The sequence below is a fragment of the Manis javanica genome, chromosome 1 (assembly GCF_040802235.1).
Source record: "Manis javanica isolate MJ-LG chromosome 1, MJ_LKY, whole genome shotgun sequence".
Lineage (NCBI taxonomy): Eukaryota > Metazoa > Chordata > Mammalia > Pholidota > Manidae > Manis > Manis javanica.
The window spans coordinates 164,880,085-165,005,487 of NC_133156.1; the positions used below are offsets into that span (position 1 = coordinate 164,880,085).

Sequence of the window (125,403 nt, forward strand, 5' to 3'; positions counted from 1 at the left end):
CCATTTGAGGGGGCACTGCAAGATGGGCAGTAGGAGACATGGGTGTGGAACTTGGGGTTCTAGTCTGGTTTGAAGGTGAAGGTCAGCATAGAGGTATAAATGGAATCTGTGGGGTGAGTGTGATCTGGGGGAATGTGCTAAAGAGAGCCTGGCATAAACCCCAGTCAGGAGACCACCCAGTAAGGATCAGCCAGAGAGACTGAAGGGAGTCAGGGGAGCACATAATCTACAGAGGTCTAGGGGCTACACCTTCCAAATGCCAAGGAGAGAAGGACAAGATGTAGTAATGGACAGGATTTACCCTCCTGCATGGAACCGCCAAAACACTCAGACAACACATACGAAACAATGGCTTTTCAAGAAATTGGATCTCAGGCAATGAAGAACAGTGATCTCATATCAGAAAACAAAAGAGGTAAGCCCTGTGTTTGCCCCAGCTTTATGCTTTGACAGTTTCCAGGCTGTGGCACAAGGAGGGGTGCCAGAATGGAGCCATCCTACCCCATGAGTTGCATTGATGTAGATGAGGACCTCGTAAGACCAAGGAGGCTAGAGTTTGCAGGACAGATGACAGGAGAGAAGATACCTGGGCTGAAAGGGAACTCAGAGATCTGCAGAGATAATCCCCTTGAGTACTTAGCAGAGTACTGAGCAGTACATGCCAGTGAGGCAACTACCTGAGACCACAGAAAGAACCATTAGAATGAATTAGAGGGAACAATGTCAAAAGGTTGCACAGGGCCAGGAACAGTGCTTCCTTCCACTACACAGACTGGAAAAACAGAATTCGTGGGATCTTGGGTAGAGAAATCATAAAGGTCATGCTTCCATAGTGGGAAATAATGAGCCTGAGACTGAGCAGTGCACCAGTCCTGCCTGACAAATTATAAAATAACCCCAAAGGATCAATCTGTCACCAAATAATTTAACTACATCACAGACCAAGCTAAATAATCTTTATAGAAATAAAAAAATAATCCAGCACCCAAGGTAAAATTCACAAGATCTGGTATCTAATCAAAGATTACCCAACTTGTACAGAAGCAGGAAAGCATGACTCATAATGAGAATAATCAAGCAATTTAATCCTAAACAGGGCTGACATGTTAGGATTAACAGACAAGGATAGTATAATCTATATGTTCAAAAGTTAAGTAGAGACATGCAAGATATTTAAAGACTCAAATCAAAATTCTGTTGATTAAATTACAATGCCTGAGTTGAAAAATATACTAGAATTAATGGCAGATTCAACATTGCAGAAGAAAAGATCAGTGAATTGGAAAATAGCACGAGCCTTTTGGCCGGACCTTCCATCTTCTGGCCATTTGCCAAAATTACCAACATAAAGAGAAAGTGGAGAGGTACCTTTTATGTATTCTCTAGGCCTTTTAGAAACCATGGAATTTTTCCTTTGGCCACACACATGTGAATCTACAAGAGAGGTAATACTGTAGACATCAAGGGAAAGGACACTGCTCAAAAAGGACTGCCCCACAAATGATACCCTTGCAAAGCTGGAGGAGTCTACAATGTTACTCAGCCTGATGTTGGCACTGGTGTAAACAAACAAGGGCAAGATTCTTGCCAAGAAAATTAATGCACATATTGAGCATATTAAGTACTCTAAGAACTGAGATTGCTTCCTGACACTTGTGAAGGAAATGATCAGGAAAAGAAGGAAGCCAGAGCAAAAGATACTTGGACTCTACTGAAGTGCCAGCCTGTTCCACCCAGATAAATGGGGAAATTGCTTCTCCATTTGTGAGAACCAATGGAAAGGGCCCTGAGCTGCTGAAACACATCCCCAGTGAATTCATGGCATGATAGTTGTAAAAAGAATGAAAAGACCTCTAGAATATAAAAATGTTTCTCTTAATTGAGTAGAAGTGTGGTCTCCCCTCTCCCAAAGAAGTATTTAAAGCAAACTTTTTAAAAAAGGAAAAAGAAAACAGCACTAAGAAATATCTAAAATGAAATACAGAGTAACAAAGAATTCAGACACGATGAAGATCATCAAGGAACTATGGGAATAATTCAAACAGCTTAATTATATATGTAATTGTAGTCCCTGAAGTAGAGGAGAGGGAGAGGGGAGCAGAATAAATATTTGAAGAAATAATGGCCAAGAGCTTTCTAAACTTGATGAGAGCTATAAACCCATTATCCAAGAATCTCAACAAACGCCAAGCACAAAATATATGAAGAAAACTACACCATGACATACCATATTAAAGTTGCTCAAAACTAGTGATAAAGAGAAAATTTTGAAGCCAGAGGACTCCTGTGTTCAGAAATATGGAGTAGAATTCCTCGTCCCTATTCCTCCTGCTAAATACATCTAAAAACCCATACAAAACAAACATGAGAAAACTGGTGGCAAGATGACGGTAGACCAGCTGTTCTCTTGGTGTTCTTTTTTCCTCATATATTCCAGACTTGGTGCTGAACAAGCTGGCAGCCTGGGAATTCCAATGGGTACAGACAAAAAAGGCCCCAGGAAAATCGTGCTCTCCTTAGTCAAAGGACCAGGAAAAGGAAAGCATAGCAAAACAGAATTTAGACAATAACTGCTGTACTCCAGCCAAGCAACACAGAAAACACTGTAGACCCGACACCAGCAGCCAAGATCAAAGGGGGGAGCCTAGATTTTCATCCTTGCCAGGCTGTTATGAGATGCCTCAACCCTCCCTCCACCTGAGAGTGGAGAGTGGGGTGGGTCAGAGAAGGACAAATGGGGAGCCTGTACTGTCCCCCCCTTCTGGCCCTCCAAAGTGGAGGCCATGTGGAGACTATTATAAGGTACTCCTGACCTTCCAAGGTGGTGTCAGTGGAGGCCTAATGAGGTGCTGGAGCTGCCGCCCAGCTCAGCAGTAACAAGAAGCTTCTTCCAAGTGTCAATGGGAGCTGAGAAGGGAACCTGAACTTCCACTCCCACCTGGGAGTAATGGGGCAGCATGCCTCCCTGCCCTATTGGAGCAGTGTCAGAGGAGGCTTGATAAAGAGAAGACTTGAAAAATATCCAGGGACCTATAGTACTCAGACTGTCCAGATTTCAACTGAAAATCATTCATCATACCGAGAGTCAGGAAAACCTCAAATGAGAAAAGGCAGTCAACAGATGCCACCCTAAGGTGACAGAGATGTTAGAATTATCTGGTAGGGTAATAAAATCAGCCATCATGATTTTCAATGTGTAATTTATGAGCATGCTAAAGAAAATGAAAAATAGAAAATTTCAGTGAAGAGGAACTAATTGAACATCTTAGAACTAAAAATACAATAACTGAAATAAAAAAATTAACTAGGTGGACTCAACAGCAGAATGGAGGAGACAAAGAAGAATTATAAGTTAGGACAATAGAGATTACTTAATCTGAATAGAGAGCAAATAGAGTGAAATCAATCAATGAATAGAGCCACGGGAATTTGTGAGACTATACCAGAAGATTTAACATTCATGGCCTGAGAGTCCTGGAAGTGGAGGAGAAAGAGGGCAATGCTAAAAAAGGCTTTGAAGAAATAATGGTTGAACTTTCCCCAAATTTGTCAAAAGACTTAAATCTACAGATTCACAAAGCTAAGAGAACCTCAAACAGGATTAACCAGAGAAATTCATGCCGAGGCATATCACAGTCAAACATCTAAAAACTAAATACAAAGAAAAAAATTGAAAGCAGGAAGAGGGAAACAACTTAACCATACAGGAAAGATCATGTGAATTGTAATCAGTTTCTCATCAGAAACTATTAGTGCCAGAAGGCACAACATTTTTCAAGTGCTGAAAGAACTGTCAACCCAGAATTCTGTATCTAATCTAAATCTAAAATTCTGTATCTATCTAAAAGTATCCTTCAAGAATGAAGGGGAAATCAAGACACTCACAGATAAAGGAAAACTAATGGAATTTGCTGCCCGCAGACCTACTCTAAAAGGATGGCTACAGGATGGTCTCTAAACAAAAAGGAAATGAAAAAAGAAGGAATCTTGTAACATCATGAAGAAAGAAAGATTGAAGGTTGTGGTAAAAATATGGGTAAAAACAATATTGAATATTGAATTCAATACAATATTGAATACAAAATTGAATTTTCTAAATTATGTTTGACAATTGAAGCAAACGTGACACATCTGATATGGTTCTCAATGTATATAAAACAAATATTTAAGACAGTTACAAATGGGGAAGTGTAAAGGGAGGTAAGGTTTCTATGCTTCACTTGAACTGTAAGAAGTCTACACCAGTACACTGTGATAAGTTATGCGTATATAATATAATACCCAAAGAAACCACTAAAAGCAATACAAAGCACTAACTCAAGTGCTACAGCTAAGTCAAAATGGAATTCTAAAAACTGTCTAAAAATTCTAAAAAGCCAATAGGAAGGCAAGCAAAGAAAACAGAGAAACAAGAACAAAATAAGCAGAAAACAAAAAAATAAAATGGGAAATTTAAGCCCTAATATAACAATAATTAAACAGTTATATTAAGTATAAATAATTATATTAAATGTATTATGCTAAATGCAATAATCAAATGTGTTGATTACATTAAGTGTGAGTATATCAAGTATTCTAAATACCCAACTAAAAGGCGGATATTGTCAGCATAGGTAAAAAAATAACATGTGTCATCTTTATGGGGTCTACAAAATACTTACAACAAATATACCAATATAGGCTGTTAAGTAACAAACAACAGAGGTGCAAAATGTATGAAGCATAGACTGACAGAACTAAAAGGAGAAAAAAACAAATCCACAATTATAATGCTCAATATCCCTTTCTTAACTGATTGAACAACTAGACAGACATTCCAAAAAGATGTAGAAGTCAATAACACAATCAACAAACAGCATCTATTCAACATTTATAGAACAATTCAGTAGCAAAACACACATCCTTTTCAAGTACCCATGGTACATTTGCCAAGATAAACCATATTCTGAATCATAAAACAAACTGAACAAATTTAAAAGAATTGAAAACATAAGAGTGTATTCCTTGAGCAAAATAGAACCAAACTAGAAATCACTAACAAACATATAACTGGAAAAATATTTAAACGCTTCAAAACTAAAACACACACACTTCTCAACAATCCATGGGTCTAAGATGGAGTCTCAAAGGTAATGACAAAATACATTGAGCTTAGTGAAAATGCAAAATATATCAAATTTGTAGGATGTAGCTAAGACAGTCTACAGAAGGAAAATTCTCAATAAGTTTGACTCCCACAGCTCAAAGTAAACCTAAACAAGTAAAAATGACAAAGGAAGAAAGAACACAAATTACTAATATCAGGAAAAAAATAGGTGATCTTACCACAGACCCTGAAGATATCAAAAAGATAATAAGAAAAAAGAAACAAATCTACACACAAATTTGACAACTTCAAAGAATGGACCAATTCCTTGAAATATGGAGATCACAATTCACCCAATATGAAATAAATCATTAGCACTACATTTCTTAAGGAAATTGAATTTAATTTTAAAAACGCCTGAAAAAGAAATTCCAAATGGTTTCATTGGAGAATTCTACTAAATATTTAAAGAAGAATGAATACCAATTATACATAATCTATTCCAGAAAATTGAAGAGTAAGGAATGTGTCCCAATTCATTTGTGAAGCTAATATTACCCTGATACCAAAAACCAAAGACCGTACAAAAAAAAACAAACTACAAACCAATATCTCATGAATGTAGATGCAAAAATCCTTTAAAAACTATTAGCAAATACAGCTCAGCAATGTATAAAACAATTCTCTACTATGACCAAATGGGGTTTGTTTCAGAAATGCAAGGATAGTTCAATATCCAAAAACTAATTGTGTAATTCACCATATTAACAGGCTAAAGAATCACAAAGCCATATCAATTAATGTAGAAAAAGCATCTTAACAAAATTCAACACCACTCATGATAAAAACTCAGAAAACTAAAAATAGAGGGCTGCTCCCTCAACTTGATAAAAAAAAATCTACCAAAAAGCATCATAATTAATGGTGAAAAACTGAATACTTTCCTCCTAAAATTGGGAACAAGAAAGAATGTCTCTTCCTACCACTATTATTCATCATAGTACTGGAAGTTCTAGTTATTGCAATAAGGTAATGAGAATAAATGAAAAACATACAGATTAGAAAGGAGAAATAAAATTATCTCTATTTGCAGGTGACAAGATTGTCTTCCTAGAAAACCCCAAGGAATCAACAAAAACAAAACAAGGCTCCTGGGAATAAGTGAGTCCAGAAGGGTCACAGAGTAAAAGATCAACTATATTTCTACAGACTAGCAATGAAAATTTGCATACTGAAATTAAAAATACAATACCATTTTCTCAAAGAAAAATAAATAATTAGGTGCTAATCTAACAGAATTTGTGCAGGACTTTTGTGCTGAAAAACACTGGTAAAAGAAATCAAAGATCAAAATAAATAACAAGACATACCATGTTCATATATTGGAATATTCAACATAGTAAAGAAGTTAATTTTCTACAAACTGGTATACAAGTTTAGCACAACTCCTACCAAAATCCAAGCAAGATGTTTTGTGTATATATTGACAAGATTATTCTTGTTACAGAAAGGCAAAGGAACTAAAATAGCTAAAACAATTTTGCAAAAGAAAAATAAAGAGAGTAATCAGTCTACCTGATTTCAAGACTTAAGTAGTTACAGTAATCAAGATTGTGTGGTTGGCAGATCAATGGAACAGAAAAGATAACCCAGAAATGGGCCCACACAAATATGCCCAACTTGTTTTTGAGAAAGATACAAAAGCAATTCAATGGAGAAAAGTGTCCTTTCAACAAAGGGAGCATCTCTTAAAAATGAACCATGACCTAAATGGTATACCTTTTACACAAAATTTAACTCAAAATGGATCACAGATTTAAATTTAAAATGTGAAATTATTTATCAAACTTTTAGAAGAAAATACAGGAGAAAATCTTTGAGACCTATGGCTTGATGAAAGGTTTTTAGACATTGCACCAAAAGCATAACAAAAGAAAAGAAAAATAAAAAATCAATGGGTGTATTTCATCAAAATTAAAAACGTTTTCTCTGCAAAAGGATGTCAAGAGGATGAAATAAAAACTACAGATTGGGAGAAAAGATTTGCAAACCACATATGTGACAAAGAACTCATATCTAGGATGTACAAAGATCCTTCAAAAATCAACAGAGAAAAAAATGAATCTAATTAGAAAATAGGTAAATTACATGAAGAGATGTTTCACCAAAGAAGCTACACGGGTGGCATACAAACACGTGAAAAGATGTTCAACATCATTAGAGATTAGGAGAGTGCAAATTAACACCAGGATGAGATATTACTGCATATTTACTAGAAGAGCTAAAATAAGAAGTAGTGACAATTCCAAATGTTGGAGAAGATGTAGATAACTGGATCTATTATACATTGCTGGTAGGAATGTAAAACGCCATAGCCTCTTTAGAAAATAGTTTGGCTCTTTCTTAAAAAACTAAACATGCACCTACCATGTGGCCCAGCAATTGTACTTCTGGGCATTTATTCCAGAGAAATGAAAATATGTACATGATTATTCATAGTAGTTTTATTTTTAATAGCAAGGAATATTGAAACAACAAAAATACTTTATAATAGGTGAAAGTTTAAAGAAAATGTGGTACATCCATACAGTGGAACACTAGTTGCCAAGAGCATGGCACCAACTTTGGATACACAGTTACTTGAATGGTTCTCAAGGACATTATGTTGAATAAAAAAGGCAAATCTCAAAAGGTCACCACCTATAGAACATCTCAAAAGTACAGAGATGGAGACCAGATTAATAGCTGTTGCTAGGTGTTAAGATGGGAGTCTTGGCCTTTTAAGCAGGAGAGGAAAAATATCTTTTCTAAGTTATTTTGGGTCCCTATTACTTGCAGTCATACATAGTCTGACCTGCTAAACCTTCTGTCCTACCACTCTCTCAAATTTCCTCCTCTATCGTCATTACTTTTGCAAGCTTGCCCTTCTCCATCCAACCTATAAATGTTGGTATCTCTCAAGACATGGTCCTTACTTATCTTCTTACTCAGTAGGATCCCTGAGCAATCATTTTCATGCTTGATGGTTTTATTATCATCTAAAGAAAGTCTCACTCACATGAACCCAACTGGGCATTTCCATTTTGATGTTGTAAAAGCACTATAAACTCAATGTATCTGAAACTGATCTCATTATTTTTCCACATCAGACATGATCTTCAGGGAATGGAACATACAGACAGTATGTCATTTTGTCCACCTGACTATTAAGTGTCTCCTGTGCAGTGGATGCCTTTTGGTGAGCATTCATGTGTACATCAATATCTTCACATATTGATGCTCATTCAGAGAGATTCATTTGCATACCTCTTCTCTAGACTTTCTTGTCACCAATTGTGATGGTTAATCTTATGTGTCAACTTGGCTTGGCCATGGTGCCCAGAAATTTTGTCAAACATTATTCTGTATGTTTCTGTGAGAGTGTTTTTTGGATGTAATTAACATTTAAATCAGTGGTGAATGAATAGAGCAGATTGCTCTCTATAGTGTGAGTGGGCCTCATCTAATCAGTTGAAGGCTTTGGTAGAACAAAGATTGACCTCTCTTGAGCAAGAAGGAATTTTGCCAGCAGATGGCTTTTTGACCTAAACTGTGACACATCCCAGAGTCTCCAGCCCACTGGCCTACCCCATTTGATTTTGAATGTGCAGTACTTCCACAAGCAGGAGCCAGTTCCTTAAAGGGTCTACTTATCCATCATCTATCTCTATCTATCTATCTATCTATCTATCTATCTATCTATCTATCTATCTATCTATCTATCTATATCTATCTATCTATCACCTATCTATATCTATCATCTTTCTAGCTATATCTATCATCTGTCTATCTGTCAATCATCTATCTGTCTATCATCTATCTATTCATGTTGGTTCTGTTCTCTGAGAACACTGACTAATGCACCAGTCTTCCATTCCTGTTCCTTCCAAGTCCTTGACCATGAAGCCAAACCATTAACAACTAATCATGAATCAATGACCATATTCATACTTCTGGTCATCTCTCACTCCATAAATTCAAATATATTGCCCAAATTCTATCCACAAGAAGAATTTTTCCTTCCCTTGACCTTTAAGGTCATACCTGAATGAGTGGTCATGCTGCAGCTTAGCACTTTGGGAGGGGAATCAGCATCATATCATGCAGACCCATCTGCAAACTATGGTTGAGTTTTTCATCCTCAGTAAACTGATCCTAAAGACCATCCCAGGAAGTCTAGGGCATATGTTGAGACAGGAGGTAATGTGACTGGTGTTTGTGTCAAAAGAATCTGAGCCACCTGCTCCTTCCACACTTACCTAAGCTCAGCCTTTCATCTCCTATTTCCATGTGAATGACAGATGGCTGCTGCACATGTACAACCTTATGACTAAGGGGTTTGACTACACCCAGATTGTTTTGGGAGGCCCAGGCTGCATGGCCATTGGCATCCCTGGCTAGGTGCTCAGTCTCTAGCAAAGCCCAACAGCTAACCAGGGCTGTTTCTCAAAGGGAGGGTGGTTATCTCAGAAGGGGGTTTGACGGGCCCCACAGCCCTAGTGTGGACTGTGATGATTCACCTATTGGTGCTTTCTAGAAGCTCCATCTAGCATTCCTATATGTCATAAACTTCAACTCTCAGGTGACTCCCACCCCAGCTACCTTCTGAAAGCAAGGGCATGAGAGACCCTGAACAAGAATCACTCTGAGATGTAAAATTCCTGACAGTTCTGCAGCTGTCCAGAGTCACTGACCAAACAGCCTCCTCACTGGTTTCCCTGAGTCCATTCTGGCCCCTTGCAATCTGTTGTCCATGTTTCAGCCAGAGGGGCATTTTTCAAAGCACTGATTTGGCAGTAAAATTAGTCAGTGGCTTCCTGCTACTCTGAGGATGAGGCTGAAGCCTTCAGAGGATCTTTAATGGCTGCTCCACACCGCTGAACTCCCTTTTCCACCTGCATTTGCACCCAGGATTCCAGGCTCCGGCCCCACCAGCCCAGCCTCTGATTCTGAGCGGTGCTGTCTCCCTGCGAGGCCACAGCCTTTACCTGCCTACTCCTGCTCACCCTTCAGGGTCAGCTCAATTGCTGCTGCCCTTAGGGAGCCTCCTGAGCTCACATGGCCTGTCCAAAGTTTCTCCCGGAACCAAGGGCTTCACCTTTGTGGCCATGGCACTGTTTATAAATGTATACACTTTTGTATGATTTACTTTATTGATGTCTTGCATTATTATTAATGGTTTGTAAATATTCTGCACAGTGCTGGGTCTACAAGGGCAATGGGCCAGGGGACCGGGATGGAGTGAAGATGTCTTCCACACCAGTGTCTTCATTCCTGTTCCACAGACACAGGGGACAGGGACCAGGTGGCAGCACAGTCTCCTCCCTTCTGGGTCCCGTTTGCTCTACCCAGAACAAAATTCCACTCAGGCTGGGAAAGTTTGTCAACAAAGCGGGGAACCTGAGGATTTTGCAGTCCTGGTTGGCTGGCTGCTGGCTGTGGGTGACTGACTGATGACCTGCTCTTTGGGGCCTTATTTCTAGTGTCTGGATGTTTTACTGTATTGGTGATTTTTCAACACTGGTAAACAGGCTTCCTGTGCTGAGCTCCTGGGGCAGGTCACACGATTGCCCAGGAGAGGAATGTGGAGGCAAGCGGGCAGGGTGGGGCTGGGCTGGGGGTGGGTGCTCAGGCGAAATGCCCTACTGTGCAGACTAGAGATGTTTCAAAGGTCGCTGACACTGGTGCCTCGAGAGGGAGAGCTGGTCCCGTGACCCAGCAGGCTCAGAGGCTGTCACCTGGCCCCACCCCGGGCTGTCTACCATGGCCTTCCTCCCTATAACCTAAAGGACAGCAGCATTACCAGCACTGCTCTCCCCCACCTGCCAGCCACAGTGCCAGAGCTGGGGCCCCGGGGTGCACTGTGGCTCCTGCACCAAGATGCCCACAGTCTGGCAGGGGAGACAGCACTGGGCACATTGCCCCTGCCACCTTCCTTCAGGGCTTCCCGGAGTCAGGAAAGCATTGCACCTCTCCACAGCCGAGTCTGACATTAGAGTTACAGAGGTTGAGAACTTTTGAGCTGAAAGTGCCAGTCAACCCAGTCCTAACTGACTTAAGGGAGGTGGTGGTGGGGACCTTTTAGTGGCCTTTGTAAATCAGGAGTCCAGGGAGGGGCTCGCTGAAGGTGCAGCTTGATCTTGAGCTCAAAGGCCAGCGTCCCCCTTGTTTTCTCTCTCAGTCCCTCTGTCTTGGGCACTGGTTCATTCCCACGGCCCCACGCAGTGACGAGGCAGCCGTGGCTCCAGGACTCACACCCCCAGCTTCAGGGAGAAAGGGCGCGGCATCTTTCACCAACATGGGCCTCGCCGGGCCCCCTGGCTGAGACAAGGCCCTGCCCCCGTTGGCTCAGGCCTGGCCTGGGGGGCTTCACAGGCAGACAGAGAGCAGAGGTCGGGGGCCACTGCCTAAGAAGAGGGTGGGCGCTGGGGAGGCTGAAGACTGGTGTCCAATCAGGTGCCTTCCCTCATTGTCCCTTGGGGGTCCAGGGACTACCCCGAGAGAGAAAGTCCCAATGGCCTTTTGCTGATAGGGGAACCAAGGAGCCATCTCAGGCAGAGAGATGGGGGAGACACAGTGCCTGCGCCCGCAGGAAGGTTCCACAATGTTCAAAGCCAAGCAAGAGGTGTGAACAGGGGAACCCTGTGCCCAGGCCAAGGTGCGAGAGTGAAGACAGGACTGGTGAGATGGAGCAAATCTGGGGGTTTCTGCTGGAGGAACAGACAGAACCAAAAAGTAAACAGCAGCTGAGGGAGCCCAGTCCTAAGACTGATGGCCCTAGGCGGTCGGGGCAGTGGATCCCCTGACTGGTGCCACCGGTACCCACGAGAGGGCTGCTCTCACTGCCTGCTCAGGAGGAGCCTGAATTGCTTCCAGGGACTCCCCCATCCTGTCAGGTGCATCCTGCTACACTGCTGCTTCTCTGGGACCTCTCAGCTCTGGCCAAGGGCCAGTCTGACCGGTGTCTTCCCCATCAGTATATCTGCATTTCCCCGTGTGAGTGCGTGGGGTGTGGTGAGATGAGTCCCTCCCACTCCTTCATCTTGCTCCTACTTAGGTTCAGGGAACCCTGGCCACACTGGTCCTGGCTCTGTCCACAGGCCCTGCCTCCGTCTGGCTGGGCCCCATGCCCCACTCTCTCCTCCAGTCTCTGAAGCCTGCAGAGCTCACCTGCAGGCAGCCGGATCCTGCCACCTAGTCCCTTTACAGCCATCTGGTTCAGACAAAGTCCATGCCATTAGAGCTGGCCTGTGCGAACCAGAGGTGGCTGGCCTCCATGCTCCCTGAACCTGAAGGGCTAAAGTGCCTGCAAGTGGGTGAGAGGGCCAGGAGAGGGCCCCAGGACTTGCTTTGGGATGGCAACAGTGTCCATGGCCTTGGCAGCTTGTCTGGGACAGAGAAGGCTGATGGGGCAATGGAAGCAACAAGGAACCATGTCCAGGATGACAGAGCCTGGTTCAAGGAGGGCCTCACATGAGATGTTGGAAGCTTCCTGACTTGGCAGCACAGCTATTGTCTGGAATAGGGACAGACAGGAGAAAGGCTCCCGAGCATCCTAAACGGCCTTCAGGAGCACTTACCCTAAGGGGCATCCTCCCCACCTCACTGAGCCTGTCCCCTCTTCCCTTATAGCTCTATGGGAAGTCCAATCCCCCTGCAGTCTGCCCTGGGGGGCTTGGTCCCACCTGGCCTGTGCTTTATGGAAACTTCCCTCATGGCCCAGATCACTGCCTTGGACTTCTTGCCTTCCAATGTCTCCAGAAGACTTGAATTTCCCAGAGGCAGAGACTATGGCTTAGCCCCTGTGGTCTCCTTATGGTGCAGCCCATGCCTGGTGTGTAGATGGTGTTTGATAACTGTGGAATGATGCCTCCCTTGGTGCAGACCTGGGAACTGGGAAGGAGCATGAAAGACGATTGCTGGAGGGTCACCATCTGGTGTGAAGGAGGAGGCAGAAACCCCACCCAAAGCAGGCACACGCCGATTAGTTCACGGGGCAAACAGCTCTGCAACCACGGGAGCTGCTGAGGCAGCAGCCAGCTTGAAGGACAATGTTATTGAGGGCTCCAGGCCACTGAGCAAAGGTTAGAGACAGCAGAGTTCTGAGAGGCTGCAAAAAGATCTCTGTCTCCAAAGGTGTGTATGGGGAAAGTGTGGTTGTTTTAAAGTTTGTTTCTGGAAGGATCTCACAGAGAACTTTTGGCTGTTTGAAACCAGCTCTACACATGCCTCCTTCCTAAGGGTAGCCGTCAGTACAAATGTTTCTGTGGCCACTGTCTGCTGTCTGGCCTTCTGGATCCTCCAGAAAGACACAGGCCCAGCATGGCATCACTTCTTCTAGGCTAGATCACCAGACTGGGGCTGAATACCTCACCGATTGCAGAAATGTAGTCGGTCAGTAATTTCCTGGTCAGTATGGATATGATAACCTGTCACATATGTCCTCTCCATCCCCCCAGAAGGAATCCACTTAATAAGATCTTTTTGTTCTCAAATGGAAGTGACCTCAACCAAAATAATCCTTTTTCTTCCTGTTTGTGACTTCCTTGTCCTGCCTTTAAAAACCTCCCCCTGTTGCCCTTCGGAGTATCTCTCTCCTTTCTAAAGGGAATGCTGCCCAGTGCATGAATCACTTAATAAAACCAGTTAGATCTTCACATTTACTTGGTTGAATTTTGTTTTTTCAACAGGTATATTTCCAAGATTTTTTTCAGGATTTTCAATAGCATAATAGCTAAGGCTAGGCCAGCAAAATTGAACATTAACCCTATGTGCTCTGGGGCTGGAATTAAATCAGCTGTGTGGTGATGGTTATGGAATCTGAGTAGTTAATGTGTGCCCTAGTTAATAAAATAGGGCTGACATCGTGTCCTGTCTCCCAGCATCCAGCTCAGTGGACTCAGTGTGCCTGTAGAATTGTTACTTGATAAATTCAGTTTTCTGGGGCAAAACCACGTGGAGAATGAGGCAGACACATGAAAATGTCTGGGGCTATGAAAGAAATATCAAGTGGCTTCCTTCCAAGTCGCTTCCTCAGGAACCTTGGGAATGAGGGCAGGAAATGGGTGAGGAGGCTGCCATGCGGTACCGCTGCCCCCTGGTGGTCAATGGGGAGCACAGCACGTGGACCGACAGGCTAATGGCATCTCTGGTAAAACCCCACGTGGAGAAAAGGCGAAGCTACGGATCTTCTAATTAGGAGACTGGCTGTTGTTCTGTAAAGTTAGGATTTGTGCAGCACTGCCAGACCCCCAGAACCTCCCTCCTCTCACCCCCCGAGTTGGGGCCCGCTTTTTCATCTCCCCAGGTTCTCATTTCTTCAGGTCTGGAGCTTCTTAAGGTTTCCCAACTGTAAACATCTTTTTGACTCCACCTTAAATGACGTCACAGTGGGAGCTTGCAAGTGAGCATGGAAATTGACAACTGCTAGGATTCAGGGAATGTTCAACATTTACTGGCACAGCACTGGGCAGGAGCCGACGTTAATACCAGCAGGGATGGGAACCAGGGGGCGAACTGCAATTCAGAGTCAGGGTAAAGTCACCAAGAATCCCTTTCCTTTGTCAAGTTTATTTTATTAAAATATACAGGACTGAATATTGGTGGGCGCTGAGAACAGGAACCACCCTCCCAGGCCATGCCCCAGCAGACACTTCTGCCATGCAGACATGCGGCCAGTCCACACTCCAAGCTGGGAGAGACCCCTCCTGGTTGACTGTGCAGCCAGTTGGCCTGAGCCCAAGGGGGGGCGGGAGCATCGCGGTGACCCTCTCCTTTTGCCTCGGCCCCTCAGAAGCAGTGCTACACCAACTGGGAGGGCTGGGCTGGAGTCAGGGGATGGGGGAAAGATCCCTGAGCCAGGGAAAGCTGATGCCCTCCTAGAGGAGGGGAGAGGGACCCCCCAGTCAGACTGGAGGTGGGGTGTCAGTGCAACTCCAAGGGGAAGGACTACCTGTGTGGGGTGCCCAGGGGTCCCTGAGGCCAAGCCAGGCCAATGTCCACGGCCTTTGCCACCTGGCCATTCCTTCGAAGGCCCTGTTTGCCCTAGGGCCAGGCGGGAGCAGGGACAGGGCGGCAGCTGATGGAATGTATGGTATGGGGATGTCTTCAGAAGGGCCCGTGCTGCCTGGGACCGGGTTCCTTCTCTGGGAGGCCTAGGCAGGCAGGAGCAGCCTCTCTCTCTCTCTCTCCTGGAGGTTTCTGACCTGCCACCCTGCTTCAGGGCCCTCCGCCCTCATCACTGGCTCTGGCTGACATCACCTCCATCCCCAGAGCAGAACCCAGCCAAGCAGAGTCCCCAGGGTTTGTGCTTTTGAATGTTGGTGAGCTGGGCTGGGGATGGGCTTCAAGCCCCCACTGCTCTGAGGCACAGAACTGACCCCGATGCGTGTGCCCTGGGGCCATCCGGATTTGGGACTGCTGGGATCCAAGTCTCAGCCCACTAGGAAGGCCTTGTCTTGGAAAAGCAGTGTCCTGGCTCCCCTTGTGGGCTGTGGCCTGAGTTGCTGGGGATGCTTGTGCTTCTTGATGGGGCTGGGGTGAGCTAGTGTGGAGGGGCGACCACACTGCTTCAGGGCCCTGACCTGGAAGTGAGGGGTGGGGGCTGGGGAACTTATCCAGGCTGCTGGGCCCAGGAGATGGACTGACAGGAAGGAGGGAGGGAGAAGCCCCTTCCCAGGCCTATTCTGCCCCTCTGGCTCCTTGGCAGCCAGGCCCTGAGCCATGTGACCTCAGGACCTATGATGATGTTGGGGTGAGCAGTCTTGTGCCTTATCCCAACTCCCTTGACTCCCAGCTGCCCCTCCAGTGTCCTCAGGTGAGGGGCATTCTGGGAGTGTCATTGTGGGCAGGGCCCTTCGGGGAACAAGGCAAGAGCAGCCCCTGAAACCTGGCCACATGCGGTGGGACAGAAGGGTGGCAGGAAGGAGGGGCAGGGGGGCTCACACAGGAGGGTCCTTTGCTTTGGAGACAGGACCCTCCTCTGTGGAGCTTGACCCCTTTCCTGGCAACGCCCAGCAACAAGCGGCCTGCAGAGGCTGTTTTTCTGCTGCCCACCCCAGAGACAGCCATGCCCCACGGGCCTGGGCTGGGGGCTGGCCTGGGCTAGGGTATGCGGCTCTCCTCATGTGGGCCTGGCTCTCAGACAGACTCAGCCCCTCCCTGACCTCCGTCCCCCTTCTGCCATCCCAGAAGAATGGTGTGTGTGTGTGTGTGTGTGTGTGTGTCTGGAGCAAATTGTCACTTTTTGCAAATATATTAGAAAAAGGTTTCTCACGGCGGCTGCTCCGGGCAGGACTGAAGTTTCTCTGAGGGCAGAGGAGGCAATGAGCACTCGAGAACCCCCACCCCCGACATGTCCTAGATGACATTCTCAAACAGCTGCATGGAGCTCATGATGTTCTCGTCCTGTGGGAGAGGAGGAGAGACTTGGTCAACTCCGGGTGGGCAGGGCAGGGCAGTGCCCAAATCCAGCCCACCTTCAGCAGGTTCCTGCCAGGGACTCAGAATCCTGCAGTGGCTGTTCCGTCTGCTTCACTGGGTGAAGGGGGAACTGGTCAGGCACAGTCTGTCCTCAGCCCCCCGGCCTGACTGCAGTCCCACCTGGGAGCAGCTAACTCACTGACAGACAAACCTCCCTGGCTACTCACTCAGATGGGGCCTGGGGCAAAGGAGCAGCCCGCACAGGGGGTGAGGCTGGCGGCCAGCGCAGACCCAGTGTCCTGCCCCACTAAGGGTGCTCTGCAGAGGACAGTCAGCAGCAATGAGGGGGGAGGCCCCAGGTGCCTTTCCCACAATGTGACCCTGTCCCAAGGGCCATGGGGTCAGTCACTCTCCCGTGGCCCCACATCTGTCCCCTCTGCCACCAGGAGGGCAGGGCTGAGGGCTGGCAGGAAGGAGTGGGGAGGGGAAGAGCTCAGACAAGAGTGACAGTGGAGCTTGGAGGCGGGGTGGGGTCCGGGCACTGCCAGGGACAGGCTGCTGGGTGTCCTCAAGTCCTAATCCCGCCTACCTTCTGACAGGTCTCCAGGAATTCGTCAATGGTCACCACCCCATCCTGATTCCGGTCCATTTTCTGCAACCCAAGCCATGCCCTCAATGAGTCTATGTCCCACCAGGGTGGTCCATGCCCCGGGCCTGAGGACAGGGCAGTGGATGCGTGGGTTGGCTCCTTCTACCTCAACCTGTCCCCTCTGTCCCCTGCTCTGGCCACATAAGTGCCCTCTCCTGCCACCTCCACAACACAGCTGACCTGTGGCACCTCCCCAAGCCTACCCTGCACCCCAGCCCCTTCCCAGCAGCTGTCTTGGCTCACATTTCCAGAATGCATCGCCACACTCATCTGACCCCCTTCCGTCCTGGACAGGCAGCCAAGGTGGAAGGAGCAGCCAGGCACATGATGGTCACATGTCTACAGGGTCCCCAGTAAGTGGGAGTGGGGCTTTAGCCCCAGTAGTCCCCATGGACACAGGGCACAGTCACCCCATCCCCACTCCATTCACAGAGAGTCTCCCCCAGAGGAGCTGGGGGCGCTCTCGGACTGACGGCACTGGAATGCTAGCCCGGCAGTCAGCTGCCTTGGAATCCAGGAGCCCTGGCCTGGCCTGCCCCGGAAATGAGTTCATCAGTTCGGGGAGTGGGGATGGTGTTTTAATTCGCTCTCAGGGCCCTGACAACCAGGCAGGTGGGGAGTGCAAGTTGAACCCCCTTGCAGTGGGAGGCAGCTTCAGAGGGGAGTGGCTTGCCCAGGGGGGCCCTAAGAGCAGGGCCCCCCTCCTCTGGCTGCCCTTCCCCATGGGCCTGGGAGGCCGAGGTGCTCACCTGGAAGAACCTCTCCACGTGCTCCAGAGGTGCATCCTCCCGCAGAATGGGGTAGGTGTGGCGGCCCATCATGTCATAGATGGATTTCATGATGGCCAGCATCTCCTGGAGGGGGCCGGAGGGCTGGCATGGGCTTGGCTGCAAGGATGTGGGGGGTTCGAGGGCCCAAGGGGAGGGGGCTGCATCAAAGGGTGGCAGGCGCCCAGGCAGGGTGAGATGAGATGAGCTCACTGCACCAGCCCACTCAGCCCACACTTCTGATCCTCCCAGGTAAGCTGGAGAGAGATCGTATGCACCATCTCCAAAATGTGAAACTGTAGCAACTGTCTCACACACACAAAAAATGATTGGGCCAAAGACTGTGGGCTGGTGTGGTGAGGCCCCCCATCCCCACCTGCCTTAAGGGACCACACTGCCCCCCTTGGCCAGTGGGAGCCCAGGCCAGCTCCCCCACCCCACTCTCAGATTCTCCACTTGTGTCTCCCCCTGGACCTCCCCAGAAGAAAGGGTGATCCGAGAAAACTTGTTGAGCTGGGCTGAGACGTCTGGTGGAGAGCACACAGGCTCCATGCCCCCTGCACCCTGGAGTCCAGGACCGAGAGCCTGGGAGAGGAAGAGGGCCCCCTGGTTGGCCATCCCCTCCAGGGCCAGGTGGAGAGTCACATCTCTGAAGGGGGAGGGGAAACAGGACAGCCAGGGCAGCAGGAGGGAGGAGAGAGGCTGGGGTCTGGGGTGCGGAGTGGGATGAGGAGGAGCAGACGGGCCACCGCCCCCAGCCACCCTGTACCTCTTTGGTGATGTAGCCATCCTTGTTAATGTCATAGAGGTTAAAGGCCCACTTGAGCTTCTCATGCACTGTTCCTCGCAGGAGGATAGAGAGGCCGACCACAAAGTCCTGAGGAGGAAGGGGAGAGTGACAACTGACAATCCAATGCCCAGATTCTATTTCCAGTTTGCTGCGTGGCTTCCACTGAAATTCACACCTTTATAGGTGAGAAGCTGCCATTTCAGAGCAGGCAGATGGGATCCATTAGGTCTACACAGTGTGTGACCATGTGTGAGTGTGTGAATATGTATGTGAGCATGTGTGTGTGTGTGTGTGTGTGTGTGTGTTGGGGGGCATGTGGTATGTATGTGTGGGTGTGGGTGTGTTGCAGGGGCACGTGGTGTGTGTGTATGTGTGTGTGTGCATGTATGTGGTATGTGTGCGAGTGTGTGGTGGGGATGGCATGGTGCATGGAGCTGATCTTCCCAAATAAAAACATTCAAATACATGGTGCCCTAGAGCCATTTAATGCATTGCTGCTGATAGAGAAGCTTGGGAATGCTCTTTTAATAAAGGGGAATGCTCTATTTTTAGTTTACCAAGCATCTGTATGTCAAGGTGCTTGAAATCTTATAGCTTAAAAGCTAACTTGACAGCGCTTAACTCTGGGGTCATGACATACCCGTGTGTTGCAATCACCTCTGAGATGTGACAGATAACTTATCACTAATGTGACAAGACGTGAGTGCCCAAACAACTTCTATGTGAAAACTAACTGCTTTGTGATAACAGCTGGTGGAAAGCAAGTGTTTCTCTCCACTTCCTGGAAGGTCTGCATGTTAAGCCCTCCCTGCTCCCTGGGGTGCTCCCAGACTACTGGGAAAGAAGGGAGCAGAGAAGGGCTGTCCCAGAAGCAGGGGTGGAGGGTGGCAGGCTGTGTGCCCAGCCATGCATCAACAGGCTTGGTCCCCACTCAAAGGTTAGAGTTTCTGGATCTGAGAAAGCCTGTGCCATGAGAGAGAAAGATAAAAGGAAAGAGAAAAACAATTAGAAAGAAACAGAAATTATTCAGGGAGAAAAAAACCTTAAAAACAATTAGACTCAGAGAGTACAAATCTGGAGTCCTTAAAATAAGAACAGGATGCAATAAAAAAGGAATAATTGAGAACAAGAAAGCTCTTGGGAATTAAATATTAAAAAAAACAAAACAACAGACGCAGAAGAAGGGTTGGAAAAGCAAGTGGAATCTTCCATCAAGTAGCGTGAAAAGGCAAAGAGCTGGAAAATATGAAAAAGGAAAATGACAGGTTTACTCCAGAGGGACCAACCCTTGAACACCAGGAGCTCCAGAAAGAACTAGAGGAAATGACGGGAAGCATGTCACAGACGCAATGATTTCCCAGGGTAGGAGGCTGTGAGTGTCCAGGTCCTGCCCAGGCGTAGCACGAAGCATGGAAACAGCCTGCAGGCACATATGGTGATGACATTTCATTAAATAGGGTGCCAAGAGAGGACCCTACAAGCTTCTAGAACAAAAACAGACCAAAACAGAAAAAACAAAATCAGATCCAGTACACAGGGTCAGGATTCAGCAGGCTTTGCCTTTTGACAGACCCATGGTGGGCAGGAAGCCAGTGGAGTGATGCGGCCACTATTCTGGAGGACAACTTTCCACCCCAGCTCTGCTCCCAACCAACATATCAAGAAAGAGTGAGAACAGAAGGAAGTTGCTTTCAGACATGTGAAGGCTCTTCCCAGTTACTTCCCAGTACTCTTCTGTAGGAAGTGCTGGTAGATATGCCCCTGAAAAGAGAGAGTAAAGCAAGAACTTCTTCCTTGCCTTTCCTCTGAAAGGGGTAATCCAGAACCAGGAGACCCAACCAGGGGATGGGGAAGGGGTCCCTGGAGGGCCCCCACTCCTGATGGGTGATGGAGCCTGTTGGAGGCTGGGGAGGCGTCCTCCTGGAGAGGCCCGCTCAGACTACTACAGAAGGGCCTACAGTGAATTAATGATGGCATCACAGACACCAGGCAGATGACAAATCAGGCTTACTGTCGGCAAAACAGTGTGTACAGGAAAGGAAAACATAATCAGAGTTTCCTGCGAGACTCAGCTGGCAATCAAACCCACATCAACTGTGAGTCCTTGTCCGACTGTATCCAACAGTCCGGTGAAGCCAGGGGATGGGACAGGTGTGTGTGCACATGGGAGGCCCATTCCTCATCACCGTGCCATAGAGCCAATAGGCAGCCTCTAAAACCACAGAGCCAATAGGCAGCATCTACAGCTGCAGAGAGCCAATAAGCAGCCTCTAAACCTGGGCACTCAGGAGGGAGCACGCTTGTGCTCTTGGGAGGTGTGGAAACATACTGAATGGGCTAAAATAAGAGAAGGTGGTTGCTTCCTCGGGTGTGTGTGTGTGGGTGGTTAAGTGCTGTTTTTCCAAAGCACACCCTGTAAATCTACTGTGCTCTTAATGTCTTGTCTCTGAACAGAATGAAAATATAGTAAAGGAGAAGCAAAGGGCTGGTTCTTACATGCCCAAGGTCAGGGGCTGGTAGGCGCGGGAGCTTGTGCCCGAGTTAGGTAGGAGGTGAAGGGTGGAGGTATCCAGAAATGGTGTCGCTGGGCTCTGACAGGCTTTCCTGTTAGGCAAAGGCATGTAGTCCCACGGGAGCAGCAGGGTCCGGTGAGTCCCCACAGGAATCCCGTCTCCCGTGGGAGGGCACCGGCTGCTCCCATCTTGTCTTCATAACCTGGACCTACCGTGTAGAGGCCCTCATAGTCAGCCCAGCCAAGGAATGTCCCCGTTCAGTGTCCCTAAGTGTGTGTGCCTATCCTAGTGATGGTACTAGGAGAGGGGTGGTGGGGATGTCCCCTGCGAGACTACTGGCTTGCCCTCAGGTGACCCCAAGTCCAGAAGGCAGGAGTGGAGGGTGTGATGACAGGCTTGGAGGCATTTCCTTCTGCCCACCAGCACCCAGAACTAGGCCCTGCGGGTTGGAAGATCACTGGGGAAATACATGCCCTCCTCTCTTCCTGAAAAAGCCTTCCTAGAGCGGAAGACAGAAATCAACTGAGAGGGTCCTCAAGGTAAACAAACATGGCCCATGAAACCACAGGAATTAATTTCACAGCAGAGAAGCACAAGGCAGGCCTGGGGTGATGCGGGACACCAACAACCTTCTGAGCGGGTGCCTAGTAGAGGGGCTTCCGCACCAGCACCCCCCACCCAGCCACTGACAGCAACCCCCTCATACACATGCACAAAGACCCCCCACCTACCACCTTAAAGGGACCACAAGCCCCCTCCCTCTGGGGAGTGAAAGCAATGACCACAGCAGGGTGGCCGAGACCTTCCTGACCCCTGAACCCAGCCAGCCAGCTGAGCTCTTTGATCATCTGATGTCTAAATAAGAAAAGCCATCCAACTAAGCCCTGGTGGGGTGCATCACACGATTCCTTCTCACACTTTCTTTGCAGAAGTCCCTGGTGCCTCTTGAAGGATACACAAGAGATGGGTCACAGGGGAGGACAATGAATTTTTCCTGTTGACCTTTGTAGCAACTGGACTTTTCTACTGTGCACAGGTATTACTGAAAAAAGATGATAACACTGTACATTTGCACATGCATTAGTGCCAGAAGTGTGGCCAGGAGAGGGTGGGGCCCCTGTGGTCACAGAGCAAGGCCAGGCCTCAGGCCGCCCCACGCTGTCGTCATGTCTGTGTGGCAGGCTGGCTGGAGGCATAAAAATAAACTGAGCAGCATTACCGACAGGTTATTATTACACCCCAGCTCGTCAAGGGGCTTTCTGCCCTGGCCGGCTTGCTCTGCTGTCTTCCTGTCAGCCGCCCTTGGCCCTGGAAGCTGAGAGGGGTGGTTATCGATCAAGCCTGGCTCTCAGCAAGGTTTCCCTCTCCAAAGAGGTTTCAGCTTTTCGCCTGCAGCTATTTTTAGGGGCCTGGGCTCCACAGATGGGGCCTCTTTCAAATGATCCCATGTGGCCAGACCTGGTGGAGCCCACAGTGCACAGAGCCTGGGCAAGGCCCTCCAGGGGGCAGGTGTCCTGGGGGGAGGCTTCTGTCCTCACAGCGGGGAACCCCAGCGCCCAGCTGGGCTGACCCCAGAGCCCAGTCAGGCTGGGATGCTCCACTCATTTTCTGGTAAGGGGTAAATTCTGGGGCTGGGTGCCTGAAAAACCACCATTAGCACAGACACCCAAGTTTAATCATGTCCCCTTTCCAAATGCAAATTCCTGTTAGGTGGTGACCACCTCGGTGTATCTCAGCAACCTTGGCTGGGCTGGGCTGGGATGGAAGAAAAGGCTGAGAGCAGGGGGAGCAGATGGCAAAATGAGATTTCACCAACACCATGATTAGGCCCTGCGCCAGCCAAGCCCCGGTCCCCTCACTCTCTGGGTGGCATTCCAGACCCTTTACACTCAGGGACCACATCTGAGCCTCTGAACAACCCTGAGAGGGTGACACCAGGGCAGGATGCTCCCTCACAGGACACAGAGGCAGGAGACATGGGCAGGGTCATCAGGGACCTACCTCAAAGCGGATGGCCCCATTCCCGTCTGCATCGAAGGCATTGAAGAGGAAGTGTGCGTAGGTGGTGGCATCTGGGAAGAGCAAGGGCCAGGGCCAGCATGTGTTGGGTCTGCCTGGCAGCCTGAGCCCCACCCCAGGGAGCCCCCCTCCCAGTGTTCCCGCTGTGTCCTGGGCCAGAGTCCTCCCCTTCCGATAGCACAGAGGCAGCACCAGGCCTCCGGAAGGTAATAGAGGTGAGGGTCTCCTCCCCATGAAAGGGACACCCACCGTCTGCAGAGCTGCCAGAGGGACCACAGCCGGGGCTTTGGGAAGAGCCAGGAGGGCCTGGCCTGGGACTCACCTCCCTGGGGGAAGAACTGCGAGTAAATGAGTTTGAAGGTGTCTTCATCCACCAGGCCTGTGGGACACTCCTGCAGCAGGGAGCCACCCCTCAGCGACCTCAGCCAGCCCCAACCCCACACCCCAACTTCACAGGGCTTGGCCTCCCTCCTCCCGCTGAGGGATCCCTGCTGCCCGAGGCACCACTGGGCTCCTCTGGGCCCCAGGCTAGGGGACACCTGGTGGTGGGCAGGTGGGAGCGATTGGCTGGTCCCTCCATACTCTCCTTCCCTGTGCCAGCATTGGAGACTCACAGAGAAGAGCGTGGTGCCTCCAGAATACTGATTCTAGGACTCTAGGACCCCCAGACAGTTCTCCCACAAAACATAAACTCCTTAAAGACCCGTGGCATATTTACTGTGCCATGGAGAAGTTTCTAGGGTCTCTCCTGCCTGGAGACAGGGACAGGAGGTTGGGTGGGTCGGGGCCTCTCCTGGGGGGATGGGAAAACTCACATTCTTGAAGCCCCTGTAGAGGGACTGCAGTTCCTTCCTGGTGAACCTGGTCTGTGCCTGCAGCTGGTCCAGCCCTTCTGGCTGGTGGCGCACCGTGGACAGCTCCAGCTCACTGTCGCTGCTGTCTGGAAGGGACACAGACCCGGGAGGGTGGGACAAGTGGCCCAGCTCCTCCATCTTGTTCGAGTGTGGGCACCAGACCATGGCAGAGGTTGGGGTGGAGGGACACGCCTTTCAGGTCTGCCATGTGTGGCCGCACAGGCTGTGCACTGCACAAACGGTGGAACCGCGCACTCAGAGGCTATGGCTGCTCTGCCACCTGCTCCTCACACAGCTCTTCTGCCTCACCCTTCCCCAAGGGTGCCCAGCCCCTCAGCTACACAGTGGGATGTGGGGTGGGAGCTGGTCTTGCTCTGGAGAGATACTGAACAAGGGGAGGAACGAGGCAAAAAGGCAGCCAGATGGGTTGCCTTGGCTGTCAAGACCCAATTCCAGGACCACTTCCCTCCATACAGCCCTCCCTGACTTCCCCGAGGAATGGGGCAGGCCCCTGTCTTGGACCATCCAGCCTAACACACTGCTTTACTGCATATGGTATGAGGGTATCATTCACATTTGGGTAGAAGGTCAGAGGGCAAGGACCTGAAGGGCAGGGACCAGACCTTTTCTTTAATAACAACACATCAAAATGTTAACTAACCATAGCTATTCCTGGGGGGAGGTGGATTTCAGGCGATCTTTATTTTATGATTTTATTTATTTTTTACATTTTCCTGATTTGGTATGGCATGCACCACTTTTGCAACACAAAATAAAGCTACGGATACAAAAGCACTACATCCTACATGTTGCTGAGTTTTATAATTATTTTGCTTTGTCTTGTCATTCTAAAGCTTCCCTCTGAGATGGGAAGCACAGTCCCTGCCACACTGGCTCGGCTCGTGGCCTCCCCTGCACCCAGGAAGGGTGTGTCCATGGCTGTCTGCACAGCTGTTTGCCCACTCAGGGCTAGCACGGGATGGGGGGTTGGGGGCCCTGCCCCCTCACTAAGCTCCCGAGCACCCTACCTACATGTCCTGCAACCAGGCTCCTAGCCTCCAGGACAGCTGTTTCACACCTTCCTTCTCTTCACACTTCCAGTGCCTCCCCCTGTCCTTACCCTCAGGTTCCTTCCTATGTCACTGATAAACAGAAGCCACAGAAGACAATTTTCCCATCTTCACCACCACATCTACCCATCTACCTGCCTCTGGCCCAAACATCTGCTTCCCTCCTCTGGGATGAACTGTCCCTGCTCGTGGCTAATGCCAACCCTTCCCCACGTGCAGTGGGGCCCGGCCTTTCCCACTTACTCAAGCATGTGGCTGCAGTAATTCTCCCCACTCTTTCCTCATCATCCTTTTTCCTACCTTGTAGATTATTCCCATCACCATGAGGACATACTGTTCAATCTGGCAATCCTTAGTCAAATTGAGTATAGGCAAACCTTGCAAGCCAGCAGTTCCACTCTGGGTGAACTTCCAGAATCTCACCCGGTTAAGGAGACCTGTACATAGATGTTCATGGCAATAGCAGTTTTGATGGGGGAGTTGGAGGTGTCCCAGGGGTCTATCACAGGCAGGATAGGTGGGCAGAATACGGGGGGTCACGTGAGGTAGAACCACACAGTGGGTTAGAAATACATATGTTAGAACAGCATGAATGGATGTTAAAAATAAGGTGTTTACTTCAGTTAAGAGGCAGACATTTCAGAATGGATGAAAAAGCAAGTCCCAACTATATGCTATTTACAGAAAGGATACCCTTAATACAAAAACACAAACATTTAAAGTAAAAGCATGGAAAAAGGCTAAGAAACATGGTGAGGCTGTATTAATAACAGAAAAAATAGGCTTCAAGATAAAGAGTACTACTAGAGATAAAGAGGGACATTTTATAATGATACAGGATTGATTCATCAAGAAGACAGAGCAATCTGAAATATATACATACACCTAGGAGCAGCTTTAAAACACTAGAAGGATGCAACCCCTATAAAATTACCAGCAACATTCTTCAATGAACTGGAACAAATAATTAAAAAATTCATGTGGAAACACCAAAGATTCCGAATAGCCAAAGCAATCCTGAGAAAAAAGAATAAAGTAGGGGGGATCTCACTCCCCAACTTCAAGCTCTACTATAAAGCCACAGTAATCAAGACAATTTGGTACTGGCACAAGAACAGAGCCACAGACCAGTGGAACAGACTAGAGACTCCAGACATTAACCCAAACATATATGGTCAATTAATATTTGATAAAGGAGCCATGGACATACAATGGCAAAATGACAGTCTCTTCAACAGATGGTGCTGGCAAAACTGGACAGCTACATGTAGGAGAATAAAACTGGACCATTGTCTAACCCCATATACAAAAGTAAATTCAAAATGGATCAAAGACCTGAATGTAAGTCGAAACCATTAAACTCGTGGAAAAAAACATAGGCAAAAACCTCTTAGACATAAACATGAGTGACCTCTTCTTGAACATATCTCCCCGGGCAAGGAAAACAACAGCAAAAATGAACAAGTGGGACTATATTAAGCTGAAAAGCTTCTGTACAGCAAAAGACACCATCAATAGAACAAAAAGGAACCCTAAAGTATGGGAGAATATATTTGTAAATGACAGATCCGATAAAGGCTTGATGTTCAAAATATAAAGAGCTCACACGCCTCAACAAAGAAAAATCAAATAATCAATTAAAAAATGGGCAGAGGAACTGAACAGTTCTCCAAAAAAGAAATACAGATGGCCAACAGACACATGAAAAGATGCTCCACATCACTAATTATCTGAGAAATGCAAATTAAAACTACAATGAGGTATCACCTCACACCAGTAAGGACGGCTGCCATCCAAAAGACAAACAACAACAAATGTTGGCGAGGCTGTGGAGAAAGGGGAGCCCTCCTACACTGCTGGTGGGAATGCAAATTAGTTCAACCATTGTGGAAAGCAGTACGGAGGTTCATCAAAATGCTCAAAACAGACTTACCATTTGACCCAGGAATTCCACTCCTAGGAATTTACCCTAAGAACGCAGCAATCAAGTTTGAGAAAGACAGATGCACCCCTATGTTTATTGCAGCACTATTTACAATAGCCAAGAATTGGAAGCAACCTAAATGTCCATCGGTAGATGAATGGATAAAGAAGATGTGGTACATATACACAATGGCATAAGAAGAGGGCATAAGAAGAGGGCAAATCCTACCATTTGCAGCAACATGGATGGACCTGGAGGGTATTATGCTCAGTGAAATAAGCCAAGCAGAGAAAGAGAAATACCAAATGATTTCACTCATCTGTGGAGTATAAGAACAAAGGAAAATCTGAAGGAACAAAACAGCAGCGGAATCACAGAACCCAAGAATGGACTAACAGGTACCAAAGTGAAAGGGCCTAGGGAGGATGGGTAGGTAGGGAGGGATAAGGGGGCGGGGAGATGAAGAGGGGTATTAAGATTAGCATGCATGGGGGGGTGGGAGAAAGGGGAGGGCTGTACAACACAGAGAAGACAAGTAGTGATTCTACAACATTTTGCTATGCTGATGGACAGTGACTGTAAAGGGGTTTATAGGGGGGACCTGGTATGGGGGAGAGCCTATTCTTCATGTAAGTGTAGTTTAAAGATAACAAAAAAAAAAAAGGAAAAGAAAGAAAGAAAAGGGGCATTACACCCTGATAGGATAAAACTAACTGTAAATCAACAATTAATGCATGCTTTAAATATCCTTAATTTTGATCACTTAAAGGGTGTCAGATGATCGGCTATGGAGGTACACTTTTCTGATATTCCTTTCTCTTAAAAAAAAAAAAAGCAGTTCCTGTGTGGTGACCTCCAATGGGTTCTACACAATGGTATAAAGGGCATATCAAAGTGTGGGCAAAGGGTCTGTTTGTGTTTATACAGAGGATCAAAGCCTAATTTGGCTACCCAGAAAATGAACTAAGATACGATATGAAGAAGAACTTCCAACATCAGCACTCTCTGGAAGAGTCATACCAGAAGATGATCATCAAAAAGCCTCAACAAAGATCCAGGTGATGCTGCAGTTGTAGCTGCATTCATCCCACCGGTTCCTGGACTTGCCATTGGAATGAAGAAGGAGATATCTAAGCTGGCCTGTGCATACAGTAAAACTACAAGTTTGACTGGATCTATACTGTTGGAACTCAACCAAGAATTATGAGAAGTGCAAGTTGTAGTGCTCCAAAATCTTACAACTACAGACTATCTACTGTTAAAAGAACATATGGGATGTGAACAGTTCCCAGGAATGGGTTGTTTTAATTTGTCTGATTTCTCTCAGACTGCTCATGTACAGTTGGACAATATCCATCATATCATAGACAAATTTTCACAAATGCCTAGGGTGCCTAACTGGTTTTCTTGGCTTCACTGGAGATAGCTGGTAATTATAGATCTGCTTTGGTTATGTAACTGTATTCCTATTATGTTAATATGTGTGCACAATTTAATTAGTAGTTTAAAACCTATACATGCTTAAGTTACTCTACAAGAAGATATGTCAAAGAAATAATCAATCTTCCCATGTTTTCTTCCGCCTGCTACCTCTATAGCTTTTCTTCTTCCTTCCTAATTACAACCCTTAAATAGAATTCATGCCTCATATCGAATTTACCAAGTATCATTATTCCTCCAAGTGGTAAAGATACCTCAAGACAAATGCTGGGCATAGAAGCCACAGGGCATAAATCTGCAAAGAAGTAAAAAGCTAAGCTTTTCAAACAATATGGCTTCTCTCTCACCAACTTTACATTTCCCTGTATGGCCCCGGAAGATGACTGGTTAGCCAGAGACGGGTAAGATTCCTCAAGGGAGGAACAACCTAAGACAGGCACACTCACAGGGGGGCCATCAGGTGAGAAATTGGGGATCAACAGAGGTGAGGCTTAGAACCTCACCCCCCCCTGTTTTGAGAGAAATCTTCTGCATCCGTGGATGTTTTGCTGCCCTTGTCTAGCTTGGATTAACACATAGTCTACAGGCACACACCTGATCATCTACATTTGCCCTCTTACAGCACTAAACTATGTTTTCTACCTTTATCTTGCATCTACCAACCACTTCAGCATTTTATTAAAAAAATAATAATAATAATGATAATAATAAAGGGAGAAATGTGGGAGCCACATATAAATCAAGTATAAAAATCAAACGAATATTCATATTTGACCTGATTGTTTATAGTTCATAATGCGTGATCAAAACCGAAAGTTTCTGTGATGACTGCCCTTGTACTGTTCACCATGCAAGAATTTATTCACTATGTAAGAATTTGTTCACCATGTAAGAACTTGTTCATTATGCTTCAGAAGATTGGAGACTGACGAGAATTAGGCTTGGGGTGGATTAATGATTGTGCATTGAGCATTGACTCCCCTATAGAGAATTTTATCATTGTTAACAACCATTTTATCAATAAATATGAGAGATGCCCTCTCAAAAAAAAAAAAAAACAACAACACTGGAAGCAAAAAATTCAGAACTAATGGGAGAAGCAGATAAGCCGCCAGCACAGCTGAAGCTTTTAACGTCCTTTTCCAGTAAATGATACATGTAAAGATGTAAAGGACTTGAAAAACACTATCAACCAACTTGACCTAATTAATATTTATAGAACTCTATGCCCAACAACTCTATAGAGGCCACATTTTTTTCAAGAGCACATCCTGTGGTTACCAAGACATACCAGATGATGGAAGATTGACTATTAAATAAAAATCCTAAACAGTAAGATATCTAAAAAACTCCAAATATTTAGAAATTAGACAACACACTTCTTAATTAACTCATAGGCCAGAGAAGAAAAATTGTAAGGAGAATTTTGAAATATTTTGTAATGAATGATAATGAAAACACACATATCAAAATTTTCTGGATGCAGGGAAAGCTGTGAGGGAAGCTTTCAGCTTTAAATTCCTTTATTAGAAAAGAAATTAGGTATAAAGCCAATGATATAAACATCTAGATCTAAACTTTTCAGAATCTAGAAAAACAACATCAAATCAAACTCAAAGTCGTTAGAAGAAAGGACATAACAAAAATAAGAGTAGAAATCAATGAAAGTGAAAATAGACAAATATAGAGGAAGTAACAATAAAGTTATCAAGTAACTAAATAGGCAAATCATATACTGGGAAAACATGTCTTCAGTACATATATCTGACAAAAGACTCAATTCCAGAATATATAAAGAAACTCCTAAAAATTAACCAAGAATGAGACCAATAACTCAGTTCTTAAAAAGTCTAAAAACCAGAAAAATTTCACAAAAGAAGATACACAAATGGGCAATAAGCACAGGAAAAGATAGTTCATAGCATTAATCATCAAAGAAATGCAAATGTTCTGATACAAAAAGCAAAATACTCAGTGACCTACCATTTCAAAACACTGACAACACCAAATACTGGTGAAGGTGTGGAGCAACTGGAACTCTCATACAGCACTAACCTAAGTGTAAAATGGTATAACCACTTCAGAGAACTGCTTGGCAGTTTCCTATACATGTAAGCATACATCAACCTTATGACCTGTTTGCCTGGGATAAATAAAGACATATGTCCACAAAAAGACTTGTACCAGAAAAGTCATAGCAGCTTTTATGACAGTCCTAAACTGGAAATTACCCCAACAATCAACAGGAGACTAGAACTGTGGCACAGTCACAGAATGGAATACTATACTGCATTTTAAAAAGGAATGAATTACTAATTAATGCAATAACATGGATGCATCTCAAAAGTATGCTGAACAAAGAAGCCAGACAGGAAAGAGTTCATACTCTCTGGTTCCATTTATATAAAATTCTAGAACAGGCAACACTTAATGTAAGGTGATAGAAAGCAGTATAGCAGGTGGTAGTTAAAAGGATGTAAATAATCATCAAAACTTACTGAACTGAACATTTAACATCTGTGCATCTTGTATATAAATTATACCTCACTTTAAAAAAAGAATAAAACCTACTGCTTCGACTTTTGCTTTCAGTTTTGATGGGATAGTGAGTGTCAGACTTTCCACCACAAACAACTTGAACACTGGAAGAAATACGTGAAGCAAGTGTTTGCAGATGTTTAACTACAGCACAGGACTACCAATATCAGGAATGAAACAGGGGAAATAAGTATAGGCTTTCCAGACATTAAAAGGATAAAAAGGAAATATGAACAAGTCTTGCACACAAATTCAATAACTTTGATGAAATGCACCGATCCCTTAAAAGTCACAAACTACCCAGTTAGCCAAGGTGAAAAAGATAACCTGAATAGTCCTAACCAATATTCCTTATGAACACAAACACAAAAATCCTCAACAAAACATTAACAAATTGAATCCATTGATGTATAAAAATAATAATATACCACACCAAATGGGGTTTTCTGGAATGAAAGTCTGATTCAATATTTGAAAATAAATCAATATAATTCGCCATAATAATGATCTAAAGGAGAAAAAACACGTGATCATAACCAATTGATGTAGAAAAAGCATTTGACAAAATTCAACATCCATTCACAATAATAACACTCAGCAAATTAGGGATGCAAGACAACTTCCTCAACTTGACAACATGTATCTACAAAAAGCCTACAGTTAACATTATTCACGTGGTGCAAGATTGAATGTCTTCCCTCTAAGACTGAGAACAAGGCAAGAACATCTGATCTTTCCTCTCTATTCAATGTCATACTGAAAGTCGTAGCCTGTGCAATTAGGAGAAAAAAGAAAAAACAAAGGAAGAAAGAAAAATCATACAGATTAGATTAGAAAGAAAATGCCCAAACTATCCCTATTTGCAGATGACATGATTATCAATATAGATAATCCTCAAGTTGACCCTTGAGCAATGTGGGGGGTAAGGGCACTGACCGGCTCCCCTCCTGTGCAGTAAAAAACCCGTGTATTGACTTTTAACTCCCCCGAAACTACTAATAGGCTACTCTTGACCAGAAGCCTTTCCAATAACATGGTCAATTAACACATATATTGCATGTTATATAAAATGAATTATATTCAGTATTCTTACAATAGAGTAAGCTACAGAAAAGAAAATGTTACTAAGAAAAAATCATAAAGAAGACAAAATACATTTGTAGTATTTATTAAAATACCATGTAAGTGGACACACATTGTTCAAGGGTCAACTGTACAAAAAAAATCCTCTAATAATTGAGCTTATTTAGCAAGCTCACAGGATACAAGGTAAACATGCAAAAATTATCCATATTTTTATAGACCAGCAAGTCAAAAAAAATACTATTTAGAATCTCATGCTCCACGAATGAAATATTTCAGTATAAACCTTAGAAAACACACAGGTAATCTGTATGCTGAAAACTACAAAATGCTGATGAAAGAAATCACAGAAGACTAAATAGACATACCATGTCTGGAACATTTGACATCATATAGTTGTCAATTATCTCTAAAAACATAATTTCAATAAAAATTGGAATTTTTTTGTAGATATAGACACACTGATTTTAAAACTTTCATGGAAAGACAAAGCTAAAACAATTTTGAAAAAGAATAAAGTGGGAAAAGTTAGTCTATCTGATTTTAAGACTTACTATATCATTACAATAGTCAAGACTGTGTGGTGTTGGAGACACAGACACACAGATCAGTGGTACAAAACAGAGAACCACACAAATATAAGCAGCTGATTTTTGATAAATGTGCAAAGGCAATTAAATGGTGAGAAGATAGTTTTTTCAACAAATGGTGCTGGAATAATTGGACATTCATTAAGAAAAAAAGAACTTTAACTTAAACCTTGTACCTTCTTTAAAAATTAACTCAAAATGGAGCAGGGGTTTAAATATCAGACATAAAACTATAAAACTTCTAGAAAAAAAAAAAAACAGGAGAAAATCATGACCTGGGTTCAGGCAGAGTTCTTAGACATGACACCAACAGCATGAACCATATAAGAAAAACTTCATAATCTGTATTTTTAATAAAAAATTAAAACTTTTGCTCTGCAGGAGATACTGTTACTTAAGAAGGTAAATTACAGACTGGGAGAAAATACTTGCAAATCACAAATCAGACAAAGGGTATCCAGATTATATGAAGAACTCTCAAAACTCAGCAGTAAGGAAACAAACAACTCAAATTAATAAATGGGTAAAAGATTTGATCAAACACTTCTCCAGAGAGGACATACAGATAGCAAACAAGCACATAAAAAGGTATTTATCATCTTTTGCCATTAGGGAAATACTGCCACTATGGAAATCAGTTTGGTAGTTTCTTATAAACATACAACTTACCCTATGACCCGCAAATCCATCCCTAGTTATTTGCCCAAATGAAATGAAACCTAATATAGTCACACAATAACTTTCAGGCAAATGTTGAGAACAACTTTATTCACAATCAAAGAAAGCTGGAAACAATCCAAATGTCCTTCAGTGGATGAAAGGATAAACTGTGGTACATTCCCACAGTTGAATACTACTCAGCAGTAAAAGTGAACAAACTATTAAAATACGCAACAACATAAACGGATCTCAAATGCATTAGCTAAGTGAAAGAATCCAGGTTCCAGAAGCTACAGAATATATGACTCCACTTACATGACATTCTGGAAAAGATCCTACAATTTTGTAGAAATCAAAGGAAAGGAGAATATATCAGTGGCTGCCAGGGGCTGGGGCCCTAGGGACAGGTTAACCAAAAAAGATGCAGGATGAGGGAATTTTTTGTGGTGATGGAATTGTTCCAAATCTTGATTGTGGTAGTAGTTACCTGACTATGAAATTTTCAGAATTCACGGAGCTGGACACAATTCTAATTCCCCAAAAAAGGGTAATTGTACTATTTGTAAATTAGAAAAAAATTAAATAAAAATAAGAATAACTGCCTATAGAGAAGTAAGGCAATGGGAAAATAAAAGAGGAAAAAGTATAAACAAAACAAAAGAGGGTTTTTAAATGGGTCACAACTGATAATGTCCCACGGACTAATGAACATGACTAACTTAACCCTGAGGGCCGAAAAGTAAAATAAAGCCCCAAACTTGCTGCTCTTTCTTTCCATGGGAAAAAAAAAAAAACAAGAAAGCAAAACTTCCTAGGCCACACTGTCCCCTCAGTTATCGCCTTTTTCTCTCCTTTAACTTACTGTTTTCACCTCCTCTCCTGTTCTCCCTTGAAGTTACTCCTGTGGGATCTCCATATTATTAATCTAGGGATGAATAGAGTAATCTTGATTCCTAAATCACAGAAGGGCGATACAAGAATGAAAATTATAGTAACAACATGGGTGGGCCCGGAGGGCATTATGCTAAGTGAAGTGAGTCAGAGAAAAGACAAATACCGTAGGATCTCACTTACAGGTGGAATCTGAAAAAAAGCCAAACTCAGAAACAGAGAGTAGATTGGTGGTTGCCAGGCCTGGAGAGGTGAGGGAAATAAGGAGGCGCTGGTGGAAGGGTACAAGCTTCCAGTTATAAGAAGAGTAAGTTCTGGGGAATCTAATGTACAGCATGGTGACTACAGTTAACAATGTTATACTGTACACTTAAAAGTTGCTAAGGTAATAGATCTTCAACCTTCTCACCACCACCATCACAAAAAAATAAAAGGTAAGTATATGCGATAATGGGTGTATTAACTAACCTTATTGTGGTACACAATGTTGTATGTCAATTATATCTCAAGAAAGCTGAAAAAACAAACAAGAATTCCATACGCATTTCATGTTTGAACACAAATCCAAAACTTTAAGCACAATATTAGCTAACTGAATTCAACAGTACTTTTAAGAAGACATCATGATCAAGGTTTTTCTATAAGAGTATAAGGAGGGAAAATCATACGAAATCTGAATACAGGAAAGGCATTTGATAAACATCCATATACATTTATAACTAAAATAAACGAACAAAAACTCTTAGCAAACTAGGATCAAGGGAACTTTCTTAATTTAATGCAGCTTATATTTGCAAATCACATATTTATTTACAGAAAATATTAGATTCAATATTAGATTAATTAGCGAATATGTCTGAGTTCCTGGGGCTCAGACATATTCCCTTTAAAATTTGGGCCAAGCCAAGGTTGGCCACAATCACCACTAAGTGATACCCTGTCAATGCTCTAAGGAAATTTCAAAAAAGAAATAAATGGTGTAAGAATTGGGAAGTAAAGGTTAAAACTGGTATTATTTGTAGATGATATGGTCCCTACAGGGACCAAAAGAATCAATATACATGAGAGTTCAGTAAGGTTGCCAGATATAAGATTAATTTATGAAAATCAATAGCAATTTCCTGCACCAGTAATAACCACCTAGAAAACATACTAAAAAGATAACATTCATAATAGCAACACAAACCAGAAAGTATCTAAGTATTAACCAAAACTCAAAGGACTTCTATATAGAAAGACAGTCTGAATAAATGAGATATTCCTTTTTCGACAGGATCTAATATAAAGATGTTATTTCCTCCCCCAAAATAATCTATAAATTCAACACAATCCCAATTAAAAATCCAGTTGGACTTTTTGAGGACCTGGATAACTTTGCTAAGGATATGGAGGAATAAGAAAATCCATAAAAATCTAGAAAAGAAAAGTAAAGAGAGTTGTCCCCACTAGATACTCATACGTTTTGCATAGTAACTGATAAAAATTGTGTGGTTGGTACAAGAACAGACAAACACACCAACAAATAGACCAGAGAGCTTGAAAAGAGACCGAGGCAGCATAGGGGGAACTTTACAGAAGGTTGGTGGGAAAGTCAGATTGTTTAGTGGTAGTGAGGAAAACTGGCCCGGCACGTCAGTCTGGACCCTTTACTTAGACCACGTGCAAAATGGGCTGCAGATGAACTAAAGATCTGAATGTGAAAGGCAAGCTATAGAGTTAAGACAAAATGTGAAAGGATCTCTTGCTAACCTAAGAATGGGAAAAGATTTCTTAAAATTTCCTAAGGCCAAACCATGATGGAAAAAAATGGATGAATTCAAGTACATCAAAGTTAAGGATTTCTGTGCAACAAGGAGCACAGCAGCCAGTCGGAGACCCTCAACAGAGTGGGAGGCAACAACATGCAGAGCTGACACCTGCCCAAAGAAGAATGACTAAAATAGATAATCAGCAGAAAGGGAAACCAGGAAATTGAATAAATACATGCAAAATGGTTCAACTCCATTAATAAACAGGGAAATGCAAATTAGGATGAGAATGCAACATCTAGGTTGGCAGAAAATACTACTACTAAAATAAGAAGGCTGCCAATGCTAAGTGCTGGAGAGGACATAGGTCCACAGTAATTGTTAAACCTGCTAGTGAGCATGCATAACTTACAAGCCTTGTGGAAGAATAACTTCATATTCCCACTGGTGATGTGCACATCTGTACACCCTAGGTCCTTCCCTAGGTATGCTTGATGGAGAAATTCAAGGCCCAGGAAACATGCACAAGGCTGTCACTGGAGTTGTTACTATAGTAACAATAGCTTGAATCCACCAATGTCCACTGACAATAGAGCAGATAAATAGAGTGGGAGGCATCCATAGATGAAATGTTAAACAGCACTGAAAAATGAACTGTAACACAGCAATACAGACAAGTCTTAAAAACATGTTCTTGGATGGAAAACCAGTCCTAGGAGACCAGCTGATTCCGTTTTTTACAAAATTCAAACCCAAGAAAAACCAAGTAACATATTTATAGGGGTAATTAAGAGATAAAAATTATAAATAAGGACAAAAATCCAGTAAGGACAAGCACAAATCTGGCTGGTGGTACCCTCTACGGTTTGGGAGAGCGGCAGAACTCAGGGAGAGGCAGGCTAGTGACACCCTGGTTCTGGGGGGAGGGTGGGTTCACTCGTGTTCATCATATTATTCTTTGTAAGTCATGTATCAAATATATCTATGAAAGTTAGTTAAAGATTAATTAAAATGTTTGAAAGTAATTAGTCCACGGAGCAAGAGAAAATGAGAGAGAGAACACACCTCTGGTGTGGATAAGACAGAGGATACTTGAAAAATAAGAAAATGACAGCAATCCCAAGAGAAATGGTCACAGGATAGGCAATTTACAGAGGAGGAAACTGACAAAGCTAATAGGCACATAGAGGTGTTCAAAATCATTGGCATGAAGATGCATAGATGGGCAGTGAGGAGAAATGTTACTCATTAAACCTGCAAAATCTGAAAGTGACTTAAAAAGTCAAGCCTTGGTTGGGGGATGCGGGCTAACTTCTGCTTGCCCCCTGCACTTGGATGTCTACAAGGTTTTCCAATGGAACATGTCCAAACCCAGCTCCTGATCTTCCCCCCGGAAGCTGCTCCACCACAGCTGTCTGAGGCCCAGCTGAGGGCAACTCCATGCTGCTGGGTGCTGAGGCCCAAGTCCTGGGCTCACACCTTCCTCCCAACCCTCCATCCGTGCACAAATCCTGCCAGCTCTGCTTGCAGCGTGCACCCTGCGGACCCCGTCACCCACCCCAAGGCCCATAGCTACATCAGCTCCCCTGTATTCTTCAAGCAGTGCTGGAGGAAGCAGCTGACAGCACATCCTGATGCTCGCCTCTGTCCAACCGCCTGGCTCTGAGTATAAAGTCAAGGTCCTTGCATGGCCAGTAAGGGTACCCCCACTCCATGCTGACCTCGTCTCCCACATCTCTCCCTCGCTCCCTCCACTTCAGCCATGTGGCCCTCTTTGAGTCCCCCAAACCCACCAGGACACCCCTCCTCAAAGACTCCCACTTGCTATTCTCTCTGGCTGGAATGCTCATTCCTCGGAACCCATGCTTCCTTCCGGCCTGTGCTCCAGTGTGGCCTCCTCAGTGGCCCCCTTTCCTATCTGCCCCTCATCTTTTTTACTCTTCTCCACTCAGCTGGGACTCCCTGGCATATGCATATATTTTTCTGTTTACCAGCATGACGGACTGACCTATGTCTCCCCAAAATGCAAATGTTGAAGCCCTAACTCCCACTGTGACTGCAGCCAGAGACAAGGTCTGCAGGAGGTAACTGAGGCCAAGTAAGGATTGGTGGTCTTATGAGTAGAGGAGGAGCAGTCCCCCTTTGGATTTCTCTCTCTCTCCACACCCCTTCTCCACCCTCCCCCCACACGCATGCACCAAGGAGAGGCCACATGAGGACGTAGAGAGAAGGTGGCCGTCTATAAGCCAGGAAGAGAGGCCCCACCAGATACCTACCCTGCTGGGACCTGGAACTTGGACATCTAGCCTCCAGAATTGTGAGAAAATAGATTTCCATTTTTTAAGCTGCCCAGTCTGTGTTCTGTTATGGCAGCCTGAGCAGAACAACATCATGGATGTATCACCAGTCTCTCCTGGAGACCTCAGCAGGGCCCCTGTCTGCTCCTTGCTCTCCAGCCCTGGAACTGTGCCTGCACGTGGGTGCTCTGTAACACACACTGGGAGGGAAGGACCCCTCACAGCTAGCTGTTTCCTGGGGTGAGTATGTGCATTATGGTGCTGTGTTTTAATCTTAATGTCTCTAGTCTGGCCTTCCTTCTGCCGATCGTCCCAGGCCTCAGTACTCCCTGGTGGTCACACCTGTCGGGCATGGAGTGGGTGGGGGACTCAAAGAGAGAGATATTCCAAGACTCAGGTCCAGTGACAGGTAGTCAGGGGTCAGAGTGCACCCCGGGCAGAGGGTCCAGGGAATGCGAGCCAAGGGATACATGGGCACAGGAGCCACCAAAGGGCCCAGTGCAGGGACAGGACTTGTCTGATCTCCATTCCAGAATGGTCACTCTGGCTGTAGGTGTCAAATGAAGCAATGGCAAGAACACACAGGGAGACTGGCAGAAGATATCAAGGAGGAAGAAATCACTGTCCTCAGCCACTAGTCCTGAGGGGACCAGGACAGGGTGGGTGAAGTCTGGAATGACTCCATGTTTTCGATCTGGGAAACTAGTCACTGCTGGTGCCATCCACCAAGACAGGGGGTTACAATCACTCAGAACTGGAAAATCCAGCAGGAAGACTGCTGCATGGCCTTTCAACATCAGGCTGGAGCACATCTACAGGTGTAAACTCTGCTGGACTCACTCTTTCTTTGCCATCAGGGCCCAGGCACTAAACAACACTGATGTCAGCTGTGGAAGACTGGTAGCGCCTTGTGTCCGCTAGGAATGCAAATGATTTCTGTCCATGGAAAATATGACCCTCAAAGTTTCTGGCTATTATTGCCCCATAGGACATTAACTGGTTGATTCTAATGTAATGATCTTATTTCAGCATCAGTTTCTGAAATAGCCTTGCTACCCTGCTGTTCCCTTACAGAGCTAAACTAATAAGAGACAAGCTTTTAACTCTGACAGTTATCCTTGGACAGGCAGAATACAACAGGTAGAGAAAATCTTTCCTGTTTTGTGGCTTGGGAAATATACACAAGTTTGTCTGTGCCTACCCGACTCCTGGCTCTGTGGAGCCTTCCTGTGCAGCTGGCTGCCCCTTCTGCAAGGAGCCTAATTCCTTGCAGAATTAGGCTAACACCTTAAGGGGTCCTCTGGCCTAACCCTGCTGCTGTCTGGAGCCATCTCAGGAGAGGGAACCCGGCTTCTTCATTTGACTCCCAATGAGTCCAGCCCAGGGCAGGGACCCCACATGCTCTCAGGGCACTCCACGGCCTCTCCTAGTTCTTCCACAGAAGAAATCCAGAGGTTCATCCCTCTTTAGTTTGTTTCAGTGGCGATGTGCCAGATCTTTTAGAAGCTGCCAGAGGCATCACACCCACCATTGGCAATTACTGGGTGTGTGGCAATTAATGGATCTAAACAGCCATTTTGCACAGCTTTCCTCATCACACTGAGAAGCTCTGCTCAGCCAAACTGTGAGGTCTGTTTCTACCATCTCCCTTCCACCTCTCCCTGGGCTCAGTTTCTGAAATAGCCTTCAGTTTCTGAAATAGCCTTGCTACCCTGCTGTTCCCTTACAGAGCTAAACTAACAAGAGACAAGCTTTTAACTCTGACAGTTATCCTTGGACAAGCAGAATACAGCAGGTAGAGAAAATCTTTCCTGTTTTGTGGCTTGGAAAGTACACACAAGTTATCTGTGTCTACACCACTCTCCAGGGCTAACCCTGGACCCCCACCCTCACCAAGTATCCACTGATAACCAGGGGCTCAGCAATAAAGATTTAACCTCTCTATCAAACAAGCATTTTATCAAAGGAGTGAAAGCATGAGACTTAAAAAAATTGTTTCAAAGTTGAATGTCCCAGAGCCTGGCAGATTACAAACTGGGCTTTCCTCCCAGGGCATGAAAGTCCCAGTTCAGGTGTCTGAGCCCCTGGGTGCTGGACCCACCTTCAGGGGCTTGGGAACTACAAATCTTTAATTTACTGAGCTAAGATGCACCAGGTCTGGGAGAGGGCCATATCCCAATGCATGAACTTGGTGAAGCCCTCCTGGTCCCCCTGATGCCTTTGTGAGGATCCCCTATAGGCTGCAAAACCTGTTTGAGCCTACTTCCCCTGCCAGCCAGCACCCATCTGTGCTCCCCTTTGCAGCAAATTTCTCCACAGCATTGTCCACACTCACTGGCTTCAATCCCTCTTGAGTCCAGCTGGTGGATCTCAGCCCTCACTTCAACCCTGTTGGTCAGGTGACTCCCACAGGGGAGCCCCAGTGGCAAAGGGGGTACCTATGGGGGCAAGACTCCCTTCCTGATCTGAGCAGTGCCCCTTCTATTAGTCGGGGGTACTGGACTTCAAAGTACAACTTCATTTGAGAATCTGTGGCTAAGTCAATTTGAAACTACTGGCCATGTCTAGACCTGCAACAGCTGAGGTGCTGACTTGGGGTTGGTGGGGGCCTTGCCCCAGCCCCTCAGCCCCCCAGCATCCAGCAGCGTCAGGCCTGGGACTCTAGCCCACCTCCCTGTCCTGCAGAAACCATCCATGAGGAGCCCACCTCTCCTGGACCCTTTCCCAGGGCCCACCCAGCAGGCCTGCCCACAGCCCCAGGCACCCTGCCCCTTACAGAGCACACTGTGAAGGATGCCTGCCTCCATGGAGGGCCTCTCAAGTGCACCCCTTCTCCCACTAACTTCTAATAGTTAGTGCTGTGTGACCCTTGGATGGAACTGGGGCTAGGGCATTTTTTGGCAGGAAATAAGAGATGACCCTCATTGAGTGTGCACTCTTTGCCAGGAACTGCTGTTTAGTCTTCAGAACGGCTCTATGAGGGAGACTTTTCCCACTTTGGATTTGGATCCAGGCAGCTGCCAACACTTTGGACTCCTGACAGCTGCACCATACGAGGTTGGGATGTGCAGGGCCGTGTCCATGGCCCCCTCGGCACTGTGGATTCAGAGATGCCTCCAGGATTGGTATGCCAGGGTTTGAAAGGCTCTGGCTCAGTCACTCCATGGCTGGATAACCTCGGGCAAAGTACTTAGTTGCCCTGAGCCTCAAGTTTCCTCATCTACAAAATGGGCCTGCTGCTGAGGACAACATCATGATATGCACGAGGTGCCTAATACACAGAGAATGCTCACTAGATGCTGGTTACTGTCATTGTCATCAGCATCCCAGATCTGAAAACTGCCCAGGGGCTGCAGGAGTCCTGAAGAACCTGCAGTTTACAAAGAGCAGCAGCCCCTGCTAGGGAGAACGACGTGCAGGATGCTCTGAGCACTAGAGGGCCCCCAGCGCTTGGTGCTCCTGGGAAGGCAAGCAAGAGAAAGCAAGAGGGGTAATGGTGGCCTCCTGGGCCTGCTCCAAGCCCAGAGTCAGCTGTGGACCCACCAGGCCCCAGCGTACCTCTTCAGGCCAGAACCCTGTGGGCAGCTGTGCACAGATGTCAGCTGCAAGAGGGTTGGGGCTGCTTCCCTGAAAGGGGAGCAGGGCTATTGGGCCAGGTCGAATGTACCTCTGTTCTGGACACCATCCAATCTCCCCTCCATGCCTCTCTTCTCTCACTCCGGCCCTTACTCTGCAGCCTCCCCGCCTCCATCACAGCCAGGGGGCCCCCTCTCAGGGGGCATCTGTCCAGGGTTGCCCTGAAGGGAGGGCCCAGTCCTGCAGCACCTGTGCTCCTGGGGGCTCACGCTGCCTGACATACAATGAGCACCCAATAAGTGTGTGCCGACAATGGCCTCTAATTTATACATACTTAACACCTGCTGTTTGCCAGACATTCTGGGGCCCTAAGTGTTATAGACACAAATCCCTGACGCCCTTGGACAGCCCAGATTGCTTGGGATGGGGAGAGAAAATTTGAGTGCAGCATCACCCGACAAAACCCCAGGGGCAGGGGGTCGGGGTCAGGGCAAGTTTCCAGGAGGAGAAGGTGCCTCTAATCCATCACCCATCTTACTGACGAGGAAACAGCTCAGATAGGAAAAGTGGCTTGCCTGAGTTAACGACAGCATCTCAGTGGTATGTCAGGGCTGGGAAGCAGCTGTCCTAGGCCCTGGCCAGTGGTCCCTCTAGAACAGGGTTTCTTAGCCTCACTCCTACATTTGGGTCTGGTAAATCTTTGTGGTGAGGGACTGTCCTGTGCACTGCACATGGCCTGCAGCATCCCTGGCCTCTACCCATTGGATGCCAACGCTGCCCTCCCCTAATTGTAACCATCAAAAATGTCTCTAGATATCACCAAATGTCCACTGAGGAGCAAAATGGCCCTCAGTTGAGAGATATTAATCTAGAATTTAGGAAATCTGACCTGAGCTAAGAGAAGTGGCTGTCAAAGTCACACCTTGGGCCACACATGTGGACAAAAAGGTCTGGCTTGCAAACAAGCCCCAAGGCTTCCCAGCCCAGGCTCACTTGTCACCACATGCCCCTAATCCTTATGAGTCCCTGAGATTTGAGTTTCACTTTTAATCTTTTCAAAGTGCTTTAGTTCCCCATACCCCTGGGAAGTGGATAGGGGGAAAAAATTATTATCCTCATTCCACAGGGAGGAAATTAAGGCTTGCAGACATTAACTGCACCAGTCACCCAATAAGCTGGTGGCCAAAGCAGGCTGGAATTCACCCACAGACTCACCCAGAGTCAGAGACTGACAAGGGACCCAGGGCAGAGAGAGGAAGGCCTTTTGAATTCTGCATCTACTTCTAGAGAGCTGCATCCCTAGAACCTGGATCCATTAGTTCCTAATAATCCCCAGGGGCATCATAACTCAGGTCTCCTGCAGCTGAGAATGACGGCGGCTCAGAGGGGACAAGAGACACATAAAATCACTCGCTCGTATGCTTACAGGGGAGCTGGGCACCAGCTCTTCTCCCTCAGTGACAGCTCACACCCAGGCTGGTTGAAAGACCTGGGCTCCTCACAGCCCCTCTGACAGTCCTTTAGACACTGCCTGGCCAAAGGACCCTTCAAGGCACTTAAGGAACACCACTTCCCATCAATATGGAACATCTGGAACTTGTAACTCCCTTCTTTGATGCAGGCAGGGGAGGCCTGTTTGGGTGAGAGAATGTTTTCAACCATGAATCAGCTCTATTTTCAGTAGTGAGTCAGTCCACTGCTAGTTATGGGTGATGCCAATGGCCCCCAAAGTTTGTGTGGTTATTACATGCTGAGAATGGTGCTGGAAGCCGTTCAAGCCCCACTGACTAGTTACAAGTCTGTCACAACCCACTTTACAGACAGTGAAAGTGAGGCCCAGAAAGGTTAAGGAATTTTTACAGCCAGTATGTGTGAATGACAGAATGCCAGCTCTGGCGGGGCTGTCCCTGAGGCTCTGTACTCCTCCCAGTGTGTCAAGACCCCAGAACTCCAAGGGACACAAGTGAGCAAATACACCAGCAAAGAGAAACTCATTAGAGTCTGAAGTACGTTTTTTAGCAGGTTGAGTAAAAACATTTATAGTCTTATGCATGCTATCTACCTTGTAAAGGAATACCTTCTCCTTAGAAATCACAGAGGCAAATTCCAGACTAGCCCTGTGAGCGAGTCAGGCTCAGGAAGGTTTATAGTACTCCACACAAAGTAGAGTAAAGCTGGCTGGTGCTCCTGGGCCCTGGTGGCCCCAGGTGGGCCAGGAAACAGGGAAGAGCAATGTAGGGCCCATGACTTCCCCGAGCATCAACCACCCCCACATCCACAAAGACTCCAGTTGGGGAAAGGATAGGATAAAGCAGATACACAGCTAGCGCCCTGCAGGAGGCCTAGGTCCTCAAGCACAGCAGTGGAGGATGCCCATTCCCCACACTCAACCTCATCCCAAGCACTGCTTTTCCCACTAAGTCCCCTGTCATAGATGCCGCCTGCCAGGGTCAGCATCTAGCCAAAGCAGGCCCAGCTTGGGCAACTTTCCTCTCCAAGTAAAATCTACAGCCCAAGTGAATATAAAGGTGGCACCTCTCAGAACTGCCCTGAGCAAGTCGCTTCTCTCTGGGCCTCATGAACTCACCTAGAGAAGGCATGACGGGACCCAATGGGGTCTTAGGGACACATGGCCATGGACTTCAGGAAAAGAGCCAGCCCTGTGCTCTGAAGACAGAACAGAAGGCGGGCTTCTGGGCCCTGGGTCCCTTCCTGCCCTCAGAAGCCCTTGGCAGGGGTCTGGGGCACACCTGCAGGCCAGAGGGGCTGCAGGGCAGTTCAGAGGCAAGGGCAGGTTCCTCCTCCGTGAGCCTCTGGGTCCCAGTTCCAGGAGCTGGGGCTTGGCAAGGTCAGCAGAGTGCTGAGGCAGGCAAGATGCCCATCCTCCTCTGAGAGGGCAGCATGGGTGACCTGAACAGGGCAGGCTGGCCCATTCCCCACTGTCCAGAGGTAGGGGGCCACAACTGCCTTTCTGGGCCTGGGCAGGGAGGAGAACTTACAGCCCTGGAGGGATAAGGTCCCCTTCAGGATGGGTGTGCCCCAGAGGGGCTCCTCACTAACCTGCCCTGAAGTCTTAGGGAGGTACTAAGGGCTGGGGAACAGCTCCAAGGACAGGAAGGCCATCCCAGACAGGCTGTGCTGTCTGATTTAAGTGTAGGTCTGCCTCCTCGGTTAATATTTTATTGGGACAGAAATGTGGCGCCTGAGGATTTGATTACTGATCCCGTGGGCTGGAACCTTGCCTGGGGAGGGGGAACTGGATGTCGTGTGGGGGACGAAAAAGGCAACTCTACCATGTGGCGGAGGTTTCATGTCACTCGCTCCCACCAGGTGCCCTGGGCTGAGGGTCCTTCCTGTCATCTTCACCCTGAACCACCTCCTGCCACCGGGCGGCCCAAGCCGGCTGTGCTCCCTGGGGGTGGCTCCGAAGGGAGGGCCCGGACGGCGGGGGATGCCGGCTCCAGGTGTCACTGGTTCCTAGCTCACGCCCACCCCAAGAGCTGCTGCTCTATCCCCTCTGGGGCTCCTTGGGGTCCCCGCCCTTTCTGCCCTTGGAGCACTAGGAGCCGGGAGGGGGCGGCGGCCCATGTGGCTGGGGCTCCCCGCCGGACCCGCGTCCCCGCGTCCTGGAGTGCGGGTGCTGCTTCCTCCCCACAGACCATTGGCCCCCGGCGAAGGGCACTGAAGAGAAGGGTGGCTCCGAGTTACCTTCCATGGACATAGGCTCCAGGATGCCGAACTGCTTGAGGACGGCGATGAACAGCAGCACGACCACGGCCATAGCGCACAGCTCCATGCCCTGGATGCCCATGGCGGCCGGGCTGCCTGGGGCCGGGGCGTGCCCCTCGCCCGCGCGCTGCCTCGGGAGGCGCCGGGCCGTGCAGCCCGCCCGGCCTCTTGGGGAGGCAGCGGCTCACATGCCCCCGGCAGGCGGGGCTGCGGCTGTCGGCGGGCCAGGGGCCCGGCGGAGGGTGGCGGCGGCTAGCTGGGCAGGCCCGGAGCGGGACGCGGCGCCGAGGCCAAGCTCGAGCGCAACTTTCCGAGTCAGCCCGCAAACTTCGAGGCGCGGCGACGAGGAGCGCAGCTCGGGCGGCCGGCTTGGGCCAGAGGCGCCTCCATGTCCGGCGCGGGCTCAGCGCCTCTTTCGCCCCCTCTCCAGCCCCGCTGGCGCGGGGGCGCGGGGGCGCAGCGGCGGCGGGGGTCCCCGGCGTTCCCGGCCGCCCCAGCCTCCATCGCAACTCCCCGTGCGCTCATTGGCCTAGGCGCGGCGACCACCCGCGGAGGCGTCCCGGGCGGGCCCCCCCGCGAGAGCCCTGGAAGGGGAGGAGAGAGGCGGCCCCGCCCCGCACGGTTCAGCCCCCGGACGGAGTCTGGCGCCCAGCCGCTGCTACCCGGCCAGCTCCCCGGAGGCGGTGCGAGTCCAGGGTTTCACCGAACCGCCCATGCAAGGTGGGGGCCGAGTGCTGGGGAGGGGGCCGGGGACCCGAAGGGAAGGGAGCTGCGGCATCACTCTCTGCGCGGAGTCGGGGCTCCATTGCCCTGGAGGGGTGGTCCCTGGCCACCGCCTATCCCTGCCCGGCCCGCCCTCGCGGAGCTGGCCTCCACAGGATCGGAAAGCCCTCTCACCCTGGGTATTTCCCACAACCAGAAGGCCTCGGCAGGTGATTGAACTTGGCCCCTGGTCTGGCCCCGCTGAAAATGGAGAAGTTGATACCCAAAGTTTTCCAGTTCTGGAAACACGCGTGCGCTCGAGGCTTTACGGGGGAGCGTACGCTTTGGCATTAGACTACGGAGCTGAGTTCAAGACCTGACTTTGCTGCATGACCTTGGTCGGGTTGAGCACTTGCAGCCTCCTCCCTGAAGAGGGGATGTTGCCTGCCTTTCCGGCTGTGGGAAAGAGCTAAGCGGAGGCCAAGCGCTACAGACGGGCACTGCGAGGGAGAGCTAATTCAGCGCAGGAAAGGAAAGCCTTTCCGGGGAAGGAGTAAGAAGGGGCGAGGAAGGGGCGTGGCAGGGCGGGGCCCGGGCGGCTCCAAAGCCCCCAAACTCCGCGACGCGAGGGCGGGAGTCCTGACTCTCTGCTGCCCTCCAGCGGGCGCTGCGCGCCGCTCGGGTCCCACCAGCCCCCTACTCAGAGGGCGGGAACCCTAAGTTCTTCAGACCTTCCAGCGTTTTAAAGAGGGAAATACAGCCCAGCTCCAAGCCTGTTTGGACTTAGGGCCTGAACAATGGCAGCCTCCATTTATGGAACCACTGCTACCCCCTCAGACATTCATGCACAAACACCGAGCGTTTTCTGCGCGCGAGGAGGCGCAGAGCTACGTGCGAGGGTGGGGTGGAAACCACAGCACGCGCCGCTGAGGGCTGTTCTGGAGCCTCTAGGTTTACTTGTAATCCTTAAGGGCCCTCCAGAGGGCTTTTCTGTTCCTCCATTTTACAGGTGAGGAAACCGAGATCTAGACGGTGGATTACAGATAGGAGCACAGCGACAGCCCAAGCTTGCTGGGTCCCAGAGCAGATGCGGTCCAATGGACAGCACACTGCTTTCCATGGAAACGGGAGAGAGGCTGCAGCAGTCCTTCTGGCCCATAAGTTCAACCTCACCATTTAACACACCTGGTTAAAAGTCTGAGTTATTGGAGATATTTTTAAAGACCTATAAATGCACAGCTTTCAATTCCATTTAAATGGGGATGTGGTGAGTATCCACTGCTAATGTTGGCCAGAGTACAGGGCTCTGTTGAAGCATCCAGGGCTCTGTTGAAGCATCCGAGCCGCTAAAGTGTGGAAGTCTAGAAAGGCTCAGGAGGGCTCTGCAATCTGATTCACACTTAAGTATTGAGCAAAAGCTAGCCTGTTACCAGCCTGTTGTCCCAGCTAGTTACCACCAATCCTCAGTCAATGGCCTGATTAAGAGCCCAGTAGTACATTGCCTCTGTAAGCCTGTTTCCTCATCCATAAAATTGAGATGATAATCCATCTTCTTCAGGGACTTGTAGAAGGTTGAACATGACAAGGGCTGGCCCATGTCACAGGCTCTGATGGCCCCTTAAGAACTGTTCTCAGAGCCAGGTGTATGCAGGGTGTCAGGCAGGAGACAGAGGGGAGGCAGAGGGCTGAGCAAGTAAAGGAAGCCATCTCTAGGGTCCTCCAGAGGCTGCCCCACCGCTCCTCCCCTGCCTCAGTTTCCCCTGGTACTCCTGCACATCTTCCCTGTGAAAGCTTCAGTGACTGTCCATAAACACTGAGCTGAGCTATAAAGGAGACATCGATCCCCTGGCTGTGCAGTGTAAAATATTAACGATGCCTAAGTGGATACTGGGACTGAGAGCAGAATGTCCGCTCGGCATTAGCAGCCTGGGCCATGCGCCTAATGGATGGGACGTTCACTCCCTTGCTTGTTCTGGGGCCTGCCAGGCCTGGGGCCAACCCAGGTCCACTGAGGCTGGATGGATGGCCCTGTCACACCCCCTTTTTCCAGAGGACCTGGAGAAGGAAGCTGGCAGATAAACTGCCAAAATCACACACCCTCCCCACACCTGTGAAGTGCCCACTCCAGGCCTTACAGCCACTTGAGCTCCCCTCCCAGCAAGTCAATGTGCCATTTGCCCCAGCACACATTCACCTCCTCCCCAGTAACCCGCCAAGTGCCTCTTGTGGCAGGGAATTTGCTGGATATTGACAGTGCTTCCTGCCAGCAAGCTGCCTGGGGGAGGGGCAAGCTGCAGGAGGGGCACATACAGGTAAATCTGCAGGGCAGGGTGCTGAAGGCTGCTAAAGAAGTAGGGAAGATAAGGGTCAACTGGGAGGGAGCAGCTTGCTCTTCCTCAGATGATAGAGGAGGGCTGGCACCCCTGAGCCCTCACTTGAAGACCTCTGGGTGACTGTGAGGCACTGGTGTCCTGGTCTAATTTAGAAAGTTTTCAGAGACCCAGCTACTTTGGGATGGGGTGGAGCATCCTCCAAACTTAGCCTTGCTCCCCACACCTGAGGTCATGGTCTTTTTTTGCCTGGAATGTTGATGTTGTTAATTCCTCCAGGAAGCCACTCCAGATTGTGCCAGCCCTCCACTAACCCCGTTGTCGTCTGAACCCCCATGGCCTCTGCTACCTGGGCCATGCCATTCAGCACTGTGTTCTGGTGGTGTGCCCAGACAGCTTCCATGTTATCCCATGCTCCACATCTCTCTCCACACTTCTCTTCACTGTCAGTTCCTGTGGGCTGGAACCCTGTCAGTCTAGCAAACATTCACTGGATGTCCTGAGCCTGCTGCTCCTGAACACCTAGCTGTCCAAGGATTTCAAAAGGTCTTTGGACTTTCAAGGGAGGGATTGGACTGGATGCATGCTGTTCCAGGGATGCATTCCCTGCAAACTGCTCAGCAAGTTGTTCCTGGTGGGTGGGCCACCTTGGTTCCAGTGTGTTCTACTGGGCAGAGCAGGCACTATCCAATGTATTTATCTTTCTTACATTTCATAATAACCAGCCAAGAATGCCCAGGAGTGGAATTACACATCCTACAAAATGCATCTAGGAGTCCTCCCTGTGGATGCCCAACGGTTCTTCAAGCACAGCACATCCAAAGCCCAACTCTTCCTCTTCCCCCAAATCTGCCTCTCCTTTGAACTCCCTGTCTCAGCTACTCAGGCCCAAACCCTGGCTTTTTGCCTGCAGTCCTATTGTCCTCACTCCTTCCCAGTCTATCACCAAGCCCTGACACAGTGCCTCTTTCTCATCCATGTCTGCTCCACTGCCACCAGCCTGGCTGTACCACTGTCCCCTCCCCTGGACACTGACCTCAATCCCCGATGCCTCTCCCCACCCCCACTATCTTTATCCTGTCTCTTCTCCATACAGCAGCCAGACTGGTCATCACAAGACGAACATCAGGCCCTGTTCCTTCCCTGGCTTAAAACCTCCAGTGGCTCCTGACTCAACACTCTTTGTGTTTGCCAGCTGGCAGTCCTCTCCCTGATCTGATAACAACACCCCAATTTCCTTTCTAGAACCCCTTGCCCCTGCCAGCCTCAGGCCAGTGATTTTGGAGGTGTGGGGATATAACTGGTTGATCAGTACCAATTCTTTCCCCCCTTCACCCAACCCCTCTGCTGCCATAGTGATTGGCTCTGGGACAAGCAGGAGAGAGGCACTCTCTTTCCCTGTGGTAGCTAAGTGCCCACCCTGTCACCATTTGGGGACAGCAAGCCTGAGAATGTAGTTACAAGAAAGCAGAGAAAATGGTGGAGAGAAAGAGACCAAATCCAGTTGACAAAGCTATATGCCTGGACCCAGCTGTGCCTGATGACAAATCTAAACCTGTATCTTTAAGTTATATGAGCCAATAAGTCCTCGTATGGTTGCTTAAGCCAATGTGAGTTAGGTTGCTGTCTCTTGCAACCAATATAGTCCTGATCAATGCATTCCCTGTTATTCGTAGAACAAAGATCAAAATCTTTAACAAAGTCCATAAGAGCAGCTGACATCTACTGAGCACTTCTGTGTACAAGGTACCTCAACACCACTCATCTCCTTCATTCCTCACAGCTCCCAGTATGGTAAGGATTCCGTAAGAGGAAGAAATTGAAGCACAGAGTGGTTAATGTTTTGTTTAAGGGCACACAGCTGATAAACACAACCTCAGAATTTGAACCCAAGCAGTCCAGCTCCATAGCCTAGATTTAATCCAACACTGCCCTGCCCCTCTAGGCCCATATGGCTGGGCCCTTCCTCTCCCTTGCTCACATGACCTCAGCCCCTACCTGAGTGTGTCCCGGAAGCTCTCATCCCCAGATCTCTGTGCATGCTCTTCCCTGAGCCAGGCGTGTCCTTCCTCCGCCTCCCCCACCTTTTCACCCAGCTAATTAAAGCCTACTTGTCCTTCGGGTCTCATCTTAAATGTCACTTTCCTAACCTCCTTTCCCTTGTTAGTCTCCACCTGGCTCCCTTCCCTTTCCCGCTTGGCAGTGTAAACTTAAATATTTACTTGTGTGTTCATTTCTTCGTTACTGTTCTCCCAGTAGAGTGTAAACTTCCTGAAGGTATGGGTATTAACTGTGACCATCTTGGTCTATTAGGTTGGGCCAGTTAGATATAAGCAGAAGTCATTGGGTGGGGCTCCTAGAAAACCATCTTAAAGAGAGTGGGACTGACTCAATTGACATGCCTTTTCACCCCACTCCTTTATCCCCACTCTGTTTTGGAATTGTGGGTTCTGGAATTATCTGGGGTTATGATGAGTGTGCTTAGGACCATGAAAGAAGGGTACAGGCTCAAGGATTCTGATGACTCCAGATGCCAAACTAAACCTAACACCTACCTGCTTCTGGATTTCTCATTGCTTTAGAAAACAAAACCCCTGTCTCATTTAAGTCATAATTACTTAGATTTTCTGTTCCATGAAGCCAAAGTTGATTCAAATGGACCTATAGGTGGAGAAATTGAGGCCTAAGAGATGAGGCCAAGATCTGGCGTTTGAATTCACTCTGAAGGCAGTGCCACAGAGAGATGGCTGGTGTGCCCTACAACCCCTGCCCCACCCCGATCCACCTCCTGCCCTGGCCATGTCGGCTTCTTGGGACCCCTGCCTTGCGTGATGTCTGCTTGCTCCTTGCCAGTCTTCATGCTGGGAGCTTTCTCCTAAAGGTTCAGTCCCCAGCTGAGGGCTCCAGCTGTGTGTTCTGCTGTTCTCCTCACTATCTCCAGTAGCTCCACCCTCTAACCCAATGGCTGGACTGTTTTTTTTTGGCCCCAGTCCTCACCAGCACTTCTCAGCCTAGATTCCTGCCTTTCATTTCTGTCCTGCTGCTTAGAAAACAAACCCAGAGGCAGGGAAACCCATGATGAGGACAGAGAAGAGTTTGGGTGAAAGGTAAGTGTGGCCTAGACTGAGATGGAGGCAAAAGGACTGGAAAAGGGGGAACTTGGTCATCAGAAATCAATGAAACTGAAAAACTCTGCATGTCCAAATGTAGCCTAGGAGGAAAGCTGCAGTATTTAAGGCTCTGCTGATACATTGATTTTCTTGTAATTTATATTTATAACAAAATTATTTAAAAATTTAGATTGTTTTTAAATGGTGGTGTAGTGGTTAATAGTGCTGGCTTTGCAGTTAGACCTCAAGGGTTCAAATCCTGCTTTTTCCATTTATTAGCTGTATGATCATGGGCAAGTAACTTAGCCTCAACATGACTTAGTTTCGGCAACTATAAAAAGGGAATTATAGTACCTATGTATAGAGTGAGGTTGAGGGTAAAATAAATTAGTACATGCAAAGCATGTAGAAGAGCATCCTTTGCCCATTTGAGGTACTCAATAAGGGCTGTAATTTCTATTGTTATTACAGAGAAAGACTTCATTGTATATTATAATGACACATTCAGAGAATAAGCAGGAACATGGGTGAGTTTTAATACAACCGTGCTTTTAGCCATACAAGTACCATTATCTCTTAGCCCCCTTGAATGCAGGAAATGAAGGTTCCAATCCTGGTGGAGTAACTGGCATCAGACTTACCACTGAAAATAACTATAAAATCTGGACAAAGTAGATAAAACAACTATATGTGGGCATCGGACAGCAATTAACATAGGGCAATGACCCTTGAGAGAAAGGAATCACACAAAATGATCCCCACATTTATTTTATCTTTATTTCTGAACATATTTTCTAAAATGCCAAGCAGCAAAGCCTCCCAGCACTGGGGGTCACTCTAGATGGAGGAAACAAAGATCGGAGGTCAGGACTGCTAAGGTGGCCATTATTTGATGTGTAGGGGTCTGGAAGTGAGGGAGCCACAGAGAAGGAGCAGCCCCAAAAATCTACATGAAAATATCCTTTGGATCCTTAGTCAATTCTTAGTCTTTGCATGAGCAGCGGGAGACTCCAGGAAGGCTTGCAGAGAATAGCTGCCAGGGGAGCTGAGAACTGAACAGGGATTGCAGAGGTCATACAACTCTGAGGAACTATTGAGAGTCAGGCCCGACCAAAATGAACACAGATGAACAATGTGGGCTTTCTTTTGAGGTCCCAGAAAAGCCACTCTTTAGGATTAAAACAATGCCTTAAGAGAAGAGCTACACTATATAAGCAAGAGAAAAACTGAAACAGACCTACCTACCTTAATAAAGTTTAAAAGCAACCTTTGACAGGACTAGTGTGATTTGCTAGTTCAATTGCCTGCCAAAACAAAATTCAATTTCTACAGGGAAAGAAATTAATCCAGAACCTCTATAACATATCATTCAGAATTTCCAATGTGGAAAAAAAAGTGACTAGACATATGAAGAAGGAAAATAATGTTTTTAAAAATAGAAAAATAAGTGGACAAAATGAATGAAAAGATAATGTTTAAATTATAACAAAGCATTGAGATCCTGTATCAGGGTTTGATCAGGGAACCACTATGAGTGATATGAAATAATGACTTTAACAATGAGACCTTACACAATTGTGGTAGCTGAGGTAGAAGTTTATGAAAGGCTATTGCCTCTACCTATGCCTGAAGTTACTGTAGGTCAGCAGGATGATAAGATAGGAAGAAAGGCTGGACATGAAGTGAGATAAAGGAAGAACAAACTGGAACCCACATCTGTCTCTCACTGCCTCATTCTCTGACAGCACAGGTAACCTGAAGAAGAAGCTGACACCATCTGCCACATAGACTCGCACATTTGCCTGACCTAGTATTCAATGACAGACATGCCAAGAGTGACTCATTCTCAGGAAAAGAAGTAGTCAATAGAAACTGAATCACTAGATACTGGATTTAGCAGATAATAACTTCAAAGCAACTATTATAAATATATTAAAAGAATGAAGGAAAACCATATTTAAAGACTTAAAGGGAAGTATGATAAATGATTTAGTTGATGGAGAATCTCGATGAAATGGTAGAAAATATTTTTTGAAAACCAAATGGAAATTTTGGAGCTGAAAAGTGACATAACTGAAATAAAGAAATTGATTAGAGGGACTCAATAGGATATTTGAGCTGGCAGAAGATAGAATCAGTGAACTTGAAGATAGAGCAATAGAAATTATCCAATCTGAAGAACAGAGAGAAAAAACATTGAAGAAAGATTAAAGGAGTTTCAGATACCTGTGTACCAACATTAAACATACCAACATACATGTGATGAGAGTCCCAGAAGAATAAGAGAGAGAGAGAGAGGAGCTCACACACATTTGAAGAAATAATAGCCTCCAATCCCCAAATCTGATGAAAAACATAAGTCTAAAGATCCAAGAAGCTTAAAGAATCCCAAATATAGAAATATGGAGATATCCACACCTTTACACATCACAGTCAAATAGTTGAAATACAAAGACAAAGATAAAAATCTTGAAAATAGCAAGAGGAAAGTGACATATCACATATGTGAAACCATATGAGTAACATCTGACTTCTCATAAAAATAATGGAGGCTGGGAAGCAGTGGAATGGCATCTTCAAGGTGCTGAAAGAAAAAAAAAATCAACCAGGAATTCTTTATCTAGCAAAAATAATCCTTCAAACAGCTGGTTAGCCAGAGATGGGTAAGATTCCTCAAGGGAGGAACAACCTAAGGCACAGTCACAGGTGGGCCATCAGGTGAGAAATCAGGGATCAACAGAGGTGAGGCTTAGAACCTCACCCCCCCTGTTTTGAGAGAAATCTTCTGCATCCATGGATGTTTTGCTGCCCTTGTCTAGCTTGGATTAATACTTAGTCTACAGGCACACACCTGATCATCTACATTTGCCCTCTTACAGCACTAAATTAGGTTTTCTACCTTTATCTTGCATCTACCTTCAGCATTTCATTAAAAAATAAATAAATAAATAAGGGAGAAATGTGGGATTCACATATAAATCAAGTATAAAAATAAAAAAAATAATAATAATCCTTCAAAAATGAAGGTAGAGACATTTACAGATAAACAAAAACAGAATTTATTGCTAGGAGACCTGCCTTACAAGAAATACTAAAGGAAGTCTTCAAGGTGAAAGGAAATACTTCAAATCCACAGGAGAAAATGAAAGGTGCCAGAGATGTTAAATGTATGGATAAACTTAAAAGACTGCATAAATATATCTTTTTCTAATTTCTACTCTTAACTTTCTTAAAATTCATAAGTTTGCATAAGCCAATAATTATAACACTGTATGCTTTGGCTTATAACATATGTAGATATAATATATGTGATGATAATAGCACACAGGAAGAGAGAGAAAAGAAAATATATTGGGAGACAGTTTTTATATTTTAATGGAATTAAGTTAATATTATTCTGAATAAGGTGTTATAATTAAAGTGGATAATGTAATCCCTAGAGGATCCACTAAATAACTCAATATACTACAGTGTTAAAAATCAATAGAGGAATTAAAATGGTACACTAAAACATAATTTTTTAACACAAAAAATGGCAGTAAAGGAGGAACAGAGAACAAAAAGATAGATAGAAAACAAGTAGCAAAATGGCAGATGGAAATCCAACCACATCAATAATTACAGTAAATGTGCATGGACTAAAATTGAAAGGAAAGGGAAAAAACCCAGAAAAGAACATGAGGAAGATGTGAGGAAAAAAGCCTAACAAATGTGTACTAAAAGTGGTCCCAGAAGAAGAGGGGAAAGAGAATGGGACACAATTAGAATTTGAATAATGGCAGAAATTTTCCTAAAAAGATGAAAGATATCAAACCACATTTTCAACAACCTCAACAAAACACAGAAAAAAATACAAAGAAAATCACAGCTAGGCACATCATAGTCAAACCACTGAAAATCAAAGTTAAAGAGAAAACTTTAAAGGTATTCAGAGGAAAAAAGACATTCAGAGAAATACAATACAAATTGATGATAGACTGTGACAAAAAAAAAGAAACCAGAATACAATGGAATAACATTTTCCCAAAGTGCCCAAAGAGAAAGAACTGGCCAACCTATGATTCTATACCCAGCAAAAACATCTTTCAAAATAAATTAAGACATTCTCAATTAAAAAGTCAGAAAATTGTCACCAGTAGACACATTCCATAAGAAGCACTAAAGAGATGAAGTTTGCCATGTTGGAACCTAACTCTGCTTCCATCACAGGCCATCACAGGATCTCTCAACATCTTGGGCCAGAATCAGAGCCAGTGGTCTCTGGAAGGAAAGGAACTTAATGTTCCTTAATTAAGCAGTTCTGCTTCCCATGGTTCTTGCAGTCTGGAAAGTCTTGGGAGGCATGAGATGACTGAGCTACTTGGCCATGTGCACATATCTCCAGGTGTCACTGTGGTAGTGGATCATCTGTGCCTACTTATGAGAAAACTCTCTTTTAATTGCCCAGCAACCTGTATGATTACTCCTTGTTCAGAAGGAGAGGATCTCTTGTATGCCTCCATCCCCATATAAGCATATGAAAATCCCTATCTATTGCCCCAAGGGTTTACAAGAGTATAGGAATAGTGAACAGGTAATGGATGGAAAGAGAGATGCTTGAGGGTCCTTTGTCCTCAGAGCCCCTTGTCCTACTCCTTAGTCCCCTGCAATGAAAAATTCCTATTTCCTCTCTCATTTGGAGGACTTCTCATCCTTTATGTGTCTTTTTTTACCCTTCTACAGGTCCAGTCCAGAGGAACCAACCAGCCCCAGAATGGCAGGACTGGATAAGACCAGTTGTAGTTCTCAGCAACTTTACTGCCCATCCTATCAGTTTGTATAATGTCCTCCATGTTGACCTGAAAGTTTCTTTGGGTAAATTTCTATTCCTTGGTTGAACTTGGCTTTCCCACCTCTCTGTGTTGGCACGAGGTCTGGTGATGAGTCAGGAGATCCAGGGCTGTTTGACCTAAGCTACATTGCTTCTTACCTCCCAGGGCCTCAATTTCATCTCCAGAGTGGGGGAAAACATTCCTAAACCCCTGGCCCATCCCCTTGTATTGTTGTCACAGAAATCAGGTTCACCCATTCATGTGAGAGTGCTCTGAATACTGAGGGGCTCTGTGTACATGGTAACTAGCGTCATGTTATCTTAACGCCCTGCTGAATCTAAGCTGGGGCCCACTGCACAAGACGTACACAGGAAGCATTGTTGGCCAACTCAGAGTCTGCTTGTTCTCCCTGGCGTTCACCCCAGTCGCACAGGGTCATCAATCCTCATGTTTTCTGACACTGATGCTAAGTGCTCTCGAGTCACATCCTTGCTGCTGATCTATGAAGATGTCTGGACATAAGCATTTCTTTGTTTAAACACAAGCCCTGGGCCCAAAGGTGTCTTGGGGAATTTCCATCCAGGACACTTGGTGCTGGTATCTCAGCCTCTGCAGTGGCCTCTGGCAGCTCAGGAAGGTATGTTTGTTACTGATGCCCTGCATCAGCTGGATGCAGATGAACAACTTAGGAATCAAAACCTTGGAGTCTGAGGTGGAAAACAGCAGGGGAGAAGCCAGAGCCCTGGGTTTGGAGTTGGGAATCCCAGATCCGAGTCCCACCTGTGCTTCCCATAAGCTGGGAGTCGCAGCCAGTCCACACTTCTCCCTGAGCTCAGTGAAATGAGGGAACTGGACAGTAATAATAGTAGACACTTCACTTACTGAGTGCTTGTTCTGTGTCAGGCACTCTCCTAGGCACTCGCATGCATACTATTACTTAATCTTCACATGCCTCTGTTAATGTCCCTTTTCACAACTGCAAACAACGGAGGCGACAGGATGTGCCGGCATTTCCTCTCCAGAAGCAGGAGGATTCTAACCTAGCACAGACTCTAAGAAGTTCCTTGGAGCATTCACTGATCTCCCTTCTCAGAGGGCTAGAGTGGCTGAGGTGGGTACTTGTGAGGCCATCATGGAACAGGGCTCAGGACCTGGAGGAGTCTGTTAGCTGCATCCAGAGAAGGAAAAATGGTTTTGAATCTTCCTTCACTACAAAGAGACATACGATTTCAGAGTGAGAAGAGGCCTAGGCTCATACATGCATTTACTCATTCAGCAAGTTGTACCTGATGGATACAGCATTAAACATGACAGACATGGCCACTGGGCACAAGAAGCTTATATTCTAGATGGGGAGACAGACTACAAAACAGTTAAAACAGGCCAAGCCAAAGACCATGATGGGAGAATCAAGGTGACAAGCTCCCATCCCAAACGGGATTCCCAGAGCAAGTGTTTCCGAGGGAGTTTGAATGTTTGCAGGCCTGAAGGCCGAGAAGGGTGTAGGAGGATTTGGGGACATGGACCACACTGCAGCTCCAGGCAGGGCTGGGGTTGGTGGGGGCTGAGGGTGAGCCACGTACTGGGCCATAGATAGGGACCTGAGTGGGAGGTGGGGTCAGGAGGTGGAGCTGAGCTGGCAGGACTTTGTTCCGAGGGCAGTGGGGCTTCCTTCCTCTCCCTTTCTTTATAACAACCACTCTAACCGCAGCATGACCAGATTAGGGGTGGGAAAGGCTGCAGTGATTTCCTCCAACTCCCATTTCACAGATGAAACAAGTGAGGCCCAGCCAGGGGCTGTGAAGGCACATGGTGGCACCTGGTGGGACAAGAGCCCAGGCCTCTCAATTTCTCGGCCTAGGCTCCTTCTTCAGCCCTCACCTCCCCAGACTCAAACATCTAAAGACCCCTGGCAGCAGCCTGAGGGGGTGGGAGGAGCAGGCACAGCCCCACCCCCACCCTCTGGCAGCCAGGAAGGGCCTCTGGCCGCCCCACGAGGTCCCCCAGGGGCCAGCGACAGGCATCAGAGCCGCCCCGCCTCCTTGAAGTGAGTGTCCTGGTCTCCCCCGCAGCACTCACATAGTCACCCAAAGAGCATACTCTGCAGTCCAGATTTCTCAGTCGTGTGTGAAACATTGTGTCTGCCCAGCTGCCCACTAGCCTGAGGCAGCAAGTAGAGGGAGTTCTGTGACAGACTCACATGAGACAGAGCATCTCATGCTGGTGGCATGTCACACATTGTGGAGCGTTTCACATCTATCATTTCCTTTGGCCTCTAAAACCTGGAAGACAGCCATGTAGTTATGATTCCCATTTAACAGATGAGAAAATTAAGGCCTGGAGGGGCAGAAAGTCTTCCCAAACACCACTAAAACACAATTTGTTTAACCTCATCTGACTAGCACTTCCCAAGTGCATTTGACTATAGAATCCCTTTTCACAAAACAAATATTGATTTGTTTTCTCCAGCCCACACCTGGAGAAGCCCTGTTCTACCACATGAAGCTTTTAGGGAATAGCCAGCATGTCTTAAGAGTGACCCACAGCTCTGGGGGCAGGTGGCCTGGGAGCAGCAACTCCTCCCACCTGGTGGGCCCTGGAAAGGTCCCATTTCCTTTGCCCCTGGGTTCCCCCTCACATTGCTGGGAAGATTAAATGAAATGACACTCAATTTTTCTATGAATGAGAATTTCCTCTTCTCTGTTCCCTTGACACCTGCTTTCTGGGACTCCTTTTTGATGAAAGTTGAAACTACTGAACTGTGCCCCATGACTCAATTCCTTTTCATATTTCCATCTCTTTACCTTTTAGTATATATAACTTGATAGAAATTCTAGGCTACAGAGTCAAGCTCATTAGTTTGCCTTTTAGGGTAGTCATTCTGCTATTCAACCCATCTATGATTTTTTTCTATATTTTAGCAATTACAGTTTTCCTTCCAAGATTATTGATTCTTTTGCATGCATATCATGTCCTCTTGCATCTCTGAGTATTAATTATGCTTATTCTGTTCTATACTTTTTCTTCTGTTTGTCTTGTTAACTGTTAATTTGGGTGTTACTTCCTCATTTCATTGAGCTTAATGTCTCTGATGTTGTTGGTTTTCTTCAAATGTTGGTGCCTGTCCACATCTGCATGTAGAGTGCATGCGGATCTGTCCCCTGAGGGAGGGTCAGGTGGGGTGGGGTGGGTAGGGCATGGGGTGTCCCCACGGCTTGCCTCTGGAACAAGGCTCCCTGAGCTTGGGGCACTGCCAGTCACCTGGGGCTCTGCTCTGCTCCTCAGATCCATGTGCCAATCCTTACCGCTGGGCTGGGCTGGGCTCCTTTGCGCAAGGTGGGTAGTGGGCGTGCCCCTCCCCCAGATGCTCCTCCTTCCACACCCCTCTGCTCTCTTGCACCCACGCACATCTGAAAGCTGCAGCACTCTCCACACACTTTTGCACCGTGGTTTCCCATTTCCTCCTTCAGTGTGGTTCACCTGCCTTATGCCTTTTGGGGATTCCTCATAATTTCTCACCCGCTGAGGGCATGCACCCCTTCTTCATTCTTTTCTGTCCTCTGGAGAACTGGAAGCAGACATGCACTGCCCGTCTGGGCCCAATCTCCCTTACCTGATGCATGTAAGGCAGCAGCAGGAGTCCAATCTCGGTAACACCCTCCCCTCTCAAGGGTGCAATAAATACCTATGACCAAGCCACCAGCCAAGCGCCAGTGTGTGCTGGGCCCTGAGCAGAGGTGCCCACTGCATTGCTGGGAAAATTAAATGAAACGACACTCAATTTTCCCTGGACGGACCCTGCCCCACAGTTGCAAGAAGGCTGGCTTCTCATCGGTAGGGGTGCTGCTCACACCAAACAAAGGGCCTTGTAGAGGCTTGCAGCCAGGATACAATGGGAAGGGAGAGCCCCTGAGCCAAGAACCCCAAAACCAGTTGTTGCTGCACAAACCTAATGCATATATTCATTTTTCCCTGAGATTCGTGTGGAGGAAGTCAACAAATGGAAACAGCCAGACCTCTGTCAGGAACCCAAATGAACCCAAACAGGCCTTATATATCATTTTAAACAGTGGACTCAGAGTAGAATCAGGTCACCACCATGTTCTCCCAATCAGGACTGCTTCTGGCCCTGCCGTGGTGGCCACTTAAGTGTTGCGAGCCCCAACAGGTCAGGGCAGGCTTGGAATCAGTCTCTCTCTTGTGTTCTGGGCTTCTCTGCTGCCCAGGGCCCACCTCCCCTCTCCGTTTGACTGCTGAGGTGTGGCCTTAGGGATCCTGGGGTAGAACTGGCTCAGGCAGAGGTATTTATTGGCTCTTAAACCAAACCCTAGGAAAAGAAGGGGGCGGGAGTGACCAGAAAGGGGGCTTGGACTGTTCAACTCTCACATCTGACTGCATGTTGGCCTCACTTCCCCCAGATAGCTTCTTCCATGTGGCTTGACACTTGGCTACTAGAAGCCACCAGGCCTGCATGTCATAGCCATCCTCTCCAAACACAAAGCCACTCACTGTCAAAAGATCCGGGAAGGGATCTCACTGGCCTGATGGGGTCAAGGGCCCACCTCTTGATCAGTAAACATGGGAAAGCCAGGAGCCCTCATCCCAACCAGTGGTTAGAAGCATAAACGCCACTTTCTGGAACACAGATCAGTGCTTTTCTGGGTAGAATAGACAATCGAAAACTGCAGGCACCAGGCGCCAAGCTCACGGGTAGACATAGGAGCCAGAGAACTTTACACAATGTATGTGTGCCTGACTCAGCTTGGACCACTTCTGTCCAGTGTTTTGGTTCTAAATTCCATACACATGCCAATGGCTCTCAATTTCTCTCTCCTCTCAGCCTCTCTCATATCCCGACTGCCAGATAGCTCCCTAATGCCTCCACTAGGATGTCCTTAGACGTCCCAAACCTAACATCCTGCACCTGAGCGTCCCCAGCCCATGCTGGCTCGCGCCTGCATTTTCCCACCACTGTACAAATAACTCGGCTTTCCAAATGCTCAGGATGAAACCTTGACCTGTCTGCTATCTTCTGCTCTTCTCTTTCTCTTATGCCCTACAACTTGTCCATCCTACAGTGAAAATCCTTTTGGCCCCACCTTCACAGCGCCTCCAGGACCTGCCTTTCTCTTGCTGCCTCTGCCCCCTGCACCTGCACAGCCTGTGGTGTCTGGTGACCCTGTGGCCATCCTGGCCCCGAAGGCTTATTCTCCCCTGACAGCAACAGGGGACTCCCCGCCCCTCTCCAGCCAAATCCCTGGGCTGTGGCTCACTCCCACGAACAGCAGAAAGCCCCACAGTGACCCATAGGTCCTTCTCTTCCTGCCCCCATGCCCTCACCCTCCACGCGCCTCCGCACAGCCACCTCCCTGTCCCCAGACACGCCTCCGGCTTTGCCACCCGCTGCCTGGGAAGGCTTTCCCTTTGGCTCTCCTCTCCTGGCTCAGGTCTCTATCCAGATGCCACAGTCCCTCCAAGCCCTTCCCTGGGTGCCCCCAGCTCTCTTCCCCACCCCAGGTAATTTCTGTAGCCCTGTTCCTTTCAAATATATAATTTATTTATCAATCTCATTTGATAGCCTGCAAACTCTAGAGGGATTCTGATTAGCAGACAAGCTCAAGACTTGAGTGAATGTGTTAGGCAGAAAGACAAGGTATGAGTGGGTGGAGAGAGACTAAACCCAGCACAGCCTGCTAGAAGGGACTCAAAGAGTTAACTAGATAAAACCAGAGAGCCAGAAAGGACTCACAGAGTTAATGAGTTAATTAGCTGAAGTTCCAAAGGCCAGGAGTGATTTAGAATATCCGGATATTCCCCAGATAAAGAAAAGTATTCAAGTGCAGCCCATGTCTTCATTGTACCAATCAGATCATGCCATTGTAAAATCTACTTAGTCTGCAAAAAGGCTCAGTTTATTCTTTAACTTAATCCTCTTCTTCCAGCCTCTTAATCAAGTAACTTTGTAACCAAGGCAGGAGACAGACCTCCTAAGTATAAATGAAACCATGTGGACAAAGAATGCTGAGATCTGAACCAACAGTAGTCTCCTAAAAACCCTATTCTTAAAACAAAACTTCAAAGGAATTATGAATCACCTGTATACATCATGCCTATGCTGACTGCTACCCCAAAAGCCTATAAAACCCCAGACCCTAAACCCTCAGGGGCACCTCCTCTCTGAGGTTGCCCACACTCCCCTTTGTTCGAGTGTGTCATTCTCTCTGTCCTACTCCAGATAAATAAGGAAGGGCTGAAGAGAGCTCTGATTTGGGCCTGCAGGTTACTGTCGCCTGGGTGACCAGGATGGAACTGCAGCTGTACAGTCATGCTCTTTAGTACCCGCCTGAAAATCTTGCTTTGCCTTTGAGAAGTTCTCAGAACATAATCTCACTCCATCTAGTGTTCTGTGGCTCCCCCAAATCCTGGGTGGTAGGGGCTTGGTTCCCATGCTGTGCAGATTCAAGTGGATGCTGGACACCAGGTGACCCTGGCTTTAGGAGTTGGCAAGGGACTTGCCCAATGCGGAGCAGCAGTTCAATGAGCTTTCCTTTCCTGCCTTTGTCTGCCCTGACTCTGGCCTGCTCCTCCCTTGGAGTGCATTCAAATAAGATTTTCATTCTGCTTTGCTGCTGTGTCTCTGCCTTTCAATTCTTTGTTGCGGTGGGGACAAGAACCAAGGAGAATAAACTTAACCCCTAACAAACGTGCAGCTGGATGTTCTTGGCCTGGCACGGGGCTAGAGTGCAGATGAGTCCTGGATGCTTACAGGGGACCAGCACCAGCCCAGTGGCCTCATGGGGACTGGGAGCCACAGCCCCAGGGCTCTGCCCCAGAGTCTGTGGTGGTGGCTGCTGGCCCAGGATGGGCCACCCCAGACTGGTTCTCTTCTTGCTGCACCTCAGCAGAGCCTGGCCCCCTAGCCATGAGGATTTCACAGGGCAGATGCTCTGCTTGCGGGGTCAGGCTACTCTCTGCGGCACACCTGTGTCACCCTGGTTTGTCCTAGTGGAAGAAAGGACATGGAGTTCAGAGTGGTGCTATTAGAAGCCCCTGGCCACCCTGCCATGAGGGTGGGGCTGGGACCAACCCACTGCCCTGGAGTCCTCCCCGGACGGAGGGTCCCCAGAGGCACCCGGAGCACTACTGGCCAGGAAGTCCTGCACAGGGGTCCTCACACTGAACGTGCTGTAGATACGGATTTGGCTCTCCCCACCCCCAGCCCACGGCAGGAGTAATTACTGGCCTGAGGCCTGCCCAGGGCTCATTCAGGACCAGCCTTCCCTGTCACTCCAAGATGTCCCCCTCTCCCCTCCGCTCCCTGATCTCGGCACTGCAGGGCTCCCTGGGGAGCAGCCACACTTTCTGCTCCTGCCTTCCCCCTTCAGCCCTGCCACTTAGTTACTCTGGTGCCTTGTCCTGCAACAGCCAGACACAGGGGATGCTGACCCACCAGCCTGAGTCCCTCCCGGAAGTGGTCACTACTGGGCAGGGAGGCTTGGGTCTGCAGCATAGGAGAATGAGGGGCCCAGACAGGGTGTGAGGTGGGCCCGCACAGGGACAGGGCAGAGGCCCTGAGTTGGCATTTTCGGATTTGCGTTTGGAGACAATTAGAAGCTGAATTATTAAAGACATGCAAGAGAAGAAGCTGTTTTGAAGAAAGCATGAGTAAGCAGGGTTCTCCCACTGCAGGGCACGGGATCGAAGGCGATCAATTGTCATAATGGCTGTAAATATTTATTTGGCTTAACTGTGAATGTGTGCGCCAGCCACATATTCAACACAGGGGCCCCTGCCCAACAGACCCCCATCAGGCCAACCAGGTGGGTGCAGCTTCCACCCCTCTCTGTGTCCCTGTAACACAGGCTCCCGAGAGGCACTGGCTCTGTAGTCAGATTCAGCCAGGCCTTGCAGGCTTGGTCACCCTGGGTGGGCTGCTCGGCCTCCCTAGGCCTCAGGACTCACCTGTGAAGTGGGCTGGTGATGCCCACCTCAGCGCACTGGGGCACTCCCAGCACAGTGCCCAGGGTGGCTGACGCTCAGCAAAGGCAAGTCTGCTGGCCCTGGCCCAGAGGGTCAGACAGTAGAGGTCTGCCCGGGAGCAGATGCCTGGGACTCTGGCCTCAGCCCAGATCCTTGCTTGCTTAAAATACAGGATCAGCTTAAGTCTCAGAATTGGGGTGCTCACAATAGGAGCCCCATAAGTATGAGATGGTTGGTGTGGGGCCACTTTGAGGCACAGCCTTGAGCCCACAGCCAGATCATTTACTGCACTTACTGTGTGCTGGGTGCTCTTGGGCCAAGTGCTATATCTTATTTTATTCCTCAAGTAGCCCAGAAAGGAGAGTTCTTCTATTATCACTCTTCATTTTACAGATGAGAGAACTGAGGTTCAGAGAGGTGGAGTGACTTGCCCGAGGTCACACAGCTGCCAAGTAACAGAGCCAGGACTACAGTCCACGTCCTTCCCACCCTCTCTGTGAACCACTGGGCTATGCTGAGACCCACTTTCTGCCCTCTCCTCTTCCTTCTCCTCCATGACACCCCTTCTTCCTCCCACTAAGAGGTGCCCTGGCCCCCCGAGAGCAGCCTGCATGCCAAGGGCCCATACAGAGGCCGCAGCTGAAAGGAAGCCTGGCTTCTGTTTGCTCTTCCGCCAGGGCACCTTCTGCCTGGCAGCCCCTGCCCCCAGAGATCCTGGATCTAAGGGGCTCGCATGGGCCAGGCTGTCCCAGCAGTTGCTCAGCAGTGACCCTCTGATGCTGGGCTGAGGATGTTGCTGCAGAAACAGCACCCAGGGCCTTCCCCAACACCCAGGCAGTGTCAAAGCCCACACTGATCACACAGGAGGCATAGATGGTGAGTGTGTACACACACACACGCAAGCTTGCACACACACAGGCACAAACACATACAGCTAAACCCTCACATAATGGCTACCAGCCTCCCCACAGACTCACTTTAACCACTGTCCTGTGAGTTCAGTGCTTAGAAATAGCTCACCTGCCCACTGCATACCCCACGGCCCTCCTCAAGGTGCTGGGACAGGGCCCTGGGCCTCTCACTGGGCCCTTCGGATTTCCCAGGCTGGGACGCTGGGGCTAAGACAGCTGTGGGGAGTAGAGGGCAGAGCACTGTCCTGGGAATTCCAAGACCTCTATGACCCCGGGCAGCTCACATGTCCTTTCCCAGCCTTAGTTTCCCCTTTTGTGCCATGAGAACTCAGCAGCTCCAAAAGGAAGACCACGGGGCTGGGGGAGGGGTGGAGTCTGTTTCAGTTTGACCCACTTTCCCAGGCCTAGGGAGGATGGGCAGAGGGGTGATTTTGACATCTCCATGGGGCAGCAAGAATAAACTGCACCCAGACCCTTGTCCCTGCTCTCATTCCCCCAGAGGGTACAGGGCACGTGGTGCTCCAGTCTGTCCAGCACAGGTTGGCAGCAGGCCCCCAAATATCTGCAGCTAAGGCCTGGCCTCCACACCCCGCAGCAGGTTCCCGGGTGTGTTTGGAGGGAGGGGTCAGCGAGGGCCCTGCTTCGGTGGGAGGCAGAGAGGCAGGCCTCCCCACTCCTCCTCCCTCCCATCTGCCTCAAGCCCTGTTCTGTGCCAGGCTCAGCAGGTGCATCAGATGTGTATCGCATGGGTGGACAGGTAGACAAAGCTTTCTCTCCGTAAGTCTCAGGCACTCCTGGAAGGTGAGGATGATAGAGATGCCCAACTTGCAGGATCACCCTGTGGACAGCCGGGGCACAGAGTGCACTCCACCCACTCTAGGGCCCTCTTTGCCTCCCGGGGCCCCTTGCCCTGACCACAGCTGGTGCTCAGAAGCCTCCAAACTGAGGCTGTAAGAACAATGACCCCTGCCTGCAGACATACAGGGTGTGAGCGTGTATGCATGCCTGTGCACCTCCTTGTGGAGCAGGCAGGGGTACTGCGTGTCACCTTGGAGCCATTGAGTTGGGACCCTTGAATGGGTGGGGATAATGGGATCCTGAGTGGCCCTCCAGGGCAAAGGCGAGGTGGGCGTGGTTAGCGTTAGGTGCAGGCTACAGAGCGCTTTGACTCGCAGGACTCCTGTGTGGGCTAGTTGTTCTGGGGTCCCAGCACTGAACTGGACAGGCAGCGTACTGAAGTCTGACTTGCTTTATGTCTGTGGGAAAGCTCTAGGTCCAGTGATGGTCTGGCCTGAATCTTCAAAGATAGAGTGGTCTTTGTCAAATGCCATTTGATCAGGGGCTTGGTATGTGGTGGGATGTGATAGGGCGAGTCCTCTGAGGAGGTGACGTTTGAACCGAGGCCTAAAGAGGGAGAAAAACCAACTGTGTGGATGCTATGAGCAGAGAGAACTGCATGCACAAACATCCTGCCAAGGAGGAGCAGGGCCCTGGATGTATTCACAGTTCAGGGGAAACCACGGAGGGTTTTGGCAGGAGTGATTTATTTATGTGCACAGAGCTGCCTCTGGCTGCTTGCTGGGAGCCTGCATGGCAGAGCCGCTTCCAGGGAGAGACCGCGGTGGGAGAGGGCGGAAAGAGAAAAGGCGGTGAGGGGGGCAAGGATGAGCAGCCGCCCTCTGGTGCTCTCCACCACTCACAAGGACAGGGAGGCCCACAGAGGGAAAGCAGCAGGCAGGGGTTACCGGCTGGCCAGGGGTTACTGCGCCCGTGGCTGCCTTCCGTCAGCCCCACCTGCCCCCCAGCCAGGCTTCTCGCTCCCCACCTGGGCAGCCCCTCTTGCCTGGGGGCAGGAGACGATGTTGGCCTTGGCCCCGTGAGCCTCCCACCTGGAGGGGAGACCTTCTGCACGCAGCCCCCTGCTCCAACCCCAGGCTGCCCCTGTCTTAGCTGGGTCAATACTCCTGAACAACTGCTTCCTCCCTTACTCCTTTCTTCCTCCCACTCCCTCCCTCGGACGCTCTTCCATTCTACTCTGGGCTATGTGCAGGCTGAGGCCTGGGCAGTCTGCCACTCCGCAATCCAGGCCCGGGATTCTCAATTTGTCTTTCTCTGGGAGGGACAGCCTTCAGCCACCAGAGTGGGAGGCCAGGCCTGTGCACCTTACTCTGAATGGAGGCTAGGGAGAACGGCCTCCCTGGGGCCCAGCCAGGACACTTGTCCCCGGCGTTTGCCTCTCCATCAGCCACTGTAGCCCTTTTCAACCTCCCAGCCCTGCCTCAGCTGGGCAGACTGTGACTGTGGTCTCCAGGCTGTTACAGACCCTTCAGCTATTCCCCAAATTTGGAAGAGGCCATACAAGTGTCATCTTTTATTTTGCAGTGCAAGGGGATTTTTAAAAAATTTAAACCCTGACTACTCTCTATCCTCAGCATTAATTTAAAAGAAAATTCAAACGATTGAAAGGGAACACAGTTCAGGTATGGTTCACTGCATGTCTTTCATTGCACCTCCAAGACCTGTGCCAGCCTACAGGTGGCATCAGGAGCCTGGTGTATCCCTCCTGGGAAGCATTCATATTAAATCATTATAGGTCACCTACCACCCCCCACCCCCACCACACCATGTCAAGCACAAGTCCTGGGTGGGGACATAGCTGCTGTCTGATGCTGTGCCCTCATCCACACCTGAGGAGGACTCCTACATAAACCCTAGGGTTCACCTTGCCCTTCTGAGGCCTCTGGGGGTGACCCAAGAAGGAACCACAGCCACCCCAAGGCACATGGAACCCTAGCGGCTGGGGCAGGTACTTCATGGGCAGCAGCGAGGAGGGGAGGCCTGCTGGGAGAGGGTCCCATCTTGTCCTGGGCTTAGCTCATGCATCCCAGAAGAGAAGCAGCAGCCTGGGGGCACCAGATCCCTGTGTCCTTATACCCCGAAGGTGTGAAGGTGCAGGGGTAAGGGGGGAATGCCAGGAAGAGCGGTCGGTGCCAGAAAAATGCAGAGCTGGCAGACGTGTGGGTCCCTGCTGCCCCCTGGTGGGCCTATGGGGAAATGCATATCAAGACAGTCGCTTTGCCAGGCAAGGCGAGGCAGGAGAAAGGCGGGCGGGCAGATGAGCACTGCGCTTGCCAACCTGTGAGTGTCTGCCCAGGACCTCCAATCGCCCAGTCACCAAGGGTCTGCCTTTTCGCTGAGCAGCCCCAAGTGTGGCATAAACATCTCCCAACCCGGAGCATCTGAAGCTGCTCCTGTTTTCCCTCCCCACTCCCCACCCCCAAATACCCCCAATGCCCCTCCACACCAGAGGGCAGGGGCTTGGGCCCCAGAGCATCAAGGACACACACACACACACACACACACACACACACACACACACACACACACACACACACACCATGATCAGGGAGGGTTCTGGCACAGGCAACTGGGATTTGGCCCAAGGGCCCCTTGGGCTGGGCAGGTCACTACCAAACGGCTTTCTTTTGTTTTGCTCCACCTGCCCACCTTTCCAGTCAGTGTCCAGCGAGCCCTCCCCACTGGCCTCCCTCTGCATCTGCCCAGCCTCTCCTACCCATTCTGATTAGCCATTTGGAGGCAGGCAATGGGGGGGGGTCTGGGGGAAGGGGCCGCAGAGCCCATAGATCTGTCTGGAGAATCCAACTCCCCCACAAAACTCAGGGAGAGCAACAAACTTCTCACAGTGGGCTCTTCATGAATTTCCTCATTAGCAAAGCCCTGGGGAGATGCTTGGGAAGCACCCTGAGGGAGGAGGCACAGAGTCCCTCAAGACTTGGAAAGAGCATCTAGGGAGAGGCCAGAGTGGGCAGTGGCAGGGCAGGCCTTGCCCGGGTCCAGGAGCCACAGTGCACTACAAGCATCCAGGCCCCTGCAACTGTTAAAGAAGGGGAGGGGAGAAATCACAGGATTGACAGCTGGTCCTTGACCTTGAAATTTGCCCTATCAGAGTCTAATGTTACAGAGAAGGATGCCAAGGCCCAGAAAGGGGGATGCCTCAGCTCAGACCCCCACAGTAAGTCTCCATTATCACCAGCCCTGCCACCAACACCACGAATGGTAGCACTGCCCTAGCTCTTTACAGACTCTGGTAGAACCCTCAAAACCACCCTCCATTATACCCATTCAGTGGGTAAGGAAACTGAGGCTCAGAGAGACCTAGTCACTTGCCTAACATCACTCACCAGTATAAAGCAGACCGATACGGGAACCCCCATGGTGGCAAGGGAGAAGGTGAAAGGCCACCCCATGGATGCAGGTCGCATGGGCACCTGACAACAACCTTCTTAATGCCCTCATTATCCTCATGACCATTTTACAGGTGAGGCAACTGAGGCTCAGTGAGGTTAGAAGCAATTTGCTTCATGCAGAGCTATGTTAAGTATGTCATCAGGAGATGCTTAGAGGGGGATGGCTCTAATGCCATGGTAGCCTGCACAGGCAAACCAAAAACCAGGTCAGGGTCCGTGCAGGTGAAGCTAAGCTTTCCCAAGTAAGGCACCTGCTAAGCTATGGCCAATCAAATAATTCCCTGCTTTGCTCCTGCACCATCTCTATAAAAACCCTTCCCCTGGCTCCTGTGGGTGGAGCACTCCTAACCACCTTCTCCTTGGCACTGCCCTTATTCAAATCAGTGCAGGCACAGAGGAACTCTTGAAACAAGTTTTAATGTGCCTCAGTTTACTTTTTAACAGCCGTGAGCGGCAGAGGGGATATCTTATTTGAAAGTGGTGGAAACAAAGCCCAAAGAACCTTGTAGGGCCTCTGAGTTCCGCCAGAAGAGTCTGTCTCTCGAGGGAGCAGAACTAAGCGGTAGGACCTAGTAGGGCCCAGTGGGTTTACAAGCCTGTGACGCTGATAAGAAGCCGATGGTTGCCTCACTGGCCGAGGAGATGACCCCAGGTGGTGGCTGCAGTGCCCTGATCTTAGTTTCATGTACCAAGCAGTCTTATCTCAGAGTTCCTTTTATTTATACCCTCTCTAAAACTCCCTGTGTTTCTCTCCCATCTGAATCTGCTTGGTCACTCTGCAGCTCCCTCACTGGGGCCTTCAACACACACCAGAGCATGAGGTTGTCACCACACATGGCATGGTGCTTCGGCAATTCCAGCCAGCCGCGCCGGACTTCCTCTGCACCCTGGAGTCTGTGCTGCCTTCACCTGGGGCCGGCAAGCCCTCCCTCCTGGCTCCCGGACCCTCTCTGCCTCTGACACGGCCTGTCCCTGGGCCCCTGCCCTGCTGCAGGGGGGTGTGTGGCCCGGGAGGCAGGCTCCCACTTGTCTTGGTGTGGCTCCGTGTCTGCATCGTGTGTTCAGTGTGACTGACCCCACTGAGTTTGGGCAGAAGCCCCAATGGCCAAGAATAGCTACACAGGTGGCACCAAGGGACGGAGAAGCCCGCTCTGTGACTTCCCCCTCCTCACCCACCAGAGGGCAGAAAAGGGGAAGCTTAGTGAGACAGACAGGATGTCTTTGGAAAGACTGGTTGGCCTGCTGGCTGCCCTCTGACCCCTCCCTCCCACCAACCCTCACCTCCTGCCCAGAGGCGTTCAGTCCTCTGTCCAGTTGAGGGGCTCCCGGGAAGCCTGTGGGGATCTGGGCGCATGTTCCTGGAGTGTGGAACCATGCAGGGCCAGGTGGGTCTGACCCACACCTGGAAGAGGTCAGGGTGACGGCAGCCAGGGTGAGGGGAGGGAATGGGACATCCACCCAGCAATAACTCTGGGGGCAGAGGGTGCATTTCTGAGGAGCTCCCTTGGGCCCTGAGGAAGACAACTGGGGGGAATCCATCCTCAAAGCTTCAGTCTCCTCAAAAAAGAGGAGAGGGGAAGGCTTAGCAGCCTGGAGCGGGGAGACAACAGCCGCGGGACAAGGCTAAGGGGCATCGTGAGCAGGGACGGGAGGCGGTGCTGGCCTGGCTCCAGGAGCCAAGTGGGGAGCAAAGTGGAGAGGAATTGGCTCCCGGGCCCCTGCCCATGTTCCGCCTCCTTCTCCTCCTCAGGCCTGAGCTGAGGCAAAGGGCAGGGCAGCCCCGGTGAGTGAGGGTCTGGAGCTCTGAGACTGAGACAGAAAGGATTCCCTGAGTACTCGCTAACACCCAAAAGATGACCCCACGATCTGCACAAAATTCTATCCAAAGGGCAGGGATGAGCCATTCCATGGGGTGGAATGAAAGGGTCTGAGGTGACAGAGGATCAGGCGTCCTAGCTTGTGCTATACATGGGTATCAAGCATTTGTGTTTTTAGCAGCCGCCCACATCTTCTCATCCACATCTTGGGATTCACACCCAGCCTGCTCCTGGCCGCCTCGCTCCCTGCTTGCAGGTAGATCCTTCCCACCCACAACTACACTGCGACTCCCAAAACCAGCATCCTGCAAAGCTGCGAGGAGCTCGGAGGCAGACCAGCAAGCTCCAGCCTTTGGGGATGTTTTTATGTCTTTTGTCAGATGAGAGACTTGAGGCCCAGGGAGGCAGACTGCATCCTTATATGACACAGGCCTGCAGTATCCTCTCTATTTTTTGAGACAGACTGAGACAGAGACATGTGGAGAGAATGAGAAAAAGCCCCCATGAGCCCACAAGCATATCAGGCAAGGAAGAAATTTGGAAAGAGGAGCATGAAGCTCCCAGGCAATCAAGACTCCCATTTATTGAAACTCCAATGAGCAAGGGTTGTCACCGACCCTCCCATCCATGCTATGGAGCTGGGACATATGTCCCAGCTATTGACATATGTCCCCACTGGATAGGCAAGGGGCTGAAGCTGAGTGTGGTCAGGAGGGGTACTCAAGATGACCAGCTGTAGGACCAGCTGGTAGAGTCACAGCCGGAAGCCTGGTGATGCCAGGTGTGTCCCTCTGCCGCTGAGCATGGCCCCAGGCGTCTCTCCTCATAGGGTAGCAGCCCAGGGCCCACCATCTCTAAAGTCCCATCCTCCCCAGAACGACCACCTGGATTGGGGAGTTAGCAGCCGGGAGGCAGGGCTGAGGCGCAGCCCGCTGGTGACCTTGGGCTCTCATTTGCAGCAGCACCAATTGGTCTGAGCCTCACCTTAGAGGCCCCTGAGGTTGCTGCCGGGCTTTAGACTCAGTCCTCCATCTGATCTCTCCCTGAAAGCCATTATATCAGAATCCTGTCTCCTTGTTCCTAGAGATTTATTTGCTTGTAAGTATTTTAAACCATTACTATTTGACCCATGTTGAGGTGATGGATTATATTTTCAATGTTATGTTTTTATTCTTCTTAAAACATTATTCATTAATTTGACAAGGATGTAGCATACCAGGCTCTGTGCTAGGCACTCAGGATAGGCCAGACAGCAGGATGGTGGACAAGGTCCCTGCTCCCAAAGAGGGGACGAAGGTCAGGCCTCTCAGCCCTGCCCCTTGGGGTTGGCACTTTGTCCCTCGGCTTCCAGGAGCATCTTTGGGCAGCACAAGCAGCTTTTCACTTTGGCTAAAAAGCTAACGTGTCACATGTCTACCCTGACTCATTGACGCATCTTTATGTGTTAGGGATTTAATTTGATATCTCTATAAGGAATCATGTGATTTATTTGGCCTACTTCCCTTGGCATCCCTCCAATAACAGGATCGGTCATGAGGGCCAGGAAGCCCCAAGCAGCTGAGGGTCTCTCCTTGCAGAGTCTGAAGCTGCTGACGCCACCCCTCACCAGGGTGTCCTGCCAAGGAAATCAGGTCCCCACATGCGGGAGCCCCCTCTTCCTGTGTCTGCCTCCTGGTTCCCAGGGCCAAGCCTCAGTCTTGGTCCTGCTGGATGCTTGAGCCCCACCCTGGTGAGAGGCCAGGGACACAAAGCAGAAGTGGGACCTGGCCTGCTGTACAGTGACTCCCACCCCAGGCTCCTCCCCAGCCCTGAGCCCGAGAGTGCAGGCTCCAGTGGAGTCCCCCTTGTGCCCCAGCCAGAAATTCCATTTTGTTGGTTTTTACAGATTTTGAAAGATGGCTAGCACTGACTGAGGACTCGCTATACACGGGGCCTTCTACACACTTGCCCATTTTCTTTAATCCTTGCTGTAGCTGTCATATCTGTCTCTGATGGAGGAGGAGAAGGGTCCCAGTGAGGAAGGGAGGAGGGGAGAGGGCCACGTGCACAAGGCAGGTGGACTGGCTCCCCCCAGCCTGCGCTGGGCCCCCTCCCCACCTCCTTTCCCCACCAGGCCCAGAGTGGAAGAGCCCTAGTTGGCACTCACTGCCTGCCCATCACAGGGCAGGGCTCTGAGCCTGGGGGTCCCTTCCGGCTTTGCTTTCAGAGCCACTGCCCCCTGATCACCTCGGCCCCATTCAAGATGGGTACAGTTCTGGGCCCCAAACCTGCCTCTTTCTCCACCCTCCACCCCAGTCCTGCCAAAGCAGTGCTCACCTCGAGCCAGGTTCCCAGAGATGAAGCGGAAGAAGAAGCTGATGGTGTTGCCCAGGTGCTCCTTGCAGCCATGCTGGCACTCCCGCAGCCTCAGCCCAGGCCCCCGGGCCATGCCTCGCCCCGCCATGCCTGCACCTGCTGACCTAGGGCCCAGCCTCCAGCCTCCGTACAGGCCACCCCAGCCTGCTCTGTCCCTCCTCTGCCAGCCTTTCCCCAACCTGACACTCAGTCTTCCTTTTAGAATTCTCTCTGTCTCTATCTCTATCCCACTTCTGGTCTGTCTGTCTCTCAATCCCAGTGTTGGTTTCAGCTTCTCCCTCGTTCTCCTGGCCTCCCTGGCCTGGCCTCCCCTCCTCTGTTTTCTGTCTCCACTTCCTGCTCTCTGACCTTTCCCAGACTGCCTGCCCTCGGCCTGGAGCTCCCAGGGGCCGGCCAGTGGTCACCCTGCACCTGCCTGACTCCTCAGGACCTGAGCTCACTCCTACTGGAGGCAGAAGGGCTCCTGCAGCTTCCTGGGCTGGGAGGGGGGAGGGTGGGTGGGGACTGCTCCTGAGCTCCCAGCACCCACGGAAGAGGTGCTACTGGTGTGACTTTTGGCTGAGGGTGCGATCTCACTGCAAAGGGGCCTCACCCAGGTCCCAAGGCTTCTCTGCAGCCAGAAATGGAGCAACTTTGCTCTCAACTAGTACCCTGCATGGGAGGCTCAGTAGTCAGGGGCCCTGGACCGAGCTGGGGGATGTGTGAGGCCCTGGTTGTTGGCTATCTCTTGACATCTGACCTCTGCTCACTGACCCCATACCCTAGAGAGTGGAGAATGCAGAGATAGGATGGGTTCCCCCTGATTGGAGGATAAGGGAAAACCAGGTATATGACTGGAGCAGAAACTTCTGGCCAAGCCCTGCCACCCACATTTATTGAACAGCTTGCCAGGCAGCTTGCTAAGGTCTTTCTAGGCACCAGTGCATTCAGTAATCAAAACAACCCTACAAGGTATGTGTAGCAGAGAATGCCACTTCAGCATTCATTCTCCTTTGCTTTTTCACCTACAGAATTAATATTTGTTGGAGGTGGAAATGTGCCCAGCTTAAAAAACTACAATTCCCCACCCTCCCTGCTCTCAGGGTGTCAGTTTTGGCCAATGAAGTGTAGGCATAAATCTTCCAGAGATTTCTGTGAGAGTGTTGCTTTCCTGATATAGGCACTCCCTCTACCTTCTTCGTTCTACCCAGTTTCTCCTTCCTCTTGCCTGGAACAAAGCCATGATGGCTGGAGCCAAAGCAACTACCTTGCAACTGTGAGGGACAGGACAAAAAAACTGAAGACTTCCATTCTGACATCCCCAGACTGCTAAACTAGTGCCAGCAGCAGCCTACCCCAGATTTCTCTTATAGAAGAAACATACTCCAGTCTTAAGCCACTATTATTTGTGATTTCTGTCATACATAAGTGTAGCCAATCAAAATATTCCCTCCAAAGAGAAATATGAATGGTTGTACCCTGCACTTCCAGCCAGTACACAGGTGTTTGGTGATGCTTCTCGTGTGCCACAGGGAAGTGTTCTGCTCCAGATTATTTCCTGACAGTGTGAAAAGGCTGCATACAAGCAACTCTGTCCCTTGGGCCTGATGACCCAGCACATTCAAGGATGCACAATGTGCTCAAGGCAGGTAGGATGCTCTGCAGGGCCCATGGCTGTCTGCATTAAGAGTGCTCCATGGTCTCCTCTAGTTTGGGGCAAAGCTGTGCTTCCTCTAACAAAGATCTCTTTTGACATACAGCCCACAGCTCCCTACTGAGCTCTCACGGAGATGGAATGCCTGACTGGCAGACACCAGGTAGCCAGGAGATCCGACAGGCTCAGGTAAGGGTAGAAACAGGTGCTCAGACCTTCAGGGTACCTGCTGCACTGCCGTCTTTCCCCCAGTCCACATCCATGGCCTTGTACTGAGTCCCTAAGACTTTTTGTAGAGGAAAAGCTTTCGTATGTAATTTATAGACAGAGCTGCAAGACGGGCGCCAGCTCAGAGGAGAAGGACAGTGAAGGGGAATCCTCCTGATGGGAAGAACTTGACTCCATCTGATGGCGCATGTTGCCTGGAAGATGAGATGACCTGAGGTACAGATTCACATTGACTCATGGGTGGTTGTTAGCCATTTGTTCAGGGGTCAGGGCAGGGAGGGAAGAAGACTGGAGGAGTGGTGACCAGGAGATACGAGAAGGTCACAGTCCTTTGTGGGCGACTCAGCAGTCAGGTGGACAATATGGCCCACCTGCGCAATGTCAGCCTTAGTCCCCGTTGCTCATGAAGAAGGGCCAGGGTGAACTGAGATTACTTATGGGTTCCATGAAAAAACTTTTCCAGGCTGGGCTGCTGTCAAGTGCCCAGCCGGCCAGCAGAGAGACAAGCCAGCCACTAGGTGGCATGTCGGCTACACTGCATCCCCTCCATCCTGGCAGGGGCCATCATTTCTCGTCTTGGAACTGGCACCCATTCTGGGTTTTGGATTTCTGCCTGTCCTGCTTCGGCCAGCACCACCCACCCATCACAGTGTCCCACCCATTATAGTTCCTGACCAAGGGGCTCATTTGACAATAGAGGGGTGTGACCAAAGGCCAATGTTTACAAGACCCACTGGCCTGACCCTGTTCCCCACGCCCAGAAGCGGCTGGCTGTACAGAACAGTGGAAAAGCCCACAGCAGACCTGGCTCCAGCACCAGCCACGAGGCTCAGGTGTTGTCCTGCCGGATGCCGGGTGTGTCACTGTGCATGCTGTTTCTCCTCCTGCCACAGTAATGGCTCCAGGAACCCAGGGAAGAGGGGGCAGTGGGCCCTCACACCTGCCCCAGCCATCCCTTGCGCACTTTTGTTTCTCATAGCCAATTCTCTGGGCTCTGGATTAGAGGTTTCAAATCCCAAAGGAGGAGTGCCCCCTTCCCCAGTGGGGACACACCAGCAGTCCTGCTGAATTGGAAGCTGAGACTGTCTCCTGGCAATTTGGGCTCCTCATACCACTTAGACAACTGACGTAAAAGGGTGTTGGGCTGGGCAAATGGTCCTGATTATCCAGGGGAGAAGGCATTGCAGCCACACAGGGCAAGGGAAGGGGCACTATGTCTCAAATGTAGCGAATTCTCCAGGGAACCCATTAACATTGCCACATACAGTGATGAACATTAGTGGGGGGTTATAGGCAGGACGACCGAAGGCATACATCCCTCAGAAGCGAGAGTTTGGATCACTCCAAGGCCTCTTAGCTGAGGCCCCTGTGATGGGGTAAGGATGGCCACAAATATCCTATCACAACTCCACAGAAAGATAGAGTCTGCTTCCCCTCCTCTTGAATCTGGGCCGAGCCTACGACTTGTTCTGACCAACAGCAAGCAGTGGAAGTGACACTGTGTGAGCTCTGGAGCCTACACTTCAAAGGCCTTTTTTGCCTTTACTGGAACAGCTGCTCTTGGAAGCCAGCCATCCCCTACGCAGAGACCACCATGCTGTGAGGAAGCCCAAGCTGCACTGTGGAGAGAGACAGGCCCTGAGGCACCAGACATGTGAGTGCAGCCTTCCTGGCCCTTCGAGCCCAGCCCAGCCACCAACTCAACAGAGGCAAGTGAATAATCACAACGAATGCCATGTGGAGTAGAAGACCCATCCAGGGAAGCCAGCCCAGTGCCTGAGTGCCTGACCCCAGAGGCAAGAGCAAATAAAATGGCTGTTGTTCAAAGTCACTACGTCTGGGGGTATTTTCTTAGGTAACAAAGGTAACTGAAACATCCCTTTCTCAAACATACTCCCTCCAGAGAAATCCTCTTCATAACCATCTCCCCTCAGACTCCAACCATTCAACTTTCTACTTTTGATGAAGGTGAAACGTCCAGAACCTTGTGACTAGTTTTCAGATAAATCCTTGAAAATTTGCATCTGATCTGGCATCTTACTTTGAAACATGATATCAAGTGTATTTTGGTGTGTTAAACACATTAAAATTCTGTTTGCATATTATATATACCCTTATAGATTACAGACAAGTAATTTACCTTTTTGTCCTCATATCTTTATAACACTTTTTTATCAGGGATGCTGGTGATGATGACTTTATGATTTTACATGAGGTTGACAGAAGCTCAGGAGAAATGACAGCCAGGGGTGAATGCAGTAGCTGATGAGAATCTGGGTCTCCACTTTGGGGGCAGGGGCGGAAGTATGTCTTGGGTTGTAGAGCACTTTCTAGAACAGCAGGCAGGGCCTTGGCCTTGCCACTTCCAGGCCTCTGCCTCACATCCTCCAGGGCTTCTGCAAACCTCCCAACAGCCTAGAATTAATGCCTCTCTGCTTAACCCAGCCAGCCTGGGTTCAGTTGTCTGCCACCAAGGTCCCTGTTATTCTGTGGTGAAGTTATTGCAGTTTTAGTTGAAATAACCTAGTTCCCACTGCCCTTGCGGGGAGCCAGACTTGAGAAGCCAGTCTGTCCAGCTGGGGGAGAGGCACCTGGCATCCTGACAGGAAGGGCTTTCAGAGGCTGGGAGGCATGCAGAGCAGGTCAGAGTCCCAGCCTCTGGGCCACTAGGGATGGGACCCCAGTGTTGGGGAGGGATGCACTCCTTGGCCATGAGTGGGCACCCCTGCCCTGTACTCCCACTTCCTGGGCTCATCCATCTTAGAGGCTGTCACTGCTGACCGGCTCCCAAATCCACGCTGGAGCTTTCACAGCCCAGGAGTGACTGCCAGGGTGTGGTGGCAGCTAGTCCAGCCATTTCCCTTAGCACTCCCAGCCCCTGAGACCCACTCACTCCTTGATGACACTTCCCAAGCCTCAGGGACACCCCCTGCATCCTATTGGGCCTGGGCCTTGGCTTCTGCTTCCCACCATCCCAGAAACAGGTCTCTCTGGTCACTTGGGCTGAGTGGAAAACCCCCAGCAACAAGGATGCAGTGTTAGCCTTCTGCCGCCCCCGCACAGACACCTGCTGCCCAGGACAGCACGGCTGGGCCTCACTAAGTGCACAGACAGAGCTGTGCTGAATAGCGCCACTGTTCCCTGCACCCAGAGCCCATGGGGGCTCCTGTAGCAGCAGGGCACCTCATCTGTGCCCAGCTCAGCATCTCACACATGTACAAAGCCCTCAGGGTGGCCAGGCTGGCAATGCCATCCTTGAGGCACATGCAGGGACAGGTCTGGACTGAGGAGATGAGGCCTGAAGTTATGCCCATGGGAGACCAAGGGTCCATTGGTGTCCCGACTCCTCAAGTTTGAGGGTGGCTGCTGCCTCCACTGACCCCAGAGGCTCCCTCTTCCCTCAGCTCTGAGAGTAAAGACACGGAAGAAACACTCCAGGTGGGCACCCTGCCCGGAGCCCATGGAAAATGCTCCCAGCCAGAGCCCTCATTTGGCACCTATTGCCCTTGTGACCTGCTGAGTCATGTGACCTCCCTGAACTCTTCCTTAAAACAGAGTGATCCAAAATGCCTGCCTCACCCAACAAAGAGGATCCTGTTTTTCCATGCTTCCCCTATCCTCTTGTGCCTGGCATGGAGTCTGGCAACATGTCCGTGCAGGGGAGTGCCGGGCTGGGCGCTGCTCCCCATCCCCCCAACTACCGCACAGCCTGACAGCTCACTGAGCCCAGTGTCAAATGCCCTCCCTCTAGGAAGCCACCCTGAGCTAAAGGAGGGACACATGGGTGTGGTCCCTTTGGTGGTCCACTCGGCCCCCTCTCATTACAACCTTGAACACACCAAGCCTGCTCCTCACCTCAGTTTTCTCTGGGTGCACCCAGACTCAAGTGTGCAAAAAGCCTCAGCAAGGGGGTGGTGCACCCCACCCCAGCCCTGTCATGAAGCACCACTGTGTGCCTAAATGCCAGCAATTGGAGCCAGGGCCCACCAGGAGAGAGGCCTGGGGTGGGAGAGCAGGGAGGAGAGGATCAGGGCAGGTGATGCAGAGACAGTAAGACCAGGAGGGCTGCAAAGTCCACAGGCGAAGTATGCACCACTGCCAAGAAAACCCTGGATGATGTAGGCCTGGAGGGAATCTGAGCCTCAACAATGCTAGGCAGGTCAGTGGGAGCTGACCCCAGCCCACCGGCGCACATGGCTGGCCGCGCGGAGGGGTCCTGGCTTACCTCTGCTCTTGGCTTCTCCCTGGATTATTTTTATCCCATCGCAGAAAAAACAGTACCATGAAGATGTGAGCTTCCCAGTTATTTGCATGAACTTTTACTGTCTTCATATTTCTGCCACAGGCAGAATCTATCCCCCCAAGAAGTTGGGAGTGCACGTGGCCCCACATAGATGTTCATGTGCACCAGTGTGGCTAAGAGAGGCCACTGTGGGGAAGGGAAGGGTGGAGAACAAATGTCAGCCAGGGTGACAGGGCAGCACAGATGGACAGGGACTCCGGGGAAGCAGAGGGAGGGATGGAGTCTCCCGGGAGCACCCTGGAGCAGGGCTTCAGATAAAGGACAAGGATCTGGCCTGTGCAGCCACTTCCCCTCACACGCGATGGAGGTGACTGCCAGCTGCTGCGCCGGATGCTGGCCCTGCCCCCAGGTGATCCCTTCCATGCCCTGTCCCTGTGGAGCCTGGGAGGCTGGGGGCATGATTATGCCCATTCTCCAGTTAAGGGGACTGAGGCTCTTGGAAATCACACAGACAGCAGCTGAGACAACCAACAAGATGTGCAACAAGGGGGACGTGTCTGCACCTTTTTCTTAGAGTAAAGGAGGTGGACTCACTGCACCTTGTGTGTATGATCATACGAGTGGGCGTGGTGCATGGTGGGTGGGTGTGCGTATGAGCATGTGGTATGTGCACGAGTCTAAGAGTGCAGGGGCTGCACGCAGCCACCTCTGCATCTCTGGCTGCATCACATTCAGCAAACACCAGATGCCACCAGCAAGGAGTACAGGGCAGCCATTTCTGCCAGTCCCTCCCCAACACGCAGAAAGCTGCACTGGGGAAGGGGCTCTGGGCAGGACCCAGGCCAGGGCACCCTCTTCACCAGGCCTCTGCACACATTAGTTCCTATCTTCAAATGTGCCCTGCCCATGGGGATCTACACCCCTTCTACAGAGCATGAGTGAGTCGCCCAGCTTGGTTACTCATCTGGTGCGGGTGGGCAGAGTGAGCTGGGCCTGTTGGACTCTGCAGCCTGGTGCTATCCTCCCAGCCCCCACATGGAACACCCAGCAAAGTCACAGTCCTCTGTCCCCACCCCCATGGGTCCTGCCTTGAGCTCAGTGCCTTGTAGGAGCAGGTGCTCAATGAATGGGGGTAGAGCAGGAACAAATGGAAATGCACCTCTCATCAGAGGCAGAGGTGATGTGCCCTGGGCTGGTGTTCCCGGGGTGGTCTCTGAGCCCCCAGACAGGAGCTCAGGGCAGACCCCACCCGGCCCCAAGCCCGCCCCCAGCCCCTACCTGAGCCCTGAGGGGCTGTGCTGGACAGGACCCACTTGACCAAGCAGCACCGCATCAGGGCCTGCCGCGTGAGCCGTGGCCTCTGCCACTTGACGCCCTCCTTCTTGCTTAGCGGGGTGTGCCCGGGGTCCCCCAGGAGGCTGCCATCTGATACCTTCATCACCTCCTACAACAGGAACAGGCAGAGCAGCCCTGAGTCCTTGCTCACAGAGGGCACCTCCAGGTTGTCCCCAGGCTGGCTCGGGCCTCTGGGGCAAGGCTGTCCTTGACTTCCCCCAGGGTCTTGCTTTCTAGGGGTGTGTGCCAGGAGCCCCTGGTCCCATGGAGAGTTCGCAGGTCTCTGTCAGCCCTGGCACTGGTCATCTCCTGTCCCACCCTTCAGTGGCCCCACTCTCTCTGAGAGCCCTCTGTCACTGCGGGACAAGGCCACCTCGCAGGCACAGTGTCCACTAGAAAAGCAGCCCCAAGACTCCAGATTAGAGAAGTGGGCTGAGAATGACAAGCAAGGCCACTCCGGACTCTGTGTACCCCAGCCTCCCACACAGACGCCCTGCCAGCCGCATCCGGTCATCCGACTCATTCCTGTGCAGCAGTGCTGGGGAAGAAGCCTCTGGCCTTTTAGACACTTTCATGCCCTCAGTGGGGGCTTTCCTGAAATGGGGGATAAGACAAAGGTACAGATGTGCCTGATATTTTGGAGTTTGTGCAAATGTCCTGGTGAGGGGAAGCTGGCCTCGTGCTTCCTGCAGGCTCCAGACAGGCAGGAGACCCCAGCAGCTGCTGAGCTGGCTCACGGCCTCATGAGGCCAGTTCATGTTTAGGGCAGGGCAGTGGGCCTCCTTGCCAGCTTTTGGTGATGTGACTGCACAGACAGGGCAATATCCAAACCCCTTATCCCGACTTTGGGGGCCTTCCCTAGCCAGGCCCCAGCTGCCAGATCTCCCTCTTGTACTTGTCACTCCCAAGCCACCTCCCCAACACACACCCTCGGCAACACCCCATATTCCTCCCCTCTCCAGGCTCACCCTGATGATGAGGGTCGATGGTGCTCAGAGCTGCAGCAAGAGTGAGCATTCACCATGCTGATGGGGCAGAAACAGGGTGGGCAGGGGCGAGGGGGAGACCTCCTATACACACAGCGCACGCGTGCGCGCGCACACACACACACACACACACACACACACACAGGTCCTGCCCAGCCTATCAGAGGACCTTCTCCATTATTAATGATCTTATTCAGGAGAGAAATGGCCTCAATGAATAAAGTCTTTATTTCAGTCCAGGAAGTGGGTGGTAGGGGGAAGATGGGCCCTGGCACTTCATTAGCTCAGTGGGGGCTTTCCTGAAATGGGGGATAAGACAAAGGTACAGATGTGCCCTACATTCTTTGCTGCAAGCCCTGCACAGGGGTTTGGTGGGGAACATCACAGGAAGAAACATGTGCAACTCAGAGCCACTGGCAGGGTCTATGTGTGGGGACCTGCTTCATCTCAGGATGGTGCTGGTGCTGGCTGCCGGGCTGCCCTCGGGAGCCTGGGGCTGTCACAGAGATTTGGTCTTGTAGCCCAGGATTCCGTCCTCCTGGGAAGGCTGGGAGGCCCACAGGGCAGGGACAAGCTCCCTTCAGCCATTCTGTGCAATCTGTTCTGGGCCTCCGTGTCATCAAGACAACCCCTGAGGTCAGCAACAGCACCCCATTTTAAAGGTGAGGAAACTAAGTCCTGGGGAAGTTTGGAGAATGCCAGGGCCACACTGTACTCGGGGTCCCCTGGCTCCAAAGTCTAGGTGGTCTTGGCCACAAGCTGTGCTGCTGGGCAGGCCCCTGGAGAGATGTGCATATTGGGGAGGGGCTCCCAAGCCCCCTAACCATGTCAGAGTTACAGTTCACGAAATGTCCTGTTGCCTTCCTTGGCTAAGGAGCGCCTGTATGTGTGCTCTCCCCAGCGGAGAGGGCTGGGCAGCAGGTGGTGGCAGGAGCCCTGGGCCTCCCCCTACCTGCAGGCCTGTCTATCTGGAAGAGGGTCTGACAGCTATCCAGTAATCTTAATAGCGACACCAAGTGCCCAGCTTCTGACTTGGGAAACTCTTAGGCAGTGAAGGGAGGGAGCCCAGAGAGTGAACACATGAGCCCCCTCACTCCATGGTGCCGCTGTGCCAGAAGGTGAGTTGAATAGGAGAGCTGGATCAGTGAGGAGACCCCAACACAGATTACATCCCTTTCACCCCTGCTTGGAGCCCCCACGACTTCCTGCTGCATTTCAAATAAAACCCCAGTACCTGGGTCCTCCCCTACAGCTAAACCCTGCCTGACCCCAGCCAGCCGTTCATCTGCCCATCACCAACCTACTCTGCTCTCCACACTCCCTGGCTCGCTCCCACACAACCACCTTGCACCCGCTGCTCCCTTCACCTGCACACTCCCCATCCCACCTGCACACCCCTCCACATGCACACTCTTCCCACACCTGTACATCCCCTCCACCTGTACACCCCCACCCCACCTGCACACCCCAACCTGCATACTCCCCACCCCGCTTGTAAACTCCCACCCACCTGCACCCTCCCCACCACATGCACACCCTCCACCCCATCTATCCACCCCCCACCCCACCTGCACACCACCCACCCCACCTGCACACCCCTCACCCCACCTGTACACCCCACCCCACCTGTGTGCTTCTGCCCCACTCCTGAGCACACACTCCTGCCTCCACCTGCACACTTTTCCCCCACTAGATGTGGAGGTTCAACTTCTCCCTCTCAGGTCTCACTCAGGTGTCAGGTCCCAGAAGCGTCTCTCCCCCATCACCCACCCCTATGCAAGCTCCATCTCAGCTACTGCTGTGCTTCAAGGCACATACAACTTTTGACATTATCCTATTTATTTATTTTCTGGTGCATTTTCTCTCTCTTCCTCCCAGAACGTCAGGTCAAAGAGCTGGCCTAGTCCCCTGCATTCAAGTGACCCTCACTTCCAAACTCAACAAAGAGCAAAGTATCTAGTCAGAAAATGGCCAAAAGATGTACACTGACATTTCACCAGAGGACACAGAGGTGGTGAGCAGGCTCATGAAGAGATGTCCAACATCACTGCCGTCAGGGAGATGCAAGTGAAAACCATAGTGAACGGACACTCCTGCCTCTCTGGGAGGCTGAGACAGAAAACACGGAATAGGAACAGTACTAAATATGAACAACAATGCAGAGAAACTGTATCATTCACCCATGGCTGATGGGAGCGTAAAATGCTGTAGCCTCTCTGGGAAACGCTTTGGCAACTTCTTAAAAACCTAATCCTGGCAATTGCCCTTTTGAGCATTTATCCCAAAAAACTAAAACCTATACATGAATGCTCACAGCAGCTTTATTTGTAATAGCCCCAAATAGGAAATGTCCCAGATGTCCTGCACTGGGCAAATGAGTAAACAAACAGGTGTGTCCTTGCTGTGGAGTACGATGGAGAGACCCACAGGAAGGGCTAGATACACACCGCACCGCAAACTGGATGGAGCTCCAGAGAATTATGCTGAATGCAAGGAGCCAAGCTCAGAAAGTCACATATTGTGCAGTTCTATTTCTATAACATTTAGAAATGACAATGTTTTAGAAACAGAACAGATTATTGGGCCAGGGGTTAAGGATAGGGGTGAGCTGGAAGGAGGAGAAGTGTGGCCATCAAAGGGCAGTGAGGAATCCAGTGATGGAAGTGTTCTGGATCTTGATGGTGATGACAGATCCACAAACCTACCTATGCGATAAAGCTGTACAGCAAAACACACAAAAGCATACACACGCACGCATGCACACACTGCTGGGGACATCTGAATAAGATCAGGGGACTCTGTCACTATTGATATCTTACCTGTGATCCTGTACTCTAGTTTGCAGGCTGCTTCCATTGGGCCGACCTGGGAAGCGGCATGTGGGATCTCTCTGTATTATTTCTCACAACTGCCTATGAACCTACAGTTATCTCAATAAAGTTTCAATTAAAAATACCTTCATATACACAAAAAGGAGTGTGAAAAACAACACACACAAAGCCCTCAATAAATGTTCACAAATCACTGGGTAGAAGTCCCCTGATGCTCTTCATAATTCAACTGAGAATTTCTCTCCTTCTGCTTCATTGTCACAGGGGGCAGAGCCATCCCTCTATCTTCCAGGGACCCCAGAGGATGGTCAGGGTCAGATGACAGATGAATGAAGCCAGAAGAGCTGTGCCCTGCGTTCACACAGAGCTCCCAGTGGCACACCTGTGTGTGTTCAGGGCCACGTTGTGCTCAGGGCCACATCCCAGAAATGGCTCTGGGCTGAACCTCGGGACCTCAGCTTCTTCTGAGACACACAAGATTTCCTCAAGGGCAGAGGCTGCAGGTGGGCAAAGCCACTCCCTGACACTCACCCCAGAGCTGAGACCTGCGGCTCCTGCCTGGCCAGATGGGCCAGGAGCAGATGTCAGCTTCCTGCCACGTACTCAGGTCTGTGGTGAACAGGGCAGAAAGGGAGCCATGCTGACGATGCACTTGCTATGTGCCAGACTCTGACTTAGGTGTTTGGAGAGGTTGTCTTATTTAATGCTCACCCTTTTGAGGTTCCTTAGACCCTCCTCCAAATTGCCCAGCTGAAGCCCAGACTGTGTAATAGTTCTTCCTTGCACCTCTCCCCAAGCTCGCTTGGTTCCCCAATGTGGCCTCGCTCTCACTCAAGTCAGCGAAGAGTCAACCCAACTTCCTCAACTCCGGTGTGTCCACTAGGCTTTGGCTCCAGGGAGCAGAGTCGTGCCGCCAGGGGCCTGAGAGAGGCTCCTGCCTGGTACAGGGAAGGACTTAGGCTCTGGGTGCCCGCAGTGCCTTCTGACTTGTGGTAACACAGACCAGTGCAGCCTCAGCAGGCACCGGAGTCGGGGAGGCAGGAATTTAACTCTTTGGGGTTGTTTGCATGGCATTGCTATGGTTACCTTCCACTTCAGCAACTGCTATGGCTTTCTATTTACAAGGTTAAAAGATTCCCTTTTAAAGGAATTTATTAAAATTTAAAATTTGAATTAATTTAAAGAAAAAACAAGAAACAATAACACAGCTTATGGCAGACAAGGCAGAATCAGAGAAGGCACAGTACGAGCTGCCAGCAAACAGGCTGACCCCTCCGGGGTCCCATACAGTGGCCACTTGCTGTGTGGGGCTTACTGAGTACTGGGAGCGTGGTTGGTCCAAACTGAGACACACTGTCCATGCAAATACACTCTTGATTTCAAATCCTTACTCAGTAGAATGTAAAATGCACCTTAATAATTTTTATATTCATTACACATTGAAATAATATTTACACTGGGCTAAATAAAATGTATTATTAAAAATAATTTCACTTTCTAAATTCACTTTCTTTAAGGCGCCCACCTGAACATTTATGATGTCTGGTGGCTCGCAGGACATTTCTATCCCCAGCACTCCTCTGTATGGTTCTCAGGCCTGCCATCTGGGGACCTGGGCCAGCCTCGTCCTGCCAGAGCTCACTCCGCCCCAGCCCCTCTCTCCAGCCCAGGTGCCAGCTAGAGCGAGCCAGACTTGTTTCAGAAAGGGGGCCTGCGGAGGGCTGGGGGACAATGAGTAGGGAGGCCAACTTGGGGGCTGCCCTAGCCAGGGGCAGAAGGGGGGTGCCAAGCCAGACGCAGGCAGAGATACTAGTGTGATGGGTATTTAGGATCTGCCATAGATGTGGGTGGTGATGAGGTTACTCCTCGTAACTGTGACACCTGTCACCCCAGGGATGTAGGAAGCAGAAGGAGCCCTCACGCTTTCCAGCTCCCCCGAACACGGTCCAGACTCTCCACCAGGAGCACCATCATCTGAGTTCTCACCACACCGCAAGAGAAGCCCGGTCATTTTAGACAACCCCCAGGACCTGGACCGGGACAGCCCACCTAGTGGCTGCCCACCTCCCGCAGGCCCCCTGCAAGAGAAGCCACCACAGCTCTGCTGTTCCTGCTTGCTGCCCCATGCGCAGTGGGCACGGCTTCACTGCGGGGCCCATCTGATCAGGCTATCAGGGCCACCCTGAGGTGAGACCTTCAAACGGCTAGTTCAGACTCTGTGGTTGTCACCCCCATAGTTTCAGAGAACCCCCAAAGAGCATTCCAGAGAAGGCTTGGCAGAGGTGACCTGTGGGCACATGGTAGTCTGTCCAGGGTGGGGGTGCAGAGCTGGAGGACAAGGAGGGTCCTAGCAATCTTGAATTAAACATCCAGGCCCCTTACCCAGAGGTAATGTTATTTGAGTAAATGCATATGCAAAAAGCAAAGCTAACTCCCCTCAAAAAGCTATAGAAGTTTGTAGGTGAGAAACAGCATGAATGGCTTCATAGGGGCCACCAGGACCCACCAGCTGCTGGTTCAGAAGACACACTTGGCTGGGGAGGGGGGATTTCAGACAGCTTAATGTTACATCAGGCAGCCGAGCACAGTGTGAAGGAGTCTGCAGTCAGTCAGACAGGGGCTTGAACCTTGGGGGGCCTCCTGGCTCGGCAACCCTAGACAAAGTTCTTAGGACTCAGGGCCTCAGTTTCCTCATCTGTATAATAGCGATAATAATACCTTCATAAGGCTATGGGGAAGGTTAAGTGAGATGACATATACAGAGCCCCAAAAGGAGCCATTTTCTCTTATTCTTCACCCTTCTGATGCTGAATGAGGGTCTGGCTGGCCAGTGCAGGGGCAGGGCCAAGCCCACAGCCCATCGATGCCCAGCAGGGAGATGAGCTCACTCTGCTCAGCTGGCTGCACATCAGAATTGCCTGGGAGTTGACCCCACGTCTGTGTGCCTGGGGACTGCATATTTGATTGAGTGGGGTAGTACTGCTCTATTTTTATAAAGCTCCTCAGTAGATTTGAAAGTGCAGCTAAGGTAAAGTGCTTCCGGCCAGATAGGAAATTCTGGGCCTTGTCTATGGCATGAAGCAGTCTCGGGTTCTCAACCTCCTTACCTTCCCAGAGGGCTGCTGCACAGCCAGAGCCTGGGTCAGATGGGGACATGCAGGCCTTGCTCAGGTGTGGAGCTGCCAGTCCCCAGCCCCCGGCCAACCCGGACCACTGCAGTGCAGGCTGGCTCACTGAGCACCCGCTTGTTGTCGCCTGCTCTATTTCCATCATTTGGGACAGATGGCAGGAAGTGGTTGTGGGCGTCCTGCAGGCCCCGAGGATTTGGGATGGGGAGGTTTTTGGGAGCTTCGATTCTCCACCCACCCCTGGGCACCAACAGATGAGGGCCAGACAGCTAGCCTTGTGATGGGGGAGCTGAGATTGTCACGAGTCCCTGCCAACACTCACGTGCACATGCTCTCGGATGCACACAGACATATGCACATGTGCCCTGCCCCGCTCAGAGCACTGGAGGAGGGAGGGGCAAACTGGGCTGTCCCTGGCCTGCCTCTGATAGTCTGGCTGCCACCTCAGCCAGATCACAAGCTTCCCACCTGCCTCTTGCTGCCCAGGAAATGAGGGTGTCTCATTAACTGGGCAGAGACTGGAGCTGCTCATAGACAACATTCTCTTCGGGGTACAAGTCCCAGGCTCCACTCAATAATCAGAAAATAATGACATTGACACTGCTGCCATATATGGAGCTCTCACTGTGTGCCAGGGGCTTGGTATAGGGTCTCAATTATCTCGGAGGTTGATGATACTTCTCCTAGGAAAATGAGAAGACCTGGCACAGAGGAGCTAAATAACTTGTCTGCGGACACAACTAACACATGAAAGGGCTGGACCTGAACCCAGATCTGTCTGGTGCAGAGCCAGGTCAACAGCTGACAAGGTGCAGCCATGTCACCCCCTCAGGCCACCTTCCTCTCTTGGCCAGGGCTTCAGTACAAATGGTAGGGACGGGGCTCATGATGGGCCAGTGGGCATGTGTGTGCATGTGGGGCAGGGCGGGAAGTCTACAAGCACCTTTGGTGGGGGCTCCCATTTCTACCCTGCACCCTGCTGGTCAGCACAAGTCTCCAACCTCAGGTGGGGGCCCGGCAGAGGCTACCTAAGGCCCATTTAGGGGATGGACCCTGCCAAGCTCAGAGTCGGGCTAGAACCTGCTGTCTGGGGTCACTGCCCAGAGTACCCACCTTGAGAGAGGATCTGAAGTCAAGGCCAGGACGGGCTGGACACAGCGGCTGTCATCAGCAGCAGGGGACACAGGTTATTCTTCCCCTGCCCTGGAGGCATTCAGTGGGGGAGGGCAAGGGGCCGTGGGCAAAGCTGGGGATGAGGCTGGTGACAACCAGCAGCTGTCTTGCCAACGGAGCACAGTTTAGCCCTGCACCCGGGGATGCGAAGGCTGGCCTGAGAGCCGAGATGGCAGATCAGAGACGGGAGGCTCAGCCTGCTGGACAGGGACAGGCCCCCTCTCAGATGTTCTGCCTTGGTTTCCCCTCCAACTCTGGTACTTGCAGATCCCCTTGCTCCTCTCCCTGTCACATGGCTGCTCTGTGGCATCTGGGACATGGGCTGATCACAGCTGACAGATACACCTGTTCAAGGGAAGTGTCAGTCAGCTGGGGACAGGGAGCCGGGGGTGGTGATGCAGTGGCTAAACTGCTCAGGGGCCCTTCTCCCTCCCAGAGACCACATTCGGATCTCTGCAGCTGCTTGTGGGCCTCACCGGAGACACACTGAGGCAGGGTGGGGAGGACAGATGGGCTTGAGACAACCCAGGTCAGCAAAGCACCTTCCACTCTTACGGGAGATTTTGATGCCAACGGGGGATCCTTTCCTCTGTAGCTCTGGATTCTCAGCCCTGATAGGGGCTGTGGCTGGCTCAAGGTCACATGGCTAATCCAGGGGACATGGCCAGAGGTGGGGTCTGGCTTGTGTGCACTCACTTAAGGGAGCAGAGGGTACAACAGGCCAACAGGCCACAGGCCCATGGAGCCAGCCTCCAACTGGGATGGGTACCTCATCAGCTACCAGACGTGTCCCTCTCCCTGTTATCTTCTTCCATGACCTCCCCAACCCTCCCTGCAAGCCTTAGGGAACTGAGCTTTGGAGTAAGATGAAGCAGATCTCAAATCCTAGCTACAATACTTTGTAGCTTGCAATCTAGGGCAGGCCCCAGTTTCCTCATCTGTAAAATGGGTACAATACCAAGAGCTACCTCATAGGCTGCATGGGGGCCCAGGGAGATAATGCAGGGGCAGGGCCTGTTGGCCAGGCCATGAGGGGGGAGTGCCCCTCAGCCCCAACTCTTCCCCAGACTCTACCTAAAGAACAGTTGGACCCTCTTCATTCCCCATCTCAATTCAGGGCTTTACTATCTTTGGAAATGGGGGAGCAGGTGCCCTGCAAGAAGGCTGGAAGCTGGGCAGATTCCTGATGCACATGCCGGCATGAAGACCTCACTCCCTGAAGACCAGGACGGAAGCCAGTGCCACACAGCTCAGCCTGCAGTTCTCTTTGCTCTGCTCTCCTTGGAGCTCAGGTGGTTCAAGTCCTGGTGCTGCACTGGACAGGCCACTCGCCTCTCTGAGACTCAGTGTCTGTGTAAGGGGCAGTGACAGCACCTGCCTTCCTGGGATGCTGTGCATGGAAGGTCCATGGAGGATGGAGCCCACAGAGAGGTGGAGGGGCTGAACACCCACAGTGTGTTATTGGGGGCAGCTGAGGCCAGGTCCCTTGGGCCTTCTCCCAGCCTGTACTCTGAATTGCAGTCCCTGCTACCACTGGAGAGGAAGGTTATTTCCTGCCATGCCCCTGCTGACCTTGGTGAACTGAGAGGTAGCTTCCCCTAAGACTACCATCCCTTCCTGGCCAGCACTGGAAAGTGTGGGATCCATTCCAGCTCTAGCGAGGCCAGTCACATGCAGGCCACTGGCAGGCACAAGGCCAGTGCGATCCAGTGGGGCAGGGGTGGCAGAAGGCAGCATGGGGTCACAATGGCCAAGGGAAGGGCCAGAAGCACCTGCAGGACCCAAGCCACTCACTCTGTCCACTTGGCAGGGGCAGCAGGCGGCCTCCCAGCAGTAGGGCCCACAGAGGGAAGCAAGAGGAGGCTCATCTCCTGTCTGGTGCATATCTGGAGCAGCCTGCCTAGAAATCCCTGCCTCTGCGTGCGTGCAGGCCATGCAGCACCGTCAGCAGTGGGCATGGTCACAGGGTATGGCCGTGCCCTGCATGCTCATACCGACGCCTGTGGGTGCACATGACTGTGCTGTGACATGTGTGTACAGTGAGCACATAGCCTGTGAGCTCATGACAAGGGCCTGAGTTTCTCTACTCCTGCCCTGCCTGCCTGGAGGTGGCTGGGGAGATTTGAGGAAACCAGAGAGAAAGCACCTTTCCAACGTGCCCTGTCACCATGCTCCTGGTCCCCTGGGAGATGGACTAGACAGGGCAGGGCAGCCCAGGCTCTGGGGCAGTGTGGCCTGGAGCGGGTCCCCAGCCCCCTCTGGGCCGCTTGTCCTCATGGGTGAACAAGAGGCAGGAATCCACCTCTAAGGGGTGCAGTTGGGTGGAGAGTGGGAGATGCCAGCCCAGTATCCATTCTTCCTTATTCACAGACCCTCATTTTATTGAGGTCTTTTTGCTCCTCTTTCTTTCTACTTGTTGCTGCCTACGTGTGCTTGCTAGAGCTCCAGCATCCATGTTGGCCCTTGAGGTAACCTCAACAATGGAAGCCAGTGAGACAGATGGTGCCTGTGTCCCTGCCAACCACGGGGACTCTGTGACAGCCCTCCACCACCTCCCTCCAGACTTACGCCTGGGAAAGAAATGCAACCAACCTTATTCAAACCACTGTTAATTTGGGGAATTCTGTTACGAGCAGCCAGATCTAATCCTGGTGCTTTTTCTTCCTTCCAAAGCAAAACTGTCCCAAACATGTGAAGAGCTTACAAGGCAACAGGACAGGTTTTCTGAGTGCAAATTGTGCTCATTCTTCTTCATTTAATTGTCCTTTATCCTTCCCAATGCCCCACCACTATTTCCTGAACTCTGTCGCAGGCATTTTCCCTACCTCTCTCTCCCCAACCTCCTAGAAGCCCCTACAGAGAGGGAATATTAGCAGGTGTCTTGTTTGGGGTCTCACAGCCCTTAGGAAGTGGGCGTTCATTAATCATCCCATATTTAAGAGAGTCATTCACTGACCAGCGTTCAAGCAATTGACACCCCCTCCCAGCACACAGCCCAACCCAACTCCAAGGGCTGTGGGCCAGGCCCAGGGTCCAGCGATCTAACTAAGCAGGACCCACCACACAGCTCCTCCCAAATCCTCTGTCCGGCTTCTGCTCCACAGACACCTAAAGCCTCTCCTGTCCAAATGGGGTGCCAAGATTTTAGTCTCCCAGCCAGGACACCCCAACACTTACTTTCCTAAAAATGACCCTGCAGGGGACAGCAGGGGACTGAGTCAGAAAAGGAGGCACAAAAGGCTCCCTGGTCCAGGGCACCCCCAGAAGCCCCTGCTCCCCACCTCCGGGCAAGCCCCCAGCCCACAGTGCCTACCTTGGCCCGCTGCATCCTGGGTGCTGAAGGAAACTGTTGCTAGCCTCCCTGCTTCCCAGCAGAGGAGAAGAGGACTGCTGGGTTGGCTGGCAGCTGCCTCATGTTTGCCTGGACCCAGACGTAATTGTTACGGTTGCCTCCTCGCCCGCCCCTTGCCCATCCCTCCCTCCCTGCCTGCCTCTCCCCGCTCCACCCCTTCTGCTTGCCTCCTTCTTCTCTCAACGTCTTTCTCTCTCTCTTTCACATTTTTGGTCTCCCTCCCAGGCTATCTGTCCCACTCTATGAATGGCTCCCTGCCCTCTCAGCCTGTTGAAGTCTTTCTGTGTGACTCTGAGCATCTCCCTCTGGGCCTTCCCTGCAGTCTTTCTCTTTCTCTAACACACAACTCCCTGCTCCCCCGGGTGGGGGTGCAGAGAGCCTGGGCTGAGGGGAAGGGGAGCTGCAGCAGGTGTTCCTGCCTGGAGAGGGCAGGGGACAGCAGGGAGCCTGGGGCGCCCCTGGAGGCATCTTACAGAGCAGGCCACCCCCACCCAGCTGCCTACTCCCCGTGCTGCTGGCCCTTCCTAATGATAGCAGTGGAGTGACCAGCAGTCAACCTCGCAGTCAAGATGGACTACAGAGGGGGTTCCACTGGGCCAGGGCCTGGGGTCTCCCTGGGATTTCTCCAGCCTCCCTGCCACCCCGGCTCTGTAGCATCTTCCTGGTGGGGACATCACTCTGCGGCCCTGCCTGGGTCCAAAATGGCCTCACCGATGAGACCACACCGCAGGAGATGGCGACAGTCACCATGACCACATCATGTCACACACAGGGGCTCTTTCGTCTCTTTCATCTGTTCCCCACCCTTAACTACCTCTTTTACCCCATGAGGGGCTTGCGGTGTGGGAGCAGCTCTCCCCTCGCCCCAGCCAAGCCCGAGCCCCTGAGACCCCCGAAGTAGCCCATCTCTCCAAGGCCTGTCATTTGGTGCCTGGGTCCGAGCTTGGGACCACATCAGGGAGGCTGAGGGACCTGCCGGATCTCCTGGGTCGGCAACTGGGGGGAAGGGCGAGGGCCCCTGGGCATCCTAGAGAGCAGAGAGCCTCCCTACCCCTCGGGAGGGCAGCCTCCTGGGCATTTGCTCAGTCCCCAGGGAAACCACCCAGGAACCAGGTGCCTAAAACCTCTGCCAAGTTTCCCTTTTCTGCACCCCAAGGAGCCAGCCTGTGCCAGTAGTTCCCATGGCAACAGAGCCCTGAGACACCCCCTCCTTTGCAGACGGAACAGAAACACTTGCCCGCCCTTCTCCTTTTCTTTCTTTTTTTTAGCCAGCCAATTAGCTCCAACTTTCAGATCCTCAGGGAAAAAATAGCCTGGAGCTGTTGACCCACTGAGGCAAGGAAGGCTGGTCTTCAGAGCGGAGGCGACCCCGGTGTCTGGCGCTGCTGGACTTCCAGAACAGGCTGGACCTTGCACTCACTGGTCCTAGCACACTGCTGTGTCCTGGGAGGACGGTGACAGCAAGCCCCGTGTACAGCTGTCAGGTGAGAGGCCAAGTTCCCTGTCAGTCCAGATGCCTTCCTGGTGACCTTTGCCTCAGAGCAAGCTCCCACAAGCAGGGCTCACTTCACAGGGGCGAGGAAGGTGAGTATCATGGTCTCACTCTGCAGAGGAGAGACCCAGAAAAGTTATAGGATTTTCCCAGGGTCATAGGCTAGAAAAGGACAGACCTGATACAAAAAACCTGTTAATTTCATCCCAAAGTGGATCCCCCAAAGTGGACCCATGGAGGATCCCCCACCCTCCATGTTCCGTACATCGGCGTGGAAACTTACCCAGCACACCGGGTAAGGCAGCCAGGCCTTACTTATGGTGTTGTCGCAGGAGGCAGGGTCACAGAAGCCCACTCCCCAAGCCAGTGCTGCCCTCTGGAGAAGCACCCACCACCAGACCACTTGGCAGGCTCACCGAGCTCCTACTACCTGGAGATGCTTTCTTCCGAGCTAATGAGCTTTAAGCTGCGACAGAACAGGACCGCTGCTCTCCCCCATCACGTCCCCATGCCTTTGGGCCTAGGGAAGCTCCCACTGAAGCAACCACCAAGGGGAAGCCCCTATTTAAGCACACATCTGGGGGGTGCCCATGCCACATCTTTGCCCAGTCCATGGCCCTTTCCAGAGCCCCAGGGACTTCCTGCTGGGCCTCAACACTGGGAATGCAGGAATGAGAAGGGCAGGAGGGGCTGGAGGCCTGGGACTCCCTGAAGCCGGGCTCCTCACTGGGCCTCACCGGGGCTGGGAGGCTGCAACAGCAGTGCAGAGGCCACTGCAAATGTTCTGGGAGTGGGTCTGGGAGTCCAGAGATTCTTTGGCAGTTATGAGACCCAAAAAAGGCTAAGGAAGGTTGCGAGAGAACCTCCCCTTGTTGGCATGAACCCTTCAGGCTGATGGATTTCAGCTGTGGTTTTCCTCACATCGGAGGGCAGCAGGTGGGGAGCCCAAGGATGGGACTCGGAAGGGGGAGAGGGAGGGATCGTTCCAGCCTGGAGGACGGCTGTGACTCCTTACGGTGCACTCGAGCTCATCACTTCTAAGAGGAGGCAGTGGTGAACCCTTCCGGCTGGCTAAGGCCCTGCTCTAACCCCACCTTGGGGAGGGCTCTCACGGCTCCTACCCACAAGTCTTGGGGTTTTCTGGACCTTCCTGAGTTGTTGCTCACAGTCCCCTCCACTCCAGTCCCAAGCTCACAGCCCCCCTCTTTCAGCACGTCAAACCTGGCTCCACAGAGCCCCCGCCTAGATCTTTTCTCTAGTCTCTTTTCCTGGGCCATGACTCTCCGGTCCCTGGCCAACGGGGTGTGGAGGGGAGAGAGGGCATCAGCACAGTGTCAGGTTTTGGGTCCGCACCCCACCAAGAGCCCTAGCAGGTAAGGAAGGCCCCTCGGGGTCATGTGAAGCCCTTCTTCACAGGAGCTCAAAAATATCTGCCCCAAAATGGCACCCCACCCGGATGCTGCTGGCCCAGGGCATCACCACACTGCTGAGCCAGCACGGCTGTGGGGCAGCAAAGCCACTGCATGGAGCCGTACTGCGTCTTCCACCGGACCTCACCGGCCCCTGGTCCTGCCCTCTCGCAGCTGGACAGAGACCTGGCAGGCCCAGGATGCTGCTCTGTGGGGAGATACAACAGTTCGGTCCCTTCCCACAGCATGGCCTAGCTCAGGCCCAGGCCCCTGTGGCGGCCAGCCGTCCTGCTCTGCAGTGGGGCCCGTGGGCAGCAGGGGCTGTTGCCGGGGCCCCGCTGGAGCTCTCCTGGAACTGCACTGGGGCTTGGTGGATGTGTAAAGCTACACCTCACCCTCCTGTGGGCATGTCCCCAAGACCCCAGAGCCTGGCCACTGCTGGGCACCTCCCTGCCACCCACCTTACTAGGGTATTTCACAAAGGCCCAAAGGGGGCCAAGGAGCCCCAACACCCCATGGCAGTTCCACCTTCTCTCTGCTGAGGTCTGTTCCCTCTCCAGGCGAGCCTCCTGGCACCAGGCCTGAGAGCCCACACTGACTCCCTCCCATGATGCCCTCACTGGGACCAGCGGCCCTCTCTGAGGCATGGCCAGCAAAGGAGCCCGCCTGGCTCTTGCCCTCTAGGCTTTGCAGATGGGGGCCAGACATCAGTCCACTGGATTTCTCAAACTGCACGGACACCACGAAGCTCTCTGGGGGATCTTTAAAGCCCCCATCCTCTGACTTGAAGCAAGGGCACCCCTCTGCCAGGGTTCAGTTTATGTCCCCCGAATCTCCCTCCTCTAACTCAACAGTTGACTCCTAGATACCTCAGTGTGGGGAGGGTTCAGGCTGCCTAAAATTCTGCATCACTTGCAGAGGTCCAGGGCCGGGGTCACCTCTCTGCACACACCGGCCTGCCCCCTGCCCCTGGCTGCAGTGGTCAGTGCATCGTGTAAGATGGCTGTGTGCCAACTGCTCCAGGAATGGCACATCCAGGAAGGCAAGCAAGGATTAGGGACCAAGGAGAAGGGGCTTCTTTTCAGCACGTGGCCTGTGGACCAGGCTGGCTCCTAGCCTCCTGGGTCAGACCCTGGCATTCAGTCCCCAGAGAGCCCAGACACTAGGAGCTAGGAGTGGACAGGCCCTGGCCCTGGGAGGGTAGAGGAGGGGTGCACTGCCAACATGCACCCAGAGCTGGGCCATGGGCTGACTTCAGAGAATTCAGCTACCACCTGAAATGCCATCACCAGTTGATCCTTTTGGATAAGTTGTGCCCTTTCTACTAAGCCTGCATGCCTCTGTGCCTTGGTTTTCTCAATCGTAAGTATGTGAATAATAGTGCCTACCTCTTAGTTAACTTATGTGAACTGCTTGGCACACTTCTGAGTTTATACTCAGAGCTCAAAAGATGTTAACACTTTTTGCTTGTCTCCTCAGCTAGCCTGAGCAGATCCCTAGCCATGTGGCCCTTCCTTTGCACACCTGGAGCCTACTGGAATGGTCCTGGCCAACCACCTGGGACCTCAGAGGCCCTGGTTCACGTGGTATGTCTTTGGCAGAATCTGCCACTTATGGCTCACAGGGTCTTTGGTCTGGGATGGCCAGACTGAAGAGGCTGGCAGAACACCCTGGGGCCTCCAATCTGTCGTCCCTCCTGCCATAGGGACAGCAAGGACACTCGGATCAAACCTCCTTGGAGACAGGGCCTCCCCCACTGCACACCCACTGAAAATGGCAACTGGCAGCACAGCCAGGGCCACCAGGGCCAGGAGACCTGAACCCAAGTCTGGCTGGGCTCCAACTTCAGAGACCTTGAACCAGCATGTAGCTTCTTGGAGCTTCACTTGCTCAACCGGGAAACAAGGACAGCCCCCCACCCACCACTCCTTTAGGACAGATCAGCACGTGACCATGAAGGGCTTTAGTTTTGCACCTAAAGTACGACTGGCATTTTAGGATCCCAGCATTTTCAAACTGGGAAAATATGTAATATACTTTTCTCTGTTGCTATTTCTGTCTCTCTGTCACCTGCCAAGAGTGTCATCCTTATCCCCAGGTTACCAGAGCCTATGCCATACTCTCCAAGCTATGCTCCTTTGGAAAGTTAATGTCCCATTGTCTGGGCAAAGATTTCTGGATACCAGAGTCAGTGAGTGGCAGCCTTTCCCAGTTCCCAGAGGGAAAATCAGTTAATTTTCATGACCACTACTTCTGATCGTGGTGGAGTAGATCATTAGAATTAAATTCCCATCTGAGAACAACTTTAAAAAGCTGCTCAAAATAAATTTTTTTCAAAGTTTGATGGGGGGGATCAGGGAGCAAACAGGCAGGGAAGAATCACAGGGCCAAGATCTCGGGAAAGAAGGAAACAGAGACATGCGCCTGGCATCTGGAGCTGCTTTCTCCCTTGGGGGTCCGCTGATTCCAGGAGATGATGAGCGAGCTCGTTAACAGCCTCTGGGACTAAGGGGGCAAAAACTGAGCCCACCAAGAGTAGAGGGTACCTGGCAATCTTTTATGATTTCAGTTGGGACCCCAAATCATCTCAGTCCCTGCAAGTGGATTAAAACAGTCCTGATTGGCTAGATCCAAAGACACCTTCCATGTGTAAATATAATACTCATGGAGGGAGATTACTTCATTCTATGCCTCAGATTATTTCTACAGGTTTTCAGATATAATGCACAGTACCCAGTAACAAATTGCCAGGTATGTGAGGAAACAAGACAAATGAACAAAAAACAAGAGAAACAATAGAGGCTAGAGACAGACTCATACAGGATCCATATAAGGGAGTTACTGAAATTTAAAGTAACTGCTTGGTTTGATCAAATATATAAAAGATAAGATAGGCAATTATGATAAAGAACTAGAAATGATTTTTTAATCATTTTCTATTTCTATTTTTACCCCATCAGTTTCATTCTTGAAGTGCAGGGTGCTACAGTCCCCCTGTGCAAGGCAACAGAGGAGAAACAAGCCAGAAAACCCTGGAAAAGCCAAAAAGAGGCAACTATGCTACATTCAATGCTTGTTTGAGAGTGTGTTTGCCATAGTGACAGTACACTGTGTACACACCACTCTAATTCCTAGTAGTAAATTTGCTGCTGGTTTGTAAGATGTAATTAAACATAACCACCCCCTGAAACAAAGCAGACTATACAGTGTTACAGGGCTTTGCACCATGGAACAGGGACCCACCTCCCTCTTCCCTTGTACCTGCCCAGACCCAGCTCTGTCCCTGGCCCAGAGCAGTCATGGCAAAAAATAGCAGCACAGGAGCATGTGTTTTGTGCCAGGCCCCTGCCATGGGCTTTCCACACATTGCCTTGCTTTTCACAACCCTATGAGTTGGCTATGACTGTTAACTGTATTTCATAAACGGAGAACTGAGGTCTAGGGGACCCACATAACATATTCGAGGCACCCCAGCTATCAGGCGTTTGAGCCAGATTGCAAGCCCAGGTCTGCCCGCTCCCTGAGTGGGCCCTGTTCCCCATCTGCTGTGGGGTAACCCCTGGATGCCTGTGGTCAGAAGGGCCCTTGAGTCTCCTTCCACAAACACTCGTGAAACACCGACTGCCAGGGGCCCCAGCTGGGAGGGCCGCTGTAAAAGACCCAAGGGCAAGGCTTAGGAAGCGAGAATACTTTAATGGATCTGAGGCCCTATCCATCCCCTCGCCTCTCCCTTCCTCCTCTTCCCCATTTCTGGACCTCAGTGTCCAGCATGCAGAGGGCACGGGATGGGCCAGGGATGACCCTAGGCCACATGCACTGGACAGAAGGAGAAGGGCCAGTGGGCACAGTCCTGTGTGGCCACAAGATCGCTCCCAGGAAAGCTGGGGGTTGGGGACTGATGTAGAGGGAACTTCTGGGGAACCTAGGGGGAGTCCCTGCTCTGGCCCAGGCCCCAGGTACCTTCCAAGGGAGTCAGTGCCCAGAGAGGAGCTGAGGGCCAGCAGCACTATTTCCAACCCAGGATGCAGGCACGGGACTCAGCCTTCAGGCAGGCCTCCCTCACCCCACTGAGGGACCTCAGCTCCCCAGGCAGTGGAGGGCTCAGGGGCCATGAGGCAGAGTCTGCAGGTGGCCCATGCCTGGGCCATGGTGGCCCCTGGCCTGCTTGGTGACTTCACCTGATTAGTTTGGTTGGACAGGAGGGATTCCTGGGGGCCAGCAAGATAGCAGGATAAGGTAAAGAGGGGTTGAAGGGGGAAAAGGGCTTCCTGGAGGGAGGATAAAGGACTGGAGAAGGGACAGAATGAAGCTGGGGTAAGTTGGGAGGCTAAATGAGGAAAAGGGGCAAGGAGCTTGGTGAGGGGTTGTGGTGGGGCATGAGGAGGGGAGGGCGGGGACAGAGTGGGATCGCACAGGGCCTCTGTCCCACCCAAGGGCAGAGCAAGGGCTTCCGGTAGGTGGAGAACAGGCTCTTCCTGGTGCTAACATATTGCAGCAAGAAGGATAAGGGTTAGACACTGGAAGAACCTGTTGGCTCTGTAGCTCAACAAAACTCAAGTGTGTTTTTGAGAATGAATGAAGGGGTTCATGAGCAGAAAGGGGTTAGAAAGCAGACAGGCAAATGGGGTCAGGTAACTGGAGGTGAGAGACAGTCCAGGCCTGGCTGCCAGCCTGGGCTCTGGGACAAGAGCAACCCAAGTCTTCTGGTCCGGGCCAAGTCCAAGGGGGAAGGCAGGCGGCGTGGGCATCACCTCACAGCCAGCAAATATCACTGTTACATCAAGAACCAAACAGGGGGCGGGAGATGGGGCGGGGCCAGGGCCTGTCTGCCCTGCCACCGGACGTGCCACACCCAACACCCAGACCCCGCCAAATCCCAGAACCTACTGCCTCCCTGGGACCTAGAGGTCCCGGTTTCCCTTCCATCTCACGTCCACCCCAGCATCAAGGAATTAAGAGGGCGGAGAGACTCACCCACAGGGGCCCTACAGCTTCAGGGACGTGACCCGGGGAATGTGGAAGAGCTGAGTCTCCTCAGAGCTGGTGGAGCTGTGGCATTGCAGAGAAAGGGGCATGAGGACCAGGTGGAGACCCCCAGCCCCTCAGCTGCCCACCTTGGAAGCTCTCCAGGGGCAGGAAGAATTCCACAGAGCTGTGCCTGGGTGGATGTGCTCCAGGAAGGACAAGATGGAGCAGGCCCCGGGAGCACCTGCCTGGCCCCCGAGCTCCTGAGTGTGTGACTCTTCAGGGCTAGGCATGAGCCTCCTCCACCTGGGAGGCCTCAGGAGGGGTGGGGCAGGGGGTCCACAGCCAGAAGTACCCTTCCTGGGTCCCCACTTTCCCCACAGTCTTGGCAGCCTCCTCACCTGAGGCGTTTCCGGATGGGACGGAAGTATTTGGAGGTCTTGACGGCGAAGACGATACTGGGGATCAGGAAGAAGGCACACCACGAGAGGCAGAACCAGAAGGCATTCTGGGGTGGAGGATGTGAGGTTAGGTCACTGCAGCTGAGCAGCGACCTCCCCACCCCACCCCACACCCCAGTCCCCCAACTTTAATGAGGGGTACTGGGATGCATTCTCAGAACTGAGGGGAAGGGCTGGGGTGCAGGCCTGAGGGCAGGGGCCCTGCCTTGCCTCATGCCCTGATCTCACTGCCCCTCTCATGGGGGTCTCAACAACCATAAGGCCTGATGAGCTGAGGGCACTCACCCAGGGGTCAGCCACCATGTCACACAGGATGACACGGCCATTGTCCAGAGCTCTGGAGAGGGGCTGGCAGGTGGCAATGCGCTGAGTCACCTGTGTGTCAGCATGAGGCAGGCACATGCGGAGAGGCTCAGCCCCACAGGGGCATACCTCACATTCAGAGAAAGGTTGACAGGGACACAGAGAGGCTCAGGGACAGTTGGAAGCTGCTGCAAAGTAGTACACAGACACATGGTTGCAGGGGCACAGAGAGATGAGGCCATGCTGACATAGGCTCACTGCTCAGCCCCCGCCCCTTCCATCCCATTCAACAGTCAGTGTTAAGCTGTGTGCCCAGCACTGCTCCTTAAGTCACATTCTCACTGCACAGGCAATGCTTATGTGTGTGCATGCACACACATATACACTGCGCACCATGCACATACTCACTCATGCACGCACAGGGACACTCAAGGTTAGGCAAGAGCTCCACCGGCCTAGTACAGATGCTAGATAGCTAGCAGAGGTTGTGGTCAGCAAGCACCTGCAAGGGGAGGTGGGCTTTGAGGGCTGGATTGGTCTCAGACAAGCTAAGCAAGGGCACCAGCATAGGGAAGGGCACAGGACCAAGGTGTGGACAGCATGGTCTGGAGAGCCACAGCTGGCCCAGCTCACACTCGGGCTGCAGAGAAGGGCTGTGGCAGAGGTTGTGTGAGCGGAGCCCAGCCAGAAAGCAGGGGTGTGGCTACAGAGCTGGGAGTTTAAGTTCAATCCTGCAGGCCTAGGGCACCTCCAAGGAGCTCTAGGGGGCAGAGGAGGGGTAAAACAGGGAGAGGAACTGGTATCGCTGGGAGCTTGTTTGAAGCCAGGGGTATCTGAGACCCCACTCACCTGCTCTCTCACCCAGGCCACATACTGGGAAAAGTAGTCCAGCTCCCGGGCCAGGAAACACATACTTTCCTGCAGGAAAGAGAGGAGGCCTGGGCTGGTAGGGGTCCCAGGAACCAGCACCCCTTGCCTCTCCTGCTTGGTGCCATCAGGACAGGCTGAGCTGGCTGTTCTGGGAGCCAAGGTGAGGGGACAGGGGAGGAGAAGCCTGGGATGGAAGCCCCACGTGCATAGCCCCTCAACCCACCTCTGCTCTGAGGCAGACCCTGCCCCTGTCCCATGCCCCCTCTCACATTCCTCAGGATACGGGTGGCCTGCGTAGGCAGCTCTTCTTTCAAGTAAGTTACCCTATGCAGGACACCTGAGGTCTCCAGCTGGGAGGAGAAAAGGGCTCAACTCAGCGCCCCGCTCCATCAGAAAGCAGTCACTCACTCATCCATTCATGAATTCAACGTGTAACACACAACACACTCACCTTAGCCAGGTGACACAGAGGCTCTCAAGAACCTGCCTACCTACCCCCGTGTCTTCCCACCCCACCCTGAACCTCCAATGGGACCAGAGACAGCAGGCAATGTCCCAAGCCAGCTGGGCCCCTACTTGTCTTCCCTCTGCTGCCCACCTCCCATCCCCAGCAATCACCTGGAGACTTGGGGTGGAGGATGCCAGGGCCCTGACACTGAGATTGAGCTTGGCCTGTGGAGAAGAGATCAGGGCTAGTTAGGGGAAGCAAATGGTAGAGGAGGGTTCTGAGGCCCTCCCTCCTCTTTCATGCCCCTTCTCTGCCTCTCTTATGCCCCAGAGCCCAGGCTCCCTGTGCCTCCAAACTTACCACGAGGATCTGCTGGGGGAGGACCTTCTCCTGATAGAGGTTTCTGAGCCCTTGGGCCTCCTCCTGCAATTGCTGCCCCAGCACAGAATTGCTCTGAGGGGACAGGGATCAGAATCGTACTGTGCCCAGGACAGGACAGCTTCTGCCAACACATCCTTCACCAAAGTGTTCACCCGGATACAAAGAGGGCATGTGGAAAGTGCTGGGCTCAGATGCCAAAAACCAAGGCCTCCTTGAGCTCCTCAGCCTGATCTGGGTTTGGGGGTGGCCTAAGTCTAAGTTCTAGGCCCATCCCTTGCTTGCTAGGCGCCCCTAAGTCAGCCACGGAAGCCATCTGAGTGGCAGTGGCATCTGCTGGAACTGAGGAAAGCCCCTTGCCCTACCCGTCATGTGAGGATGGTATGAGGCATATGACATCTCAAAGAGAAACTCTTTAAACTCTGAATATTTATAAAAAAACCCAATTTTCTCCAGTAGAGCTTCAGCTGCCAAGGACAACTGTCATGACATCTGATCTGCCACGCTGACCTCACACCTGCCCTATTCCACAGTAGTGTGCACTTAAGGACGGAGTGATGTCTCCCCATCTGATCTCTAAGTATCTAAAGGATAATCCACTTCACACAGGAAGAAACTGAGGTCCACAGATGTTGAATGACTTGCCCACATAACCAATTTGCGGCAGAGCTTGAGTGAGAACTAGTGCTGCAAAACCTTCAAGCCCCGCCAGGGGACCAGAGAGCCCCAGCCCTCACCAGTGGGCCCTCAATCCCGTCTCTGCCCTCACCCCCTCCCCAATCCAAGTGCTCCCTCCCTCTCCCACCTCCCAGGCTGCCCTCTGACTTCTACTTCCCTAGTCAGACCTCTGCTCCCGTCTCACTTGGGTCTGTGCCAGTCTTCCCAGCTCCTGGGCCAGCTTCTCCACGTCAGTGTTCACCAGGGGCTTTCGGATCTGAGAAAGGAAAGGCCAAGAGGGGATGAACCCTGGCTCCCCAACCCTCTAACTCCCAGTATTTTTCAAAGTGCCCATACCAGCTAAGTCCACTCTGACACGTCAGTCACAGTGGGTCTGCCCTGAAACTGTGAAATATATCAGACATTTTCCATTAGGATAAAAGGGAAAAACGAGGCACGTTCTGGTGTAACCCAACCCAATGAAGAGGCGAATTCCCACCAGCATTCTCCAAGGCAGTGGGTTCAGGACCATGAACAGCGACACATGCTGCTGGGAATGGGGCTGGGGGACACATGGTCTGGGGACACCCTAAAGAGGAAGAGGCTCCAGGGACATATGGAGGAGTCAAGGGAAGGTGGAGAGCCAAGACAAGACAGGACGAGATACCCCCCCGGCAACTATGCAGGCCCCTGGTTCTGCCATGGGCTGGACTGAGGTGCTCGCTGCTGACCTGAACGAGGAAGCCAGGGTAGTGGATATTCTCCAGCCCACTGCTCTGCAGGGCCTCCAGGTCCCGGTGGGCGGCTGGGCTCAGCAGGTCCAGATTCTTCGTGTCCACTTTGAAGCTTTCCAACTTTTGCTGCAGCTTGGCAGTATACTGGGAGGGAGGGGACTGGGTAGGGGGCATGCCCAGCTGCTGAGCCAGGACCCCAGAGCTGCTAGCCTAGGTGAAGGGGTGGCTTCTCTCCATCCCCATAGTGCCTTCCCCAGAGGGAGAAGAGGCCTAATCTCTTAGCGGTGGCGTCTTAGAGCAGCATTTCAGCATCAGTAACACAGGTACAGGAAATGTTTGAAGGTGGCAGAGCCCTACTCATGCCCTGGGAAGTGCTTCTTGTCTCATTTATCTCTTAAACCTCAGCTCACTAGTATCTCCTTTGAGGACAAGTACTCTCAAGGTCACATTTCATATGTTACCAGGTGGCTCTCAAGGACTGCCCAGTCCCTCTGAACCTGAAGCCCTGTTTGTCCAGACTCTCTGTGAACTGGACCCCTCCCCTCCCAGGCCTCTCAGGCCAGCCTCCAGCCATGGGGCAGTGCCTGCTGCCCAGCACTGGGACATGGTCTGCTCCACGGACCTCTCGTCTGGCTAGAGATGCTGAAGAGGGAAGCAGCTAAGGCACTGTGCAAAGTGCCCCAGGTTACATACTTCCATACAAGGAGCTGGGACTGAGATCCGGACCACTTAGCTATGGTACACCATGGGCTGAGGATGCATGGTGGACTCAGAGGAGTTGGAAAGGTTCCTGGAAAGGATGCAGAATCAGGACTCAATGTACTGGGGGGAGGATGGCAGGTGGAGAAATGGGGGTCTTCACAGGATACGCTCGGGAAAGGTTCCCCCAGTTCCTGGAAGCCGAGGCAGCTCTACTCCCACGTCACTTAGGCGTGGAGAAAAGGATGGAGGGAATGTGCTACAGCTTCTGCATATTCTTAGGAAAACCACATTCTCAAAGTTCGTCCCCTCACATGAAGTATATCTTCCTTCTCTCTGTCCTAGACCTGCCTCTCACCAGCAGGAGTAAGATTCTCCAGCTCTACACACCCAGCTCCAGTAAAGTCCAGTGGTTAAGGGAACAGGCCAGGCAGGGTGGAGAGCCTGTCAGCACCTACTAGCTGCGTGAGTTCAGTCAGGGGGCTCTGGTGGGCCCTCTCCTAGGGACACCTGAGGTCATCACCATCGTTTTCACTGCCACACACCCTGCCCCAACCACCCTACTCCTGACTGTGGTATCCCAGCAATAGCTGTCCTGGGTCAGGACACACACATACACGCCTTCACATTCGCTGGCACCATCCTTTCCTGCTACAATCTCAGCTGTGGCTGGTTTTTCCCGGAGCACAGTGATCAGAGCTCATCACATCCTGCAGGCTCTCACCCATCCACCTACACATGCTAGAAAGCTCATGCTTTGGCCCTGGGCCAGGCCCTGAGCTTGCAGCAGGGGCCTCTGCCCTGGAGGCGCTTCCGTTGCTCTCACAGACTTCTCGGTTTCAGGAGATGGTCCTACCACAAGGCAAGACCAGAGGGGCAGGGATCTGCAGGAGGGGTCCCCACAGACTTCCGGGAAGTTCCCTTACCTGGCTGATGTCAAGGTGTTCCTCCAGGTTGTAGGAGTCATTGAGCTTAAGGACCCTCCAGAGCGAAGCCCCTTCCTTGCACTGTCTGGAGAAGAACAGTTGGCATTAAAGATGAAAGGATGGCAGGTGGGGGCTGTCCTCGCTACTGGGACACCCACCTCGGCCCCTCCTCATGCCCTGTGCCCCTGCCCAGGCTTCCCACTCACTGATAGGCCAGGTGGATGCTGATGTTCTTCTTTAGGCCCAGAAGTTGGGACAAGTTCAAGGATGAGGGCAAGTTCCCGGGGGTATCTGCAAACTAGAGATGGAGCAGGAGAAACAGGCCTGGAGGTGGGTCGGGGCAGGGCACTCCTGCTTCACTAGGGCCTGGTCCCACACCACCCTGGTAAGCAGAGACCACACCCCTGTGACTCCAGCCTGAGCCTGCCTCTAACTCAGTCACCCTGGGTCCTAACTCCTTGCAGAGACTCTTCCCACAAATCTCTGGGAGGTGTGCCCAGCCTGGTCTTCAGCAAAGAATCTGGGCTGGCACCTCAGCTCATCTGCTAGAAGTGCTGGGGAACCAGGACTCGCATTTTGCAGACTCTGCAAACAGAGGGGATCAGGCCTGGGTGCAGTTCCTGGGCCCTGCTGGGGCCTGGGTATTAATTACCCCAGGGACCACTGGCTCTTGCTCTCTCTCCTTTTCTTCTGGTGGTTTCCTGTCCTTCCTTAGCTGTTTCCATCATTCCTCCTGTCCCTCCCTCCCTTTTGCTCCCTCTGACTCCCACATCCTTCTAACCCTCCGGCTCTACCTGCATCTCCCCTGACCTCCCTCTGGGCCCCAGAGTGGCGCAGGCCCACCTCGTAGAGCTCCCCACTCTCCCAGCTTCGGCACACCAGTGTCTGCACGTTGCCTCCCACCAAGAAGGTGGCAAAGACGAGGAGGATGATGGGTACAGCGAAGAGGAAGCTGAAGCCCACACCCCTGGGGAAGATGGAGGGGCAGTAGTGAGATGGAAGAGCAGGCTGGCTGTCCTGGACCACACCCTCCATCCCCACCCACCTCCCAGGGTCAGCATGGTCAATGGGTCGGCCCCAGGACAGAGCTCTCCTGAGAGGCAAACCCTGCGTCCAAGGACTCAGCCTCCTGGGCCAGGAGGACTCAGAACTGCTGACTGCCCCACTTTATCCTCCCCCAGTCCCTATCCAGCTATCCCTGGCTACCTAGAGGAGAGGGTAGCTGTTTTGCTCAGAGACAGGACTGCCCACCTCTGGGCCCAGGACAGCTCCAGAGGTTGGCCCTCAGCAGGGCAACCTGGCACTGCCAGCCATGACCTGCCAGGGGGTCAGCAACCCAGGTCAGTGCTGCTGAGGCCTTCTTTTGAGACAGGCACAGCCTGGGCCAAGGTTTGAGGCTTCAGAGGGAAACAGGCAGGACTGCAGCCAGGAGCCCTTATGCAGTGACCAACTTAAACAACTGGATATGGCAGCCCTAGTCTTAGAGACCAACCCATTTAGGGATGGCAAACAGGTTCTGCCTCTGGTGGTGCCGCCTACTGGTGGTGCTGCCTGGTTGCTGAAGGTTAAAAAGGATTCTGGGGCTCTGTCTGGGCTCCGGAGGAAAGAATGACTCCTGATTACTACAGTGGCCACTGGTGTGGGAGAAGAAGTGCTTCTTATCTGCTGTTCCTGCTCTTGTCCAACCCTTTTATATACACGAGGACACTGAGGCCCAGATGGGTGAGTAATTTTCCCAGGGACACCAGCAAGTTGGTACTAAAGCCACCAGAAGAGCTCATCTCTTGATTCCCAGGGCTCCCTGCTGCAGCCACACTGGAACTGTTCACGAGCATGAGAAGAATTCTTCCAGCTCTGTGGGAGAGACCCCTCCCCTGTGCCCAGCCCTTACACCATGAGGAAGCGGGCTCCAGCTTCGCTCTTGGCTTCTGAGTGGCTGGGGTCCTCCCTGGCAGCCAGCCCCCAGATGCCCAGGGTGAGGCCCAGCAGGTTGCAGACCACCACAAGCAGGACCACGGAGCACAGCACGCAGCCCAGAGCCCACCTGTCAGAGAGAAGGGGTGGCGTCACCAAGGGAGGCAGCTGGGCACCAGGGTGGGCTGGCATAGGACCTAGTGGCTGGGTGGGGCCTCCGATGCCAAGGCTGGGCTTTAGGAGTGCAGATGTGGACACTTCGAGGTCCCGTGCCTTCTGTGGGGTCCCCAGGCTCATATCTCAAAGGCACACAGCCAAGATGGGAACACAGAGGCCCAGGGAGTAGGGGCTTAGATGGAGGTAGAGGCTTAGTACAACCAGGGTTGGTGGGGGCTGGAAATGGGGCCCAGGGTGGCTGAGAGGCTGGGTTTCTATCCCCTGGGTTCCCAGGCACCTGTATTTCTCATATCTCTGCACCTCCTTCAGGTAGGGGCGGCTACTCTGTGCCACATTCTCTAGTGCCTGGCTCCAGTGAGAGGCTGCCTCCCAGTCGGGGAACCCTTCGGCCAGTGTCCTCAGTCCTGCAGGCTGCTGGGCCACCATGTTCTTCAGCTCTGCCCAAAGCAGCAGGGACTTATGGGATGGGGAAGGTACCAAGGGTCCAGGGAGGAGACAGATGGGCATGAAGAACATTTGGGACCACAGAGCAGGCCCAGTCTCTGTCCAGACCCAGCCATGAGGACAGCCTTACCCTCCTCCCCTGACCCTCCACCCCACTGTCCCACCCCACTCTCTACAAGTCTCTTTGCTGGGCAGCCAGCCTAGCCCCTGGCAGGGCCTCACCTCTGACCATGTTGGCTGTTTCAAAGTCGGCCAGGTACGGGAGGGCGTTGAAGGTGAGGTTCTCCTGCCAGAACAAGGGGAGCTGTGCCTCCCACTCTCCACCCAGGTGTCCCAGCCTGGGTGACCCCAATGCCACCAGGCCCAGAGGGAAAACAGCCTTCCTTTTGTTCTGTTGGTTTCTTCTCCCCTCCCTTGGCTCAGCCTGACCCAACTCCCTAAAACATTGCTCCTCAGAGACCTGTCCTTTCTGTCCCATCCCTCTTGCCTAGCCACGTGCCATGCTGTGTCTCTCCCACCTGTCCTGCACATGACTACCTGTCTATTTCCCTAAAGTCTAGCTCCAGCCTACTCCTTCAGCCTCAGCTCCCACTTCCTTCCTCCGGGAACCTTCCACTCCAGCCAAGCGGCACAGCTGACTCACTATTTCCTGGCATTTTCCAGGCCGTGGGTCACAGGTGCTGACTCACGCTGCACCCTCCCCCACAGCCCTCTCCACCCAGGAGAGCCTGCCTGCCCTCTGGGGCTCAGCTTGCGTGCTCACCCTCTTGCCACTCCAGCGTCCCACTCTCTCGGGGGTCCTAACTCTTCCTTCTGAGTTCCAGGCCTGCCTCCCCCACCAGACTGTGTGCACCCAAGAATCAGCATCATGAGCCTCTAGTCCAGGGGCACCATGTAGTAGGTGAGACTCTGATTTGACCCAGGTCTTAGGTTCAGCTGGGTTTCTCCAAGATGGGGAAGCCCCTCACTTGTGAATTCCCAGGCAGGTGGGGGAGGAGGCAGTTAACCCAGGGCAGGCACTAACCTCCTGGACCATGCTGGAGAAGTTGGCCTCCGGGACACCCTTCAGCCGATGCAGGACATCACCCACAGGGGGCACCTGAAACGGTGGGGAGGGGAGGATGGGAAAGCCACGGAGAGGCCTGAGAGAGATCCCTGCGGTGCACAAAGGGGACTCCCTTGGGCCCTACTGCCCTGGGTAGCAGTGAGAACTCAAGGAGCTAATACCCACAAAGCCCACGGCACAGTGCATGCCCCACTGCCAGGATGGCCATCATTAACCCTGGGTGTGTGGAGAGGGAGGAGCAGCTGGAGGAAAGGGACCAGCAGGGCCTCAGGAGACACCCCAGGATTCCTGCGGAGCAGGCAGAGGCCTCTCCTGCTCCAAGAGGCCTTGGTCCTGGGTCTGCACCTGGCTGTAGTTAGCTCCCAGCTCCAGGGCTTGGGCTTGACTCAGGGCCCCTGCGCAGCCCTCGCAGCCGGGCTCCTGCAGTCGGATGAGGAGTCGCTCCCGGTGCTCCGGGACAGCCAGCTCCAGGTCCCGCTGTCCCTCTTGCAGCTCCACCAAGGTGGCGTTCAGGGCCCGGAAGTGGTCCATGGAGACCTGCAGGGCTGAGAAACACCCATCTGGACTGAGCAGTCCCCACTGCTACCAGCATCCCCAGAGGCCTGTCAGAAGGCAGATCATCTCTGCCTCCCCTAATCAAAGGGCCAGCAACCATTCCCTTCTGAGGTTGAAGTGGAAACTGCCCCCAGGGCCCATTAAGTCAGGAGATCAGCGGAGATCCTAGCCAGCGGGCTTCCTAGAAGAAAGTTCTGGGAGAGTCATGGGTGGGGCTTGCTGAGCTGGCAGAAGAATCTGAGGTCTGTCCCCAGGAGACAACCCAGAACACTGGTTCCACTTACCCTGGCCCAGGCTTTGCACTGAGGCCAGGGCCTCATACACGGTGCTCCGGAGCTGGGTGTAGATACTGCCCCCAATGCTCAGGCCGATACCTGGAAAGCACAGGGCAGTCTGCAGGGCTGGCCCCCAGGAGCCTAGGGTCCTCCCCACCAGTCCATCCAGCCTACCCAGGCCTGGCTCAGGGCTCAGCAGGGTGGGCATGGGCTTCTCGGTCCTACGGCAATGTGGCTAACATGCTGCCCAGAGGGGCCCAATCCCCACCTCTGTGGGGCGCTCCCAGGTGGAGCTGGGATGAGGGGATAAGAGTTCCCCCATGCAGGCCTGAGCAGGGGTCTGCGGGCTGACTCGCCCACCAGTAACCCTCACCATCCAGTTCCTCCAAGACTCGCTGCTGGGGAAGGGAGAACTGTTGTGCCACGGCCTGCAGCTCCTAGGCAAACACAAGGCTGTGAGGATGCTCTTCCCCTGTTCTCCTACAGTCTCCACTCCGGCCCACCTCCCACAACCCTCTCCAGGCCCCCACAGACCACTGGGCATCCATCCCGAGGATACTGTGGGTGCACTGATGTATTACAGTAACTGTCCAGCAGGGGGCAGTCAGGTGCATGTTGGAAAGGGACACCCTTTCTGATTTGTAGGCAATGGGCTAATCAGCAAGACCTGCTCTACTCTGTCCTGCCTGGGCCTGCTGCTCATAGGGGAACATAGGGTGAGGAGTTACTCAGTACTCACCTGGGGGACATCAGAGACCAGGCCACGAAGGCTGAGAAGAGTCTCAGGCAAGGCCTCAGCACTGGGGCCCACCTGCTGGTGCGTGTGCTGGTTAGCGACAAAGGCACAGACCACACCAGTCCTGTGCGGATGTGGGGGAAAAAGGGGCTTGCTGGATGCCCACAGGCACCCTGGGCATCCGCCATACCTCCCGCCTGACCTGGGCACCCCTCACAGCAGCATGAGCGTGGTCAGCAGCAGGAAGACCATGAGGGTGCATCGCTCACAGGCCATTGCCTTGTGCTCCGTCTTCACTCGGCCCCCGCAGCGCTGGCGGCAGCGGCAACAACAGAAACAGAGCCCAGCGGTGGGCACCACCAGGAGGTAGAGACCCGCGATCACAGCGCATGCCACGTAGCCAGCCTCATACCGCACCACCTGGACAGGGCAGCAGGCGTGAGAGGCTGTCCTGGCCCTCCCACCCCAGCCCACACCTGACTCCACAGGTCAGCCAGAAACAGCGGGCACTTGCACACTCCTCCTTGAACCCATGTGAATGGCACATATATCCTTATTGTTTTTTATCATCTTAAAGATGAGGAAACTGAAGTCCAGGGAGGTGTGGGCTCATGCAACCCACAGCCATTTAAAATCAGGATGTTTAGAATCAAGCCTGCTTGGGAAAGAGGGGAAGGGGCGCTGGAGACCCCACCCTGGAGGGACTCCCGGCAAGGTGACTGGGTGGGGAGGCCTCCCTGTCTGCCCACCTCATGCTCAGCTCTAACTCCCCGCCCCTGCACACACCTCCCCTGTGCTCACCTCATCCACCTCCACGGAGGATGGCTCATTAAGCAGGACCTTTACCAACCCTATGGAAAGAGTCAGGCTGGGGACTTGGGGGCCATGACTGCCCTGCCCGTGTCTACTCCCACTGCCAGGTGAAGGTGGGCTCTCTGGAGGGGCTCCTCCCAGCACTATGCCACCATGGGAGAAGCCAGTGTCACCAGGGCCCCATCCCAGGATGCCCAGGCCTCAATGCTGCTACAAGGGCAATGGCTGAGGGGAGGCCTGGCCCACCTCTCCTCCTGGGCCAGACAAGTAGGCCCTGATGTGGGGAAGCCACCAGCCCCATTAAAAGCAGAGTAGGGGCCTGGCCTGGCAGTCCTTCCTCTCAAGAGGCAGGGAACAGGTTGGGAGGGGTCCCATGGCCCCTCCTGGTCCTTCCAACCTCTGGGTGCCACTAGACCCAGAGGGAAATCTTCAGTCTTTGACAACTGCTAACGTAATTACCTCTATTTTGGGACAGAGAAACTGAGGTCCAGAGAGGAAAGGGGCTTGTCCACGGTCACAAAGGAAGGTCTTCAGGGGATGCCCCTGGGTTTCTGGGGCTTCTGGGAAGGTGTGGGTGGGGGATGCTGGGGACTTCAAGGGCCTACTGACAGGTAGGAGCACAGGAGGTGGAGGCGGACTAGGGTGCTGGCTGGGACCCACACTTCCCAAAGCCCACCGGGGAAAGGGGTGCACTCACCAGCCGGGAAGGGGTTGAGCTGCACCACGGAGAGGAAGTGGCGCACTGTGCTATAGAGGGGGTCCAGGGGCCCCTGCTCGCGAACGCGAGGGGCCAGCCACCGGACCCTGGCCTCCGGGGCGAACGACAGGCGCTCCACCCTGCCGAAGGACCCACAGTCCATGGCCCCCGCCCCAGGCAGGCTCAGGACCAGCCTCAGGCCCAGGCCCAGGCTCAGCAGGGGCGCCAGGAGGCTGGGTGCGCGCGCCATGGAGTCGCCGGCGGCTCCGGGTCAGGCAGGCGAGGGACTCAGGCGACCGAGAGAGAGCGCGGAGCACGGGGCAGACCGTGCATCCTTCCCCAGCCTCAGTCCCGGCGGCTCTTAAAACCTGCTCGACAGGTTCGGGCTCCCGAACTGCCTGGGCGCCCGCCGAGCTCTGGAAGGGCAGGGGAGGAGGCCTGGGGGAGGGGGATGGCCTGGTCCCGACCCGCCCTCAGCGGCTCAGGTCCTCCCGGGAGGGTTGCCGCGGAGCGGGCCAGTGGGGCCCTTCGGTAGCTCTGGGTTATCTAGGGTGGCCCGATTTCAGAATGTACAGCCCATGCCCAGACCCAGCAGCCTAGTCTGGGGCAGGGAAAGCAGCCAGCGGGTGAAGCCCTGGCCCAAGGGGTGAAGAACGGCGGCACAGGCCACGAACCAGGCTCCTCTCCCAACTTCCTCTGGGGCCTGCTCTGTCCCCTTGGGTCATGCCTGTGCCGGCTGCCAAACCAACATGGAGCAGAGAGGCCACCAGGCTTTGTCCAGAGTGGTTCTCAGACAGGCACAGTCCGTTGGGAGGGTGAATCCTAACAATGCCCCATCCAGTCATCAACTCGGATATGTCCAGAGATGTGTTTACACAGGTCTCTGTTTTGCAAATGGCTCTGTGCCCAAAACCAGAGTGTTCCTGTAGCCGAGCAGGTCCTAGGGAAATACTGCTAAGTGGATGGGGGATGTTCCTGCCAGCGTTCTTGATGATAGCAGATACCAGGAAGGAACTGATAGAATGAGCATCCCGCACAACACTGGGCAGCCATTAAAGAAAATGATGTAGAAATGGCTCTTTAGACCTGAAAGGTACAATGCAGTCTTCAGGGGGGATCATGGGCAGTTTTTAATTCTCTTCAGCTCATCTGTTCTTCCTAATTTCTGTGCTCAGAGAAGTAATAGAAGTTTGTGAGTTTCCATGGCAGAGGGGCAGAGTGGGAGCCCTGGAGAGAGAGGCTGGGTCTGTTGTCCGCACCACCTGGAAACTCAGTCCTAGTTTGCAGCCTGGCTGAGGGGCGTGGGGGTTTTGGGCTGCCCAAGTTGGGGTCAGCAGTAAAGGAGGGAGTTAAATTTGAGTGAGGGCTGGCCTGCTTCTGGGTCCTACCTCCCCACTGCTACCCCTGCAGTTTCCTCAGAGCCTGGTGACAGAGGACACAGTCATAGAAGGAAAAGGGCAGTTAATAACAGGGTGCAACAGGAAACGGAATCTCATCGAAGGATGCCTCAGAGATGAGGACCAGGACTGCCGGGAGGAATGCGCTGAGGTGCCCCAGCTAACTTGGGTCCAAGGAGGGTGGGGCCATCTCTGCCCTGTGACTGCAGAAAAGCTAAACTCAGGCTGTCCCCACCCCTCACCCCTCCCATCTAACCTACCCAGCACCTGTACTGGGATCAACCTGGAGGCTGCCATTAGAACCAGCTGTTCTCCCCAGAGCCTGCCTGCAACTCCTCTTCTTTTCCTCCTGCTGTTAGAATTACTCCCCTGATTGCCACTTGCTAACTTCAGTCCTGTCAGCAGCAGAATGGATATAGCCCCTTCTCAGCTTGATGTGATCCACCTAAGGTGCAATTTGTAACTGCCATTAGTTGTGGTTTTTTTTGTATTTTCTGACTTGGATGCACGGGTGGCAGGGGAGTTTTGTCCCACTGGAAACCACAGGGGCTTTGGGAAATAGGCAGCCCAGCCCCCCACTCCCCGGCCCCTGGTTCCGTATCCCCTTGTCCTCTGCCTCTCTTCTCAACTATTGTAATTAAGCCAATGGGCTGCTACAACTACTGTTTTCCTGTGTCTATAATAAAAGCACTGCCCTTTGAAGGCCAAGATTTCCCTAAGAGAAAACAAACCACACCAAGTCTCTGTCTTAGGGGTGGGGCAGGAGGGTTGATGAAGATACTGAATCTGCCTATTTGGCAGGCAGACCAAGTGAGGTGTGGAAAATGGACTTTCCTGATCAGTTACCAAGCCAGTCTCCTTCAAGCAGGATCCTGATGGAACAATCTATTGGGCTGGCTGGTCAGCCCTGGTCAGCCTGGAAGAGCAGGTGGGGCTCAGAGTGCAGGCCAGGGCGCTGACAGAAGAGATGCAACTGCCACTGTAGTTGAATTCCTTGGAGAGGTGGAGAGGGTGGGCTGGGTGGGCTTGGCTGTGGGGTTGCCTCTGCAGCAGTCTGAAAGGGTGCAGGGCTAGAGGGCTTCTAAACAGGGAAGAGGCTCCAAAGATGGTCCTGTCCTGCCCCCTCCTTTAATTCACATCTTTCTGGGTACACCTGCATGTCCCTTTCTCCTGCTACCCTCAGGGACCTTCTGCTCCCCATGGAAGTCCTTGGTTAAGCTGGGATAAACTGACCTTGGTTACTTTGGGAACACTTTCTGGGGCCATTTCCCACCCCTGACTCACACATCTTCAGAAGTGGGATGGTGCCCAAACCCCATGGCCCTGGGGTGGTGGGGGCCTAGAGGTGGAAACCTGGGCCAGGCGTCTGACCTTCAGTGAGCAGATGGGCCCAAGGACACCAGGTCTGGCCCTCTGGCTCCCCCATGCACTGCCTTGCTGGGAACGGAGAGGAGAAGCCCAGTAATTCTTTAAGGAAATGGCAGGCGAGAGGGCTGGTTCCTCCTCTTTCTGGCCTCATGTGTCCATGCTGTGCCCTGGGAGAGGGTGTAAACTAACCCAAGGGGGCTGACCATCGAGGCTGGAGTGCAGCATTGTGGAGTCAACACTCTTAGTGACAGGAGTCAAAGACCCACTCAGGCCACTGAAGGATTTGTAAAGTGAGGATTTATTATAGGGATGGGGGGCATTTAAGGAGTCCCAGCTTGGGAGCTGGAGCTGGACCTCAGGAGGGCTTGCCTGGAATGGAAGCCAGTCGAATGCCTACTGCTCCATCCCAGACAATCTCTCTGGGCTGAGGCCTCTCCCCACTGCACACTGATCAGGATGCTCTGCACACCAGCCTCTCTGAGTCCAACAGGGCAGAGAGCCATCCTGCCAACCAGTCTGCCTGTTTTCCGAGGTCTGCTGTCCCACAGTACTTGAGGCCACATTTTGGATCCTAGTAAGAAGAAACCTACAGTGCCAACCTGTGGGGTGTTCACCAGGCCACCACAGTCCAGCCACAGCTGTGGACCTACCATGGTGGGTGGTGGGTGTACAGGGACAGTCTTCTGAGCAGGAGGTAAAATTGGAAAGATGTTGGTCACAGTCTTAGGGGCAGAACTCTTGTTCCAAAAAGGCCTCAAAATCCTGTGTATCCTGGGAAGCTCTGGGTGAGAATTCCATGAGAGGGGGAGAATGGGTAGCTTCGTGGGAATTTTGGAGAATTTCCACTACCATGATCCTGAGCCACGAAATCATCCCTGACATTTTGTCCCTCATCCTGCGTCCAGCCACTCTGCTGTGTCCTTCCAGTACCATCACCTGAGCATTTCTCCAGAATGGACCATGGGAAATACAGATTGGACCATGTGACTCTGGCTTCAAACCCTCTGGTAGCTCCTGCACCAGCCTCAGGTTAAAGGTGAATTCCTCAGGTGCTCTGCCCCTGGAGCCCCCTCGGTTCTAGGCAATTTCCTGCAGGGCTCAGCCCACAAGTTACGTACACCCTCTGTCCCGTTCCTGCCTAGGAGATCCCCTTCACCCCCTTTCTCTCTATTTTTATTTATCCCTTAAGACTTGGCTCAGCAGCCATCTTCTCAAGCAGGCCCCCCTATTGCTTCCAAGTTACCTGTTCATGCATCTGTCACCCCATGTCATCGGCAGGTGTTTTAGTCACCCTCACATCCCCCTCAGCCCCAAGCACAGAATCCAGCACAGAGAGTATTCTCCATTCATGTTTCTCTAGACTTGAGGAAAGCAGCTTTCAAAACATGTAAGGACATTTTCTCATAGCCAGAGAATCTGGAAGTGAATGTGAGCAGGTGAGTGAGACATGGGGGGAGGGGTGTGGGGTGGGAAAGGGAGGGGGCTCTTTGGGGGGCAACATGTCCCTGGGACCATTTTCATGAGCCTTACCAAGTAGTTAGCATGGGGCACAGCCCAAAGAGAGGCCACAGGGCCAGAGGGTGTGGGGTTTCAGCAAAGTGCTCAGGAGTTCCTGTGATAACCACTACAGGCCAGGCCCAACTTCAGCAATGTCACGTGGGCGTTGTCTGGAAGGCAGCAGGTGTGGCAGAGCCTCAGGCAGCCAGCTTTGTCAGGAGTGGTCAGAGTCAGGATGGTGGGGGCCCCAGCAGACTGTGGGCTGCAGTCTGGTTCACTATGGCAGGGTGTACTTCTAAAAGAAGCAGCCCCATACTGAACAGATCTCCAGAAACATTTGCTATAGGAAGCTTTGGTCAGCTGAAGGTGTCAGTCCGTGCGACCCAAACCCCCTGGGTAGGCTCTGCACCCTCTGCATGGCCGGGTGAGTCCCCTTGAAACCAGAGGACCACCATGTCCTCAAGACTTGTTGGTCTCTGTCAGCTGGGAGGATAGCATCTTCTGGCCTGAGCCAGACGTCCTCCAATCTACCCAGCCTCATTACCCACAGCCTCCTCGGCTGCCCAATCTCTCCAAAGTCAGGGCAAGGGTTTCTCTCAAGGTCAGGGCCCAGACAACATCTGGCACTGACATCAGCCCCCTCCTCATCCTGCAGCACTTGTAGTCATGACCCCTTGGGGAGAAGACAGACAGGAGTCTGATTTGCAGAAACTTGGGGCAGTTTGGAGCCTCGTGTCCAGGAGCATCATGGGAGCAGGTGATGCTCTTCTAGAGCCTGATTTAGGAAGGACACAGGCACATGGGGGAGGTGAGTTGCTGGCTCTCTTGTGACATTTACAGTCCAGTCTGTTCCCTTCATCACAGTAAGTGCAAGGGAAGGCTGTGGATGTTCCCTCTTTGGCGGTGCCATGTGTCCATCTCTTCCTCTTGAGTGCTCGTGACAGTGCATTGACCACCTCTCAGGAGCTCTGCCTGACTCCTGAGTCTCCTCTTGGGCACATCCTGGCCAGATGCCCAGGAACTCCATGCCAAATGCCTTCCATAGGTAGATTTTATGTTGCAGCTGGGACAAAGTGACTCTACTGTCTGTCCCTTGAGATAGGTCTGGGAGGACACAGGATGTAGGAGCAAAGGCTCCTCATGAGTGGAAACCTGGAAAGGGGGGCTGGGCCCAAAAGATGAACCTCTTCAACCATAAGCAGGAGACTGGGGTGGGTGGTACCATGCAGAGTTGGAAAAGGATACCTAAAGTCTACAGGGAAGAGGCAGGTAGCGTGTCACATGCTCCAGATCAGCATGCACATGCATCCCTCCTGTTCAACGCTGACTACACAAAACCAGGAGGAAAGGTACATGGTCCTGATGACAGAATGAGGATTCGAAAGAATCTTGACCCACTGGAATGGTGAGTGCAAACCCACAGCATGAAATGGAACCAGGAGAAATATAATGGCCAGTTCCCAGATTCCTTGATTCATAACTGTGGAAACAAAAAGATCATAATGGCTTAGCTAATCACAAGTTAGCATGAGTCAATGATGCCATTGTAATTGCTAGCCAGCCTGGGAGGTCAAAGGTCCCCCTGCAGAGGCCCAGTGCCATTGTCCTGAGCTGCTCAGCCCTGCTCTGGAGTTTTAACTTCTAGAAACAGCCATGGCCAGGTGAGGCAGAGCCAGAGGACCAAGCCATGAGAGGCCACCAGTGCCAGGACAAAACCACCCAAGGGTCAGGGGGAGGGACAGGAAGGTCAGGGAAAAGCCTCCCAGTGGCTTCAGCTCTCGCATGATGGAAGCAGCCAAGAGGCCCGCCCTGCCCATCTCCTCCGCCACTCACCTGTGCTCTCTGCCCCTCTACAGACCTGACCACCCTAGCCGGGATGGCAGCCACTGGAGGATGGGAATGGGCAAGGGGCAGCCCTTCTGGGGCTCCACTTCTGGCAGCGTTTCCCAGCCTTAGGATGGGGCTGACAGTGTCAGGGCACCCCTAGATCCTGGGAGAGGACTTAGAATCACCCGAGAGGTCACAGGCTCTCCTGTGCCCTTGCAGGAGCCCCCTCAGAGATGCGTCCACCATGGCTTCCCCCAGGAGTCAGGATGCTGTACTTAAGAAGGAACTGGAGAGCTGCTTTTCTGGGCCGTTTTGAAGGGGAAGGTCTGTCCTGTCTGCATGACCTACAGTTGAGAACTCCATGCTCATCCCCATTTCACTGGAGAAGCCAACTGCTAAATGAGGGTTTGTGACAGAGATCATATGGCGCATTTGTGCAATTGCACAATTACTCTAACTGAAACACAGATATAACAGAGTATAAAATGTGTACATACTCCCCTGGGAGTGACAATGTGGAGGTGTGGATTACACATCAGTCTATCTTCCTAAATTGTGAGGAAGCAACATAAAACCACAGGAGAGGCTCCTTACCCAAAAACACGCCAACTTGTCTGGAATGAGGACAATGGCAAATCATTTGTTCCCATGGGAGACCTTCTCTTCCTGATAAGATTCAAGTCCCCAAAACCTCAGCTGAGAACTGGTTTTTTGTGGGCTATAAGGGAGTTGTCCTCTCAGCAGGAACTTTGCTGCTCAGCCAGCAAGAACAGTGTAGGAGCCGAGTTGAAGGCCTCCCACAGCTGGGGGTGGGTCTCAATGAGGCTGCGTGCCAGAATCATCTGCGCGTGCCTGGGCTGCACCCCACTAAATGTGAATCTCCATGGGTGGGGCTTGGGTGTGTGCAGGTTTTGTAGCTCCCCAGGGCTTCTGAGGGCCAGGTGGCCTGAAAGCCAGGACCATGGGCAGTCCCAGCGCCCTCACAGTAGTGCAGCCCTTGTCCTGGAGGGCAGGGGTGCCCCCACCTCACACACTCCTAAAGTTTCCTGTCGGGGGCATGGGAAGGGGGTGTCAGGATTCCATTCCTGCCCATGGCCATCTCTGCCCCACCTACCCTGACCACCATAGGCAGACATACTGTGCCAGGCTTCGGGGACTGAATCAGCACTGGTCTGGGAGTGTATGTGGGAAGGGGCTGTGGGGAGAGACCTGGGTCCCTCTGCTGCTCCCATGGTATGTGGGATAGGAAGCAGATGGGTGGCAGGGCAGAACTGGCCCCAGAAGGGACCCAGAGGCACCTTTTGGGAAGCCTTCAGTTAGTTGCAGACCAGCTGGGATTTGGGGAGTAACAACTGAATTTGGATTGTTTGGAGCTTGCCCTGCAAGGTCCAGGCAGCTTCCGGGGGTTAATGGGGGGACTGCTATTGGCCACTGTGGAGCTTGCAGAGATGCGCTAATGTGCAAGAAGGAAAACAGACGAGGTCAGTGACCATAGCATGAGGGTCCCCACCTCACTCCACCTGGTCTTTCCAATTCAGAAGACAGCGGGGGAAGGACTTGGAAGTCAAGATGACATGGGGTCAGTGACATCCAAGTGCAGAAGTCAATGGGATAGTGTTTTCCAGATGCAGAAGACAGCAGAGTAATGCCTCCTCTGAATGCAAGAGAATGAAGGAATTCTCCAAATGCAGAGGAGAATGGAGCTTGAAACAAAGAACGTCAGAGCAATTCCTTCCAAAACAGAGGACGCTGGATCAGTGACACCTGAATGTAGAGGAAAGTGGAGCAGGGCCTCCAAACACAGAGGACTTGGCAGCTGCATCCTGAAAATGCACAGAACAGTGGAGCAGGACTCCCAGTGCAGCAATGAGAGCAGCAGTGAGGTTCAAATGCAATGGGTAGTGCAGCACAGCCCCCAGATGCAAGAGAGTATGGTCCAGTGCCTTCCACAGAGGAAGACCGTCTCCAAACACAGAGAATGTGGCAGCGGTGACATCCAAAATAGTTGATAATAGAGTGGTGCCTTCAAAAGCCTGTGGAGGGGTGCCTTTTCAATACAGACGACAAGAAGATGGAAAGGATAGTGGAGCAGGGCCTCGAACTGGGGTCATTTCCTTGCTGGCTGTCAGCTGTGGGCTGACCACAACTCCCTGCACATGTGCCCCCACATCCCACAGCCAGCAGTGGTACATGTAATTCTTCTCCCACTTGGATTCTCCGACTTCCCCGTCTGTTGAATTTCTCTGTTGCTTCTTCCACCTCATCTCTCTGGCTGACTCTTCTATGTCCTAGCCTGTGATTAGGGACACATACGGGGCCCACCTGGAAATTCCAGGACTAGCTTTCTATCTTAAAGCTAGCTGATTAGTAACCTTAATTACATGTGCAAAGTCCATCTTCGCAGTACCTAGAATAGTGTTTGAATGAATAACCAAGGACAAGCATCTTCAGGAGACATCTTTGGAATTCTGCCTATGTTAGGTTTCTTTATTATAAAGTTTTCCACTGCCTTTAATTCACTAATAAGAATTCTGACTCTCCCAGAAGGGAGGTTTTTTTCCTAGGTCAGGTGTTTCTGGTAGGATTAAGTTCAAATGAATATGTCAGAAAACCCAAAATAACTGGGAGCAAACCAAAGACAGGAATGTATTCTCACAGAAAATGAGGCTGGAGGTTGGGCCCCCGGGGCTGATCTGACAGTTCCAGGAAGCCAGAACAACCCAGGATCCCTCTCTCTTGTTTACTCCTTCATCCTAAGGCAGTTTCTAACCTCGTGATTGTTTCATGGGACAAGATGGCAGCTGGAAGTACAGTCCTCACAGTCACATGCCAGGCTGGGGGAGGGCTGGGAGGGCTGACATCCCTCCTGGGTGAGGCAACTTCTTGTGAGCAGCCTTCCCAGAAGTCACTCCCAGATCTTGAATTTGTGTTTCCTCAGCCAGAGCTTGACCATGAAGCCACACACAGCTACAGGGAGGCTGGGACACCTGCTGTGTGGGCTGGGTGCTCTGCTGCCTGAACAAAGCCAGGGTTCTGGGGCACAGGGAGAAGGGAGTGTGGACTCTGAGTGGGTCCAGCCTTCACTGCCGCCCTGGGCGTCCCAACTAGAGGGACATTTAACTAGGTGTCTCTGACTAGACAGACACCTTTGTTTCCAGAGCACAGGGCAGAGTGTGTTTCCTTTAACCAGCAGCATAATGTATTAGGTTCTGGTTGCCCATTACTTTATGTTCTATTCTCCTAGTTCCCAAGTAGGGAAAGTATTTTAAAAGCAAGTAATATAGTACTGAAGAAAATCTTAACATTTATCCATAAATTGTATCAAAATAGAATTCCATGTTTGTTGATCCTAAACTACGTAAGTCATGTCTTCCTCCCTTTCACTGGCATTTTACCCTGCCGGCACTCAGGTGTGGTGGCGTAGCACGCAGGACGGGACAACAGCGCCCTGCAGCCTTCCAGGAGCAGGGGCCCACGCGTGCCTGCCCCGGTGCCTCTCCTTGCAGCTCTGCCCCGGGCCTGGGAGCCTGAGCAGGCGCAGTGAGGAAGGCTCCCTCTCCCTCCGTCCAGGTCAGGTGACTCGCCCCTCCCACTTCCTGCAAGGTCACCTCCTCCGGTCAGAGACCTTGAGGCAAGGAGGACTGTCTCTTATTTCCCTGCTCACCTCTCTACTGGTTACAACTGTAATCTGGAGAGCAGGCCCTTTCCCTCCATCCCTGAATCACCATTCAATGAATTATGTAGGGATTTTGACTAGAGGCCGGGCTAAGCAAAGGCCACTGGCACAGGCGAAGGAAGAAACCCCAGACTGAACGGCAGCCATCACAGTTCGAGCAGCCCACCCAACGCCCATGCCACAGGGCATGTCTACTGGTCCCTCTCTGTCCGCAGGCCTCGCTCCTGCTGTGGTCCTGCCTCCCTCCTGTCTCCAAGCCCAGTACTGGGAACTCCACCTTGTGATCTGATGGGAACGTCATACAGGGGCTGTTTGGGGATGGAATTTGCACACCCTTTGCCAGCCCCTTGCTTGTCCTTGTGTTGGAGGACAGGTTACACTTAGAGAGAATGGCTCTGGGTCCCAGGCTAGCCTCTCCCTTCAGACACATTAACCTCTTACAACCTCAGTCTCCCCAAATGCAAAAGGAATTTTGGCCTTGCTGACCTGTGAAGTTGACCCCTTGTCCCCACAAGCTGACTGCTGAGTTCCACTGACTACCAGGAGGAAGAGTCCTGGCCTGGGACAGGGGAGGCAGGGGCACCAGGTCCCAGGGCTGAAGGAGGTCATCCTGCCCCTGGGGTCTTCCCGGCCCTGGAGGAAAAGAGGGTGAAAACCCCGGCTGACCGGCTGCAGATGCCCATGGTTCAGATGCTGAAGCCTGGAGAAACACATGTTCTCAGATGGTCAGGCCAGGAACACATTTTGAGAGGAAGGCACAGGGCCTTTCAAAAGGAAGTGGGACAAAATGAGGATTGTGGGCCTCAGCAGGATGGAGACAGGAAGGGAAGAGCTAAGGGAATAAAGCGGGTATTGAGGATCGAGGCTAAGTCAGGGACCAGGCAAAAGTATGGGAGCTCCTTCAAGTTAGTGTGCAGCCAGGAGGTGGCAGAGCAGCAGTGGACAGAAGCTTGGCATTGAGGGTGGCAGCATGCTGAGCACAGCAGGAACTAGGTGCCAGGTGAGACCACGTGAGTACAGTACCCAGGCCCCTAGCAGGGAGCTCAGTACAGGCCCCCAGCAGGTAAAGGCTGCAAAGGGCAGAAAAGCAGACACAGGGCAGCAGGAAGAAGGCCCAGCTCTGTGGTCTGGGGAGCCCCAAAGCTGCAGGATCTGGACAGGAACCCTGGAGGCAAAGACTTCAGTTTCCACCAAACAGAAGTTCTGACAAGAAGCGTCAGGGTCAAAGGTGGCTGCTCTTGGGCAGATATCAGGCAACCAGGGACCCCCAGAAACTTTCTGAGGGAAACAGTCTTTGCTTCAGGTGGGAGAGTGGGTGCAGCTGGAATCCCCTCTCTGACTTCTCTGGCAGAATTCCTGAGATTCAGAAGCACCTGCCACACAATGGAGCAGCCCTGGGCCTCAGTGCCTGGACAGTGGGCGGGGCATGTGCCCCCAAAGAACAGCCCGCAGGAGACCCCATGCATCATAACACCCATTTCTTGAAGAACTTTGGGGCTACTGGTGCACTTGTCAAGGTTCTGTCCCTAACATCTGTCGAACACTAAGGCAAACAGCTGTGCAGGGTTCACCAGCCATCGTGGCCTCCTCTCCTGAGGCTGCGAAGATGTATTCCCAGCCTACCTGGCAGCTGGGGTCAGGTGGTGAGTCCTGGTGAGCAGGTGATTAAAGCAGCAAAGCAAGTGCCATCCTGGCTAATGCACAGCAAAGCGGGGCAAGTGCCCCGACTCCTCTCCCCTGAGCGGGGCTGTTGAAGTGGAGGTGGCGATCTTACAGGGTGACACCACCATCAGCTGGGATCCCTGGGCCTTGGCAGAGCTGCCACATCTAGCACCCCCAGCCCCGCCCACACACACACGAACCAAGCCAGTATCACACATCAGAGAGAAAAACAGATCTCTGTTGGATTAGGTGCTGAGATCAGAGTTCACCAGTGACTAGAGAAGAATCCGGCTCTCTCTCTTTTTTTTTTGGATATACCTAAATTTATTTGGCCACCCTCTATTGTTACAGATGTGTTTTTTCCCAAGTTCTCTCCTTTAAACATGGCCATAACTATCTGGTGTTTGCATCTTTGCTCTCCTGTTTATTTTCTTGTGATAATTACTAGATGTAAAATTATTGCTTCAGAGGATATGCCTATTTTTTTTGGTATCATTTACAATTACAATTTTTTTTGGTATCATCACAATTACATGAAGAACATTATGTTTACTAGGCTCCCCCCTTCACCAAATCCCCCCCACATACCCCTTCACAGTCACTGTCCATCAGCATAGTAAGATGCTGTAAAATCACTACTTGTCTTCTCTGTGTTGCACAGCCCTCCCCATGACCCCCCACACTATACATGTTAATCGTAAGGCCCCCTTTCTTTTTCCCCGCCTTTATCCCTCCCTTCCCACCCATCCTCCCCAGTCCCTTTCCCTTTGGTAACTGTTAGTCCATTCTTGGGTTCTGTGATTCTGCTGCTGTTTTGTTCCTTCAGTTTTCCTTTGTTCTTATACTCCACATATGAGTGAAATCATTTGGTACTTGTCTTTCTCCGCCTGGCTTATTTCACTGAGCATAATACCCTCTAGCTCCATTCATGTTGCGAATGGTAGGATCTGTTTTTTTCTTATGGCTGAGTAATATTCCATTGTGTATATGTACCACATTTTCTTTATCCATTCATCTACTGATGGACATTTAGGTTGCTTCCATATCTTGGCTATTGTAAACAGTGCAGCGATAAACATA

General features: G+C 51.3%; 2 protein-coding genes across 15 annotated transcripts; both read right to left on the reverse strand.

Annotated features, from left to right (window-relative positions):
* Positions 1-14,679: 14,679 nt before the first annotated feature.
* KCNIP3 (potassium voltage-gated channel interacting protein 3) lies at positions 14,680-92,983 on the reverse strand. Of its 9 annotated transcripts, none has more exons than XM_017659785.3 (9): positions 92,839-92,983; positions 81,351-81,516; positions 24,100-24,224; positions 23,607-23,676; positions 23,267-23,337; positions 18,732-18,839; positions 17,945-18,049; positions 17,136-17,198; positions 14,680-16,531 (listed from the first exon to the last, which is right to left on the reverse strand). In XM_017659785.3, the coding sequence occupies exons 1-9, from the start codon at positions 92,851-92,853 to the stop codon at positions 16,484-16,486; spliced, it is 771 nt and encodes a 256-aa protein (XP_017515274.1). In that variant the 5' UTR covers positions 92,854-92,983; the 3' UTR covers positions 14,680-16,483. The 9 variants fall into 9 exon arrangements, with proteins under 9 accessions (XP_017515274.1, XP_017515272.1, XP_073096669.1 ...); XM_017659783.3 differs by having other exon boundaries at positions 17,945-18,082; XM_073240568.1 differs by lacking the exon at positions 81,351-81,516 and having other exon boundaries at positions 17,945-18,082; positions 23,534-23,676.
* Positions 92,984-93,130: 147 nt separating this feature from the next.
* PROM2 (prominin 2) lies at positions 93,131-113,667 on the reverse strand. Of its 6 annotated transcripts, none has more exons than XM_017659790.3 (24): positions 112,897-113,659; positions 112,188-112,237; positions 111,604-111,806; positions 111,390-111,510; positions 111,024-111,087; positions 110,660-110,749; positions 110,166-110,365; positions 109,779-109,853; positions 108,977-109,040; positions 108,588-108,747; positions 108,111-108,263; positions 107,063-107,186; positions 106,426-106,517; positions 106,220-106,304; positions 104,592-104,738; positions 104,066-104,137; positions 103,186-103,278; positions 102,996-103,049; positions 102,647-102,727; positions 102,357-102,425; positions 101,490-101,579; positions 101,145-101,251; positions 100,753-100,827; positions 93,131-94,481 (listed from the first exon to the last, which is right to left on the reverse strand). In XM_017659790.3, exons 1-23 carry the CDS (start codon positions 113,144-113,146, stop codon positions 100,764-100,766), a joined length of 2,508 nt encoding a protein of 835 aa, XP_017515279.3. In that variant the 5' UTR covers positions 113,147-113,659; the 3' UTR covers positions 93,131-94,481; positions 100,753-100,763. The 6 variants fall into 6 exon arrangements, with proteins under 6 accessions (XP_017515279.3, XP_073096645.1, XP_073096651.1 ...); XM_073240544.1 differs by having other exon boundaries at positions 111,656-111,806; positions 112,897-113,058; XM_017659789.3 differs by lacking the exon at positions 93,131-94,481 and adding an exon at positions 99,452-100,549.
* Positions 113,668-125,403: the final 11,736 nt, after the last annotated feature.

What these genes read in the sequence shown, in the direction of transcription:
- KCNIP3 (XM_017659783.3), bottom strand. An exon ending in ATGGGGCCATCCGCTTTGAG is followed by an intron (nt 18,840 to 23,266) that starts GTAGGTCCCTGA and finishes CTTCCTCCTCAG; the next exon opens with GACTTTGTGGTCGGCCTCTC. An exon ending in ACGTGGAGAGGTTCTTCCAG is followed by an intron (nt 17,199 to 17,944) that starts GTGAGCACCTCG and finishes CTTGGGTTGCAG; the next exon opens with AAAATGGACCGGAATCAGGA.
- PROM2 (XM_017659790.3), bottom strand. Translation starts at nt 113,146, where the DNA reads ATGGCGCGCGCACCCAGCCTCCTGGCGCCCCTGCTGAGCCTGGGCCTG. An exon ending in CTGACCACGCTCATGCTGCT is followed by an intron (nt 111,511 to 111,603) that starts GTGAGGGGTGCC and finishes ACATCCGCACAG; the next exon opens with GACTGGTGTGGTCTGTGCCT. An exon ending in AGCATCCACCTGGCCTATCA is followed by an intron (nt 106,305 to 106,425) that starts GTGAGTGGGAAG and finishes GTTCTTCTCCAG; the next exon opens with ACAGTGCAAGGAAGGGGCTT.